Source organism: Dipteris shenzhenensis, chromosome 23, assembly GCF_047967505.1.
Source record: "Dipteris shenzhenensis isolate YYH24624 ecotype China chromosome 23, Dip_SZ_1.0, whole genome shotgun sequence".
Taxonomy (NCBI): Eukaryota; Viridiplantae; Streptophyta; class Polypodiopsida; order Gleicheniales; family Dipteridaceae; genus Dipteris; species Dipteris shenzhenensis.
The window spans coordinates 21,945,436-22,089,614 of record NC_141618.1 but is presented as its reverse complement, the minus strand read 5'-3'; the positions used below and the strand labels follow the sequence as shown (position 1 = coordinate 22,089,614).

At 43.0% G+C, this 144,179-nt stretch overlaps 1 protein-coding gene and 1 long non-coding RNA gene across 6 annotated transcripts; one reads left to right on the top strand and one right to left on the bottom strand.

Moving 5' to 3' along the window:
* The first annotated feature begins 35,745 nt into the window (after positions 1-35,745).
* LOC147887116 (uncharacterized) lies at positions 35,746-38,758 on the top strand. The gene is made up of 4 exons (XR_015543188.1): positions 35,746-35,814; positions 35,908-35,976; positions 38,040-38,259; positions 38,335-38,758. It is a non-coding gene; the product is annotated as an uncharacterized LOC147887116 (long non-coding RNA).
* A 4,738-nt stretch (positions 38,759-43,496) lies between these two features.
* Positions 43,497-104,072, bottom strand: VPS22 (EAP30/Vps36 family protein). Of its 5 annotated transcripts, XR_015543234.1 has the most exons (9): positions 103,091-104,072; positions 94,584-94,683; positions 72,154-72,264; positions 68,548-68,683; positions 48,670-48,824; positions 48,412-48,519; positions 48,160-48,249; positions 47,615-48,017; positions 43,497-43,583 (listed from the first exon to the last, which is right to left on the bottom strand). XR_015543234.1 is itself a non-coding variant. In XM_087394832.1 (8 exons), exons 2-8 carry the CDS (start codon positions 94,632-94,634, stop codon positions 47,859-47,861), a joined length of 810 nt encoding a protein of 269 aa, XP_087250958.1. In that variant the 5' UTR covers positions 94,635-94,683; positions 103,091-104,072; the 3' UTR covers positions 47,510-47,858. The 5 variants fall into 5 exon arrangements, 4 of the variants coding, with proteins under 4 accessions (XP_087250958.1, XP_087250959.1, XP_087250960.1 ...); XM_087394832.1 differs by lacking the exon at positions 43,497-43,583 and having other exon boundaries at positions 47,510-48,017; XM_087394833.1 differs by lacking the exon at positions 43,497-43,583 and having other exon boundaries at positions 47,510-48,017; positions 103,817-104,072.
* Positions 104,073-144,179: the final 40,107 nt, after the last annotated feature.

Here is a 144,179-nt window from a genome sequence, read left to right as displayed (position 1 = left end):
CCAACCCATGTTGCCCTATGACAACCACATGAGAAAGCTAGGCGAACATGGCCAAGGCAACAAAATAGGAAGATGGTGGCACACATGGCTGAGGTGGCAATGGGTAGAACATGTGAGCAAAAAACAAAAACCAGTGCAAAATTGGAGAAACTATCAAACACACCGAGGTCCTCAAAAAGCACTTAGTGCAAACAATGGCATTGAGCACAAGAAAGGGATCGATAACACAATGATTTCTATGAAGAGGGCAATAATGATTTAGCAAAGGCTGGCTAGCTAGATCTAGAGAGTAGGAACCTAAAGGAGCCATCAAGTTTTATTTGTATTCTACATGACTGCACTAGTTGAGTGCGATGCACATATGCATAGAGAGGTTACTAATATGGTTGTTTGTAATAGGGCCCAGAACCCCTTACTTTCCTAATACAAATTGGCATTCCTTGATTGTTTGGTCTATTCCTTTAATGCTCATTCCTCTCTATGTCTATATATATTTACAACCATGCTATAACAAATAACGAGTGTAGTGATGCTTGATTACCCCATACCTCATAGCATATCTAGTAGTATTTGGTGCATAGGATTTGACAGGTTGCAATAACGACTACTTCAGTAGATCAAGGGGAAAAGACTATCAACACTTGGTGGCCATGGAGGGGAGACCACCACCGAGCAACTAGCCATCAGCATGGACACCACAATCAAAGACTCAACTAGATTCAATAGATTCATAGGGTACCCAAAATTATGCCTAAGACTAGATTGATAGAAGGACATAAGTGTCGTAAGACATAAAGATGTCCTACTAAGTAGGCATGTTTGAGGAATTTCATGAGCTACAGGCAGTGAATTTTTATATCCTATCATCACCACGTCCTTTCTTATGATCCAAATTTTAACAAAAAAATATTTTGTGGTATAATCATGTGTCGTAGAATTAAAATTGACAAATTTTTGTACACCCTGAAATATATGTGGTCAAAACAACTTCCAAAATCAAGAGCTTCAGGTTTTGTGGAAATTGGTTCTTACAAGGTCTCCAAGGTCATAATGATTTTTTTTGTATAAATAGAATTATTACCATTGGTATTGGCCAAAACAAACTTAGAGATGTGTCTAGGCTTTAGCTACTAATTTCTCTTCTTTTTGTTGTTAAATAGGCTAAAAATGACTTGTAATCAATGATTTTTTTTTCAAAATAAGTTTTTATTTTGAGGTTTTTATATATGGATGAAAGCTTCTTTGTGCATTAAAGATAATGTTACTTTTTTCAAGTCCTCAAATGGGCTAATGTGAGGGCTTTATCATCTTCTTTTGGGTCTTCCAAATGATGAATTTTCATAATTGTGCATAGACTCATACTGTAGTGTAAAGTTAAAGGTAATATATTCCTCAAGTAAAGTTTAAGGTCATGCATATGATAATTTATCGGTTATATAAGATGGATTCCCACACTTTTATAGTAATATAAGAGCATTAGATGAGATTTAGAAAGTCTTACTAGTGCATAAGCTCCATTTTATTGGACTACAAGCTTTTGAACCATAAATGAATGTCAAAAAATGATTATTCATGAATTGATGTTATATTATATCATGCGAAATAAAAGGTCAATGTTTAAATTTTGGTTATCTGTATAAACATAGGTATTATAGATGTATAACTTATAGCCAACAATGACATATATATATTTATTCAATTTAAAGACCATAAGATATGTTTTAGTATTGAAAGTTTCACTTCATTTTAATTTCTATACTAAAACTATGTTCAAAGAAACTGATACCACTATAAGTATATTTTTAATGCCTAATTTGACATAAACTATGTTGCAAACTTGCAAATTTTTCCATGCCTCAATTTGACAACATACTTTTTAAGTTTTTAAATTGTATTGCATGATTCCATGACTGATTCATCAGAGAAAAACGTAGTAGATTAAATTACTGATTCATTCAAGCTCCTTTTTAATGATTCCATGCTTTCAAGCTATACATTTTCTTTGAATGGGATGAGAAATGGAGTGTCTTGATAACAACTTTGACAAATGTAAACTACATGAATAGAATCTTATATGTTTGCATTGCACATACATAACATCTTCGTGTTAGGCATGTTAAATTGATGCATAGCATCTCTGCTTGTGTTACCTATTTTATATGCACATAATTTTGTTGGGATTCTTCTCTATGGGATGGGAAAACTGTTCTTTGTTTGATTTGCAAACTTATATGGCTATTTCTAGAATCCTCAATTAGGGTAATTTTTTTCTTTATTTGATCTATCTTACAAACATTAGGTTGAAGACCTTGGCCTTTATGGATAGGATATTTGGTGACATATATTGAAGACATTTCTCTACCATGAGGACTCAGATTTTGTGGAAGCTCGTTGATGGATTACCACTCCACTTGATGCAGACCTCTTGTGCTTGAGCAATTGATTAGAGAGAAACCTATCTCTCTCTCTCTCTCTCTCTCTCTCTCTCTCTCTCTCCGCACACACACACACACACACACACACACACACACACATGCACACATGGACACACATATGCATATGCTTGTGTGCGAACACACACACACACAAAGATCATGTGATGCAAAATGTTGCGATGCTAAGTTTGCTTTGTGTGTAAACACCCCACATGATAACCATGTGTTTATAGTAGTTGTTATCTTTTCAATTTGGCAAAAGTTAAAGGGACTAGTCAGTCAAAAGCTTGGTCACTATGCCAAAGAATGTAGGAAAAAGCATACAAACAAAGCAAAGAAGGCGGGCTTCACAAAAGAGAGGAGGCAACCAATGTGTTAAAAGATGAATTTATCTTTGCATAGGGAAACAAGAGGTGGTGATGATAGACACTTCAAAGGATACATCAACAATGAAGCCAATGGGCACATGATGAAGCATAGGGATTGGTTCTCACACCTTGTGAGCCTCTCACCAAATTTAATGGTCACCATTAATTCAAACTTTGTTCAATCAAGGGGAGAGGTTCAATCCCATTCTCTACCCATTGGTGATGGTTGTCATGATGTTGTATATGCTAATTCTTGCCAAAAACCTGCTCTTAGTCTCAGACATAGAAAGAAACAACATGATGGCAACTAGTTTTCCTACTTTTGCCTACAAAAAAAATCCAAATGCTTGCAATTTATTTTCATTGACCTCCCCAAAGGTTTCACATATCCATTTGAAACATTCCATATCATGGATTGGATCACTCTTTCCTACAAAATGTGTTAATAGGTTGGAGATGTGATTGGTCTCATTCTAGACGATGATGTTGCAAGATATTTTCTTAAAGGTGTCCCCTCAGCCACTACCCTTCCTATTTCTCTTTCCATAGATAACATCTATAGGGGTGTTGGGTGGGGGTCCAATCCAAGCATTGGGTGATCTTGGTGGTTGTGATGGATGAGGTGGCTATGGTGGACATGCATGTGGTTAGGGTTCATATTATTGCTATGATGGTCCATACGTAGGATTTGGTCCATAACCATAAGTAGGTCACAATAGTCCAAGAAGAGCCTCCCCTTCTTTTACTACACAGTCAATAATGCGAGGAAGTTTTAGCATAGCCTTTGAGGTTGTGGGGGTTAAAGGTCACTGTGCCTTTACCCCGGTTATGTACAATACTCAAACACATATATAAATGAATGAAAAATAAGATTAGGGTGTTTTGCACCCACCAAAACTTGTGTGGCTCTTTGTTTCTCTGTCCATCTCTCTTCCATTCTTGCTTCCGTTGAGAGCACTCTCATTATTCTCATAACACACGTGGGAGTGCATTTTTTTACACTTGTGCATAACACTAGGGGGAAACGGTGCATAACATGTCATCGACATGCAAAGCATATTAGATGGGCACAATACTTTGCACACACCTTGGCAGCCATCCCTCCAAATAGTGTCCTCACCTTAGGGCAAGGCTAGCCCTCTACTGTGCCCACTGTCATAGATGGGGGAACCACAATACCTCCCAATGCCGATTTTTGAGGCCCCTACCCCAACCCATGTATCAAACGAGACCCCCATTAGCCCTGATGGCTCCACCTAATCCTATGAATGCACAAGGTGCCCCTTTGGCTAGTTCAAGCCAATACAGAGCACAACAGGCTCCGTTATCACCATCCATACTGGGACCTCAACCTCCCCTACCCCGTATAGCTCATGTCAATCAAGTATTAGTGGAGGAATTGCCCAATGATTGGGAGGATAAGGATCCATACCATGGACCCCTTGACTACTACCCCTACGAGGAAGGAAGTGGCACCCTAAGTCACTACCTCCTACAAGAGGATGAGCAAGTCCGTGTGTTCCAAACCGCTCCCTTGAACTCAAGGGCTAGAGACCTAAACTCTGTTGCCCAAAGGCCCCCGATCCAATGCTATACCTACGAGGGCCCACACAAGGCAAGTGAGTGCCCCTACAAAGGTACTTCGAACCCTTTGGTGTCATGTTTCAAGTGTCAGGGGCTGCATTTCTTAAAGGTGTACCCTTATAGGGATCTTACTCCAGCCGCTCCTCCCACAACAGGCCCTACACCCTTGTGTACGGGGTGTGGAATCGAGCATTTATTCAAGGATTGTCCCTTGAGAAGACCAGCAACCCCAGTCACCCCGCCTAAGAGCACCAATTTGCTCAGTATCAAACAAGGCTAGGTGGCCGCGGTACCCTTAAAAGTCATCACAAGGATGCAAGCCAAAGCCATAGGTAGGGCCAGGAGGAAACAGGCAAGGAAGGATAAAGGGCCCCTACTGCAAGGCCTTGAGGTTTATCAACATCCGCAAACCCAGTCCAAGAAAGCCATACGGGTAGGTGATGGGTTTGACCAGGTGCTCATTCAAGACGGTTCCAATGAGGAGACATCAACCCTCACTACCTCCTCTGCCTCAAAATGTGCTTCCACCTAGGGTGACCCAGATGTACCTCCTAGCTCAGGTGTGAACAAGCCAGTGCAGGCCAAAGGCCTCGCACCCCTACCCCCATATAAGGAAACCTATTCGGACCCAGTCCTAGAGAAACAATATGTAATAGAGACTCAAAACTTGGTACGGGACTGCCAGGAAAAGTTTGAGCATAGACTCAAGATGAGCAGAGGGTCAGATACCATCCACCCAATCCACCTGACTAACTGCCGAGGAGCAAAGGTGCTCAAAGTGTCAGAAAGGGTGGAAGAAGAGGAACGATTTAGCATCAAAGGCTCCAGACTTGATGCAGAAAATATTCCAAGAAGACCCAATATTACAAAAACTACAAGAAGGAGACCGAGGACTTGCGTGGGAGGGGAATCCTCCCAGGAACCCTGCGATAGTGCTGGGTTGGCTGCCTTCCTCTTGACCGAGGTAAAAATGCTGATTGCCTCCCTGTTGAGGGGGAATCCGATCCTTTGGCGAGATCTATCCAACTGGGTGATGGACAATTCCGACCCCCGAGCTTTGCTAGCCCTAAGGCCGACCAAAATTCCCATCAATAAGCTAGGCCAATACTTCGAAGGTGATGACATGAACGCGACTATCCCCATAACCTATCAGCACCAAAAGGTTGATGCCATCTTGGATGGAAGATTCCCATCAATAACTAAGGCCAATACTTTGAAGGTGATGACATGAACGTGGCTATCCCCATAACCTATCAACACCAAAAGGTTGATGCCATCTTGGATTGGGGAGCAGGAGTGAGTGTCTATACCAAGGAATGCAAGGTAAAGTGGGAAAAACCTGCGCTTGAGCAAACCCATTTGGTGGTGAAGTTGGCCGATGGCAGAACTGCAAACCCCTGGGAGTCCTTCCTGGGATTAACATAAAAGTATTTGGATTCACATACCCCATCAGATTCGTAGTCATGGACTTCACCCACCAACAGTCAAGTTATGAAGCCATCCTAGGCAGACCCTTCTTACAAATGTCTGGGCTTGTACACAACTAGCGTACTGATAACATCTATCTGTGGCATGAGGAACAAATCATGTGAGTGGACTTGTGCACCTACAAGGCCCACCCATTGTTAGGACAACTTTTCGACACCGCAGAGTCTGACACAACCATTCAGATAACATCCTTGAAGCTGTTCCAACACTATGAGAGGAAAGAGGATGAAAAAGAGTCTGTTGAATTCTGGTATGCACCTCTCCCCGAGCTAGAATTTTTTCAGAATTAGATGCACATCCTGGCCAATATTGATGTTCCAGAGAGAATAGGGCTCCAAATCACAACCTCTGAGCTTGAGAAAATGACCCCGGTGGTTCCCCTTAGAATGTTTAACATGCTAAACCCCGCGGGGTGAGCAAAGGGGCAGTAAGGTTCAAATCAGACCTCCACTAGCTAGTGTATGTTGGCGCCACTACCGCTCACCATGAGTTCTCTTCCAATTAGGGAGCCAGGGTGAGCAAGGTAACCTCCCCAATTGGCTCTATAAGTGCAATGAAAGAGCCCCCTTCAGGTCCAAAACTCCCTTTATCCAAAATTGTTGATGATGATGAAGAGATGGACTTACATGACCCGATCAGAGAGAGGTTGGTGGATGAAGAGAAAGATGATGATGCCTTCTTTGATAATTATGGCTCATAGGGTTATGTAAAAAGGCCACTACGATAGTACTTAGCGGTATGAACTCTCTATTTCTCAACTAAATACCATTTTTAAAATAAGATTTAAATTTAAAGATAATGAGTCTAATCTCTCATGTTTATTTACAGGCAATAGAGGGAGAAGAAATGGATGAAGTCAATCTGGAGGTACTCCCTTCTACTTCAGAAGTGCAACCACCTCTAAATTTGGTTGAAGAATCCCTTGAGTAGAAGAGCCTTGAAGACACCATAGAAAAGTAGAATGACCGTAAACATAGAATACAAGCTATGACAAAGACCCATTCTACAAATTTGGCTACATTGGATAAAATCGAAAGCTCGTTTGAAGTTAGAGTAGTATTTGAGCTTTGGTAGAGAGTAGGTTTCAATCCTCTCCAATCCTTTAAAAGAGGTTAATGACAATGTTATCTTGGCCATTCTTAGGTAACGTTTGTTTATTTGTTACTACTTCAATGAGCTAATGTTTGTTTATTTGTTTACAGTGTTGTTATATCTCAGTTTCCTAGTGTAGGGTGCAGAATCATGTCTATGAGCTAACGTTTGTTTATTTCTCAGTGCAGTGTAGTTATATCTTAGCTTCCTAGTGCAGTGCAGAATCATGTCTATATGCTCGATTCTCTCCTTTCTTCTATTCTTAGCTCTCCTCAAAAGACTATAGAAGACATTTGTACCTTGTTAAGCACTTTGAATTTAGATGGGGTGCAAGTCATCTTTATGCCTTATCATGAGGAGTAAGTATCAACTCCAACCTTATTTTTACTATTTCTTTGGCAAGTTTGTGTTAAACAATAATCATTTTTAATTTGGCCATGTAGCTCACATTGGAGTCTAATCGCTTGGGACCTTGAAGTCAATCGCTTGTGGTTTGTGAATTCAATGGCAAGCTATCATGCCAACTCCCCAAGGGAACTGTTCTCTTAATATTTTTGTTACTTTCTTATTTGTATCTTATGATCATGACATATTAATATATTTCATATGTCATGATGGACAGTGTTGCATATCGGCTAGTATCTACTGTTAAAACAACTAGGGAGCAACAAGACCAAGTAGAATTCAAATGACACCTACCAGTGGAGCAAAGAGATGGGCACAGCTGTGGATGGAGAGTTGCCTACAACTACATGTTGCTTCTTAGAAAGATTTTTGATTTGGAGTTACCAGTCAAAATGGAATCATATATAGAAGCCGATCTACTAGTGTTTTAGGCTGAGAGTATTCAACGCATAATTGCTACCATTGGGGAACAACCTGAAAATATGACTACATTGCAGCATGTATAAAATCTTATCTTCATACTTGTATGCTTGTTCAAGCCTTTATTTGGGATGTGTAAATCTCATAACTTTTGTATATTTTCCTCCAAGAGGAGAAGAGATTGAACCTTATGAAAGCATGGTATCTTTATACTTCTATGATTATTTAAGCCTTTATTTGGGATGTGTAAATCTCATAGCTTTTTTAATTTTTCCTCCAAGAGCAAACTTTTTTTAATTTAGCTCGTTAGCATAAGAAGTACGTGATTAAAAGATGCAAAAAATCTAGAGATATTCACCTCTTTTGCTAAGTTCAAATCAAGCAACCATGTGCATAACATATCCTCCTCGAATGATTTTCCCTTCATGGGTCCATACAAAAGGGATCTAAGACAGAATTTGAGTTCAGTAAATGAAGTCACATAGTAACTGGCCATTGTCTTAGAGGGAAAGTGAGAGAAGGAGAGTGAGGGAGAGATAGTGAGGGATGCACAGTGAGCCGCCCTTGCTTCAAGAGTGATAGAAAGTGAGGGAACAGACAATGATGTAAAGTGAAAGAAGAATACAAGTTAATGAGAAGGACTAGGATGTAAGAAATAAGAGAGTGTTTGTGGAAGGACTAGGATGGAAGAATACAAGCTCACTAATGCATGATGTGTTCGCTATGATAAGGATAAGGGTTGGAATAAAGTGAGTGAAGCATTGGGAATGCTCTACTTTAAGTGAGTGGAGATGGTCCAACTGACACTTTAACCAATAGTGTGTAATGAAAGGTTTGGCATAAAATCTTGCAGAGCATTGGGAATGCTGTACTTTAAGTAAGTGGAGCATTGGGAATTGATACTTTGAAGTGAAATATTACAAATAATTATTATGTTCTTCTCATCACATATTTATTTCCAAATAATCACATCATCACACATTCATATCATAATTCTCATCACACAAGGCTATATTTCCAAATAATCACATCATCACACATTCATATCATAAAATTGTGTGCATGAAATAAATATATAAATATCATGAGTAAATGCCACTTAAGTAATAAGTCACAAATTGGTGTATAATCAACAAAAACAACATCATGATTCAATACATTGCAACAAATAATGTCAACCATAATACTCATGGAATAAACAACATCATGAGAATATGCTCCTCATGCATATATACAAAAACAACATCATACATGCATCACAACTATTCTGATGCTTCTAGTGGAGGCTGTGGCAACTCTTCTAATGCTTCCAGTGGAGGTTGTGGTGCTCTAGGTGTACACTGAGTCTCTACTTCTTCTGTAGTGTGTACTTCTTTTGTAGTGTGTAGTGCTTTCGGAGTAGACTCAATATGCTCTTCCTTAAATGCAATCAAAGGCTATGACAACTCTTCTGATGCTTCCAGTGGAGGCTATGGTGCTCTAGGTGTACATTGAGTCTCTACTTCTTCTGTAGTGTGTAGTGCTTTCGCAATAGATTCAGTCTCCTCTTCCTTGAATGCAAGCTCTGATATTGCTTCAATTGCATTTTATATTCCAATGGCAGTAGTTAGGTTTCGAATGATTTCAGCCCTAAACAATTGTATATCCTCCTCTGAATATTTGAGCTCCAAAGAATCTTTCGATGAGACTTGTGGCTTAAGTGAGAAAATTTCTTTGAAAATCAACATGCAGTTATAGGGAACTCTCCACCCACACCTATGCCCATCTTCGTACTCTACTACTAAATGCCTTTGGAAGTCTAGCAAGTCTTTGTACTGTCTTGTTTCTCTGATAGCAAATACCAACTTCTCAACCGACCTACTCATCATGACATATTAAAAAAACTTAGTGTGTCTATTACATAAGATACATAATATAGAAGTAACAACAGATTAATAGAATACGTTTGTTTGCACTGAGCCATGAAAGCTTGCAATCGAGTTGACAAACCAACAATAGTTGTCTTCAAGGTCCCAAACCACCAGACTCCAATGTGCCTTACAAGAATACTGGGACATTATGATCTTCGAGGTCATCATCCATGTCATCAGTCTCCTTGTGCTCTACCTCTTTTTCATAGCCTGTGGTTAGATCTGCTTGAAGGTGAAAATAGGCCATGAAATGCTTGTTTTCAATAATATTTGTGGAGTTCCCTTTTCTAAGGAGATCCTCAAATAAATATCCCATCCTACACAAGGTGACCTCCCAACCTGCTGGCAACAAATTCTCCACCATGGTAAGCAGGAGACTCCCACTCACTTTTTGCCGGACTTCCATAGTTGTTTTTTTAATAATGTATGGACTTGGGAATATCTTGCTCTTCTAGCATTAATCTCAAATTATTTGAATTCCCTCTTATGTTCTTTTGTAAGGAGTGATCAAGGTTGGGACTCTGCATACACAAGAAGAATTATTCAAGAGATTGAATTGCTATGCCACATTCTCTCTTGCCTCTCTTTGTTGCATAAACACCACTATAGATCTTCAAATCTAATGAATATGCTCGCTCTAGAGTAACCTGCATGGCTTCTTTTCTTGTTTATCAACAAAAATGACAATGTTGCAAATTGCCACTTTGCTAATGGTGGTATATACTATTCTATCAATGAAGTTATGGATCTCATTGCTAGAAACTTCATTGTGAAATGAAGAATAGTTGTGGCTTGTCCCATGCTGACTCATTCTTGATGAAGTCATCTTCTAAAACTCCCTTGAAGTTCACAAGCTTTCCAGACTCTGACGTAACCTCTACATTGAATTGAAAGCTTTGGTGCATATTTGTCGACATCCTTATCTCGCTGATCAATCTTTCCACATATGCAACCACTTGTTGTGGGATTTCTTTTCTCATGTAAGAGGTTCATCTTCATCCTTTTTAATCCACTTGTTTGCCCATCGCTTTACCTTGGGTGTTGACAAAGAAGCTATATGCTTGACACATTATAGTCAATGTTACAATGACTAAGTGGGATTTCTTTCTCTGTCAACAAATACTTAATGGCACTATGCACTGCATCATGCCTCACCTATACATTGATGCATTCTTCCAAGCAGTGGTCTTTATCTTTCTTTCCAAAAAACCATTCTTTCTTTAAAAGTTTCTATGCTGCCATGGATGCATACTTGTCAAGTAAGTACTTTATAGGCCTCCACATCCTTACAGTGGTCAACTCCTTATCCATTACCTTTGACTTTTTAGAGACAAACAAAGGAGCTTCGTAAGTCAACTCTCCATGCTCACATGCAATGCACACTTCAAGCATCTCATTGAACACTTCAATAGGATGAAAAATGATGGAAGTGTAGTCGGCATATCTGTCTCTCACCACCTTGAGGCTTGTCATATTTTCTTCTCGCTCTTGAGTTTCCCTAGGCATAACTGCACCCAAAGAAGTATAGAAGTTTGTGTGTCAGCATCTGCTTTTGTGACCTTTCTCTTGACATCAGTGTTTGGAGAACCAAATGTTGTCCATACAACCCTTGCCTTCTGTAAGGCCTCTGATGTTGAGGATATCTTACACTTTCCATGGACATAATGATTAAGTCTTTCGGACTCAATCAAATACTTGATCTCATGCTTGAATATACAGATGGTTGCAGGATAACAATGGAATGAAGATATCTTTGCAAATTGTTCTAAAGTAAGTCTTTTGACCTCCTTTGCTTCTTTGGCAATCTGATGACAAGCATAAGCCCAATGTTGACCATCAATGGGCTAGAATCTACAATTAAGGAGGAATTCCTTCTTTGCTTCCTTCAACATATTCTCACCTTGTGCCTCTTGGCCTTGTTCATGTGGAATATTTTTAAGAGTGTCTTTAAAGAATTGAGTGAAGGTTTCCTCGAAATGTGTAGGCCCCGTAAATGTAATTTGATCCAAAAAACTATTTTTGAATGGAAAAAACATTATTGGATGCAGGACCACGTTGCTTGCCACAGGTTTCTTTCCATCTCTCAAAGCCTCGTATATTTGCAATGCATATGATATATCAAGGTTTCGGCTATTAGTAAAGATAGCTGTAGCTTCCACATCTCTGGCATTCACAAACCACATCCTTTGACCCCAGATATATCCCACATCATCGTCTATTACTGCTTCATTAAGATGTAGATTGAGATTTTTGATTGATGTGAGTTCATCCTGATCATCTTCAGCTTTGGGTCCTGAGTCTTCTTCATCTTTCTCTTCTTTTAACTGTTTCCTATCCACATGATCTTTCTTTACAGAGGGGCGATGCCTTTTTCTAATGCTTGGAACCGTGGCTCTTGCAGTACTAGCCTTTTGCATTTCACATCATGGTTTGCCACCAGCAAGAGCTTCTGCTATAACTGTAGTGGATCGACCTTGATCTTCTTCAATTTTCTTAAATTCCCGTGCACTCAAGGCTTGTGTTTCATCATCCTTAGTGACATCCACCATTTCTTGGTCTAGAAGTTAGCGCTCATGTTCTACACGTTCGTGATGGTGTGCATGTTCTTCTTGCCCCTGCATCGAAGTCTATGCTTGATCTCCTTCATGTGAAGATCCCTGAATCTAAGGTGCATATTGTGCATCCTGAAAGTATTCAAACATAATCTTTGCATGCATCCTTTTTGCCACCACACTCAAAAATTGCTTCCAAGTATATGCAAGAGCCTCCAATGCACTTTGTATCTCTGAAAACTTTGATGGTTGAGGAGGAGGCATCACAAAGGTCTTTGAGTCTCTCCTTGATACAACAAAATGAAGACCGCCAACTTTAGGTTCTAAACTCCTTGTGAAAATATCCATAAAAGTCTGTTTTGGCTCTATCATTATGCCTACTACAAGGCTCAAGGTCAAAACCTTCTTAGAGAATGTAGCATCCCATGGATCATCACCATCATTGAACTCCCTTTTTTACATAAGTAGAAAGAATCTCTTTTCCTTTTGATCAAGAAACCAAGCTCTTCTGCCCATGTGATATCGAGTCCACCTACCAAAGCCATTGGGGCTATATTCCTTTCCTTTCAAATTCAAAGTGACATCAGAGACCCATGCTCTAATCTCATAGTCATTTAGACTAGCCCCCACATTAGTTGATTGCTCCATAATCCTACAAGAAAAGATAATGAAGAATTTAGATACATACAAGTAAAGTGCAATATACAAGGCTTGATACAATAAATGTGGGAAATAGCCCTAAAGGCTTTACAAGGCTTCATATGGCAATAAATGTGAAAAACAATCGAGAGGGCTTTACAAAGTATTTTATAACAATAAATGTGGAAAATAGCTTAGAAGGCTCTACAAGGCTTAAATATTTGTACAAATGTAAGAAATTTAGGAAATAAAGCTTTCTAATGAAATAAAATGCCCACTCTAGTGATAAAGCTCCAATCTTCCCGATGACATGTAATCTGTCCATCCACTGATATCTGTCCACCACTAATACCCAACTGATGCAATCTACCCCACTAATAAACTGATCCACTGATATCCACTTATGCAGCCCACTGATACTCGTTAAATAGTGAATGGTCGGGTTTAATACAAGGCTTCATATGGCAACAATAAATGTGGAAAATAGCCTAGAAGGCTTTACAAGGTTTTTTATGACAATAAATGAGCTTAAATATTTGTACAAATGCAATAAAAATAGCCAATAAAGATTTACTTTCCTCTCACCCCTAGGGGCCGCGGTTGCGAGGATTACCAAAAAGCGAGCGAAGAAAAGCGAGCGAGGCCAAATATGCGAGCGTGGACAAACAACAATGCAAGGTGTTATCTGTTTAATAACAACCACATCATATTCATCCAGGACAGCCAATTACCACAATTTATGCTCCAAGAAAGCTTACCCACTCACCTGCATCTTGGCTAGCATGTTTCCAGAAGTACATGTTCAAATCATGTTTCCTTTGCTGTGAAAAAGTAATGATAAAATAAAACATTGAATGCTTTCAATAATGAGAATAGTAACATATTACATTAACTGCTCTTCATGTTGTCAGAAGACACCTTTTTTCTAAAAGTTATTAACTCCATAGCACAAAAAGCATATGTCATACAAAAAAAAATTAATATAAAAATTTGATGCTTCAAAATATCTTCCAACGCTTGGAATGATTGTACAAAATGTTTTTTCGTGCATTGCCAAAACATGGAAGCACACCTATGTATATCATCCGCTTTTAAAGGAAATATAAAAAAGGGACATCTAGGCTGCCTACTAAATGCTTGATGGGTTTCTTCCACCTTCAAAAAATACAACTTAGTGCAGCTTCATGCAAGGAAGCACACCTACATATATTATCCGATTCTAAAGGAAATGCAAAAAAAGGGCATCCAAGCCATACACTACATACTTGATGGGTTTCTTCTACCACCTAGAGCTTGAAACAATTCAACTTTTGTCAATGCAGCCTAATGCATAAACTGATGCACCATTTCAGTTAAGCCCAAGACAACAATAAACATGAAGTATATGTTCTTGCAAGGCATGTAGGGACTTTTTCTTGCTTCCCTTTCTGTGAAATCAAGGCATGTGCAATGTGGAAACTATGAAATCAAGACACTATATGTTAGCCCCTTGGACATTGATCCTGTTGTACGAACATGGAATACATGCACCTCATGTGGAATAATGATGTTCTCTCTCACCACCTCCCCATTTTCTATAACTGCCTTGTGTATCCTTTCCTTGAAATCTTTATTCAACTTACTTCTCCATGAAACAAGCTTTCCATCACGATGAGAAGGGCGCACATGGCTAGGTGTATGGATCTGATGTGCATAAGGAGGTCCCATCACACCAATAGAATCATCACTATTAAATATGAACCCTGCCCTTACAAGGGCACCCCTCTCATCTACAGTCATTGATGTCCCACTTGCAACCTTCCATACACCTGGAGAGACCCCAAGAACACCTTGAATGGATTTATCCACATTCCATGTATGGGTGACAGAAGTATTACAAAACCATACAAACTGCTCTATCACTCCATGAGAATGTTGTGTTCTTCCCTTAAAACAAGGGGCTGGCACACCATAACTTGCACTTCTACCAAGTGAATTGATTAGTGCCCCACATCGTCTCCGATTCTCTGCCAAGTAGCCAAAGCATGTGACAATGCTATGTGGTTCGGTTCTCCTGATCGTCCAATTGGCTTCATGAATATCTATCTCTCTACAAACCACGTCCTGTGATGGACTTTTAAAATCAATTTGTCTTCTTTTTCCTATCACTCTCCTTGCTGTCATTGTCATGTATTCTGGTCGATGACTATCATTTCCATGGACCGATGTTGAACATTTTGAACCCCTCTTTCTTCTTATGCTCACCGGTTCTGTTATTGGCCTATTCATCTCAGGAGATTGTATCCCAGCCTCTTCAATCACTATGTGTGATAGATCCACAAGCTTATTTCTATCCCCTTTACTAGACCCACTACCATCAAGTATTCTTCGTCGGAGAGCATCCAAATTTGGTCCTGTACCCAAGTGTCTTCCATTCATAAAGGCATTGTAGTGGGCACTCTGAAGGAAACTCATTGCAAGATCTGCTGCACAAGCATCATACAATGTTATGTGTTTTGCATATCCATGTGCTGCTCTCATGCTAGAATGTTTTGTCTCTAAAAGGTTCACTGTAGGAACAAATCCAGAGTGCTCTTCTTGCCACAAGAACATTCCCCCCCACTGGTTGACTCTAACATCCCACCAAGCAAGCCACGTATGCAATGTTGGTAGCTCACCCTCCTTCACATGAATTGGGGACTAATACAAATTCAATGTTTGTTTGCATTGGTCTGTAGAAGTTGAAGTTGTTGCCTCTCTCCACTTCCGACATAGAACTTTATTCTCCTCTTGAAATTGTGGCTTAATGCATCGTCTGGTGTGCTCAACCATGCTCATCTCCCAATGGAAAACACAAGTTCTTTCTCTACCATCCATCACATTTTCAGGTCCACCATTGTAAACAGTGCGGACAGCCAGCCAATTTGCTCCTGCTCCATCTGCCATGAATCCACAGAATTCAGGTTTTTTAAAACCATTCTTCTCCATTGTATTGTTCAGTAGCTCCCAAAATCAAACTTGAGCATGGTTATCCTCCACCTTGAATTCACATATTGCTATAGTTAATAGTTCCCTTATGAATGGGTCATACACATGAGCACCCATTGTTGACCATCCCCTCACTCGATGCACATGGTCAAAATGAACCCATTGTGATCCCAAGCTTCCACCAGGCCGCATGCGATTCACTAGATCAACTCCTAATCCTGGACCAATGGTTGACATTTTGAAGATATGTGGTTGTTCATCTTGCAATTGTTCCGGAAATAGGATACTTTGTAGGTATGGATATTTGCATCTCCTCTTTAAATCAAGTATTGAATCCATTCCACCATCCCCTACTCTAGCCTCACTTCTTGCGCTCTGCACCACTCTCTGAAGCCTCCTTCTCTAGGTCATTGGTGTAATGGTTTCAAGCACTTCTTCAAACTTTTGATCATCTAGCGGCTCCACAACAACCCCATACTTTGCTAGCATCATCTCCATCACAAGGTCTTGTGCCATAGACACCTCGATATTTTTGCAAGAGGAATTTCCATTCAACCTAGCATGCATTGAAATGTGGTCGAAGAGGCAACGTTAACAATGGTGTTGTTTGAGCTCCCTAACTGATTGTATTGCAGTTGCTCCGCCACCTCCCTCATTGAAGGCCTCCTTTGACCTTGCATCGATAAACACCTCTTTGCAAGCTTCCCTACATGCTCCACCCATCTCATCTCTTCTAAGCCTGTCGATATCGCCAGCTGCTCGTCTATCAGTTTTGTGAAATCGCTCGTTCTCAGCTTGCCCAGACAACAGCTACGACTGCATATCATCATGTATGCTGCTAGTATGCATGTAGCTGGAGCCTATAATTGAATAGCTATGACTCGCTGTGGTGGCAGTCTAGGAAGGAAGTTGGCCATCAAATATTCCAGTTGGCTCGAGGCAGTCCAGGAAGGAAGTAACCTTCCTCGAAACATCAGCCTCCCCTTCATGTGATCTTCGAATCCATCTTTTGACCCGTAATGCACCTTGCAAGCTTGCCCATGAGCTTGCTTTTCGTCGTGCACCCTAGCCCATGGAGAGCTATTGACACGATAAGTTTCCAAAATCTAGAGAAGGGCATGTTTGGTGAGATGAGACGTCGATGCCGATGGGTTGGCCACTGGGAGAGAAAACTGGTTGATCGTCAAAGGGTTGCACCAGTAATTGTAAGTATATGCTATCAAAAGTGACAAGGCGAGTGTGTCGACGTACTTGGCTACCTGTCAGGGCCCCAAGTAGTCGAGGGGTTGTCACTTGCAGATCCTCCAACGGTATGCTCAGCAGATCCTAGGCCACATCGCCAGGCCTCATTATCTAAGGCCGTGTTCTCAGTGGCTACGAAGAATTTTGACGGGATTGCACAACTGGGATTAGGACTTTGACAACATCACCATTCCAAGACATGATCCCTCGAAGAGTTAGAGAAGGAAGCAGATGCGATCCAAGAACTGAGTAACGCAGACGAGCTGGTGATGAATTGACGATCCAAGAACCGAGTAACGCCAAGGAGGGGAAGAAGAGCCGAGATGAATCTGGAGACAAATTGATATTGAAGAAATTGAAGAATCTGATGTCTTCATTCCTTGCACGAATCCTTGCTCAAAAGCTCAGCCTCGATCGCTCAGTAGCTGGTTCTCCTCTACCCTTCATCAAGTTTGGCATCCTCTCCTCTAGCTTGCTGTGTCTTGTTACACAATTATAGAGGTTTGCTTTGGTCGTCTTTATGTTGCTCTTATTAGGAGGCTCTCCAGTGTGTTCATTTTGCACAGTTTATATTTCTTGAAAGCTATTTACTGCTCTCTAGCATTTCTTGCGCTATCTTATCTCATGAGCATGCTGGCTGTGCATTGTCAAATCAGAGTGTCGACTTCTCTTGCATATGTGACCTATGTGCTTGTGCCTTCTTAGCTGCTTGCTCTCATCCTTGGTATAAATTCCTCCCGGTGCTACAAGCCTAGACAAGGACTATGCTGGCCATTGAAGTGGTTGCGGTTGTGCATTCTTTGGCAATCTCCATGCTTAACGCAAATCGGATCTAAGCTAGTGAGGTAGAGACAAGAGAGAAGTTGTGTCTTGTTAGGGAGATCTTAACCCTGTCATCCAAGTTGATCGTCTGCTTGGAGGAGTGAAGGCGCTCGAGGCTCAGAAGCGTGAAATGGAATGGAGGAGTGAAATGTCGAATGATTTTTGATGCTTCGCAAAGGCAAATGAGAAGGATTCCCACCACGCTCTACTAAACAAAGACCTGACATACATGCTTTATTATGTGCTACTGTTGTTTTCCCCTTTTAGGGACGCCCCTTTCTATTGTTGTTAACATCGTTTGGACTTGGATTATCGTTCATTTTCTCAGTCGTTTGATTTTAGGAATGCCCCTCTTAGCGATGTTTGATTTTCTCAAGTTCCATTTATTACTCGACATATTCTAGTTTTCGTGCTTCCCTTTGCTGGCTTCTATGTAAACTTTTGCATAGACTTCGGGCTCACCACGACCTTTTCTTGCTCCATTTTATTTCGTTACTCGGTGGTAGTTGCTTAGGACTTGGTGGTAGTTACTCTGTAAGCAAGCTTTTCTACAAACCATATATACGAGGCATGTATGCCCGTGGTTGCTAGAGTTACCTAGAGCCATGCAAGGGAGGGGAACTTGGATTGTCGGGGGTAGTAAAAGAGGCAGCGCGTTAACACGCTACCTATTTTGGTCCCTCGGGTAGTCCAATAGTCCCCTTCTTGCATAGCGTTCAAAAGACCATGTGACCTATCCCTCCAAGAGTCCAATAGCATTCCAAAGACCATTAGACCTGTACACCAAAGCATACTTGTAGACAAAAGATGAAATGGTCGAAGCAACCTTTTGTGAGTATGAAAGAAAGTATTGATACATGGAGGATTGAGTAGAAAAGCCTTCATGAAAAGACAGCTTGAGATGCCAAAAAGGGTAGCGCGTTAACGCGCTATCCTTTTTCGCATCTCAAGGTGTCTTTTCATGAGGGTAAGGGGTAGGCATAGAAGTGCATATTTACCACTGCAATTCCATATATCCAAGTGTATAGATACCACTGCAAGTTGATATACTATGTGCATTGGAGATGAACCTTTTTCTTTTAGGACACAAGTAGGTGAATGTTCCCTAAACTGGAAATCAATTGCATTGGTAGATACATGTATTTGTTTTTAGTTTTGGTTTTTATTGAAAAGGTTTTGAGAACTATGAATGGAAAAATGCCTTGTTTTTTGTCTTTTCAGGATGACAGGAAAAAAAGGCAGAAAAGTTCAAGTGGCACATTCTACAAAGGTGACAAGAGGAACAAAAGTAGATCACAATGTTGAATCATCAATAGGTGGAACGGAAGAGCAAGAAAGTGTGGTGGGTCTAGAGGTTGAAGTATCATCAACTCAAAGAGATGAAGGTCCAAGAGTGGAGGAGGATGAGTTGGATGATAGTGAAGTTCAGGTGGAAGGAGGAGGTGATGTGATTGGAAAATGTAGGATGCTTGATTCAGATCAATGTCCTCGCATTCCCTTGTGTAGGTTGATACCTTATGCAAGAGTGAGAGGACTTCGTGATGATGTATCTTCACTCAAAAGTACATTTCAAGTGGAGGGCTATCTCCCAGAGAAAGGGTCTTTCATTGTATCTGTCTGCAAGAGTGATGGAGAGGAGATAGTTGTGACAGGTGATATGAGGAAGAGTTGGGCTGGAGAGAGGTGGATGAGGAGTTTGAGAAAGATGTGATGTCTAACACTGACTTTCATTTTATGTCGCAAAAGATGTTATTTGTTTGGGAGGGCAATCATAGGACCACTGCATGGATGAGTGTTATCAAGGAAATCTTTCCTACAAACAAGAAAAGACATGTACGAGTGGTATGCACAATAATTGACCCAAGGAAAATTAGTGAGATTGCTCTCTTGGCAGGGCTACAACAAATGAATTCGTAAGTACATGGACTCTTTGAATCTTCTCCACATTTGTGTTTTATACTACTTTGCATTTATTGATTGGGTTGTGTACTTTGCTGTTTGTTTTCTAGCATGAATGAACATGCCATTATCAAACCCAGTTTAAGGGACATACTCATAAATGCACACAACATTTATGAGTGTGACTCTATGGTGTTTATGAGAACATTGTCTTCGAGTGAGATCAAATCAATAGAGAATTAGAGGGCTCAAGAGAGTAAAGCGAAGAAGCCATGGTTTCCATTGACAAGAGGTTATCTGGCAAGGCTTGTCTTCCAGGTAGAATGTTGCATTTGTATTGATGCTTACATCTTTATCACTCCTTTGCTTTCTCTAATTGGAACTTATGTATGTAGGTTGAGTACAATACAGAGCTTAAAAAAGCAATGGACAAAATATCTACAAAGCTACCTTTAGATCAAAGGGGAGAGGTAGAAGGAAAGCAGCATACCATAATTCAAAAGAGAATTGCTGATAGGATGGGAAAGGTGTGAATTGAATTTTCTATACTTTGTTGCATTTATTTTGAAGTTAAGTGACTGACATGTCATCTTTGGATAGCTGTTGAATTGTATAGATCCTGGTCTTGGAGAGGCTTGGTTGGAAAAGTTGTTTGCCTTGCGCTTTGATGGTATGGACTCTTGCGTGACATTGGAGAAGCTCCAACTCATTGCAAAGTCTGATTTGAGATTAGAAAAAAAAAATATTTTCCTTTCTTTTTTAGAAGCCACTAAACCTATGCGAGACATGTACTTCATGCCTGTGGGCGACCTTGAGTACAGAGGGTGTGTTTCTTCTACCAATACAAATCATCTTTCAAGGTGTTTGTTTGTTTCTTGCCAATGGCATGACTCTTATTTTTTTATTATAAAATTGTGTCAACTTTTATTGTTTAGGTGGATTAGTAGAGAGATATTTTTGGAGAAGCTGGAGAGACAGTCATTGAAAGTGCTTGAAGATTTGAGGGTGATCACAACAATGGCCATGCCTTTGGATACCCCTAAGGATTACACATTGCAGCAATACATGGAGGATATAAAACTGGAGGGGAGAAAACATATGTTTGTGGTGCTAAGATCAAAGGAAACAAAGATGGAGAGCAAGGGTGGAAAAAAAGGAGATGGACTATCTGAGTTGGCTGCCCATAGGGTGGTTTATAGGTATGTTGTCAATTCATTTGAAGGTTCATTTTTCATTTTTCTATGTTTGTGCTGTTGATTCATGTAATTACACAATCATTGATGGTTGTTCCACTTGATTTCTTGACCTTTTGATGGTTTGGGACATCCAATTTTTTTTTGTTTCTTGGTTGATAGATATCTCTCCCACTTGGCAGTAGAAAAAAGGATCTCTGACATTCCAAATTTGTGCAAGAGTTGGGTGGAGATTGGTCATGTTGCATGCATGTATCCACCTGGCATGCACCGTCTCTCTCAATGGGAATTAGCATATTGTCCCTGGTGGATAGATTTCCCTAAAGGACAAGTACTGGTGCAAGAAAGAGACTTGTACAATACTTATGCTTCACAAAAAGCCAATGAAGCAAGTAAGGACAAAGTGGAGGGAAGCTCAAGGAGAGATAAGAAAGAGAAAGAGAAACAAGAACATCCTACAGAAAAAGGTAAGGAAGATACAATATGATTGTTTGTTGTTTAATGCTCAATCAACCATGCAATGCATATGTGATGGGCACAATACTTTGCTTGCACCTCAACCTATGTGGTATTGACTTGTTTGCAAAGAGACACACCCATTCAATAAGTACTTGGTCGGATAACACACCTAAGAGCTTGTTTTTTTACAGATGTGCATAATACTAGGGGGAAAACAGTGTATAATGCGTGATCGACCATGCAAAGCATATCTGATGGGCACAATAAGTTGCATGCACCTCAACCTAGTTGAAATTGACTTGCATGGAAAGTGGATCCCCCATCCAATAAGTGCTTGTTTGACTAACACACCTAGGACCGTGTTTTTTTATGGTTGTGCATCACACTAAGGCAAAAACGGTGTTTTATGCTTCATCGACAATGAAAATCATATCCAATGGGCACAATACTTTGCACACAACTTAAATTAGGTGGAATTGACTTACATGAAAAGCGGAGCACCCATCCCATAAGTACTTGTTCAAATAATACATCTAGGACCGTGTTTTTTTACGGTCGTGCATGAGACACTAAGGCAAAAACAGTGTATAATGCATGATTGACTATGCAAAGCATATCCGATGGGCACAATACTTTGCATATGCCTCAACCTATGTGTTGTTTAGTTTCATGCAAAGTGACACATCCATACCATAAGCACTTGTTCAAATAACATACCTAGGAGTGCGTTTTTTATGGTAGTGCATATCACAAGGACGAAAATGGTGTATAATGTGTGATTGACAATGCAAATCATATCCGATGGGCACAATACTTTGTGCACACCTCAAACTAGGTAGTAATGACTTGTGTGCAAAGAGGTGCTCCCATCCAATAAGCATTTGTTCGAATAACACACCTAGGACCATGTTTTTTGATGATTGTGCATGACACTAAGGCAAAAACGGTATTTAATGCTCCCTCGACCATGCAAAGCATATCCGATGGGTGCAGTACTTTGCATGCGCCTCAAAAGCAATGGTATTGAGTTGCATGCAAAGTGGTACACCTAGCCGATAAGCACTTGGTCGGATAACACACCTAAAAGCGTGTTTTTTAATGGTTGTGCATGACACTGAGGCACAGACGGTGTTTAATGCTTGATATACCATGCAAAGAATATCCGATGGGCACAATACTTTGCACGCACCTCAAACTACATGTTATTGAGTTGCATGCAAAGTGGCCTGTCCATCGGATAAGGACTTGATTGGATAACACACCTGGGGCGCTGTTTTTTTACGGATGTGCTTGACACTAAGGCAAAAATGGTATTTAATGCTCAATCGACCATGCATAGCATATCCGATGGGCACAATACTTTTCTTGTGCCTCAAGCTAGGTGGTATTGACTTTTTTGCAAAGAGGAGCACCCATCGGACAAGTACTTGGTCAGATAACACACCTAAGAGCGTGTTTTTTTACGAATGTGCATATCACCAGGGGAAAAACGGTGTATAATGCGTGACCCACCATGCAAAGCATATCCGAGGGACACAATACTTTGCACGTACCTCAACCTAGTTGAACTTGACTTGTGTGCAAAGTGGAGCCCCCATCCAATAAGTACTTGTTTGAATAACACACCTAGGACAGTGTTTTTTTATTGTTGTGTACGACACTAAGACAAAAATGGTATTTTATGCTTTATCGACAATGCAAATCATATCTGATGGGCACAATACTTTGCATGCACCTTAAAATTGGTCGAATTAACTTACATGAAAAGTGGCACACTCATCCGATAAGCACTTATTAACACAACTAGGAAAGTGTTTTTTGACAGTTGTGCATGACACTAAGGCAAAAATGTTATTTAATGCTCCCTTGACAATGCAAAACATATCTGATGGGCATAGTACTTTGCATGCACCTCAAAAGTGGTGGTATTGAGTTGCATGCAAACTGGTGCACCCATCCGATAAGCACTTGGTCGGATAACACACCTAAAAGCGTGTTTTTTTATGGTTGTGCATGACACTGAGGCACAAACGGTGTTTAATGCGTGATATACCATGCAAAGCATATCCGATGGGCATAATACTTTCCATGCACCTCAACCTAGGTGTTATTAAGTTGCATGCAAAGTGGCGTGTCCATCCGATAAGTACTTGATCAGATAACCCACCTAGGAGCGTGTTTTTTTCCGGATGTGCTTGACACTAAGGCAAAAATTGTATTTAATGCTCAAACAACCATGCAATGCATATCCGATGGGCACAATACTTTACCTACACCATAATCTAGGCGGTATTGACTTGTTTGCAAATTGGTACACTAAGTACTTGGTCAGACAACACACCTAAGAGCGTGTTTTTTACGGATGTGCATAACACTAGGGGAAACATGGTGTATAATGTGTGATCAACCATGCAAAGCATATCCGATGGGCACAATACTTTGCATGCACTTCAACATAGTTGAACTGGACTTGCATACAAAGTGGAGCCCCCGTCCGATAAGTACTTGTTTAAATAACACACCTAGGACCGTGTTTTTTTATGGTTGTGCATCACAATAAGGCAAAAACAGTGTTGTATGCTTGATCGACAATGCAAAGCATATCCGATGGGCAAAATATTTTTCACACACCTTAAACTAAGTGGAATTGACTTACATGCAAAGTGGTACACCCATCCCATAAGTAGTTGTTCAAATAACACATCTAGGACCGTCTTTTTTTATGGTTGTGCATGACACTAAGGCAAAACGATGCATAATGCATGATTTTCTATGCAAAGCATATCCGATGGGAACAATACTTTGCATATGCCTCAAGCTATGTGTTGTTGAGTTTTATGCAAAGTGACGCGCCCATACCATAAGTACTTGTTCGGATAGCACACGTAGGAGGGTGTGTTTTTTGACAATAGTGCATATCACAAGGACGAAAATGGTGTATAATGCAAGATTGACAATGAAAATCATATCGGATGGGCACAATACTTTGAGATACCCTCAAACTAGGTAGTATTGACTTGTGTGCAAAGAGGTTCCCCCATCCGATAAGCACTTGTTCAAAAAACACACCTAGGACCGTGTTTTTTTACGGTTGTGCATGACACTAAGGCAAAAATGGTATGTAATGCTCCCTCGACCATGCAAAGCATATCCGATGGGCACAATACTTTGCATGCACCTCAAAATAGGTGGTATGGAGTTGCATGCAAAGTAGTACACCCATCCGATAAGCACTTGGTCGAATAGCACACCTAAAAGCGTGTTTTTTAATGGTGGTTGTGCATGACACTAAGGACCAAACGGTGTTTTAATGCTTGATATACCATGCAAAGAATATCCGATGGTCACAATACTTTGCACGCACATCAACCTAGGTGTTATTGAGTTGCATGCAAGGTGGTGTGTCCATCCGATAAGTACTTGATTGGATAACGCACCTAGGACCGTGTTTTTTTACGGATGTGCTTGACACTAAGGCAAAAACGGTATTTAATGCTCAATCGACCATGCATAACATATCCGATGGGCACAATACTTTTCTTGTGCCTCAACCTAGGTGGTATTGACTTTTTTACAAAGATGCACACCCATCCGATAAGTACTTGGTCAGATAACACACCTAAGAGCATGTTTTTTTATGGATGTGCATATCACTAGAGGAAAAATGGTGTGTATAATGTGTGATCGACCATGCAAATCATATCTGATGGGCACAATACTTTGCACGTATTGAGTTTCATGCAAAGTGGTACACCCATCCAATAAGCACTTGGTCAGATAACACACCTAAAAGCGTGTTTTTTTATGGTTGTGCATGACATTGAGGCACAAACGGTGTTTAATGCATGATATGCCATGCAAAGCCTATCCAATGGGCACAATACTTTGCACATACCTCAACCTAAGTGTTATTGAGTTGCATGCAAAGTGGTGTGTCCATCCGATAAGTACTTGATCAGATAACACACCTAGGAGCGTGTTTTGTTACAGATGTGCTTGACACTAAGGCAAAAACGGTATTTAATGCTCAATCGACCATGCAATGCATATCCGATGGGCACAATACTTTACATGCACCTCAACCTAGGTGGTATTGACTTGTTTGCAAAGAGGCACACCCATCTGATAAGTACTTGGTCGGATAACACACCTAAGAGCGTGTTTTTTTTACAGATGTGCACAACACTAGGAAAAAAATGGTGTATAATGCATGATCGACTATGCAAAGCATATACGATGGGCACAATACTTTGCACGTACCTCAACTAGTTGAACTTGACTTATGTGCAAATTGGAGCCCCCATCCGATAAGTACTTGTTTGAATAACACACCTAGGACCGTGTTTTTTTATGGTTGTGCATCACACTAAGGCAAAAACGGTATTTTATGCTTGATCACCAATGCAAAGGATATCCGATCGGCACAATACTTTGCACACACCTTAAACTAGGTAAATTGACTTACATGCAAAGTGGCACGCCCATGCCATAAGTACTTGTTCAAATAACACATTTAGGACCGTGTTTTTTTACGGTTATGCATGATACTAAGGTAAAAACGGTGTATAATACGTGATTGCTTATGCAAAGCATATCTGATGGGCACAATACTTTTCATATGCCTCAACCTATGTGGTGTTGAGTTTCATGCAAAGTGACGCACCCATACCATAAGTACTTGTTCGGGTAACACACGTAGGAGCGCATTTTTTGACGGTAGTGCATATCACAAGGACGAAAATGGTGTATAATGCGTGATTGACAATGCAAATCATATCCGATGGGCACAATACTTTGCGCGCACCTCAACCTAGGTGCTATTGACTTGTGTGCAAAGAGGTGCCCCCATCCGATAAGCATTTGTTCGAATAACACACCTAGGACTGTGTTTTTTGACGATTGTGCATGACACTAAGGCAAAAACGGTATTTAATGCTCCCTCGACCATGCAAAGCATATCCGATGGGCACAATACTTTGCATGCGCCTCGAAAGCGATGGTATTGAGTTGCATGCAAAGTGGTACACCCAGCCAATAAGCACTTGGTCGGACAACACACCTAAAAGCGTGTTTTTTAATGGTTGTGCATGACATTGAGGCACAGATGGTGTTTAATGCTTGATTTACCATGCAAAGCATATCTTATGGGCACAATACTTTGTACATGCCTCAAACTACATGTTATTGAGTTGCATGCAAAGTGGCCTGTCCATCAGATAAGGACTTGATTGGATAACACACCTAGGACCGTGTTTTTTTACGGATGTGCTTGACACTAAGGCAAAAATGGTATTTAATGCTCAATCGACCATGCATAGCATATCCGATGGGTGACAAAATAGGAGATATGGGCACCTATTAGAGCACATGCACTATGGTTTATTTGGATAACCAGAAATAATTTTTAGTTTAATCAAATTGAGTTGCATGCTGACTTACTTTTTCTCAATTGGTTGCACAGGACCAAAGGAAAATTACAGAGATGATAAACCAGTTCAGAATTGATGCTGCCCTTTTCAATGCTGATCTGCAAGACCATGTACAAAGATGCTTTGGGATGGACAACACTACCCCCTTTGAAATTCCTTCTGAATTTACTAGTTTTCTTAAGCAGGTCCCCCCTCCAATTGTAAAGGAGGAACTAGTGTCACCCAGTGAAGCCCATGCTGCTGCCATAGATGACTCTAATAGTTCTAGTGATTCAGATGACTTCAACTACTTTACTGATGATGGCACAAATGATACAGATGATTCATATGTACCTCTCTTCTAAATCTGCTTCTATGATAACTCAGAAGCCCTCAAGCTCATGAGTGTCTATCAGAAATGTTTTGTTAAAGAAACTTCTCCCCATGGGGCCTGGCTATTCTATGCTAAAGAACATGTACTGTGCATATTGCTGATGATATAATATAATACATGTCATGTGCATATTGCTGATGATATAATATAATAAAAACTTTTTTCTGCCAAAAAAAAAAACACGACATAAATATGCTTGAATTTAGAAATTTTAAAAGCACACATGAATTAGTAAATTACAATAAAACAACACTAAAAATGTTATGAATGAACCATATTGAATTCTTGGAACAGGGACCTTTGTGGGAAAAACATATTCCAACAACCTTTCCTCCCCTATGGACCCTTTTGTATTCTACGCTAAAGTTTAAGAAGCTTATTTCAAAAATATATATATATCTTCCAAAATCCCCAAAATCTATTTCAAACAGTATTTTATGCCAAAATGAAGAGGCAACTAATGTAGTGCGATTTTTTATAAATACAATGGATGTTACTACATCTACCAATTACAAGAGGAGGAGATCCCAACTAAAAGAGTGTTTTGGGAGATCAAGTTGGGTGACATTCATAGGACCAAGACATGTGGTTCTACAATTGTGGAGGGGTTTCAAGGATTGATGCCATTCGAGGACTTTCTAATCATGATGTGACCAAATAAAAAAGGGAATTATCATGCTAGCACCATGAGTGAATGCACTATTTATTATCTCTTTGAGAATCAGGCATTCTAACTCCAATTGATGAGGTGTCCAATGATGAAAAAGTAGTTGAAGAACCTATCTATGAGTGTTGTGAGGACTTGCTGGGTGGAGGAGACAAATTTGTTGTTGACGTAGAGGAGGGAAATGAAGAAGTTGTGGATATTTTCATTCTCAAATGCAGCCATGCAAAGAAAAAATCTAACATGTTCTTAGAGACAAGGGGGGCACTATATATATGGGGTCACACTTTGTTGGTAGATGGTACTATGGAAAATGTAGTGAGCATAATTATTGTTTGCTTAAAAACAACTATTAAATCTAATATGGAATTGGTGGATCCCAAATGCAACGTATACCACCTATCATCCTTACTACACAAATTTATCTACAATGCATTGCCATATGTGCCTGAATGTGAGGTAAATGTGAGCTATGAACTCCTCAACTTGTCATCAACCTTTTTTGTAACAACCAATCCCAAGCGATTTTCCTTGTTGCAATTTGGCTTCGAGCTTTTTAAAGGGAGTGGGGGATTTATGTTGCCCCCATCTCAGGGTTTCAATTTCACCTAATTGTTTGTTCCATGTTTCATGGTTTACAGGGTTGTGCAAAATATTGCCATCCTCTCATTCGTTATGTTTTATTGTTGACCTATTTTGTTCTACTATTTTACTCAATTGCAATACTTCAATGCAAGGATTATTCATTAAAAGAGTAAGAACAAAAGAACGAGTAAAGTTTTTTAAATTTTCCCCCTAGACAATCAAACCCATCATTGCATCCTTGTTAGGATTTTTATTTTTAATCCCCCTAGAAAATCAAACCCATCATTACATCCTTGATAGGATTTTTAAAAAACATTCATCCTTCTCTTTTATGGCATCTTTTTTTCTAAAGACGATCAAGTAGGAAATAGCCATGAACTTATCCCAGTCTATCGAATCATAATGTCAAACAACATGAACATGAGCATTACCCCCAAAGTCCTAAACGATAGCACGAATAGCATGGTGGCAGGGAATTCACGAATGGGAAGACATCAAGATAGCTATGATGAGAATGCCTTTTTTTAACAAAAGAAGCATAAAGGCTAAAATGGATATGTCACAATGGAAAGAAGCTAGGAGAATTGGATCATGGCAAAAAGTGTTTGGAATATTAGCCTGATAGGTGCACAAATCACGTCTAAGAATGTTTGGGATAAGTGCAAAGCCTAGACAAAACATGGGTATGTACTTTATTTGGGGTTTACCAACACGAGAGAAGTGAAATTTTGAATGCAAGTGCAAGCGATGTCAAATATTAGGAGAAAACGGTTGTGTTTTGCCACCTCTAGCTGTATAGGTCACGAACTTGTGCCCCATAATTGAGTGCAAGGAGGCCCAAAATGGGTGAAAAAAGCAAAAGGAAAAATGGCTTGGTAGCAAGTTTGATGATGTGGATCAACAAATGGAACCAAGTTTGACATGATTATGGGCTTTGTTGTGCAAGGAAGTGAGTGGAAAAAGAACCAATGCAAAATAATAAATAATGTTGGATTCATTCAAAGAGCATTGTATATGTATAGAGTGAGTTTTTTCTATTGCGTCCATTTATGGGTGAACTAAGCCACAATATCACTAAAGATCAAATTTTAAAGACCACCATATAGCAGCTCCATAAGTGTGGAGTACATTTTTTCAAAAAATTTGCATTCTAACCAAATAAGAAAATCAATTATATCATAATATTGGACACCCCCTAAACTATAGCAAAGGTTCTCAATTGGTTGCCTACTTTGGTTTGTGAGAAGATCAGCTTCTTCTGGGTCACCTTCACTTCCCGAGTGTAGGCCCAAGGCTGCCCCCTTTGCTGCTCCTATTTGCTGTGGATTAGCTGCTCCATCCTGACCAACGTTGCAGCCTATAAATCCCCATTTAGACTTTGGCTGGCCCTACCTGGCCATGTGGTAGGCTGCCACTGCCCCAGGCAGGCCTTCCCATAATCAGCCTCAATTCCAAGCCCTAGGCCCTTCATCACTTTTTGGTTTTGCCTGTGCATTCTCTCCTCCCCACAGTCTCAATTACATCGAAAAGTAATCTTGTCCCTGCTTCCTCAAGCCCAGCGCGTCCCTTCTCTCTCATTGTCTGCATCGTCACGTTCGCGTAGCCCTCGTCATCAACATCAGCGTAGCCGTCAATCGTCATCGTTACCGACGTCGACGTAGCCCATCCCGTACCATAGCGTATCCCACCATAGCCTCTTCGTCGGCTTCAGCGTAGCCCTCAGTGTATCCCGTATCCCGTATCATATTTCAATAACAACAAACAACTCTACCGAACTAATCCTGAAACTGCTGGCCCAGTTTGGAGTTTAGTTAGCTTCCTGACTAGCATGGAGTGGCCTAGCCTCTCCTCAAAATCTAAATCCCCACTCCCGCTCTCTATACCAGCGACTCCGACTAATTAAAATACAGTACTCCACAGTTTGCAGCTAAGACGCCTTCCCCATATGCACATACGTATTATAAAGGAGGTTTATATCAGCCTATCATTGGTCACCACGATGTTTGTGACTTAAAGATGCAATTGGCAGCTGTGACAGCTAAACTTCAGTTTTTTGAAGGGCTTGGCAAGCAGGCAATCATAGATGAAGTTGTGAAGGCATGTAAGGCTTCCCTACCCACTCCTCAACTAGTCTCCACAGTTAAAGACTTCATTCACACTGAAGTGCAAACAATCAAGCAGGAACAAGAAGGAAGTTAGTGTGGAAGTTGAGACAAAAGCAAGTAACGTGATATTCAAGAAGAGAGTAAGGAGCATGAAGCCAAATGTGAAAACGCATTGAAGCTTCGATTAGGAGGACTTCCTGAAAATTAGTACAAGGGCTCTTTTAGTGAAACTTTAGCACAGGTCAAAGCAGCCATGCCCAACATTGAATGGTAGGATGATGATGAAGATGATCATGATGAAGAGGTAGTAGCTGACATCAAACATTCCAAAGGACATGCTATCATCACTCTCAAGTCACGTAAACTATGAACCAGGATTCTCCACCAATCACCACATAAGCTAAAAGGGACAAAGGTATGGCTAGCTGAGGAGCTCACGCGAGCTTAACTGAAGAACAAAGTGATTGAATTAGCCAAGGTTAGAGCTGCAAGGAAGGATGGAAAATGGGCCATCTACTGTGGAGGCATGGCAATTATTAAAGAATTCAAATCCAAACCAAAACACTCTTAGTCTTGAAGTGATGTATGGCCAAAAAATGCTTTATTAGATGTAGCTAGTCTAAATAAATAGAGCTGCTTTTGCACTCACTGGGGAGCTGCCATGTGCCCTCCCTAAGCTGATGAATTAGTTGGTTCTGTGCTGTCCCGTAGACCTGTTGGTCTACCTTGGACATTAATAGACTTTCTTTCTTTCTCTCTTTCTTTCTCCAAGCTTGGACATCATCTAGAGCCTTCTCTATCAGATCTGCCCTCCATGGTGGACCAAGTACTTGTCCTCTCTCTATGTTGCCCACATGGCAGTCCCATGCCTAATATTATATGTTCCACCCCCCAGATGCCCTCCTCATATGGGGGCTCACAGGTGGGGAGGTGACCAACCCTATTCCAACCCCCCTCTCATCAACCTACATTGGCCTGATGAGGTCTCTCTAACTTACCGGATACAGGGGCAGAGCATTCAAAGGATAGAGCTCCATGAGGCAGTCCCTCCTGATAGCCTAGATCCTCATCCCCGTTCGGAGGATAGCATGTGGGAGGTAGTAGCCACTAGTATCACGGCATGGAACATTTGGGTTGCTCGATGTAGTCTCGTGATGGGCGAGCATCCGGTTCCACCCTCGGCTACCTTGGTCGCCTTCTAACAGGATACCATCTACACCTTGCGCTCCACCTAGGAGCGTGGGATCCCAGGATCTAGGGCGATTGTCACAAGGCACGCACATTTCTGCAAGGCTTGGCTTGTAGGAGTTTTCTACACTTTTACTCACGAGGGATTCGTTGGCTGTATAGTCCCCCCACCTGGCTGTTAGCCCCTGTACCACCAGACTCCCTAGGCAGTGAGCTGGGTTTCTTTGGAACAGGTTCGTTTTCTTCTTTCAGCCTTGATCCGGTTTTCCATACTCGACACCTTCGAGGCTGTTGTTTTGTATGAAGTTTTTTCAAGGATTAATAGAAGGTTCCTTTCTTTGGGGAAATAAAAAACCCACATTGGCCAAATCCAATTCCGTTGATGAAGATGCTCCAGTGGCCCCCGTGTCGTAGCCCTCTAAAACACTCTAGTGTCGTCATGGTCTCTCTCTAGCTTTTCAACCACTGGCTTCTACTCTGCTAAGATCGGTTACGCTTTTGCACACCAATTCGGTACACAGGTTTATCCTTGGCAGCAGCACCTGATGATGGGTGAACCCAAGGTACCAACATCCTCCAACTGTTCCTCTCATGATGGGTGAACAACCTGAAGTCCTCTAGGCACCAAGCTCTCAGAGGTCTATTTAACCCTGGCTAGGTCTGCAAGTAAACAACATACTCGAGACATCATATCTCAGGCATAAATCCAGATTACCTGGACCTTCAAGCTCCAATTGTGGTTTGTATTGTTGTCCCTCTCTAAGTCACAAGCATCATCTGACCCTCGATCCTTAGGTCGTGTCAAATAACCCCCCTTTGCTTTTGTAACACCAACTAAGCACCTAGATGTCTCCAAGCACTTGTCATCATCCATCACCTGCACAAAGGATCTTGACTCCTGTTTTGACCAATGCTCGATGTCTGACATTCTGACAATAATACCGGGTTCCATGTACCTAATCTTAGTAGCACTTGGAGTCGCTACCAGAGAAACTCCATGTCACTTAGCTGAGCTGATTCATCTGACTTCGAGCTCTAGCACCCTTCTTCTTCTAATCTTTCCAATCTTTCACAAAATGTCCTGTCTCATCGCTATAGAAGCACTTCTTCTCTTTCTTTTTCTTTTTATTGTTCTCTTCATTTGAAGAGTTTGCTCCGTCGTCGTCAGGTTTGGGCTTGCCTTTGCCATGCCCTTACCCTTGCTCTTTTGTCATGAGCTATTAGTAGGACCGTTTCATTCTTATCTATACCATTCTACTTCTTTTCTCGAGCTTCTTACTGTAGTAGCAATGGAACTAGCTCTTCGAAAGTCATCAGCTCCGCTGCACCCTGCAATCATCATAGTCACAAAACTACTGTAGCTCCTGGTGAGCATAACCAACAACACCCTTGCCATCCTGGTGGAGCTTCTCCTTTGACCAATTGCCGCTGGTTGATTCCGCACCACCTTTATCTTGGTGATGTATTCCTGTACCGATTCCCCTTCGTACTGCAAAACTAGTTGAGCCTATCCCGAATCACTTTTTTTACTTTTTTGTTGGTAGTTGATAAGATAGTTGGATTACTTTTTTTACTTTTTTGTTGCTAGTTGAGGATAACATCTATCACTGCATTGGACCTCTCACATCCTCATGCCATACAAGTTCCTCTCGGTTCAGGATCCTTGCCTCGTTATTGATCTCATTAATATCCCCTAATGTCTTCCAGGCCTCAAAAGAAGAATTTGCCATCTGAATATGAGGCAGCACCATATCCACCATCGTACCCACAATGATAGCCAAGGCTTCCACATCGTGGATCTGCCTTGCTCTCACTAAAAGAGGGTTCGTCGCTATCAACATTGCCAATGTGGCAGGAGTAGTTATGGTAGCCAAAGGCAACAACTTTGTCCCACGTCGCAATCCCCCTCGACTCCATCAACACCAAGTGGCTCCAAACCTTCAGTGTTCACAATGGGTATTTGGTTCACCAAAATTTGGGATCTAATATCTATTGGCCATGATAAATGAGCTAAATGAAGTGAAGGATTTATAGTGCCATACACATGTCTAACCTGAGCCACCCACTTGGGTACGATCCTTCAGACACTTGCCTGAACCTGAGCCTCTCGCCTGGGTATAATCCTTTAGACACGTGCCTGAACTTGAGCCTCCCACCTGGGTAGAATCCTTCAAACAACGAAGCTAATTCCTTCGAGCGATGAATCAAGGTCATCCTTAAGCAAGGTCGTTGCCTTCAAGCTCCACTTCTCGAGAACTTTCGTCAGGGCTCTGATACCATGTTAGAAAATGAAATCCCACGAGAGGATATCCCGTAGCAGAGCGGAAGACTAGTAGATGGGCCCATTAATTACACACAGAAGTGTTTCAGTATGGAATCAAGCTTCATCAACTTGTGTACTTCACAACCATTCATGTGTGGTGCAAGCCAACAAATAGACTGTGCATCATTAAGACAAATATAGAAGCAACACTTATATATTTCCATCCATCCACAAGCTAGAGACAATACAATACCAAAATGTCATGCTAATATAAGAATTTGGATATCATATACAATGCAAGATACATCCTTCATAGGCATAATAATAATTTGGATATCCTATACAATACAAGATACATCCTTCACATGCATAACAATAATTTGGATATCCTGTACGATGCAAGATACGCCCTTTATAGGCATAACAATATTTGCAATACTTCAAAAGTTGACAATTGTGTAATGTTTTGATATTAGATTCAAGTTCAAATTTTTTAAATTAGTTTAGACACCAAGCTTGTCAAATTCCATTGAGCAATGCATAAGTTACAACTCTAGCAAGTTATCCATATGCAATATATTTTCTAAGATTCATAAAAATGGCTACACTCATGCTTTGCCCCCTTTTCAAATGTCCTTATAAATCTATCGCGAAGCTTTTCCCCATCGATGTGCAAATCCTTTATGAATACATTTCCTTAAAGGAGCATTTGCTCCCCATATGTCTCCCTCTTGACATAGGAATGAACCTTCTTGTTGTTCCCAAACTTGACACTTGAAGAGTTATCTTCTACCTTTTGTAGTACTAATCATCAACAAGTAAAATTTTCATTCAAAAGGGTAAGAGATTGCAAACATGAAAACATACATATTTCGTCTTTGTATTCAGCATCATGTGTAGATGAAAAAAGTGATAGAATACTCAAACACACACAAGGGGCTTGGCATTTTGCGAGTAAGTTTTTGCAAGTTTTGCGAGTTTTTATTGAATTTTTTCTATAGCTCATGGCATGCCATTAAAGATCGTATGGTGTAGAACTCTTACAACCACGTTGATCTCTAGCTACAAGGATTTATTTGACTCAACCATAATGATTTTTGGCCTGACCCATGGAAGGCCTTAGCGACGATCATTTACAAGAAACAAAAATTCTTTTCGTCATAAATTATCGATTTTTTTGGGGGTTCTTATTGCTTTGTTTCATGATTGGTGCACGTGCCCTCCGGTTGTCTTTCGTCCAGCCATGTGTCTTCTCCTCCTTTATTGCATGTAGGGTCTCGCATGCATCCTTCATCGTCAGTTATGAGCGCTCCCTCTTCCTCGCACGGAGACTCGCCTTGTTCGTCCATTTTGGATAGTGTTAGTGATGACTTCTCCGTTTTTCTCGCACAGGTCTTTGTTGTGTCCTCACAATAGACTCGATGACTGACATGGATTCGATCAGCGCACTAAAGACGGTATGGCCTTCGCGATTCTTTTGCATGCAGCTATTGTCCTATAGGAATCTGGAGTATTTGATCTCTTCAAAAGGATTTGATGACGTATTCTAGGGAGGTATTGCCTAACGAAAGGCACTATAAAAGAATAGGAAATGCATACTTTGGAGGTCATTCGACGCTTGTGTTTTGGTTGTCTTCCTATGCAATGGCAAACTATGAGGGAAGCAGTAACTTGATGGGTCATGTGGTCTCTACAGAATCGTTGGACACTGATGATAACACGTTCCATCGTGGTGCAGCAACGTTCTTTCTTTTCGACTTTCTTCTTTTTCATTTCAACGTTTTTCGTTTATACCTTTGTTTAACGACTGTGTGATCTACTGCAGAAATGGTGAAACGAGTCTCTGCCAATAACATAAATGACACAACAGATGATGCCATGTCCATGATGAATCGTGAGTACTCCCCTCTATAGAAACGATAATTTGTTTCTTTGAAATTCCCTCTGCATTGTATTAATCCTTCGTACATGTAGAGTATCGAACCACTAGTGCACCGACTGGCAACAAACTGAAAGGAAAATCTTCTACGTTCATTAGCTCGCCTGTGATTCTTGCATGTCCTGCTGCGCCTCCCAAGCAAGGTCTGCTGATGAAGAACACCACGATTAACAAAGGTGCAAGAAGAGATCTAAAGAGATATTTTGAAGTTGCTGCACGACAAATTTACGCAGAAGGCGGCTCTTCGAATTATTTAGTATACTTGGAATTGTTTACTATACACCTTGTGGGCTTTTGATCAAATGTTGTTCATGTAGAGGCTAGTAAATTATATGCCTATCATGGTATCTCTGCTTGCTGGATACAGAGATGAACGATTGTTCTTTTGAAGTTGTTGCATTTTTTACCTGCTACCATGCATACAGAGATGAACGATTGTTCTTTTGAAGTTGTTGCATTTTTTAGCTGCTACCACGCCTTAATCTGTGTATTTCGAATGGAGCGAGATAAAAAGTCATCGATTTTTCTTTGTTTGTCTGAGAAAACATACCTTTCGTTTGTCTAAGAAAACGTACCTTTCATTAATCTGTCTCCCTCTCTGTGATTGGACTTCAACCTTACAGTTTCTATGTTATATTGACTGAATCTCTGAATGAGTTCATCCCAGCCGCTTTACGCCCCGTTGATGGATTATTCACAGTATCAGCTCTAAAACAGCAACATTTTTTCACAGCATCAACTCCAAAACTGCAACATTTTCATTCTTTCTCTTGTTTTTTGTCTCTACTATCCCATCTCATGAACCGAAACAATCTTTTGGCTCTCAAAACTTGTACACTCCGTTGACTCGTCGACTGACTGTTGGCAGCATCAGTTCCAAGTTCTTGACTCTCTCTTTTTCGCTTTCGTCTCTACTATGCAATTACTCAGTGCACCCTCTATTTTAGATCACGGCTCTGTAAACTTTTGATTGCTTGGATTTACAAGGTGTTCTTAGCTTCAAACATAGGAAATACTATTGCGCATCGTAATTAGAAGGCCTTGCTTGTTTTAAAATTAGAACGTGTTGTTAGTTTGAAACATCAGAAATACTATTGTGCATCAAATTTACAAGCGTTGCTTTGTTTGAAACATAGCAAAGGTTGTTGATTTGCAATAATTCAAATCGAACATGCAAAACATTAAGCTTAATACAATTGCATTCTAAGGTAGGTTCTAATCTAACTAGCAAAAATGCATTATTCACTCATGCAGCAAGCAAATCTTCATCTCATAAGGAAAGCCAACACAATGAGGGCGACAATGTTCTTCCTAAAGAGGAATATGAACAAGGCAAAGGTGATTTAGATCTGTCTCAATTGAACGGTCTAGTTCCAATCGAAGCACAATGTGTAGGAGCAAATTCTTTGCCTTTGCTCGAGATCGAGATGATTACAGATGTTATCCCATATAGGTTTGCATTTGAGGGAAAGCTATTAGTGAAGTATGGAACTTTCAAGGCAAAGAATCCAAAGTACGCCACAAAATTGCTATGAGACTTCACTGATCATCATAATTGCCAAATCATAACATTGGTTGTACCGCACACCCTTGTGGATCAATACAAAGACATTCTTATCCCTGAGTTGTACTATCGAGTGGAGGGTGCTGTTGCACAGCAAAGAGAATCTGGCGAGGGAGGTAGCTCATCTATCTCATTGCATGTTGATGCAACGACCACAATCTTGAAAGCAGAACCATTCAAAGGAACAATCCGTTTCATCAACGAGCACCGCATTGCCAATTTTGTTCCAAAAGCGATCGAGATGTTCGCACTTAAGAAGGGAACAATATCCATTATTGTTGCAACTATTAGCTTTGTTGTCTTCAAAGTTGACCCTGACGATAGTACTGATCAGCTGGTCATCGCTGATGGGCCACACAACGAGGATCGCGCAATTGTAAGCATTCAGTGTGTTCTTTTATTTTTTCCATTTTAAACATGCACATGCAACCTCGTAAGTATTTATCCCTTGCAGCTTTCATTTGTGAGTGAGCGCAAGCAAGTCTTGGCATGTTTAGTCCAAGAGTACACGGCTTGTCATGTATACTATGCGAAACTGCTCCTACATGACAGCGAAGAACACATTGGGATTCTATGACTTCACTATCCTTACGGACATTCCAGATGGAGACCGACAGGAAGAACTTGAAGATGCTTTCATGCGCCAAGTTTCAAACCTTGGCTACAGTCAAAAGGTATTACTAACCAAGTTTTTTTCCTTCACATCTGCTAATGCAAGTATTGTAACTCCTTTGTTGTCTACTTGCTAGGTGTTTGGTGTGTTGCAATTTACAAATCTGAATGCCCAACTGGTAGAGGACGTGTGCGGTATGCGGCAGTTTACGTGTGAGCCGTGACCTATACAACCCCTTTTGCTATACATGCAAGTCTCCTCATCATGCTGTCAATCTAACGGCACGTGTCATCCCTTGTGAAGGGCAGGACGTCTCCATACAAATTCGTGGTGCACAGGTCGACAACTTGCTGCAATTCGAGATGCCTTTCCTTGATTTGTATTCAGACAATGTGCTCCGTGCCAGGTCTTTGCTCTCTGGCATGCGCCCTAGTGGAAGCTTCACCATAAACAGCTCTGGACACCTGGTTGCATTCGAGAAGAACGCCTGACTTTGATTTCATCATCTTTCCCTTTGTAGTGTGGCTTTCCGTATTTGTATTCAGTTTCTGCAGTTGAATGAATGCATCGTCTATCTTTTTCCGTACTTGCAACATTGTCTCACTTGTAGTTTTTTTCCCATTTCCATTCGCTTGCTCGTACATTGTTTAACAAACGTTGCAACCACATAGTCGTTCGAAGGGACATCTAATAAATGAACCATTGAAAAAATGGCCACAACAAAAAAAGTAGATTGTTTTGATCTTAATAGGCAAGACGCATTCAGGGCAAAACATCTACAGAATACAGACTTGCTAGTTTGTTTGCTTGAGCATTTTCCAACACTCCAATATGAAGATCTGCTGGCTATCCTTTTTGAATCACTTTTCCTTAACCCGACCGCACTATCTTCACCTTGGCTTGGTCTCCTTAAAGATGCTTTGTCTAATTGCACAATCACAACAATGCTAGACTTTTTATGCCGGATGTTGGCATGTTCATCTACCTCTCGGTCTCTTATACATGACTGTTTGGCTCGACTAAGCTTTGTGTTGGAGTCTTCTTTCGAAGTACTTTCTCAAGACAACGGCCATGTTCCCACAGTGATGGTAGTTGAGAGTACTCCATCTATACAGACTGTTGTCATCTTGCTTAATGAAACTAGTGAAAACACAAAAATTACACTGTTTCTCTCAAGCAAAAGCAAGCGCCAATATGCCTTTTGGGACATACAACAAGAGACAGCTCTCGCAACTTTAATGGCAACAGCCCCCCACGCAAGTGCTAGGGAGATTGCTTTGTAGTATGCACAAACACAAACTGGGCACAATGTGGCAACGGCAAACATTGCCAGTAAAATATACTGTATGCGAAAAAATGCTAGCAAAGGAATGGATCTGCAACACACCAAACCATGCCCTGCTCCTGTTACACAGTCAGGGTGCAAGAGATCAAAAGGTACTCAACACAAAGAAGTATCGCGTCCAGTTGCAAGGTATCTTACGAGCATTGAAGACACTCCTGCATGGCCATGCATTTGTTGTGGCTCCCTCTCGTTCAAATCAAAGCTTCGTTGCATCTCTCCTGGCGCAAGGCAATTCTTGGACCTGCACGCACCACCACCAACAAGCTTTGGTTGCAAGGAGCAGTTGCTGTGTGCCTTGTGCGAAGGCCAAATCTACAGGGGTTGTCTTCTACGTTTTTGTTTGGAAAACATGGCTCTGTCTCGACCAACACAATACACAGGAATGCTCAACAACATTGAGGCTCATTTGATTGCAATTCGTATACCCTTCGCACAAATCCGTGAGCTGTTGTTCGATGGTCAATATGGGTTGTGGGGTGTAGTCGTCAATGTCTTCACTGACGTTGACAAGACACAACGGATTTTGCCACGCTTTGTGGACAAAAGTGCAACTGTTATGGTTGCTCTCAAGCGAAAGCTCTCGTACACACACAGCTACATGAGCTGGCTTGTATGCCCCACTCTGACTTTGAACGCTTTGCGCGAGCTTTTGAGCACACCATTATATCGTGAGTTTGAGGTAACATTGGATCCCATGTGGGAGAGCCATATCATTGCACTATCACGGCAACCTTCAAAAACGCCTCCTTACAATCTTGACTTAGACACTGAAGATGATGTTGTTGCAACTGACACGCTCGTACATGGGATCTACACAGCACCACAAGTGGTTGACTTTGAAGATAAGACTATATGTGCTGCCCCATCAGAAGGCTTCACTCCAATGAGTGTTTTCAAAGACACTCGATGTGAGGAGCTTGCTTTCCCAACACTCTTCTACGGATTTCCTAGATAGTACACAATACCAAAACGAACTTTGTACCAAGACATGCCACACTAGGAGCTTATCAACAAGGACAGACGGTTCTCTTACTGCATAGAGAACCTCTTTTTCAAAACAATGAAAATACTTGTACATCAGATTTTGCCGTCATCATGGGTGCGGATGAGAAAGGGCAAGCTACAAGGCAAAACAATTCTTGCAGGAGATGTTGCAAAGGACGTAAACATTGAATGACTCCTTCAATCGAATTTGGGCTTTCGCGACTTCATGCACATGCGAACATCGGCTGACTACAAGCACAAACTACAAAAAAACTTATTTGCCATGCTCTGACAACTCGGCCTACCATGCTTCTTTCTCACACTGTCATCTATAGAGAAAACATGGCCGCCACTAGTTAAATGTCTCTAGCAACTTGCAGGCGGCACGGTGCGGCCCATCAAAAGTATTGACAACGTTGCTTTACCTTGTGCGCAACGACCCCGTCACCACCGCTAGATATTACGTTCACAAATTCCAATCCTTAAAACTTCTCCTAGAGAGTGATAGCACAATACTTGGTCATAGTTGATTTCTTCTTTGTTACAGAATTCCAAAATAGAGGAAGCCAACATGACCACGGTCTGTTATGGGTCGACGACGCGATAATTTAAGGAGCAGCATCAAACCAAGAAATAGAATATTTCATTGACAAATACATTACCACTGACATTTTGCTATTCACTTGCGAGCCTAAGGACATCCAGCAGCATAGACACACGGCCACCTGCAAGAAAAAAGGCAACACATGCCGTTTTCATTTCCCATGGCCGTCGCCAATGAGAAACAAAAATACTGGAACCCATCGACGACGCTGACTTGCGACAAAGTTGCAAAGACAAATACAAAAAGATATGCATCTTTTTGGAAAATGATTGTGCCCAGCAAGAAAATTTTGACACATTTCTTGCCGCAGTTGCAATGCCCGACGACCAGTACTTGCTCGCCTTGCAGAGAGTTGTCTCGCAACCTACAATATTTCTGAGAAGCCACCCAAAAGACATTTGGACAAACAACTTCAACCCGGCTTTGTCAAGTTTGTGGGGAGCAAACACTGGCATTCAATTCGTCCTTAACGCACATGGTGCTATTGCATAGTGCACATCGTACATGACAAAGGTTGACAAAGCTACTGCAGAAGCTATGAAGCAAGCATTCCAGCAATGTCTACAAACCAAAGCCTTTGCAGATGAACGCGTCAGGAAAATGGGCAATGCCATACTGAACACACAACACATTAGCGCACGGCAAGTTGTATACCTGTCGTCTTTGCCATTATCAAACACTACAAGAGAGTTTTGCTACATCGACACTAGTCCTCCAGAGGAAAGAACTCTCATGCTCAAGCGTCGGGTGCAACTTGAGAAGCTAGAGCCTTCGAGCCACAATGTTTTCTTCGACGACATTGTCGCCAAGCACTTGAGGCATCACAATGCACTGCACTCCTTATGCCTAGTGGAGTTTGCGAGCACGTACACAACCAATGAGGCAAAAGCAAAGAAACAAAAACGTTTGAAGATAATATGTTTCATTAACAATAGCCAGAAGGACCCCGAGAACTACTACCGCGAGCTGTGCCTCCTTTACATGCCCTTCAACGTGCACGAACATTGCCTGGAAGATGACTATCCAACATGGCACGATTTCTATACACTACATGCACAAACTATTGAGAGCAACAAGTACAAATTCACGAAGCAGTTGCTGCCACCGATGCACCAACAACTCTCCACAACTTCGTATGCAACTGCCCATTCAAACGAGCCTCCTCCGGAGGGTGTGACAGAGTTTGGTCTCTAAAGGGAGCTTGACGCACGTGTAAAGCCCCCGTCATTCAACGTTGGGACACATTTCATGTACCATGTCATGCCCAATCGCGTGTACCATGAACAAATAAGTAAGTTAAACAAAGAGCAATGCTTGCTTTTGGAAGATATTCTCTTGAGAAAAAGTTTGGATAATCAATTCGTATTTCATTGTTCCTCTCTGGCAATGCAGATACCTAAAAAACATTTACATTGCTTCTGTTGGTCCAGGCATTGCTAAGGCACTACTCCCATGGTGAGACAAATCACACAACATTGCCAAGGGTGCTGCTCCTAGCATACACAGGAAAAGTAGCATACAACATAGGGGGCACAACCATACACTCCGCATTGCACCTGCCTTTGTTGTTGAGCACATACAAAAGCTTGTCAACAAACCTTCTACAAACGTTGTCCCAAGCATATCGTGATCAATGAAATATCTTTGGTTCAAATCAACACATTCATAGCATGCGACATGCAAATGCGGGAGATCAAGCACAACCATGCACAACTGTTCAGTGGTGTTGATGTCATTTTCTGTGATGACCTTTGCCAAGCCAACCCAACAAAAGATGCATCGATTTTCTTTGGCAAAGGGGCAATGCTAGCACTCTCGCCCTCTGTATGGCAAGACAATGTGATGACTATAAGCTAGTCCAACCAATGCGACAAACAGACAAATACTAAATCAAATCAGGATTGGACAACAAACTAAAAATGACATCACATACTTGAATGCCCTCTACCATAGACAGCGTGTAGCAAGAGAGATAACCCCTCATCTCTTCTACACAAACGCGACAAAGGATAAGCACAACCAGAGAGTTTTTGAAGCCCTCAATACAACAGCTTTCACCATCAAGGCAACAGACACAAGGCATCGTACATGCAACAAAACAATACGAATTCCACCAGACGTAAGACTGACTAGAGAGTTACACTTAGAACTCAACCTGACACAAGGAAGCATCGTTGAGATTTGCTCATGCAACCTGGACATAGCTGCAGTCTAGTCAATGGCATAGATGGTATTTTCAAAACAACTTACTTGGCCGACAAGAGACCGGTGCTTTGGATCCAGTTCTCAAACAAAGGCATTGGCTAGCGCACACGAGCTTCACACCTCGCACTATATAGTACTAGTATCGACAAGCAATGGACGCCGATCATGCAAATATCGAGAGAATTCCAGGTGGGGAAAAATCACCTCAACACCATCTGCAGAAAGCAATTCCCAATCCAGCCAGCAGCTGCACGAACAATCCACCGTGCACAAGGGTTGTCAATGGACGCCCTCGCATTTGATCCAACGAATGTGAAAGCACACGAGCTCATACACACAGCTCTCTCTAGAATTCGTGAGCCACATCGTTGTACTTGCTCTACCCTTTAGAGACAAGGCACATCAAGCTGGACCCCGCTGTCCTGACTGAGATCGAACGGCTCAAAACAACTAGATCATGAAAACCACCCAAAAATATTTCGATCAAGAAGCCCCCAAAGAGTACTTAGTGCAATCACTCAAAACTAGATCATTCAACACACACCGTGAAGACATTATGGCCTGCCAGAGCATGCGTAATTTAACAATTATGTGCTTTCAAGAGCTCCACACAAACAACAATGAACACATTCACATACCCAAATTTAAACACTCTTGTGGATCGCTAGGTCTCAACATCGCAACATACTACAAAAAAAACATGGCACTTCAATATCAAGAGTCAACAGCTGAGAATGGTGCAGAATGTCTTCCCACTATCCTACGTGCACCGTGCCAATCAATCATAGCCATTATTAACGTCTACAAGCATCCAAGAACTCCTTCATCGTCCTTGCTAAATGCCCTCGAGAAAATGCTTTGTTGAAAAAATATGGACAGTACAACGCTTATCGTAAGCGACTTCAACGTATGCTTCCATAAACAAGGTTCCTTCCAAGCCCGACTAAGAGCATTCATGCAAATTCACAACATGACACAATTGATCAACGACCCGACAACAATCAATGACTCAACCATAGACCACATCTGGATAGACAAGAATCCAATCAGTTGTTTCAACCAAGGGACAAATTGCGTGTACTCTGGTCTGACCACTCTATCATCTACACAACAGTAAGGACAACCACCTTGGGTCAGGACAGTTGAATATAATTCATCTTGTTTTAAGTGTATTCTTATACATAGAGGACCCAATACAAACAAACACATCTCCCACGAAACTAGAAATTCTAGATGTTCAAATATTTAACCTATGAATGACCATCGTTACTCTGTTCCATTGGTATCAATTCCTTGGAAGAAAACAAAACTTAAACTATGTTACCAGAGGAGTGTAAATTCCTCGAAAGAAACATAACTTTTGATACTGCACAATTTGACCTCTTTGACACCAGAAATGATCTCAAAAGACCCAAAAACCTTGAAAACAACTACAAACATGTGTACCTTTAAATGAAACCCCAAAATGCCATCTAAAAAAAGTCTAACACCCTGTCTTTATAGCTCGCCGACAAGCTATTGTTTCAACTATTTATGCTTGGCTCAACCATGAATGCAATGATGCTTGGCTACTGCTTGCTTGCCTTTATAGCTTAGCAGTCATCTATTGATCCAAGGTATCTATTCTGAGATCTTGTCCTCTAATAGAACTAGCTCCATGGTTTCCATTGAGTGATTCCTATGTTTATGAAATATATAGCCTGGTTTTATTATTATTTATACTTGCATCGTGATATGCAAGAATTATAACTAGCCACTAGCTATAAAATTCACACATAAAAGTACTTGAAAAACTCGCAAACTCACGAAAAAATTTGCTCGCAAAATGTCAAAACCCCACACATACCCACTTACATACATGTTCAAGTACACGTACACATTCACCCCCCCATGCACACATTGCTTCACACATATATATATGTCAACACCATGCCGTGAATTAACTATGTGTGTAGCTTCTCTTTTGTAATGGGAGCAAGGCTCTCTTGGTTACAATAAAAATTGAATAGTAACTAGCAAAATCTATCTCCATTATAAGGATTTGCAACGTAAAATGTTTTGTATTCTCTAAGATAGAAGTTGTTCCCCAATATTCAATGATTTTCTGTACAATCTGGGAGAGACATCATATACATTTCTATGAAAGATACAAGACACATGAGGTCTTCAGGCTGATTATACAGACAAGCTGCCCTAGCTGAGCTTATTTGATGCCAAACTCTAAAACAATCACTAGCTTATGTAATATTTGTGTATGGGAAATCTCCTTAAGACAGAACTTGAACTAAACAAAAAGATGAGGCACATAGACTAGTTCTAGAATCTATACTACATGCAAAACTTACCGGCAGTATACCTTTGTAAGACTAGAATAAGTCCAATCATACAAATTTAGATTTTTTGTTGTTCTAAAGATAAAAAATCTACACAAAAAATAAGAGAAAAAGAAAGAGGTCAACAAAACTTTTATGAAAAACAAAAGGAAGACATACTTAGTAAGCAAAGCAACACTTATGTCGTCATCAGTGACCAAGCATAAGTAGCTATACTGGGTTTCTAAAGACCCACAGAGTCTCTTGGGCAAACCCAATGCTTACTAAAATACGTCAAATAAACAAAAGAGAAAGAAAACTAGAAATAAAGAAGAAAGGAAGCAAGTGACTAAGCAAAAATAAACAAGCAAGTCAAGAAACAAAATCTTCCAAAAAACTGAAATATCGCTCTCTCTCTCTCTCACACACACTACTCCATACTCAATACTTTTGTTGGAAACGGGAAGGAGGCCGATTGAATTTCATGCATTGATCAGAGTTATGCAATACCTAATAGAGGTGCAGCAAATGCAACTTGATGGGCTGCCTCATAAAGCATGGAATGCCAGCAAAAAGCTTCAAAAGAGCTGCCTCATAAAGCATGGAATGCCAGCAAAAAGCTTCAAAAGAACTACAAAAGTAAGGTCATCTGCGTAGGATGGGCAACCGACATAAGAAAATGGTTCAGCGGATGGAAAGTGGAAGCATATTTGATCATGCCGCCTGAAGAGGTCAACATGCAAGAGTTTCAACTATCTTTACTGAGCACTTTGCGGAATCACTGATTGACAAGTGAAAAGAGGGTAAAGCTGGAATATTACCAAGACAACATAAATCCCACATGTTGGTCTACATACATGTCCATAGAGACTCATGCTCAGTCTTACATTAGCACACCTATCCCCCTTTTATATCGCAGAAACATCGCCAGATTCCGTACCAGATCTCATACATTTGCCATTGAGCAGGGAGCGTGGATACACCAGCCTAGACATGCTAGAGTCTGTACCCTTTGTGACATGCAGACAGTTGAGACGGAGGCACATGTAGCTCTACAGTGCCCCCGATATGGCACATATCAAGGAGGACTACCAGCAGATACAAGGGGACTCCGCTCAGTTGACATCAATTCTCTCCACTGCCTCCCCGACAGCATTGGGATCTTTTGTCACTCGGTCTTTTTACCTGTCGTCAGGAACTCATAGACTCCTGACCCCTCTCCTTGAGGAAACTCTTTTTACATTGTATCGAGACAGGTCCCATGGGTCATTTTTGGCCCCCCGAGGACGCTATTAAATTCTACTTCTACTTCTACTTCTCACACTCCCTCTTATTTAAAACATAAAAAGCTAAATGGCCCTTTACACTTATGTGTCGTTTCCAACGGAGAGGCAAAAATAGATTTCTAACTTAGAAAGCACAAGCATACTCACACAAACTCTCTTTTGAAACTAAAAGAAAATCGGGCTATTCAGCTCCCCGCTTTTTGTTCAATCATTCTAAACATACCTAAGGCCGATACACCATAGATGAAAGACTTCATATCTAAGATTGTGCATACTTTTTTCATTATTTTCCTTGGATTATACCTCGTGTAATAGTAAAGTGATCAAATTACTACAATGAGTGATAAAAGACTCCTTAGTTGTACAAAGGTGGGAAAATCTATGGAATTGGGAAGAAATGACTCCATATTTTGCCAAATCAGAAATGTTTTGAGTCAATGTGAGGCTTTTTTATGATGCGTAAACCACTATATTCAGGTTGTTCACGTTTATCATATATATCAACCTCTAATCCTATGGTAGATTGAGAAAGTCTAAGATCTAAGAAAACACAAGAATCCCCTCTTGAAGTGCGGTTCAGTTCACAAGAGTCAGGAGGATAGATTCCTTCTCCAAAAGCACTAGTGTCTTTGTACATAAAGTCTTAAAACTTAGGAACATCTTGAAAGTTAGGAGCTTACTGACAGTACGCTAATGACCTTTGATGTGCAAGTGTGTGCCAAGATTTTGGGCTAGTCAGTCTAGAAACAGCATCAAAGGTGAGGGTCTTCTGTTCTTGATAAAGATTCTCTTGTATTACGACTCTCTACAGGCAGGAGAAAAACCCTATGCCCTGTTGCATCACCCAAGCAATGTTTTGCAGACCTTTCTAATGTAGACTCATCAAGTATTCAAAGATATTTCAATACAAACAACCAGCCTATCTTAATCATCAGCATGTGTTTTTCCACTGAAATCATCCTTCATTGATAGAGAATAATCTGAATCTGCATCGACAGCACCAGAAGATGAGGCACCAATGCAAGGGAGCCAATAACGTCTTTCCCCATCAGGATGGCCATCATCCACCATAGCCAGTCCCTCCTACATCTCCAATGTGAGCATCAGCAAAAATTTTAATCACAGTGCATGAACCTTACATGTAGTCAGAATTACATGTGCACGCCAGAACGAGCCATAATCTAACTAGACATAGATGGCACAAAGCTACAGAATGGGTGAATACCTTCAAAAGCGTTTCAAGGGCATCCACAGCACGGCCAAATGGCCACAGCAATTCTCTTTCCACCTCCTTGACTATGACATATCCTCGAACCTGACAGCACCCCAATTAAGGCACTTGAGAAATTTTCTGAGCGATTTCAATGTTTCTAGAACACAAACGCAGCTAGGTCCTCATCTACAAACAACAAGATCCTGTCAAAGCTACAAAGAAAAAGTATGGGTTGTAATGTACCAAACGGTGGGCTATGCATACCTGAGCCAATTCTAAGATTTGATTATGATCTTTATTTAGCTCGGTGGGAACAGATCGCACCAGCTTCCTTCTGCCCACAGAAAAAACCTCAAAGCCACTACCTAATACCTGCACATTACAAACTCACATTCAGCATCATTTCCGCTGCATTATACACTAATGCCGTGAGAACCATGCAAAACGACTTGTGATCATCCGTCATACATAGGTGGCATGGACAGTGACAAGGATTGAAAACTAGTTGAAGATTGCCTAAACCTGGAGTTTACTTATGGCTCGACGACAATCATCCTCTGTGATAGGCTCCCGAGAAGCCCTCCGCTGCTTGGAAAGCAAAGAGCATAGCTCTTCTAAATCAATAAGGCCCCCATTATGGGGTCTGGTTACAAGACAGATGTCTACAATCTGTACACCTGTTCCAAATCCCATTCAACCATGATCCTTGAGTATGAAATAAAAGGGCGGTTATTTTTAATAGAAAGCAAGTCATATATAATACAATCATGCACTATGTCAGAAAAACCCTTAAAAGAATTAGATTTAAAAGCCTAAATACACATACGAACTTGACTTAGGTGAAGCACCAGATCTGAGGACATTCTCTTGCGAATCCATTCATTATTCACATTAACAATTACATCCGTCATCTGACAGATCTTCATATAGCCTCTTGAAGAAGACCAAATATAACACCTATTGTTCTCTCTTCAATGGCTTATAAGCAACCCTGGAGCAGGGAAAAAAAGGATAAAGATTCACGAAGATAACACCGAGTTCCCAAGAGTTCGAAACCTTGCTTGTCACAATTAATGGAAAGTGAGGTTAATAGATGAAAACATTACACAAAAAGGTTTCCAACATAAGGAGTGTAGCATGCGACTAATTTGAAGGCCACTTTATAAATGTTTTGGCCACTGATGACTTTTGGACAAGCCATATTCTTAGACACAGGCATAAAAGAGCACTTTCATCTTAGCATTTAACAGTGTTTCTCCACTGCTCATCGGCTCTCATGCTTGCTCCCCTATTTTCCATCTAGAACTCAATCTCTCCACTAATGTTTGGTTTATATCCAACGAGATGCACAGAAAACAATCAAGATTATGACCAAGAGATCTTTCGATTCTAGCAGCTTCTTATCAAAGTCCATAACTCCATGATCCATCAAATCCAATGTTGTTGTTACTGTTTTTAACAAGACTATTGTTATCCACATAAATATTGATAAAATTAAACTCCCATATAATAGAGTTAGTCACCTCCTATCTGTATACTAGGGAGTGAGGGCTTCTATGTGGGGGCACCCACCCGGAGTCGTATTTCTGTCCTTTCTCAGTGTACTTATGCAGGTTAGGTGGGGGTTTGGCCAGGAAACATTACCAGGGTCAGCTATTGGGTGAGTAGGGCCTGGTTTGAGGCCAGTCTAGGAGGCAAGTTTCAGGCCAGTTTGAGAGCCAACCAGACCTTGGTGGGGTCAGTTGGCTGGTCAGTTCTCTGCCAGTCCCCCACCTATAAATAGGACCATTTGGGGCCCTGGTTCTGCAGTTGTTTAGGAGTAGTTTCCAGCCAGTTGTTTGTCAGTTTTATGCCGCAGTTTTCAGCCTACTCTAGTAATCATCCAGTGGTGGAGTTCTGCCCTGAAGTTGTAACACTTCCGTGGAGGTTTTCTCAGCTACTCAGCAGAGCTTTTCCTGATATTTCCTGTACAGTTTCATCTCTTTGCATTCGCATTTCTTTGCTGTCCTAGTTTGCAGATTTGCTCTCTATTCTCTGTTCGCATATTCCACTGCACTTTGACACTATGAACCCGATCAGCGACACGTGGGGACCTTCCTACTTGAGGCCCAACGACATAGAGACTGAGCAACTAGAGACTACAGAGGTTGGCATTAGAGTTATCCAGACGACCAGCGGACTCTGATTGTTGCAATGGCCACCTCCCCATCTGTGAGCCCCCAAATGAGTACTGCATGGGGGAGGTGGAGCAGCAAGGGTTCATTGCCATGTGGGCAGTAAGAAAGTCTGCCACGTGGGCAGATCTAACAGAAAAAACCACATGAGCTGCCATGTGGGCAGCATAGAAGAGCTTACCTGTCTATCGTTGGAGGCTGCAAATCTGTGTGGCAATTGGAAGGTGTCTAGAGCAGATTTGATCGACAGAAAAGAACCTAAACATGGTCGCAATGATCAGGGCTGCCACAAGGCAGTCAAGTAGATTGTGGGTAAGAATATTTCCTTGTGTTCCACCACATATGCATGAGCATTAAAAAACACGCATCAGTGTGCTTCTAGCCATGTAAATGGTACATGATGGGAATGATACTTTTCATAGGACTTAAACCTACCTATTTTAAGTCTCATGCAAAGTAACATGCTCATTGGGTATCGTTTGCATGGCTTGGAAAGAATCTTTCCTTGTTTTTCACCATGCATCATGCATGAGCATAGAAAAATGTGCATTAGTGCGCTTGTAGCCATGCAAATGGTACTTGTTCGGTGTGAAACATCGCATGAGTCTTAAACTCACCTCTTTTAAAGCCAGCCTACTATGAGATTCGATGCCTTTTCCAAGAGGGACATCTGTTCAGACCACTTTCTTGACCAATCTATTTCTATGGTTAGGTCTACATCGGGATCAGACATTGAGAGACTCTATTGATCAAATCAAATAGCAAGAGGTGACGGGGACACCAAGAGACAAAGCTAGACCAAACACAATAGCTTGTCATAGATTTCTACATGTTCGAGTCGGCATTGGGTCACAGTGGAATGGAGGAGGAATCTGTGGTCCTCATGTGCAGGTCAACTCAAGGGTGAGTCTGTCGCGTTGTGCGCTCTGGGTCCCGGTTGTGTCGTTTCCCCTTGTGCCTTTGGCTCGATACTCCAGAGATAGAAATAAAGAAAGAAAGATATATTAACATCCTCTAGAGGCCTCAAGGGCCTACGAGACAATATATTAACATCTTCTAGAGATCTCACGAGCCAATGAGACAAGGTACACTACAAAATAGTATATCATACAGGCCGCCATGTGTTGATGCAAGCATAGTTTTTTCCATACGTTACCATACGCATACGGCATACGGATATGAAAGTATGATTGGAGTATGGTTCAGCCCTTGGGGCTCAATCACACGTGGCCTAATTTTACAACCAAAAACAACTGGACAATATCCATTGTACACATTTAATGAAAGAGAGTTACAAAACTTTCAACTTCAAACTTGAATTAATTTTAAAGTCATGAAACTAATTAAAGAAACATTTAATAAAGATCTGGGACCCCGTTTTTCTCCCCCAAAAAAAGGCAAGTATGATTGGCCAGACCATACACGTATGGAAAATGTATTTCATATGCGTATGGTTCAGCCAACCATACGCGTAGGGACCCAACTATGGATGCAAGGACTCACTAGGGCCCTTGCTGAGTGCTATATTGAAAACCCCAAAATCCAAAACTAAAAAATCCTTAGAGAAATAAACAACTATGATCTTAGTGCCTTAGCAGTGCTCTGATGGGAGATAAGGATGTTGTATCTGCCTCTATCGGGTCGTCTCCTGCTGTGGTGGGGAACATAGCCTCTGTGATCTTTATTTCCAGTGGGCCACATCAAGTGGTCTCCTCTTAGTAAAGCCGGGATAGACTAGACCTCTATTGTGCATGCTTTGGTGCATCTCTCCACTCTGCGTGTTCTATGTGACACTAGTTCCACTATTTCTCTTCTCCTCTTCTTGCTAATCCACTCTGTCCTTATCTTGGCTACATCTCCTCTTTACTATTTGACTTGGAAAGACAATCCACTGGAGTGATGGTGGTGCTCGTTACACGACAATCTATCTTTTAGAGACTACAGAGGAGAAGAGAGGAGTCCAAACAGACTGATTAGATTGAGCATCAGCAACGCTCTATCATTGATTTCCTTCTTAATGGCGTAAGCCCTCGATAGATCCGTGCATGATTATCTCTTGTATCCTTAGCCGACTTTCCAGATGTTCACTCTATGGCAACAAGGGTCAGCAGTGCAGTCTAAAGCAATGAAGATGAGATCATTGTGTGTATAGAGTAGCGGCAAAGCTCCACCTGAAAGATGGTATGATGAATCTTAAAGGATGAGGATAGCCAAATTTCTCTCTAGAAAAGATCCAACCATACTTGTAAAATCAAGATCTAGAGAGAGAAATACTAAAAGTCTACATTTTTTAGGATGAGGATAGCAAAAATCCTCTCTAGAAAAGATTCAATCATACTTGTAAAATCAAGATCTAAAGAGAGATACTAAAACTAGAGAAAAAAAAAGAAAGAAATAAAGTTTATTAAAGTCTTCGGAAGACCGATGGGTCTACGAGACTATGAAAATCCTCGTACAAAACGAGCTGTGAGGGTGGAGCTACTAAACGAGCATCCACACCAATGCGAAATGCAAAAATGCAAAATGGTGTTGGAATATGGAAGCAAGAACTAGAACTAGAAAGTAGAAATGAAATGACAAGACTGAAAGACTAGAAATACCTTGAGAAGAGTGTAGACAAGACACAAGCTAGACTGATAGATTACAATGATGTGACCCATTGAATATATGGGCCAAAGTACAAGACATAAAGCAAGAGTGCTTATGGGATAATTGTAGAAGTGCCACATGGCACACACTCAAGACATAAAGACTAGACTTAGACTTAGACTTAGACTTAGACAAATGTAGATTAGGAAATAGTACACTTAGTGTGCACTTATCTCCAACACCCTCCTTAAGTGGACACTAGGAGTAAGACAGAAAGACAAGACTAGAAGAGAGACATAAAGACTGATAGACTGAGAGACAAGATAGAAGACATGACAGAACAAAAAGATCCTGAGACACCCCTCCTCAAGTGATATCCTCATATGGGTCCACAAGGGTAGGGACAAGATGGATCTAAAGCACAGTCAGATCGATAGACAAATAGACAGACAGACAAGACTAGATAGACAGAAGACTGACTGTAGATAAATAGAAAGACCAAGACACTAGAACCCCTTGACCTACATCATCGGTGGTCAAGGTGGTAGACAAGGTATAGAAGTAATCAGAAAGCCCACTTCTCATCATGTGAGGAAGGAACAGCAGGATCAACTGATGGAGATGTTGCAGCAACATGGGCTGAGGTAGATGCAGGAGCTGATGTAGAGGTTTTGGAGTAGCAGTCCCTCTCCCGGTGATTATCACGGCCACAAATGGTGCATGGATGAGCCTTGAAATAGTCCTTCTCCACATGATTAGTTTTGCCACAATGGGTGCAAGGCTTTCTTACCTTAGAACTTCCTTTCTTTGCTAAAAATGCAGTGTCAGTTACCTTGCGTTGTTGAGTTCTTTCTTCCTCTTGGAGAGCATTGATGATACCCTCAAGAGAAGGATTATTATGATACTTGAAGGTAGTGACAAGAGTATCATAGGAGTCAGGTAAGCTTTTGAGAAGCACAGCAATAGCAATATCTTCGGAAATGGGAGACTTGACTGACGCAAGCTGAACCATAAGACTACGAAGATAATTGAAATGAGAGGCTATAGTAACTCCTTCCTGCATATGTAGATCAAAGAATGAGATCATAAGGGCAATTTTAGAGTTTTTAGATCGGGCTCCAAAAAGAGTATCAAGAGTGATCCATGCTTGAGGAGCAGACTGTATGTCGGAGATGTGATGAATGTAATCATCTCCAAGGCCGAGCAAGATGATAGCATAAGCTTTGTCGTTCTTGGCAGCAACAACTTGCTCAGATGGACCTTCGGGAGCATCACGGTGAACAATGTCCCAAAGGCCTTCTTTCATAAGATGGCATTTGATTTTGATCTGCCAAGTATGAAAGTTGGACCCATTGAATTTGTCGATAGATATGAGAGAATGAGAGGAGGATGCCATGTGGGAAGGTCTTACCTCTTGCTAGGATGCAAGGGCAGTGTCTATTCCCTTACAATATTGCAGAAATAAATGAGAGGAAGAGATCCCAGAAGCCAGTTCTCTCACCACTTTGTCAGGGCCATAGCATATGATAGCCCATCGAAGCAGGAGGAACCAGCAAAAAAGGAGAGACTGTTCAGCAAACTGAAAGAGGCAAAGTGTAGTACCTTAAACCCGGGCAGAGGTAGAGGTGCAGATCTCTGCGAAGATGGAGCTGGAGAAGTCAGTCTGTGCAAGTACGGATTCCGTACAATCGTACGGACGGTACGAACGACGGCACAGAGTTTGGACATACGGCACAGAGTACTGACGGCGGCGCAGAGTACGGGCGGCGGAGTACGAACGACGTACGGCGGCGTACGAGTGGCGTACGGCGGCGTACGGACGGAGTACGAACGACGTACGGCGGTTGTACGGAAGAGTACGGAGAGCAGAGGTGGATGCTGCGCAGATCTGTCGGTGACAGCAGGTGCTGCGCAGATCTGACGTGACAGCAGATCTGGCGCTCAGATCTGGCTGAGCTGCGCAGATCTGGCGCAGATATTTGGAGTGGGCGCAGAAATTTGGAGCAAGAAAAAAAATGCAGCAGAGTCGCGCAGATCTGGAGCGCAATGGCGGGGCAGAAAGAGGGGCAGATCTGCAGCAGGGGAGAGAAGAGAGAGAGAAGAGGCAGATCTGAGCGGGGGGGGGGCAGATTTGAGAAGAGAGAAGAGGGAGAAGAGGAATTAATCTAGCTCTGATACCATGTTGGAAGATGGAAGCAAGAACTAGAACTAGAAACTAGAAATGAAATGACAAGACTGAAAGACTAGAAATACCTTGAGAAGAGTGTAGACAAGACACAAGCTAGACTGATAGATTACAATGATGTGACCCATTGAATATATGGGCCAAAGTACAAGACAGAAAGCAAGAGTGCTTATGGGATAATTGTAGAAGTGCCACATGGCACACACTCAAGACATAAAGACTAGACTTAGACTTAGACTTAGACTGAGACAAATGTAGATTAGGAAATAGTACACTTAGTGTGCACTTATCTCCAACAAATGGTAGTACTAAAAGTCTATACTTTTTTAGGTCCCCCCACTTTGTGGAGGGACTCAAAATGTCCCCCATTGTGGAGAGACTCATGAGGTTCCCCCACTTTTTGTAAGGACTCAAAAGGTTCCCCCACTCTGTGGAGGGACTCATAAGGTTTCCCCACTTTGTGTAGAGACCCAAGAGATCCACCCAAAAGTGGAGCGACTCTTGTTGACACGACCCCGCAGGATCTGACCTTATCACTGACCTAGAATCTCGTCCTCAATCCAACCAGAATCATAGCGCAGGTGCCTCGATCCTCCCGACCACCCCCGAGCTTTAGGCTACAGCTCGACTCATCCATAGGCCCGTATCTAACCTAGGCGTCCCATACCACCTGAGCAGCGTCCAGATAACCTTCGACACCACCTATGATCCACCATGTAGATGGCCAGAGTCCCGGCCTGAGTCCAAGCCCCATCCATCAGTTGAGGAGCGCTCAACTGATCTACACAATCGCACTGGCCCCCCCTCTATATAAAAGTAAACCCGCTATAGATAGCACAATGCTATGAATAGCTCCCTCCATATAAAGCGAGCACTATATATGAATCAATCTCTATATATAGCAATCTCGGCTAAAAATAGCCATCCAGCCCTAAGCTATCCCGTAACCCACGTTAACCTGCTATCCAACCCTAGGTACACCATGCACATGACACGTGTCCAAAAGGTCCCCTTCAAAATGATCCCACCTTGGAGGTACATACGAATTGTGCAGAGACTAACATGTATAAATCTCTCTCAATGTAATGAAGCTTCCACTCTTTGGCGTTCGGTGTTCAAGCTCACTATTGTGTTCCTGTGACCGATCTCCAGCCCTTCCCTTACACTCCCTCCTACTACTACTCCCTCCTCCCTCCTCTTCCTCTTCCTTCCTCCTCCTCCTCCTCCTTCCTCCCTTGTCCTCCTTCTCAACCCTTACCCCTCAAAGTCGCCAAGGAGAGAAGCTCTCCACTCCTCAACCTTGGATTTCTCCTAAACCTTGCAGCCCTCTATGAACCCTCCATGGAACTCCTAGATAGCTCTCTCAACCCTATCCCCTTCTGAACCATGCAACACCCTTTTAAACCCTTGAACTCCTATGGAGGCAAGAGCCTCCATCCATCGTGGTGATCAAGCCTTCTTTCTCACCCATGTGCGTAGGAGATCTGCTTTCCACGCTTTACCTACACCTTTCTCCAGAATATGACCTGAGGACCTATGCTACACTTGTGAACACCTATGCTACAACGAGCAATGACACGATTGTAGGTAGCCAACACCCTCAGAAGCTGGACTTGGGAGAGACAGTGACAACATTTTGGCGCCATTGCTGAGGAGGTTAGCGAAAGCAGAGAACGTGTTTGCATGTGTGAAAAATAACCCCTTTCGAAAAACCATTCAAGAGACATCCCTCAAAGCAAAGGAGTGAAAAAATGCTTACAATTAGTGCAAAAGGATGAGATTTACATCCTAAACAATATTGACATACATAAGCACATTAATACACTAATCACAAAAAATTAACCCTTAAACCCCCCACATCCTATAAAAGCAACACCACCACCACCACCCCTCCCCTTCCCCCTTTAATTCTTTGCCCTCACTTTGCAAGCCACTTCCATCTCTCCTCCATCTCCTAGTTCCGTCAAGCCTCCATATTTTCCATCTACCTCATTTTCCATCCTCCATCTTCCATCTACTATTTCCGCCACCATCTCCTTCACTTTCATTTCACCTCCTCCCGCCCTTACCATCTCCACCACCACCACCACCCCTTTTTCCATCAAGCTCCCTCCCTCCATCTCCACATCCCATCATCCCCCTCCCCACCACCTCTACTTGTTTTGTCCATCCCTCCCCTCGACCATCACCTTTTCATCAAAACCCCCTCCACCCTACCACTTGCATCACCTCCACCACTCAAGGTAAGCCTATTTCTCTCTCCACCCCACCATCTCCTCTCCACCCCCTTCCTCTCTCCACCCCACCAACTCCCTTTCTCTCTCCACCCTACCATTCTCCTGTCTCTCTCCACCCAACCATCTCTCTCCACCCCACCGACTCCCTTTCTCTCTCCATCCCACCATCTCTCTCCACCCCACCACTCCCTTCCTCTCTCCACACTACCATCCCTGTACCTCTCTCTACACCTCCTTCCTCTCTCCATCCTATCATCTCTCCACCCCACCACTCCCTTTCTCTCTCCCCCTACCTCTCTCCACCTCTCCACCCACCATCGCCTAACCTCTCTCTCCACCCACCACCCCTCTCTCTCCATCACCACTCCGCCCTTTCTCACCCCTCACCCATTTCCTCCTTCCATCCTCTCTCCATCACCCCTCTTCCATTCCCCCATTCTCTCCCCACTACCTCAAGTCCCCTCACTCCTCACACACTCTCTCTAAGCCCTCTACTTACTCTCTACCCCCTCACTTCACTGTCTCTCTCTATTGACACTCATCCTCTCTCCGCCATTCTCTCACTCTCTCTATTCCTCGCTTCCTTGCTCATTCTCTCACCTCACCCCTTCGCTCACCTCCCTCACTCGCGGCGTCACATGCTTGCACGATGGCGTCCACCAACTACGCAACACCGAAGGTGCAACGCGCTTGGTGTAGCGCACCCGTAGCACCAAGTCTGTAAAGTGGTTCCTGTCGGCGGCTCAACGCCCAAGGCGCAACGCGACCGCAACACCACATCCTAAGCGAGCCCGCACGAAGTAGCACTTGCCCACGATCAGAGCCCAACGCACAGCACATCTTAGGCGCATGCGTGGAGCGTCGCTCAAGGGGCAACGTACCCTAGGCACGTGCACAAGGTGATGCGAGAGGCACAGTGGCTTAGGCACGCGCAGGACGACGTCCGTCCACAATCGATGCCCGAGGCGACAACGTCGTCCCTACAAGGCCCTTCTAACTCCGTCCATGCCCAAGGCGCCTCCCGTCTGCCCCCCCATGATTGCCGCTCCGCCAACAGCCCGATGCCTCTAAGTCGCCTCTGCCACCTTCCTCCTTGATACCTGCACCAGCAAGTGCCTGCCGTCGACGCACCTACAGACTGTCACTACCCGTGAAATCGTCGTCGCCTCCACGAAAACCCTCACGCCGCCTCAGTGACAACACCCATTGGAACCGCGCCGTACACTTCTCTCAACTCCACCGCACCGCCACTGATTTTGCCAACGCCACCAATTGATTCCGCCAACGCGACTCCAACTAAACTTAAGCAAAGAACCAAACCTAACCAATAACCTAACTACTAGCTAGTTAAACTAAACCAACAATGCTTAGACACACCTAACCCCAAGGCACACCCTAGTTAGATTAACCTTGGGATGGGGGATCTTGTTAGATTAACCAACGTTAGTCCTCTAAAGAATAGGTTCCCTCACACCAAATTCTAAAGGCTAAAGTCTATTTACACTGAAGTCTAAAGATTAAGGTACATTTACACTTGCACTTAACACCAAAAACTCACTCTAATAGCCTCATCTTCACCCCAACTTTGACGAGCCATAACTTGCTCACTTGAGGCCCACACTAGACCCTATCAAAGCCCACCTTTCACACACTAAAAGAGAACGTTGTGCACAAATTTTTCAAAACAATTGACCTAATTTTGGACATCATTTACAAGGCCAATCATTGTACCAATTTCAATCTCATTTTCAATGAAAAATAATCATAATTTCAACAAACCATATCAAAGTTTATTGCAGTCTTCACCAGAGGTTTGGGAAGCAATTATGAAGATTATTGGGCAGTTTTGTCAAAATATTACTCAAAGGGTAACAAATTGGCATTTTTCAACAAGGGACAACAAGAGCAGGATCAAAACAACAAACTTACTTAATGCCACGCAGAGCAAAACAATGAGATATACGACTTAATAGAGGAGCTCAATTAACTCGAACAAGTGCTAGCAATTGACACCGGCCCATATCAATGATCTACATAGTTTGACAGAACTCAAAAGGGAGAGTCAACAATATCAAGATGACACAAAGACTCTCCAGTCAGAATTTGTTCAACAATAAAGATCAAAGAGAACTCCAAAGAAAATTACTCAATCGAATGGCTACCCAACAAAATGTCAACATGGAACCATCAACAGAAAAGGCATTGGTCCTTCAGCAACAATGAGTATTCTTGCAACCAAGAAAAATCCCCAAAAGGCAACACGAGGCCTTCTAAGGCAACACGGGACCTTCTAAGGCAACACGGAGCCTTTTCAAAATGCAAATGAAGTAGAAATTGGAAAGAACCAATGCAACAACGGCTTACCCAATGATGTAGCCCGAAAGGACAGCAATGAAAAGGCTCTGAATGCGAGCAGAGAGATTCACCCTTAAAGGAGAGGTGAAAATGAGAGCAAATGGCAATGAGAAATGCCAATAGAGGACTGGAAATGAGAATTACAGCCAAAAAAAGTGCTCCCACGAGGAGGAGAACACTTCAAAAGGAGAGGAGGGTGATCCAATGGAGGAACAATCGCAGCCCAAGGCAAAGGATAGCCAATGGAAGAAAAAAGAGCTTCAACAGCCGGCACGCAGCACGAGACAGCTCCAAGACACTTGCACGCTTCATGAAACAGCTCCAACGTGCTGAGAAAACTTCAAACAGGCTGGCATGCACCCCGAGGCAGACCCGTACTGCAGTAAATGCACAGTCAGGTCCATACTGAATCTGTACTGCATTAAATGCAGGTCTGACAGGTCCGCACTGCACTTATGAGCTCTCAATGCTTCCGTACAGGTCGTACGTCTCGCATGTGTGAATAAAAATGCACATACAAGTAATAAATGCCTCCGTACACAAGCACAGCAGCATTAAATGCAATCGTGAGAAGTCCGTACAGGCTGTACGGCTGTCCGTGCAGCACACGTGTGAGAAAAATGAACTGCAGCAGGCTGAAAATGCACAAATGTTGAAGGAATTGGAGAAAAAACAGCCTCCTTTGCAGCAAGTGCACCCAAAATGTGCTTTCCCGCAATGAAAAGACCTGGAGAAGCCCTAAAAGTTCACACGTGTGTAGAAAACAGCAAGACCAGCAGGAATGAGGGCTCAGGAAGCTGCCAAACAGCTTGGGAAAGCTGTCAATGGCTAAGGGAATGGGTTCCCGACCTGCTCTGATACCACTGTTGGCTATGGTAAGCAATGGAAGCTCAAAAATGGAGGGGAGAAGGAGAAAAACGAGATGTTGTAATAGATTGCTGCAAAACTGAGAGTAGAGGCTCAAGAGGGAGCCAACATAACAAAACCCTAGGGCTAACTGCCCTAACTAAGACTAAGTGTCCTAACTGACCTAGGTGGTACATGTACTAACTGTACCAATAGTCCTAAATGACTATAACTAGGCCTACAAGGAATAAGTGGCACCTATGGATAGCCCATAGAATGGCCTACATTAGTTTGGGTGTACCTCAACAACTTGCAGCGTGATATTGTGGCTCTACAAGAGCACAATCAGCATGTTTATGCAGGACAGCATGGTCATTTTCAGGGCTATGATATCTTTTATGTCGGGCAGCATTCTTTTTCAGGAGTGGCCTTTCTGGTGAGACATGATCTTCAGCCAACTGTGGCCTTTAATGATATTCATGGAAGGTGGATTGTTATGCAGTGTCTTGTTCAGGGAGAGATCTTTATATTTGCCTCTATCTATGCCCCGCAATCATCTCGAGGTAGAGGTATGATATGGGAGGATATGCAACGGTATCCCTAGTGTCATCATGCTTTTATATGTGGAGACTTTATTAATGCTCCTCAACAAGGTGATAGCACTACTATGATTGCTCAGGCCTATGTTGATGATTCATTTTTCACTCCTCAAAATACTGAGCAGGTTCTATCATCCCTGATGCATGCATTATCTATCTACGGTTTGGCTGCTGGTCTTCATGTTAATTTTCAGAAATCTAAGTTGCTGCCTCTACATCCACAGACTGGCATTGTATTTTATCGCCAGGCAAAATTGTCCAACCTACTCGGCTGGTTCGCCACCTTGGTTATCCTTTAGGTTGGACAATTACTCGTCACCAATAATCTTATTGGGTTCTTGCAAAGCTAAAGAAAAATCTTGAATATTGGAAACTTGCCACTTGGCCATTGCATGTCAAGCTACTGATTGTTCAATCCATTTTAATGGCTTACATACAGCTTTATTTGCCTTTGATCATGTTTAGCAAAGGGGATCTTACAGCCTTCATGTTGTTGGGGTAAAGGCACATTGCCTACCCTTAATTAAAGAATTAAAGATAGGACACCTATGACTGTCTTAAGACAGTCATAGGGTAAACCTAATCCTAATAAAACTTAAGTGAGTTTGTGGTGTGGCTCACTCATCACTTCACACCCGCACTAGTGTGTCTCTCTCTCTCTCACTCTCTTGCTCCCTTCCTCTACTCTTCCCCCTCTCAACTGGTATCAGAGCCATCGAGCTCACTCTCCCTCTACCTCGACCTAATCCGTACCGTACGGACGTACGGACAGTTCCGTACTGCCGTACGTCGTCCGTACGACTGTACGGATCAGTGCGCAGAGCCGTACGACGGCGCATTTTCGTCTACAGGGCGACAGCGTGGTCGCGGGTGCTGGATCGTCAGTTTGCAGGCGACGCGTTTTCGAGGGCTTCAGAGTGAAGGCGCTTTTTCACAGGCTGCAGGGCTCGACATCGCAGGGCGGCGGCGTTTTTTCGCAGCTAGGGCACGGACGGCGGCGCATTTTCGCAGCTAGGGCACGGACGGCGGCGCATTTTCGCAGCTAGGGCACGCAGGGCGGCATTTTTTGTCGCGGGCTGCAGGATTTCTGCGCGGTGCATCTTCGCAGGTCACCTCTAGGTGTATCGCATTCGTACGGCGGATCTGCAGGCTTTTCGTCACGGGCGGAGCTGGTCGCTGGTCGAGGGTATCCGTGCACAAGAGCTGCTAGCTGCAGCTCGAGGCACCGCATCCAGCAAGCAGCCAGCAGCTGCATCGCAACTGCTACTTGCTGCTAGGCCTTTTGAGGGCGTGGGCGTCGCCAGCCTGCTGCAATACAGCAGCATAGCTGCTGTGTTTTACAGCAGCTCTTACATCAGCTGTACGGACTGTCCGTACATTCGTACGGACAGCCGTACACACGTACGGACTGTCGTACAATTTCGTACGGGAGCCTTGTTTTTTTTGTACTGTACGGCAGGTACAGTACGGTTGGCGTCGACAGCAGGGTACAGAAGTACACCTTTGTTCTTTTGCTGCAAAAACTCGGTTTTTTTTTGGGGAAGTGTACCTGCTGCAAGGACAGAAGTACAGCAGGAGTGTACCTGCTGCAAGGACAGAAGTACAGCAGGACAGCAGGAGCTTCTATGCATTCACTGAGTGAAATTCTCAGTTTTGGGTGATCTTATCAAAGGGCTTTTGCCTGGATGTGTTTGCAGTATATGCCTTGAGGCAGTGTGTAGCCAGGGAGCACACATTTGCTTTATTTCCGCAGTGCATTTGGTGACATTTGTTGCAAGTCACATTCTTTGTACACACTCTGAAAATCTCAGTTGAGCCACGCTTGGTCAGGGCGCATCGAGTTTACTCGGTCCCTAACTGCCCATCGTTGACAGTGCTCAAAAGATTTTCTTCTTGGTGTCTGTACTTTGTGATTTGTGTTGTTACTGAGTACACAGGGGCAGTCTATGCATTGCACATTGTCAGGTACAAGTGTCAGAGAAACTTCATATTGCATGCTACCTCAGTGTTGAGGTGTTCTCCACTTGATTCAGGTGTCAGATCAAGGGGCTTTTGCCCAGACTTTGTTTGATCGCACTTGGGTTACCGACAGAGATCTTCACATGCATTTTCTCCCCTTGGTATAAGGGTGATTGCTTGGGATTTATCCTATTTACTGTTGCAGGTTTTGTGACAGGCTGAAGGGTTTTTTTTTGGGGTGTTTGTCAAGTGGTTTCTGCAATTTGAGTCAGTGACATACCTCATCTGAGGTGGAAGAAGTGATCAGTACAGTCAGTACAGCAGTGTTTACAGCAGTGTTGGTGGTTTTGTCAGATAATTATGCACTGTTAAGCTCTTGTTGAGCAGCAGCAGCAGTCTGAAATTACTGTTTTTATGCCTCTTTGAGCTCAGAACAGTTTGTCAGAGATACAGTATTTGCAGGGACATTTACTGTCTTGCTGCAGATTTTACTGACAGTATAAACAGCACCATTGAGAGTGCTTCTGGCTCTTGAATAGAGCAGGTTTTTCTGAGAAATCAGAACTTTTATTCAGTCTTTTTACTTCCAGGGAGTCAGGTATTTTCCTCATCTGATATGGCATCAGGAGGAGGTGATTCTTCAATTCTGAACATAAAGAAACTGGAAGGAGCACATAACTATGCATTATGGGCAGAACAGTGCTTGAATGTCCTTCTGTTAAAGAAGATTGCTAAGCCCATAAGAGTAAAGGGTGTCAAGCCATCTGACATGGCAGCTGATGACTGGGAAGAGCTTGATTTGTCCGCGAGGGCAGCTATCATGCTCACTATTTCAGACACTCTTGTGTTCAATGTTCAGACTGAAAAGACCTCTTATGGTCTATGGCACAGACTAGAAGAATTGTATGCCCAAAAGAGTTCAGCCAGTAAGGTTTATTGGTTGAAGAAGCTGGTTGATCTTCGCATGAAGGAAGGTACAGCTATGACCTCACATTTGAGTGAGTTCAATTCTATCTTTACACAGCTGATTGCACAGGGGTTGAACCTTGATGAGGAGTTCAAGGCTACTTTCTTGTTGTGTACCCTCCCTGAGAGTTGGGACACTTTCAAGACCACCCTGTCAAATTCAAATGTTATTCTTATGTATGCTGATGTAGAGAGCTCTCTCCTTATGGAGGAGATGAGCAGGAAGAATAATGCGGGCAGCAAGTCTTCAAATGCTTTGCAAGTACACGACAGAGGCAGGACTCAGCAGAAGGGGAGATCTGCTAGTAAGTCCAAATCCCGCAGTCAGTCCCGTGGAAAAAAGGACATTGAATGCTTTTATTGTGGCAAGAAGGGACATGTGAAGTCGAAGTGCTTCAAGTTCATACGGGATCAGAAAGCCAAGAAGGCTGAAACAAAGGATGCAGGAAATGCAAGCAAAGGCAAAGGCAAGGCCAAGGTAGATGACTTGGATGCAGTGAATGTTGCAGCAGAGGACAGTGACAGTGACATACATGATGTTTTATGCTCTTCTGCTGTAATAGCACATGCTTTGGTTATTGATGGCCATGACATGCACACCTGGCTCTTGGATTCAGGTGCCTCTTTTCATGTTACTCCTCATAGGGAGTGGTTTACTTCCTACACAGGTACTCATGGAGTTGTTCATCTTGGGAACAACTATGCATGTCAGATTGCAGGGATTGGCAGTATACAGATAGTATTTCCTGATGGACGCACATTCATGCTTGATGGTGTTCGCCATGTGCCGCAAATCAAGAAAAATCTGATTAGCACTGGCTTATTAGATGACAGTGGTTACCACACCACATTTGGGGATTCCAAATGGGTGATTACTGATGGCCAGACAGTAGTGGCTGAGGGTTTTAAGAGTGATACCTTGTACCCTCTTTATGTTTCCAGTGTGGGTAATCATGTTGTTGCCATAACCGAGCTGCCAAAGGTTTCATTGTGGCATAGCCGGTTGGGACACATGTCTGTTAAAGGAATGCAAGAACTGTCACGTTTGGGTTATCTGCCGTCTCTTTCATTTTCAGATTTGCCTACTTGTGATCATTGCATATTTGGCAAGCATTCTGTGACTCCTCATAAGAGGAGAACTCCCCAGAATAGAGCACCGCTTGATCTAGTGCACACTGATTTGTGTGAGATGCCACAGTTATCACTAGGGGGTGCAAAATATTTTATTACTTTTATTGATGATGCCACACGTAAGGTGTGGGTCTATTTCTTGAAGCATAAGGGAGATGCCCTAGATGCTTTCAAGAGGTTTGTCGCTCAGGTTGAGAATCGGACAGGTCGTAGGCTGAAATGCCTCAGATCCGATAATGGGGGTGAGTATGTGTCACATGCTTTTGTGCAGTTTTGCCAAGCTAAGGGCATCAAACAGGAACTCACAGCCCCTCATAATACATCTCAAAATGGTGCAAGTGAGCGGATGAATCGAACTATTCAGGAGAAGGTTCGATGTATGTTGTCTTATGCTGCATTACCCCATGGCTTTTGGGCAGAAGCCGTGCAAACAGCAGTTCACATTATTAACAGGTCACCAAATAAGGCTTTGGAGTTGAAAGTGCCAGAGGAGGTGTGGTCTGGCAAGCCACCCTCATATAAGCACTTACGGGTATTTGGCTGCGAGTGCTTTGCTCATGTACGCAAAGATCTCCGCACCAAACTGGATCCAAAGTCTATCAGATGCATCTTTATGGGATATGGTGACGAAGGTGAAATGGGGTACAGATTATGGGATCCCGTTAAACGGAAGATTATACGCAGCAATGATGTCATCTTTAAAGAAGATTGTGTACACAAGGAACCCGTGCAACCTATGGAATACAGGAGGGTTATTTATGATGATGTTGGACAGCAAAGAATGCCCATTTATATGCAGCAGCAGCCTGCTGCAGATCACCCTTTTCAAGAGGGTATACAGGCTGAAAATCAGCCAGATAATTTTGCCAATAATGCACCACTGGATGTGCCAACAGATGGGGCTGTAGAACAGCCAGATATGGTGGTACAGCCACAGGTCATGCATGAAGAACAGGCTGGACAGCAGCCTAATCCGGAACAGTTTGTTAGGAGGAGCACCCGTGCACAACGGCCTCCTGCCAGGTTTGTTCCAGGAGCCAATAATGTGGCTGATTTTATCATGCTGACAGATTGTGGTGAGCCTTCCAGCTTCAAGGAAGCTATGGGAAGAACAGAGAAGAAGAAGTGGGAGAAAGCCATGCAGTCAGAAATGGACTCCCTTCTTCAGAATGATACATGGGACTTGGTGCAGTTACCTGCACGCATAAAGGTTTTGCCATGCAAGTGGGTTTACAAAGTCAAAGTGGATTCAAATGCTTTACCTCGGTATAAGGCCAGATTGGTTGCCAAGGGATTTAAGCAAGAGAAGGGCATTGACTTTGATGAGATTTTTTCACCTGTAGTCAAGATGACTACTTTGAGAGCAGTGTTAGCTCTTGTTGCTCATGATGACATGGATTTATGTCAGATGGATGTGAAGACAGCTTTTCTTCACGGAGATCTTCATGATGAGATCTATATGAGTCAGCCAGAGGGATATGCTGTTAGAGGGAAAGAACAGCTTGTGTGTAAGCTCAAGAGGAGCTTGTATGGACTCAAGCAGGCACCAAGGGAATGGTACAAAAAGTTTGATGCCTTTATGCAGTCCCAAGGGTATCATAGGTGTGAGACCGATCATTGCTTGTACACCAAACGGGCAAAGGATGGCAGTTTGATGCTACTCATTCTATATGTGGATGACATGCTTATTGCCAGTAAATCTCAGCATGAGATTAGTGCTTTGAAGAAACAACTGCATAAGTCTTTTGACATGAAAGACTTGGGTGATGCAAATCATATTCTTGGCATGCGTATTACTCGTGACAGGTCCAAGGGACTTTTGTTTCTGTCACAGAAAGAGTACATTGACAAAGTACTGCAGAGGTTTAAAATGGAGGGGGGGAAGTCCATTAGTACCCCGTTGCCTCCACATTTAAAACTCAGCAGTAAGGACAGCTCCAGATCAGATGATGATAAGGCTGAAATGGCCAAGGTTCCGTATGCATCTGCAGTTGGATCTTTGATGTATGCCATGGTTGCCACTCGTCCGGATATTGCTTTTGCGGTGGGAGTCATCAGCAGGTATATGGCAAATCCAGGCAAGCGGCATTGGGAAGCAGTGAAAGGTGTCTTGAGGTATCTCAAAGGTACCAAAGACTTGTGCATATGCTATGGTAGACAGGATGCATTGATGCATGGTTTTACAGATTCAGACTATGCAGGGAATGCAGATAATCGGAAGTCTACTACCGGTTATATTTTCACATTTGCAGGAGGTGCTATATCATGGGTATCTCGGTTGCAGAAATGCGTTGCACTGTCAACCACAGAAGCTGAATATGTTGCAGCCACTGAGGCCTGCAAGGAAGCAATATGGCTTACTCGGCTGGTGGGAGATTTGGGCATTACAGGAGATATGCCAGTTTTGCATTGTGATAGTCAGAGTGCTATCATGTTGGCAAAGAATCCGGTCTTTCATCAAAAGACCAAGCACATAGAAGTGAAATATCATTTCATCAGGGAAGTACTGGAAGACAAGCGACTTGAGCTTGTGAAGGTACATACTGATGATAATCCTGCAGATTTGCTCACTAAGAGCTTGCCTACAGAGCGGTTTGCACATTGCCGCCACATCATGGGATTAGGATGAGACCATTCTTACTTTATGGTCTTGTATACAGTAACTGTATATTGCTGTTTTTTTTTTTTTATTCTTTTCTCCCCTTTAGGCACATTGGCCTTTAGGTGGGAGGTTGTTGGGGTAAAGGCACATTGCCTACCCTTAATTAAAGAATTAAAGATAGGACACCTATGACTGTCTTAAGACAGTCATAGGGTAAACCTAATCCTAATAAAACTTAAGTGAGTTTGTGGTGTGGCTCACTCATCACTTCACACCCGCACTAGTGTGTCTCTCTCTCTCTCACTCTCTTGCTCCCTTCCTCTACTCTTCCCCCTCTCACATGTCTATGGTTATGGAAACCTTATGGCGCTCCAAACATGGTTACTTTTGGTGTAGCATCTCTATTCACCAAAAATGCATGGGGGTCTTAATATTCTTAACCTTCATGTACATATTCTTGCTCACAAGGGCAAAATGATGCTGCAATTTATACAGGGTTCTCAGCCTTGGGCTGCCATGATGCGTCATTTGCTCTCACATCTTACTACCCCTACCTTCGGATATTGGCAGCCCACTCCCTGGGATTTCATTTTGGGTTCTAACAAACTTTTTCACCCAAAAAAAGCGCGCGCGCGCGTGTGTGTGTGTGTGTGTGTGTGTCTGTGTGTGTGAGAGAGAGAGGGAGGGGATATTGCTAACACAAAATCAAGACAACAGAAGAAACATATAAGAGAAGTTTGCAAATTTGGTGACTCACCCAACTCATAATAGAAATCTCCAATCCCTAGAAGTTCGGCCCAAAACCCCTTGTTCGATGCAAGAGGATCAACTCCACACTTTGCACACATTGCATGAAATTGAGCTCTAAATGCAGGGTTCTTCTTGATATCATTCTGCAAGTTGCCACCAATACACGAGAATAGCATCAATTGCAAGGTACTTCATGAAAATTGGTAGCTTTAAAGCGAACTAGAAAGATATTTTTAACAAATGATGCACGATCTCACCATGGCAACTCAGTTGTAACAAAAAACGAATGGAAACAACAAAAAAGCGAACGAGTAAATGGATATCTCATTCATTGCTTGGTATGGGATATCCATGATGTCTTTGGCTCTACGGTGGATGCCCACTCCAACACCTACCATTGGACCCTAGAGGATGGCAATAAATTGATGCGGCAACTTCCTATAGGATAATATCTTTAACCAACAATGGATTGATGCGGAAGCTTCCTACAAGATACGATCTTTCCCCAACTACACCGTTATGAATGCGAGACAAGGTGCGCTTGAAAGCTTGCCATAGATACCCACCGACGAGCGCACTTGGAGACCTACAGCATCAACCCATGCAGCCCTGTCATGGTTCTGGTTTTTGGAATGACTTTGGAGATCCTACCAAAAGAGGTTTCCATAATTTTCTGGCTCTTCCAACATGGTGGACTCTTGGTCAACATCTAGAGACAGACCTTTAGGACAGATTCTCAATGCCCGTGATACTTCACAACCTTAGAATCTATTCAGCCTTGCATTAGGGATTGTAGAGAGGCCCAAAGTGTCTAAGAAGGCAATGCATACTTGCTTGGCAGGACGAGGAGTGGCACTTGTTGCATCACTCAGGGATCTATGGTCTGGCTCACATAGTCAGGTTCTGAAATTCTTTTATGAACAAATTCAGAGAACACCATTCTCATCATCAAAGTTGTCCCTCATCTTATCACTCTAGATACAGTGCATGTTTCTTTGCACAACTCAAACCTATGCCTTTTAGTCACAAGCACGACCGACAAGGATGTATTCATCTCACCAGCATTTAGGAGATTATGAAGCAGCTTCAATGGAAGATGAGAGAATTGAGGATAAAACCTCAAACTCCTTGGCACTCTTTCTACACAATTTCTATCTGCAGTTTCAATATCATAGCGAGAGTTGCCATGTCCACTTTGCACCAGATGATTGGATGCTCTATTAAGAAGAGAGAATGATGAAGAACATCGAGGACATTAATGAAATGACCAGGCCCTTGCGACATGGGGAAAGGCAAAGTAAGTTTTGAAAAAAAATCAGAACCCCCAATGCAGGAAAAGGTGGAGGTGATAATGCTAAGAGATCTAGGAGTGCATCTAAATAGACATACAAAGAAAGGAAAATCCCATTAATGTAATGTATAGGCCACTATGAGAATAAAAGTCAGATGAAACCCAAGCCTCAAGGGACCTCTAGCAATGCATTGCCGTCAAAAGCAATTGTATATGAGCACTTAGTTACAATGGAGCTTATTGACATGGATGTGCAACCAGCTACACTTGCTGAGCAGCCATCTCATGCTCCACTTCTCCACAAGAGGATGATGCTTATTTGCAGCCACAACACTCATGCATTTGGTGACCACGGCAGCTATGCCTTCATTGGGACATACCATTACTCAGTGATGTATTGGAAAGCCTTGTGATGCCTCAGATTGTGATAAGCAATAAAAGGTACTCCGAATGCATAGATAATAATGATCGGTTGATACACTCAAGTGCTAGCAAGCACATGAAGCCTCTGGGCTGCACCAAACAGATTTCTCTGGATGCATGCCAGCTGAGGGAGTCAACATACAGCCCAAAACACTAATTTTTGTTGCGACTTACAAATACACAAAACGACCTTTGTACAACCTGAAAATGCATGCTGGATATTGAGGGACCTCCAAAATGCCCCCACATGCTATAGAAGCAGGAACAACTATACTGAATGGCAAAAGAATAATAATATACTGGGTGGATCAGTTTCAAGGGATAGTAATGACATAAATTTTGTCCAAAATGTTGCTTTTTCCACAACAGACAGGAACAACTTTCAGCGGTTTCTGACAAATAAAATATTTTCAGCTGCCGGGGCCCAGGTCCATACAGTAGAACGACAACACCTCTAGTGCTTGCAGACAAAACCAGCACAATTGAAGTAGATGCTGTAGGACTGCTTTTGAGGAATGCCAAAATAGGCTGAAATAAGCTCCATAAATGCCACAAGTAGCCACTCTCTGCTACTGAACTTCAATGGCCACTCTCCCTACTGGATGTCAGTAGTCTCCAAAGCTTCTTCCTATGGCAGGATAGAAGATGAACACATGTGCTCAGAAAGGATTGATTACATACAAGCGTTGATTGATGAATAGATATGAAAGGCCAACTGCCCTGCAAAAGGCTGACTGCCACATTGATCCTGATTCTACTCTGCTGACTCTAGTCAGCCATCTAAAATGTAGGCAGCTAATCATTGCCACTTCATAATCTGCCAGTCAGCTAGCCTGCCATGTCATCTGCCTATGCCACATCAGCAATCTATTGCATGTGACACATGTCAACCACATGATCTGCAGATCTGCATGCCACACAATCAGTTGACCTTTCATCTTGACAGGTGGCTGCCATGTGCATGCCAAATCAGAGATGCACGTGTTGCGCCTCTGCAAGACCCACCAATACCTGTGAAATTCAAGTTATTGCATGGCCATCTGGCATGTTCAATTTCAGCCAAACGGAGCACTAATTCTCTAGCACCTAGATCCGACTGCTCCCAGCAGTCTGCCGCCAGTCCTTTCCACGTTGCTGCTGTTGTAATGTCCTGTGTAGCCATATGGCAGTCCCAGACTGGCCCGCCTTCTGCTGCACATTATGTACTGCTGCCGACCAGGTACAGGTTCATGAATGGACTGGCACAGTCTGTCCTTCACAAGACCAGTTCCATTCCAGTCTGGTGTCTTTTGTTAGGTCCTGCTGCAGCATCTCTGCATGCTACCTACAGGGTAGGCTGCACGTGCAGACTTTAGTCCTGCCCATGTGGCCTGTCCCAAACCCCTGCTGCTGATAAACCTCCACCATGTCCTCATTTGAGGGATCACAACTGGGGGGGTCACCATCATAATCCCAACTCTTTACCATTCCTCATTCCTCCAAGCAGAGATTCCCAATCTCTGATCTTAAATTGGTAATTCCTAGATCTTTGAAGCTTGTTACTAAGGGAACCTTTATACAATACAAGTAATCCATAAGTCAAAATATTCCGTCAGAAAATTTGTGCGCGCATCCATCTGTGTGTCTTTGTTGTAGTATTTGGAATGTCTCACACACCCACACACACACCTCCCAGCAAACAAGGATTTGATCACCCAAAGTCGTCCTCACGATGCAAAGTAATAAACATCAACATAAAGCACCATTGGAACTTTTCACCACGCATATATTAACTTAAGACTCCAACCGCTATCATGATATAGGAGGGACTCATTGGATGTGGCCCACCACTTTGTTCCTCAAACATAAAGGCACAATAAGATCCTGAAACACAACTTCTCAAAAGCATATTGGAGCTACCTTGTGCTTTCTTGCAAACTCTTCAAGTTGGCTTCTAAAAGTGCTTAGTTGCTCTTTCATAAGATCTGTCCTGATTTTCGCTACATTTTCACCAAGCAACTTGTATTGGTCCTGCAGCATGTTCTCACAGGTTAAGTATACGTTAGTAAAGTGGAAAAAGAGCCAAGATCATAATTTTGAACTTGAACATCAATGAATGAAAATAAAACACCTGAAGTCACAAATGATAAGATAATCAAACCAACTTTTCCACCATTTGTAATATAAAAGACTAATAAAATCTCATATAACCAATGTAAATCTTTTCATAGATGTACGTTTAGAGATTGCAAGAGGGAGGAAACATCTCAAGGACAACATCTAAATAGAAGGAAAGATAGGTCATGCACAAGCAAAGAACAAGACAAATCTCCTGCATGCACAATGTCATTAGTTCTGTCACGCTCTTCAATGCAGAGATGCACATGTGTGTAGATGATGCATAAATTGAGAAGTATTGGTCCTCCAAATGGGGTGGAAGGAGTGCCCACGTGAGTGTATTTTTGCTAGACTCTTCTCCACATGCTCCACACAATCCATATCCATATGCCTGCAAAATGCCCATACTCACACACCATGAATCCCACGAGAGGGTGCAACCCTCATGCCTCTTGGAATCCCTTGGGCATACCTCATTATTCTACCCTTAGCCTATCACTCTTTATGCCTACCATTGATTGATGCAATACCCATGCACAATGCTACCCTTTCCTAACCATCCTACAACCTAATGCATACGTGCATATTTTATTATATTCAATTGGCCAATTTACAATGTTACAACCATAGGGTAATCGCCAGATTCCCTAGAATGATCCACATGGATCTAATACAAATAATCATGTCGTGACATGCCCTCTTGCTTAGAAAAGCAGATGTCCTCATCTGTGTGCCTTCAAATAATCTTCAACAAGTGTGGGGTAATCCTTCAAGTGATCTTCATCGAACCATTGACCATCTTTCATAGGATCTCCTTTAAACTTTACCAAATATCGAGATCTCTGTCTATTCCTGGTACTCCTGACCTCATGGAATAGTATTCGTTCCGGAACAAGTAATTCTGCCCCGTCTTCAAGTTCTGGTTCTTCTTCAATAGGCCTCACCGGTGGTTCACCTTTAAATGGCTTCAAGATGCTAACATGGAAACCATTCTTCATCCTCCAGCTAGTAGGCAATGTCAATCTGTATGATGTTGGAGTTCCTTCTGGATGTATAACCTCTAAAACCTGGAAAGGCCCATAATATTTTACTGCTAGCTTTACAAACTTGGTATTTCCTCGGATTGTCTTTATATGCCTTTTGTCAATCTTTAAAAGAATCCAGTCTCCCTCTTCATAATGTACATCCTATCGCTTCTTATTCGCAGACTTCTTGTACACTTCTTAAGCTCGCTGAATATGTGATTTGTCCTGTGTAAGTACTTCCTGCACATCTTCAGCAAACTGATCAGCAGCCAAAATCCTATCTCCTAAATGTGCAACGGGTGTGGGAAGGACTTGGCCATAGATGATCATAAGAGCTCAAAAAGAGCTCGCCAAGTCCTCAAAAAGAGCTCGCCTAAATTGGCTTTGGAACTTGGGATCATTATCTGATATAATGGATTTAGGTAATCCATGTAATCTAAAGATTTTCTTAATAAATAACTTAGCAATGATGTTCTTCTTACATGGAATGAAATGGGCTTGTTTACTAAGTCTATCAATAACAGTGAGGATTTGCTCATTTTGTGTCCTTGTCTTTGGAAATCCTAACACAAAATCCATAGTAATATGCTCCCATCTTTCACTAGGTATGGGTAATGGCTGAAGTAATCCTGGTATCTTACCATGATCACTCTTAACCTTTTGACAAGTTAAGCACTGTTGGACTAAAGTAGTTACGTCCTTTCTCAATCCTAACCAATAGAAATATCTTTCAATTCTATCAATGGTTCCTCTAATATCTCTATGACCAGAATAGGGACTACTATGCATCTCCTCAAAAACTAGGGATCTAAAAGTGGAGGGTACACAAATGAAACGTCCTCTAAGAAGATAGCCCCAAATTCTTTATCACCTTTGTAGGCATCCTTCATTGCACTAAGAGATTCTTCTCTCACTACGGAGACATAGTTGATACTAGGTCTACGACTTAGTGCATCTGCAACTACGTTCTCCTTACTGGGTTGATATTCTAACTCGGGTTGACCAAACCCTTGGAGATATTCTACCCACTTGATTTGCCGAGGTGAAACTATTGGTTGAGAAAACAAATGTTTAATACTCTGATGATCTGTCTTGACCTTGAAGTCAGATCCATAAAGATAATGTCTCCACAACTTCAAAGCATGAACTATGGCTAATAGTTCCTTCTCATATGTGCTATACTTTAATTCAGCACTTTGAAGTTTTCGACTTTCAAAGGCTATGGGATGTCCCTCTTGTGTTAGTACCGCTCCAATAGATGTACCACTAGCATCAGTACATATGACAAAGAAAGGCTTATCAAAATCCGGCAAAACTAACACAGGGCTAGTCATTAAAGCAACCTTCAAATTCTCAAAGGCACTCAAATGTCTATCACTCCAGTGATACATTGATTGCTTCATAGTAGATCAGTAAGTGGTGATTCAATCTTAGAGAAATTCAAAATGAATCTCCTATAATAACTACATAAACCAAGAAAAGATCTTAGTTCATGTACGTTCGTAGGCACAGGCCATTCCTTTATAGCTTTCATCTTGGTTGGATCAACCTGAATCCCATGTTCATTGATGACATGGCCTAAATATTCTATTTCTCTCTTAAAGAACTCACTCTTTTTAATATTCAGGAAGAGTTGGTTCTCTCGAAGCAATTCCATGACTTGTCCAAGATGTTGCTTGTGTTCTTCATTTTGGCTAAAAATTAAAATATCATCAAAGAACACAACTACAAACTTGCCTATGTATGGTCGAAGAACTCTTCTCATTAGCCTACAAAAGGTAGCAGGTGCATTAGTCAACCCAAAGGACATAACTACAAATTCATAATGTCCTGTTTGTGTTCTAAAGGCAGTCTTATGCACATCTTCTTCCCTCATCCTAACTTGATGATATCCCGACTTTAAATCCAATTTGCTAAATACCCTGGCACCTTTCAAGGAGTCTAACAAGTCATCAACTCTAGGTATAGGAAACCTATTCTTAATTGTCAACTTGTTAAGGGCTCTATAATCAATACACATCCTAAAGGTTCCATCCTTCTTTTTCACTAAAAGAACTGGAGCCCCAAAAGGCGAACTACTTGGCCTGATTAGACCTTTCTCTAGCAAGTCCGCAACTTGCTTTTCCACCTCCTCTAGCTCTATCTTATTCATTCGATAGGGGGATCCTGTAGCCTCATATAACCATGCCAATCAAGAAGGCGTGACACCCCTCGCCCTCCATCGTGTGAGAGTAGTGCTGCACGTGCGAAAGCGTGAGAAGAGAGAGAGAGAGAGAGAGAGAGAGAGAGAGAGAAATAAGTTTATTAAAGTCTTCGGAAGACCGATGGGTCTATGAGACTATGAACAACCTGGTACAAACAAGCTGTGGGGGTGGAGCTACTAAACAAGCATCCACGCCAATGTAGAATGCAAAAATACAAAATGATAGTACTAAGTACAACGTCGTCATGCCAGTGGTCGACTACAAATCATCATCATCATCGCCATCAGGACATCAGGGTGGATGAGGCAATGGAGGCATGAAATCGGCGATAGAGTGCTATCAGCTGCTCACGGGTGCGACTCTGTGACATCTCCTAGTCATAGCTCTGCGTCTAACAAGCGCCACAGTAACCCCTATCGGTCAAGCTCCAACTCTAAACAGAGAGGGGATGTCTCCAAGTGTAATCTACGCATCGACCCTCTATCTGAGCTATCGTGTCACTGGCTCTAGATCACGATCATGTCGAAGCCTCATCTCGTGGGTGTCCATGTGATCTGGCAAGAAGAACTCCATGATAGAGCTTTGAGAAGGATCTACTAAGGAAGAAGTCTGCTCCTATCTCCGTGATCGAAGTATCCTCTCACGTTGCCTGACTACCTCATAGATGAAGCCCGTCAAACATCTCTGGTCTGGGAAGGAGAGGAACCGAGACAAAACCGAGACAAAACCACAAAATTATCTCAGAAGAGGCTATAGAAACGCCCTCGGATCTCATAGTAAACAGGGCACCTAAAGATGAAGTGTTCCTCCGTCTCAACCTCCTGCATGTCACATAATGTGCATACGCACCTCTTCCTAGATATGCCCTCTGCTCTACCGCTCTCAATACGAAGTCTATGTGAAGAGACCCAGAACTACCCAATAGAGATCCTCAATGAGTCCTTTGTGATGTGCAAGCAATGATCTCTGTAGAAGCTGAGCTTCACTGGGAGCTTGCTCGGTCCCAACCAGGTCCGGAATGTGTGTAGCTGCAAGAGATCCTGACGGATTACCTGGTTGACCTCGTGAGACAGGAGGGTAAAAAACGAAGCATCCATATTGTACTAGAAGGGAGGGAGTATCCATGTGGATCCCTAGTCACTCAAACCATCTCTCAGTGCATGTATACAAGCATCTTTGATCCCCCTGCTGAAAGTGCCATAGAGGAGGACAAAGCTAGTCAAGGTAGTCTGTTGCGCCCAGAAGTGTAATCCCCATACTTCTTGACTCGGTGTAGATACATGATGACCTGAAATGCAGCATCTAGCAATAATGGGGATGACCCAAATTCAGCCTGAATGATCTAGTGAGGAACGGACGGCTTACCACAAATCATCTGCGATAGCATGAGAACCTGTAGCCGCTCCACACGAGCCCACTCTATATCCAACAAGTCTTGCCCCCAACAAGGGCTCCCATACATCCCCGCTGCATGGACCAAGGAGTCAAAAAGCAACCCCTTGGTCCATGGATCTTGAAAGTGCGAGCGGAAGCACTGTCTCTCTAGTCTGGCCAATGAAGCATATCCCCTATCCAGGTGGGCCTGCATCACAGGTCTCATAGTGAAGATGGATCTGGAGAAGACAACCCCCAAATACGTGTATGATGAAACTATCTTAACAGGCGACCCATCAAACGTGAACTCCTCCTGGTGCATGACGGCTCGAGATGTATTGAAGACAATAATCTTGGTTTTATCAAGGTTGACCTTCAAATCATGAGACTCGCAAAAAGACTATAATGCGTCAAGGTGTCTCTGGAGCCCCTCTACGGCCATTGAAGGTCAAGAAAGGACCTTGGTCGCCCTTTTCTTGTCGAGAAGGCACCAAAAAAGGCGGCTCGCAGCCTTCCCGAAGCTTCTCTCCCGAGAAAGGGCTCCCAGGGCCCTTTCCCTCTAACCATCAATCTTTTACCTCTTAGAGATTCCCAACCGTGACGACCGGACAATAGTGACATGCACCGTTTTGTTTTTTATTTTCTCATATTTTCAAACAATAGAGTCATTGGTAAGGGAAGAGACTAGCATGTGCATGGACAATCATGAAAGCTCATAAATATCATTGACACATAACTTGGGAGGTTGGCAAATCCATTATAAAGCATAATTTTTTAGTATATTGTTAATTAGAAAATACATATGTATTGCTTAATCTTTAACTTGAAATTACAAAGGACGTCTCCAAAATACAAAGGACATCAAACTAACAACCAGACGTATTCTTAAAGGAACTAATAAATGCTTTGAATAAAAAATTAGAATATTGAAAATAGTGGATGGAAAATATAGCAATCCATCCCTCCACATATCCACATTACTATCTCGAGCTCGTCAATGTAGAGGCCAAATAGGGTAGATGATAAGGGACACCCTTGTTTGACCCCAATAGTGCTCATGATCTTGTCTGTCCGCCGCGACCTTGCCTGGACTCTGCCTGAGACTCTCGTAAAGTGCCATGACAGCCCAAATGATCTCTTGGCCATAACCCGAATCCTGTAGGCGCCGAAGGAGACGGGCTCTCGAGACCGTATCAAATGCTTTGCGGAAGTCCACAGAGCAACAGTAAACCCTCCGCTTCCGTATCCTCGCCTCCTCGATTATACACATGAGTGTGAGAATGTGATCCATGGTCCCATGATCCCACTGGAACCCAGCCTGTCCTGCTTCTCCAAGTCCTCGACACTCTGCAAATCGATTGACCTCGGAATCAAGCACTGATGCATAAATCTTGGACATGGCATGTCCCACCATAATGGTCATGTAGTTCTCCGGGCTCATGGGATCCCCTGTCTTGTGGATGGGTGAAATAGTGTTAATGGTCCAGGTGCATGGAAACCCCAAGCAAACCACTTCATTAAAGTGCATTGCTAAGATCGAGACTAGGAGATTAATACCGTATGCAATGAACTTAGTGCATAGCCCCTCGTGATCCTTCGCTCGGCCATTATGAAGTTTCATAACGGCATCCTTCACTCCCCAAGCCTTCCACTCATCATCGTACCACCTATTTCAAGATACGGTCCGGGGTGGTGGTGGGAGGGTGGAGTGAGTGGTGTAAGGAAAAGCATGAAGCGCAGCCTCGTGTAATGAGCGGGTGATCAGGGCAACGCGATCCTCTAATAGGGATATGAAGTTACTATAAGCGAGAAGTATGTACAGACGGCCCGAGTAATAGGTGAGTGATCGCGGTCAAAGCGTATGTCATGATAGGTGGAGTAAGAAATCAGTGGGGTGGAAGGTGCTGTGGAACGGGGAGTGGAAATACTAAAGAATAAGTAGGTATGATACAGATCCTGGAGGAAGAGGTGCTACAGTAAAATCAATGATGCAAGATGTGAAGGTAGGGGATCCCATGATGTAATCAACAACGCTAGAGCCTCCCCCATGTGGGGAGCATGTGAGACCACCTGAGGCGGGCCATTTGTCAAGACCATTATAGATAATGAGATCATGCATCCTGCCAAGATAAAAAAAGGACGGCCCTTAAGATGTGACCGGCCCTCATCTGTCAGCCCAAACCCGTAGCATATCTACACCCTCAAGGTCAATGTCTGGCAATAGAATGGAATCATCCCTGAAATCGAGGAGTGGTACCTAGCAGGTGCCTGTCCTCGCGTTGAAGTCTCTAACTACGAGGACTTCTCCGCAGCTTGAGAAGTCAACAATGACTACAAGAGAACTGCAAATGGAGATGTCTCAGTCTCATCGCGAATATCTCTAGCAAAGTGGGAGGTCTCGGGAAGGAAGTAGAATATTGCATCCTGGCTGTCCATGTGTCGGATCCAAATCCAAAGAAACCTGGAATGTGCATCTCTCTGATCTACTGAAATGGTCCCCAAAAGGGTGGATCTGTAAAGAATTGCTACTCCTCCTGACCCTAGTACTCTCCCTGTGTCCCTAGTCTCATCTCTACAGGCAGACTCCCGTGTGTATCTGCTAACTACTGGTAGTGGGCACTCTCGACTCTGATGTGTCTTTATGTAGAAGACTATCGCGCCCTGTATAGGATTCCGAGAAGTCCTTGGTTCTGACCATAATGTATCATTACAGCTCCAAATGGTACAAGATAGGGTCTTGAAGATCTAAGTCTCATAGACCCCGCCTACTTATGTGGGAGGGGGGGCTGATGCCTGACGGGAGCCTGTAATAAGTCGTCCATCTTGTACTACTGTCCACTTCTCATCCTTACGAGCATGATCCCGCTGCTACAATAGGGAGCGCCTCTCCTCAACCTGTAGGGGGGTGAGGTCCTCATCCATGGAAATTGTTGGCTGATCTCGCAATTGTATATTAAGGTACATCTTGTTAAAAATGCTCCAACAGAGGATACGCACAGCGGAAGACTGATAGTAATGCCCTGAAGCTCACACAGTGTGATGTGAGGTGTGGAATCACAAACTTCTTAACTTAATGTAGATGTGCAAGCCAGTAAATAGACAATACTAAGAGACAAATATAGAAGCAACACTATATATTTCCGTCCGTCCAGAAACTAGGACAGGATACAATACCAAAAGGTCCTTCTACTACAAGCCTGACACTTCTAGATGTTTGAGCCCGCGTGCTCCACCTCGAGCATATGTAGACTCTCTGTCTAGATCCCTTCCACCTTGCTGTTGCTTCCTGCTAACTGGTAAAGTGCTTGAAGAAGTTCCGAAACAAAGAAGATACAGATGTATTAAAAGTTGTACCTCCTATTGTCTGATTAATGATGTTCTTTACATGAAGGGCGCTGACATGGTGCTCAGAAGAATTCCCTGGCATGAGGAAGTTTTTCTGTAAACTACTCGGTGCTTTCTATCAATTCAGACAACGGATTTTGCAGAGGCATTTGAATGAGATGATTGCAAGTTGCCAAACACATATACTTGAACTTAAGAGTTTGCAATTAAGCTGGAATTAAGACTTATACAGCTTAAACACAAAGTGACATCATTGGAAAATGCAATATGATTGAGGGGCCAAGACGGGGCTCCCTCTTTATCCAGGCTCACTTTATTCTTGAAAATGGAGATACAAGACCAAGGTGCAATGCACCTTCCAAACTGATGAACTCAGTGAAAACCTAGGACCTAGATACAAGACTCAAGAGCATATGTACAGGGTAGACAACAAAAAGAAGAACTCCAAGCTCAGGTTTCAACTCTTGGCTTGCCCAATCCACAAGGAAGAAGCCTGCAACAATCACCACTTACATCCAACATTAGAGACAAGCACTAGTTTCTAGAAAGATAGTAGAAACAACATGAAATAGTGCTGTAAATGAGATAAATTTGACAATACAGGCTCCCTTCGTGACTTGACCCTTTTGTAGATGAAGTCCTTGATGCCTCTGAAGCTACCTTGGGTGAGGAGAGTGTGGAAATGGGGCTGGAATGAGAACAGCTTAGAAAAACAGCCTGTAGGCAAGAGAGAGAAAGCTTTTATGGAGTGATAGCTGTAGAGAGAGAGTGCCAATGCTGATCCCAAGGGAGGAGATGTAAGAGAGGAGCTGCTGCTGTTCCAGAGGTGCACAAAAAGGCAGATTTCTGCAAGGGAAATGGACTGGAACAGTAGAGAGAGAAATTCTGCAGTAGAGAGAGAAAGACTGCAGCAGGAGAGAAAAAGGGGCTGTGGCTGCTCCAGGCTAGGCGAAGGAGAGAGGATGCTGCTGCTGTTCCAGAAGAGCTGAGAGGAGGCAGATTTCTGGAGAGGAGGGGCTGGAACTGTAGAGAGAGAATGTGCTGTTGTAGAGAGAGAAAGTGTTGCTGAGGTGAGAGAATGGCCTGGGGAGAAGCTGGCTGCACCCAAGGAGCTGGAGAGGTTCTGCTGCATCATCCAAAAGGAGGGAGAAGAAAAGTGACGAAATTTTCATGTGTGGAATGAAGGGAAGAGGCCTTCTTTTATAGGCTCAGCCCCCCCCCCCCTAGGCCTAGAGTGAAAGGTGGACACTTGTCCCAGATTTTTGGTGGGCTGCAGTCCCAAAGAGGACAGCCCACAACCTACCCAAATCTACCAGATTTTGGTAGATTTGGGGTCAAACACTTGGCCTGCATGCCCTGCCATTTGCCATGCATGCTGCCACATGTGTGGGGGACTGACCTGCCAGCTCAGATTCCACGTGTCAGTTGCCACGTCACTCCCAAAAACCCTAAAATTTCAAAGTTGTCAGAATTTAATTCTGATCGCACCCACGGGTTCCTAACAGCTTAGACTATCTATTGACGTACTCTAAGGTCATAATTGAGCCATACTGAGCTCATTTGTTTGTCGTCTTATCTTGTATCTCCATTACTCTTGGCATGCTGCCAAGCCCACACCCAAAGCTCAGGGAACATTCTCTTGAATGGTTCCTAGGTCGGTATGCAATCTGTGCATTTGATTGGTCCCATGTTTGGGTACTCAGGTGGGGTGTGGTTTCTAGATGTCCCTCTCAAAGAGAGGCCATCACTCTTGTGGGTCACTAATGCCCATAACCCCAAGCAAGGGGGTCCACCCTCAAATGCTAGACCTAGTCCCCATTGTCCGTAACTGAACAATAGAAAAACATTTCATTTCTTAATAAGCATACTATTGAAAAACAAAAAGAAATAGTACCAAGCAAGTGGATACATGTTGAAGCAGGATGACATTCCCTCCGTCTTTCATTCGGTTGTCCGCAACTGAAATGCTTCCTCATAAGCATCCAGGATTTCAGAACACTCCTGAAAGGTAGCTCTGTCCACCTATTGGGCATCGGTGGATGGGAGCCCTCTGAACTTCAAAAGGTACATTTTGCGAGTTGTGCCTCGTCGTCCCGTAGTGAAGTTATGCAAAATAATTTGCTCTGGGATCAACAAGATCTCAAGTCCTCTACTTCAGGTGCATCGTCCAGTGTGGGCTCTTGAGGTGGTTCCCCAATGAAGGGTTTCACCAAGCTTACGTGGAAGACATTGTGGATCTTCCAATGCTCTTGAAGTCTTAATCGCACTGAGACATCATTTATTACCTGCAATACCTGAAAAGGACCATAATATCGAAAGGATAGCTTGAAGTAGATGCGCTTTGTGCCCACTTTGGTTTTTAACCGGGCTTTCTCAAATTTCAATAAGACCCATTGGCCTTCTTTCACTGCAAACGCCCTCCGTCTTTTATTTGCAGCTGCTCTTTGTTTCTCCTGTGCCTTTTGAATGGCTGCTCGAACTGTGGCATAAGCAGAGTCATAATCCTCCACGAATTGATCAGCGGCAAAGATTTTCTCTTTTGTTTGCATGAGTGGAGTTGGTAAAGATCTACCATATACAATTTCGAAAGGAGCTTTTCCAGTGGAGGAATGAATTGTGTTGTTATAAGCAAACTCCACAAGAGGAAGGAATTTCTCCCATAAGGTTTGCTGGTCATGCACATAATATTTCAGCAAATCCAAGAGTGTACTATTCGTAACTTCAGTTTGGCCATCCGTTTGAGGATGAAAAGCTGAGGAGAAACTTAGAAGAGTTCCAAGGTTCTCAAACAAAGCCTGCCAGAAGTTACTAGTGAACTTTGAGTCTCTATCTGATACTATAGACTTGGGCATGCCGTGGTGTCTAAAGATGTGTCTAATAAATAAATGGGCAGCTTCAGGTGCCTTGAGATTCTTTCTGCAAGGAATGAAGTGGGCTTGCTTGCTGAATCGATCTACTATCACCCAAATCATGTCATGATTTTGATTGGTCCTGGGAATTCCTGTAATGAAGTCCATGGTGATGTGTTCCCATGGTCTCTCAGGAATGGGTAGGGGCTGAAGTAAACCCTTGGGTTTTCCTCTCTCATACTTAGCTTTTTGACATGCGAGACAAGCTGAAATGTAGGCAGCAGTGTCCTTTTTCATATTAGGCCAGTAGAAAATTTTATCCATGGCTGAAAAAGTGGCCACAATACCCCTATGACCAGCATAGGGTGGGTTATGGCTTTCCTCCATCACTTTAGATCTAAGCTGCTTTGTGATACATAGTTTGTTCTCCATGAATAAATAGCCATCCCTGATGTGGTAGGCATGATGGGTGCCTCCATCTTTCAAATGTGCCCATGGCTGAGCAAAATCAGCATCTCCCTCATAGAATTCTTTGAGGGCTGTTAGCTCATCATGATAGGGAACTGAAATATGGTGAAGCCGTGGTCTACGAGAAAGGGCATCAGCCACTACATTCTCTTTTCCAGGAGTATATTGTATCTGAAAATGAAATGATTGCAAAAAGGTAGGACCATTTCATATGTCTCTCTCTAATCAGAGGTTGAGTTAGAAAATATTTAAGACTTTCATGATCAGTTTTTACAAGAAAATCTATCCCTAAAAGATAATGTTTCCAAAGTTTGAGAGCATGAATTACAGCTAAGAGTTCTTTTTCATGGATATCATAATGAAGTTCAGCATCTCTTAGCCGTCGGCTTTCAAAGGCCACAGCATGACCATCCTGGGTAAGAGAAGCCCCAAGGCAATCGCCACTGGCATCAGCTGCTACTAGGAATGGTTTCCTTAAGTCAGGAATGATAAGTACAGGAGCTGTAGTCAGGGCATGCTTTAGAGCATTAAAAGAGTCCTTTTCTTTTTGGGTCCATCTGAACTTCAGATTTTTCTTAGTGAGATCATGTAGAGGGGCTGCAAGTTCAGCAAAATGCCAAATAAACCTTCGGTAATATGAGCATAGGCCTAGAAAAGACCTTACCTCATGGGCATTCTTCAAGTCAGGCCACTCTACAATTGTCTGTATCTTGGCTGGGTCCATACGAACACCTTCTCGTGAGATAATGTGACCAAGATAGTGAATCTCAGGAAGAAAGAACTCACTTTTCTTCTCATTGATGTGAAGAGCATTTTCAGCTAAGATTTGAAATACAATCTTTAGATGTTCCTTATGCTCTTCCTCATTCTTGCTGAAAATGAGGATGTCATCAAAGAAGACGGCAGTGAACTGTCTATAGTTCCTGAACAACCGTTCCATCAGTCGATTGAACGTGGTTGGGGCATTAGTAAGGCCAAATGGCATTACCATATATTCATACAGCCCAAATGTGGTTCGGAAGGCTGTTTTATGAATGTCCTCAGGTACAACATCGTACCTGATGGTAGCCACTCTTAAGATCTATGCGGCTGAAAATTTCAAATCCTCCTAAACGATCAAAGATATCGTCTATACGAGGAATTGGGAAACGATTCTTAACCGTCTGTTTGTTTAAGGCTCTATAGTCTATGCACATCTTGAAGGTTTTATCCTTCTTTTGGACTAGTAAGACAGGAGAGCAAAAAGAAGAACTACTGGGTTGGATCAATCCCTTGTCCAAGAGTTCTTGGACTTGCTTGAAGATAGACTAACTCTATATGGGGGTCTATTTGGAGGTGAAGACCCTGGAACTATGTCAATTTTGTGATCCTCTGGTCTCTCAAGAGGGAGGTGACTAGGAAGTTCCTGAGAGAAGCAACTAGAGAATTCCTGAAGGAAATCTAATCTTTCTTTTGTGAGAGGATCTGACTTTTCTTCACTTGGTTGCTTATCGCGTACAAACACTAGAAAAGAACATACTCCTTTCTTAAGCAAATTGGGAGATCGTGCATGACTTACCATAGGAATGGTGTTTCCTGAAACTCCCGCTGTAATGCTCACATCTCTACCCTTATGTTGGAGGGTTAGAATATTCTTCACATAATCGATTCGGGGGTTGACTTGCTTATGCCAGGGCATGCCGAGAATTACATCTGATCCTTGAAGTGGTGCCACCATGAAGGGTAGATGATCCAAGTACCCCTGGATGTGTACCCGAAGCTTGCCGATGATGGGGTACACCTTCTCTTCTTGGTTCTTGAAGGCTGCAGTTGCCTCCAAGGCTTCTCCTTTATCCTCTGGGGCTATCCCGAGGTTCTGTGCCATCTCATGAGAAATAAAGTTGTGAGTAGCTCCACTATCGAACAAAAACAAAGCGGATTGATCCTTTACCTGACCCCATGTTTTCAACAAACTATGGGTGTCGTTTACAGCTCCCTTTTCTGGAGGTGCTTCCACCTTGTTAACTACCAAAACTGGCTTTTTGAGGGCTGCTTCTTTGTTGCTACTGTTTTTGGCAGCTTGAGGGCATTCGTAGAAGTTGTGGCCTCGATCGCCACACTTGAAACACCGCCCTTCGGAGTAATACTTTTGCTTCTGTTGTGGAGACAATGAGCTGAAAGTGCGGGCTGCTTTCTTCGAAGGAGGCTGGCTGGCTGACTTTTGTTCTTTTGGTGCGTCCTTTGCTGTCTCCTTACCCTTTTGTTCCTTGGAAGAGGTTCCCTGGGACTTCCGCTTGTTGTTGCTGCCATTCCGCTTGTTGGAGAAAGATTGTTTCTTCTCCACCTTCAAGGCGATGTTGATGGTGTCTTCGAGAGAAGTAGGAGTGGCAATGTCCACCTCATGCTGAACGATATACCGTAGGCCAACAAAGAACTTCCTTTGCTGCTCTTTTTTATCCTTCCTACTGAATGCTTGAACTTTTAACAAAGTATCCCAAAAACGATCAACATACTCACTGACTTTCTCTTCTTGGCGTTGGCGGAGGATGTCCCACTGCACCATTGTATCTCTCTTAAACTCCTTAGGCAGGAAGTGCCTCATCAAGTTCTTCTTGAAGCGCTTCCAGGTGTGGGCTTGCTGTCCAGTGTTGACCATAGCTGCCCACCAGAGTGAAGCACGGTCTTGCATGTGCAGGACGGCAAACCGGATCTTCGCCTTGTCTTCGTACTCGTCCCCCTCAAAGAAATACTCGAGGTCTCGGATCCAGGCCAGCAAGACCTCGGGCTTGTCCTCTCCCTTGTACTTGGTAAACTTGAAGAGCTTATCTCCAAGAGGTACCTTATGCTTTGCATACCTTCGTCTCCGTGGACGTCTCGAAGGAGATGGACTCCGATGATGCCGTCTACCTCGAGGAGGGGAAGAAGAGGATGATCTTCCCTCCTTGTTGGAGTTGGTGTTGTCCGCACGGCCTCTTCCTTGGGATTGGGGCCCTATGTCATGAGTTTCTGCTTGGCTTCTTTCCAGCACTTGAACCCGTTGAGCAATGTTTGCCAAGAGAGCACTCCACTCATGCAGGTTAGGAGGAGGGTCAGGTCCATTGGCTGCCATGATGACAAGATGACTTAATGAAGGAGAGACTCAACAAGAGAAAGCACAGAGTACAGGACCACTGCCTAAGCTCTGATACCAATGTAAACTACTCGGTGCTTTCTATCAATTCAGACAACGGATTTTGCAGAGGCATTTGAATGAGATGATTGCGAGTTGCCAAACACATATACTTGAACTTAAGAGTTTGCAATTAAGCTGGAATTAAGACTTATACAGCTTAAACACAAAGTGACATCATTGGAAAATGCAATATGATTGAGGGGCCAAGACGGCCCCCCCCCCTTATCCAGGCTCACTTTATTCTTGAAAATGGAGATACAAGACCAAGGTGCAATGCACCTTCCAAACTGATGAACTCAGTGAAAACCTAGGACCTAGATACAAGACTCAAGAGCATATGTACAAGGTAGACAACAAAAAGAAGAACTCCAAGCTCAGGTTTCAACTCTTGGCTTGCCCAATCCACAAGGAAGAAGCCTGCAACAATCACCACTTACATCCAACATTAGAGAAAAGCACTAGTTTCTAGAAAGATAGTAGAAACAACATGAAATAGTGCTGTAAATGAGATAAACTTGACAATACAGGCTCCCTTCGTGACTTGACCCTTTTGTAGATGAAGTCCTTGATGCCTCTGAAGCTACCTTGGGTGAGGAGAGTGTGGAAATGGGGCTGGAATGAGAACAGCTTAGAAAAACAGCCTGTAGGCTAGAGAGAGAAAGCTTTCATGGAGTGATAGCTGTAGAGAGAGAGTGCCAATGCTGATCCCAAGGGAGGAGATGTAAGAGAGGAGCTGCTGCTGTTCCAGAGGTGCACAAAAAGGCAGATTTCTGCAAGGGAAATGGACTGGAACAGTAGAGAGAGAAATTCTGCAGTAGAGAGAGAAAGACTGCAGCAGGAGAGAGAAAGGGGCTGTGGCTGCTCCAGGCTAGGTGAAGGAGAGAGGATGCTGCTGCTGTTCCAGAAGAGCTGAGAGGAGGCAGATTTCTGGAGAGGAGGGGCTGGAACTGTAGAGAGAGAATGTGCTGTTGTAGAGAGAGAAAGTGCTGCTGAGGTGAGAGAATGGCCTGGGGAGAAGTTGGCTGCAACCAAGGAGCTGGAGAGGTTCTGCTGCATCATCCAAAAGGAGGGAGAAGAATTTTCATGTGTGGAATGAAGGGGAGAGGCCTTCTTTTATAGGCTCAGCCCCCCCCCCCCAAGCCTAGAGTGGAAGGTGGACACTTGTCCCAGATTTTTGGTGGGCTGCAGTCCCAAAGAGGACAGCCCACAACCTGCCCCAAATCTACCAGATTTGGGGCCAAACACTTGGCCTGCATGCCCTGCCATTTGCCATGCATGCTGCCACATGTGTGGGGGACTGACCTGCCAGCTCAGATTCCATGTGGCAGTCTGCCACGTGTCAGCTGCCACGTCACTCCCAAAAACCCTAAAATTTCAAAGTTGTCAAAATTTAATTCTGATCGCACCCACGGGTTCCTAACATCTTAGACTATCTATTGACGTACTCTAAGGTCATAATTGAGCCATACTGAGCTCATTTGTTTGTCGTCTTATCTTGTATCTCCATTACTCTTGGCATGCTGCCAAGCCCACACCCAAAGCTCAGGGAACATTCTCTTGAATGGTTCCTAGGTCGGTATGCAATCTGTGCATTTGATTGATCCCATGTTTGGGTACTCAGGTGGGGTGTGGTTTCTAGATGTCCCTCTCAAAGAGAGGCCATCACTCTTGTGGGTCACTAATGCCCATAACCCCAAGCAAGGGGGTCCACCCTCAAATGCTAGACCTAGTCCCCATTGTCCGTAACTGAACAGTAGGAAAACATTTCATTTCTTAATAAGCATACTATTGAAAAACAAAAAGAAATAGTACCAAGCAAGTGGATACATGTTGAAGCAGGATGACATTTTCATATCCTACAAGCTAATCATGAGGGAGTATGTGGAGGACATTTTGCTTTCAAAATCATGCTGAGGAAAATACTTATAGAAGGATATGTGAGGCCATCCCTCCAGAAAGACATAAGACATTGGTGCAGGTCATGCCTACAGTGTCAGCAGATGAGTAAGAGGATCTTACATCCAGAACTCAGAAATATCATGTTTGCTTATAATATTTTTTAGAAATGGGGGATAGATGCCATCGGTCCTCTACCCATGACAGCCAGAGGAAATTATTATGTGCTGACGGATGTGGATTACTTGACAAGATGGGCTGAAGCAAGAGCAGTACAGGCTGTCAATGCAAAATCTGTATGCAAGTTTGTGTATGAGGATATCTGCTGTAGATTTGGTGTGCCACTAGAGTTGCTTTCTGATAGAGGTCCAAGTTTCAGGAGTGAACTGATGGATTTATTGTGTGGTAAGCTGAAAATTGAACACAGATATCCCAGTCCCTATTATCCTCAGTGTAATGGGATGAATAAAAAATTTAATGGTGAGTGTACTAATATCATGGAAAAGATCATCAGAACACATGAGAAGGAGTGGGACCTTGCTTTGCACTAGGCTTTATGGGCTTACAGAGTTGCAGTAAAAGAAGGCACCCAGTTTTCACCATTTCATCTTGTTTACAGTAAAGAAGCTCTATTACCCTTGGAAGTAGAAATTCGGAGTGGGACCTTGCTTTGCACTAGGCTTTATGGGCTTACAGAGTTGCAGTAAAAGAAGGCACCCAATTTTCCCCATTTCATCTTGTTTACAGGAAAGAAGCTCTATTACCCTTGGAAGTAGAAATTCCTGCACTACAGATGTTAATGAAGATGAACAAGGATTCAAATTCTACTTACCAGAACCAGTTATTGGATTTGCAAGAAGCACAATTCAGACAGAAGGTGGTGGAACATTATGCTTTAATTCAAGAGGAGAATCTGAAGAGAGCAAACAGGAAGTTCAGAGATAAAAAAATCGAGGAGGGTGATCTAGTTTTGAGATACAACAGTAGTCTGGATTCTACAAGAAGAAATTTGCGACCAAATGGGATGGACCTTTCCGTGTGACGAAGAAATTCAAAAACGGCTCTTATCAACTTGAGAATTTGGATGGTCAGCAGCATAAGAATAGGGTAAATGGCTTCAAACTAAAGAAATACTTTCTTAGGATCATGAATGTGAGCAACTGTGGACCTACTGTGATGAAACAAGACATGCCGGAAGACCTCATAGATGAGGATATCTCTGAAGAAATGCAGATCTTATATATCCCTGTCTGCAAGACATGAATGTCTGCAGACTAGGGGATGGGCAAAATGATAGGACAAAAACTGTATCAAGTTTTTGACCATTGTCTATAGCTATGGGTAGGCACATAGATGTACACATCTAGGGTAGGTGTGGGCTTTTGATATTTGTGGATTTTTCTTTCACAAGCATGATGGACTGATGTATAGTTTTTTGAGACAATAAAGTACGTTTTCCAAGGACTTCACAAAAAATGATGAAATGCAATGTGGTTGTACCAGACTTCCAAAGCAATCCAGTGTGTGGTCAAGAGAAATGTTTTTTGGGTTCATGTAAAGTCAAGTCATGAAGGGGTTTTTTTTTTATTTTTCAAAGTCAATGCGGTCTTGCATGTTACAGGAATTTGATATGTTCGGGTGACCATGTCAAGGGGCTTTCCATGTGGGTTTACGGGGGTGCATGCAAGCCTTAATGTGCATGCTAATGTGTGGGAATTGTGTGACTAAAGGTCCAAAATGTGCATTTAATGTGCCTTGGGGGGTATTTGCATTTTTAATTGTAGAGTGGTAAATGTGCTGCTGAGGTGGCTTTCCAAACTAAGGAGGGTGCGCATGCAAAGGTGGCTACGTTATGGATGAAGGAGAGCTTTTAGACTGTGAGCTGGAGCTACATGAAGATGGCGGTTGGGAGCTGATTGGGCTAACGCTGGAAGGATCTACGTTGCACTTGGGGACTCCTTGAAGAGAAGGTTGGACGACCAGATGGAAGAGAGTCTCGTAGATGAAGGGAAGGTCGTGCGTAAGCAAAAGGTGGAGCGCCCATCACATGAAGGTATACATACGTGACGGGATGGGGATTTCCGCCTGCATGCTTGGCACAAAGGAGCTCTGGGTGCTCCGGGGTTACAGCTAAGTGGTGAATTCAGATCGAGAGGGAGAGAAGGGCTATTGCGGACGCTGCTGGTTACCTTCACGTAAGGAAGTTTGTGAGCTTGTGTGCACTGAGAAGACTTTGGCTTTGGAGATCTCTAGACATAGCGAGCTGTTTGTAGTTGGCTGAGCATGGCGGGCTGTGGGTTCATAGTATTCTGAGGCTGACTGTTCTCTGAGTTTTAGGAGAAAGTTCAGTTCTAAGTTTATCTGTTTTGGGCTGTGTAGTCTTTTGGTTCTCTCTGAGTCTGTGTGATCCATGTTCAGTCAGTTTTCGTGGGGGGTTTGTCTCGGTGCCTAGTACAAAGACACATGCTCTGGAACCTGGTGCATAAGCTCATCATCTACGAGCCCACATTGCCGCTGACCCCTTTGAAGTCTCAGCTATGACACTGACGTGGTAAAGTACATAATTTCCTGGCTGTCTTTCCCTTTTTTTCCTTATCAACGTGTAATCCAAACGGCTATGGGAGTCGAGGGACTACCATGAGAGCCCCTGGTGCCAAACCAAGATTGTACCAAACACAAAAGCTGGGCCTGCTAGCAGGAAGGACGAAGAAAAAGCGGGGGAAAAGAGGGAAGGGGGAGGAGAGATGGAAAAAGAGGGGGGGAAAGGGGGTTCTACAGAGAGCAGCAGCCCCAAAAAGGCCCCAAACAAGGTAACTACAGCAAAGGAACTGCCTTGCTTCAGGCCCACCACCTAGCAGCCAACCAAGTTGGTTCGCAACCAGCAAAGCCAAGAAAAGGAGCTCCCACAGCCGAAGATGCAGCAAAAGTGAAGATCTGAGCTCCTTGAGCAGCTACAGAAGACCACGGGGTGAGCAAAAGCCCTGCAACCAGGTGCAGCAACAACCTGTCCACAGGGAGCAACAGCAACCCGCAGATGCCTGCAGAACAGCCACAAGGCTGCATGGCAAAGGGGGGGCCGGGGGGGTGGGAAAGAGTGACAGCGCACAATAGACGTGCGGGCAGGGAGATCATGAGGGCAGAGAATTGCGGAAGGGGTGCGGACAGAGATCACTGGAGGTTGGGGGGGAGTGGGCAGGGACCATTTTGATGGAATATTCTTATTAATTAAATTCAGTTTATGGCTATTTAAATTAAGTGTTTATTGAGTAAATCTTTGGGAACACGCTTCCGTGTGTGTGTGCACAACATACATACTATATGGGTCCAACTTCCAAGGAGATGCTCAAACTCCTCAAGTAAAAACACTATAAATAGTGCAACTGTAACCTGTGATAGTCATCCACATGATTGAAAACATAAACTCCATCATGCATAGCTACTATGCCATCACACTAGTGGGTGTAGACCCCTGTACGGTTATATGCCCATACACATGCACATTTACACACCATACACGCCACCATACACAATCAGCATCCAAACCTCTTAACACCGACTTTCTGTCAAGATTCTGAAGGTGAAGGGCAGACCAATCGTGACCAAGGTTAGCAGTTAAGGAGAAGGCTCATCAAATAGTAGACCACATTAGAGATCTCCATGTCCTGGGGCCAAAGCTATAAGTAGAGTTGGCTTTGTCCATATAGCGAAGCCTTGAATCAGGATTTACACAATTCTAGTTCGCCAGGCTAACTGCAACAAAATACAAGACCTCGCACAAACAGGTGTGTCTCGCACAAAATTTGAAACCGTTGATAGGACAAAATCTGTATCAAGTTTTTGAGCACTGTAAATAGCTGTGGGTAGGCACATAGTTGTACACATCTAGGGTAGGTGTGGGCTTTTGGCATTTGTGGATTTTTCTTTCGCAAGCATGATGGACTGATGTATAGTTTTTTGAGATAATAAAGTATGTTTTGCAGGGACTTCATGGGAAATGATGAAATGCAATGTGGTTGTACCAGACTTCCAAAGCAAGGGTGTCTAGTGTGTGATCAAGCGAAATGTTTTTGGGGTCATGCAAAGTCAAGTCATGAAGGGTTTTTGTATATTTTCCTGAGTCAATGTGCACTTGCATGTTACAGGAATTTGATATGTTATGGTGTCCATGTCAAAGGGCTTTTCATGTGTGTGTACGGGGTTGCATGCAAGCTTTAATGTGCATGCTAATGTGTGTGGGAATCATGTGACTAAAGGTCCAAAAATGTGCATTTAATGTGATTTGGGGGAAATGTCTTGAGAGTGGTAAAATGTCACTGATGAGGTGGCAGATTAGGCTGAGGTGGCTGGACTAATTGGGAAGGCATCATGCTCATGCAAAGGTGGCTACGTGATGGATGAAGGGATGCTTCTCGACGACGAGCTGGCATGCTACGTGAAGGAGGCGACTATATGATACGAGCTAGAGAGCTCTAGAAGGGGAGCGCGCGTTGCGACTGTGTGGATGAGGAGGAGCTCAGAAGAGCTGGAGGAGACTGCAGGCCAGAGGTGCTGCTGCTGGGGAAGCTCAGACGACGGGTGTAGGAGCTTCTAAGAGCATAAGGGCTACGAGATATGGGAGAGGCTGGAGTGCGATAAGGAGCAGACGGGGAACGATCAGAGAGGTTGGAGAGGCTCGCAGTTGTTGATGGGAGGTCGTGCGTGAGCAGGAAACTGAAATTTGTGCATGAAGACATCGTGTGTGTGACGAAGAGAGCTTTGTGAGCCAAGGAAGCTGCGGTGGTATTGTGTACGTGACGGGTGTGGGATTTTGACTACAGGAACTTCGAGTATATGGGCTCCAAGTGCTTCGTGTTGACGAACTTTGTGGCACAGTTGGCTCTGGCCGGAGTCTTGTAGCAAACTCTATGGTAGTTGCTTGAGGTGCTTATGCTGGCTGGAGGTTCAGAGTGACGCAGAGGCCTGTGAGCGACAAAGAGTATGCACCATGCGCTTCTTGGTTTCATGGGGAAGGCGTCGCTACTACACAGGCTGAAGAACCTTGAAGAGGCATGAGCTCCATGAGCTCTATGAGCATGAGAGAAGTCGTGAAGGTGGAGATGAGCGACGAGCTATAGCAGACTAACGTGGAGAGCACTGGCTATTGCTCTTATTGGGAGCTGCTGGATTTGAGGATGACTATGCGGGCAGTTTGCTTTGGAAGGAGCTATATGGCTGTGGCGTCATTTCTGCTGGCTGGAGGTCCTTGGACGGAGGTTGTGTGTGAGTAAGAGGGTGCTGCAATGTGCGCACGGGTTGGCTAGTTGTGGTGTGAGCACTCAGTTGCTTCAAAGATGGAAATAGTGAGGCCTTTGGCCACAGGCGGGTGCCGGGTGTTGCTGCAGAGACCTCAACTGATAGAATCTCCAGAGATGGTGGGCTGCATCATTGCTAGTGCTCGATGATGATCTTGGGAAAGATATGATAAGATCAGCTTGTGGGTTGATATCTTGAAGAGTAACGAAGATAGCCTTCATGTGGGCTGTGGGTTCATAGTATTCTGAGGCTGACTGTTTTCTGAGTTTTGGGGGGAAGTTCAATTCTAAGTTCAGTCTGTTTCAGGCTGTGTAGTTTTTTGTCTCTCTTTGAGTATGTGTGATCCATGTTCAGTCAGTTTTTGTGGGGGGTTTCTCTCGGTGCCTAATACAAAGACACATACTCTGGAATCTGGTTCATAAGCTCATCATCTACGAGCCCACATTGTAGCTGATCCCTATGAAGTCTCAGCTATCTGACGTGGTGAAGTACATAATTCCTGGTTGTCTTTCCTTTTTTTCCTTATCACCGTTCTAGGCAAACAAGTTTCCAACAAGAAGATGGTATGATCCTTATATCAAGCGAAAGGACGATCATGAACAACGCGTATTCCATATGTGCAGCTTACCCGAGCAGCTGCCGCTGTTTGAAGACCTGAAATTCCAGGTCGACGTCTCATCCTCTTCAATCGTGTATAGACAGACTAGTCAAAACCCTGTAGCTAAAATCTGCACAAAAGAAAAGCATTGACTCTTTAGTCATACATAAAAATTGCATGCAAAGAGTAATCCACATTATTATCATTATAAACAGTCCCTTTGGTACTTGGCTCCTTTGAAATACATTGAAAATGGATGGCAAAGTATTTAAATCAGTATTCGCCAAGAAATCGCATATCGACAAGAGATGCTGGTACATTAGTGGTACTCAATTTGCTTATTTGACGTGACACTGAGGGACCTGAGATTTGTTTAAGTTTTGCATAATCATGCACTACAAGGCTAACTGTCATTCTTTTTGTACCATGTAACTTTACTGAAATCAAGGGTGAATAAACTGCTTTTCAAAGTGAAGTGTTTTACACATGTAAAGATGCTCTGGTCAATGTGTGCATAAAGAAATCTAAGCAGTCTATTTAGTCTCTAAAAGTAAACAATATCATCCATTCAACACCACCCATATATGTATGTACGTATGTATGTATGTATGTATGTATGCAAGCGCAGAGTAAAAGTTTATATAAAACGTAAATCTCCACAACAACAAAACAAGGGAAAGAACTTAACCACGTCTAAGGTTTGCAAGCCCAACAAATGCCCCATTCTGTGGATGAGAAGCTTCAAAAACTTCTCATAGCATCTTCCTTGTGTTCCCCATAAGTCTGTTCTCCTTTCATCTTCTCTTGAAAGCAACCGGGCAGGCTGGCTGCTTGTTGGCCTCAGCAGCAAGACCACACCGAGCTTGTTAGACAAGTGCCAGAAATATTGATGTTGCGTCAACTTATGCTAAGGCGAACAAAATGTGTTTTTATGGCAGAAGGCGTTGTATATCTCCGGTACATTGTAGGCAGGTTAGGGATCAAATGAGCCCACACCAGCCCCCTAAAATAATAGGATTTTTGTCCCTTGCCTCACAATCCATATGCCATTTGCAAACGGGCAGCTTTTCCCATAAATCTCTTGAAGAACGTGCCTGCTAGTGGTCAGAGGAAGCATAGAACAGCTTTGAAGGTTGAAATATGATTTGACTTGTGTCTCAATGTTGGTCTGTCCATATCATTGTGGGTGTTAGAAATTGACAACCAAAGGGTGTACGCAGCGGAAGACTCATAGAGCCTAGGAACTCACAGTGGTGCTGAATATGTGGAATCCAAAACAACTTTCCTTACATGTACTTAGCATAGATTTGCAACAAGTAAAATGGACAATGCATACGAGTTATATTTCTATCCACAATGGACACAATACAAAAGCAATGTCTAGTGTGTCACCCTCTATATCAAATTGCTATCTAAATGTGCACCCCTGTACATAAACAAACAATTGTTCTCCTACCTCCGTGGCACTCCCAAAACACTTGGCCTGCATGAGTAATGGGGTGGTCGCTTGTCACCCCATTACTCATCAAACATCCAACAAACTTTTGTTCCAATGTGGATGTCAATTCATGCCTGGGAGAGTCCTTCCATGAGCAACCAATCTTGGCTGACCAACGACGAGCATAGGGTAAACTAGTTGGTCGTCTGTCAGGTTGAAACAGACCCAAGATCTTTGATCCATCACATGGTCTCTCCAACAGTGACGGGCATAGGTGATCGCCCAAATGAAATTTCAAAATCTTTATGCATGTAAAAATTCTGTCCATGAGAACCTACCCATCCCATGTAGGCCATGTCTGTCCATGAGAACCCATCCATCCCATGTAGGCGGTGTGTGTGGATTATGAGCCCGCCCATCCCTTGGTGACCTACCGCTACGTTTGCTCACTGGTCTCTATTTTATCTTTGTCTAATTACAGCAGCTGCAATCAATGGAGAGCCCAATTGCTGTTTTCCCACGTATGACTTGAGAGATTTCATCGTCCTAAGCTCGGCCCCGATCATGAATGAATTCTTTCAGAGAAGTCAACAAGGTGGAGTAATCGTGGTAAGTACACAACATTCAGTGTCTTACTGGGTTAAAGCGCAATGATGAAAAGTGGGCAGGCAGGCTTTCTATGATTTAGGAGGCGGAAGAAAGAATCGAAGAGGCAAGGAAGAAAGGGATCGACAAGGTTGAAAGCAAAGATCGGGTCAAAAACCAAACACAAGAGGGACAGAGACAGAGAGAGTGTACCATTGGGAGTGGGAGAGAATCTGCAATCCGAAATGGCAGAAGGCGATGGCTATGGCAGGCAGGAACAAAGCTTGGTGTGCCTATATCTAACAAGAATACAGCTTACAACAATTGGGGAGGAAGGCGATGCCCATATCTAGCAGGAATACAGCTTGCAGCAATTGGGGAGGAAGGCGATGCTATTGCGACAAAAAACCTTAGTGATACTTGGTCATAGCAGCAGTCTTCCTCTTGGGATTGCACAATGCTAAGTTCAAGGCCACTTCTAATGATTTGGTTGTGTACCAGTCTGCCCCATTCTGCTGCCACAAGATTGCAACAAGACCAGGATGGCCATATCCTCCATTAGTCCACCCCACAAGAATTTTCATCTATTGACCAGATTGTATTCAGCAGTAAACCCTTGCATTTACAACGTCCGAAGAAACCTAGCACGCAGGGAAAATAGACAAATAACAGGGTCAGCCAAAACGACACCTAAATTGACCGTAAGGGGATGCACAGTTGCAACAGCTGCCATATCTTTTTTTCTGATGCTTTCCTGCCAAAGACACAATTCCGTGCCCAAATTTACCAGGCCGAAAGCGCCTCCCATGACATCACACCTTTGACTGCAGGATCGCAAGCTGACCCTTCCTCTAGCCCCCTCCTGTCTGAGGCTTGTGTGAGGCAAGCTAAAGGCTTTGACTTAGAAAGGAAGGACAACTCCAAACTACCTCGGAAAGAGCTCAATTGCCCTCTAAGCTCCTTGATTTCCTCAATCCACCTAGAAACTGTATGACCCATTCACACCCTTCGTGTCACGTCTCCAGGCTTCCACATATCACATAAATGTCAACAATGGCATTCCAAATTATCAGAACTCTAGTCATCCCCATTTTGATTATCAGGCCAGTATAAGCCTATCATACTCTCTATATTCATCTTCTGCAACAGGCCTAAACATGGAAATACCAACTTTGTCTGGCTGAATGCCCTCTTCATGGTGCTTTCAGAGACCTTCAAGAGTGGACAGCCATGCCCATGCTGTGCGCATAGCCTGAAACTAATGCACCCTAAGATATGGCATCTTTGTTAATAGTTTACCAAACACTTGACGCCTCTTCATAAACTTGACGTGCCTCTTCCATGCTCTCACATTTGGTATACATGCTACTAGCCATTTAGCTTTTGAGCTCTACCTTGATGGCTTCTTTTCCTTTCCTCCAACTTATGCTTCTTGGCCCTGAAAATTGTTCATAGTGATTTGACATTGTGAAGGATTATGCTACGTCTTGATATTTTCACAACAAATGCCAAGGAGTGCAAATCAGATGCGAAATGAAAGCTAATAAGTTTGCTGAAATGCAACGATTTGATAGTTTGTTATGGGCCATGTGCAACTGATAAAGCGGCATCAAGGACTGTGTATTGAAGCATAAATTTACCTGAAGAAACTGCCTGGTTCACACGTATGCTGTTTTTCTGCTGTTTTTGCAGATTGATTGGAGCTGTGTGACATATACAGCCCCACAGCCCGGCACGTTGTCCCCCATCCCTCATTTTAGGGGGGTAAGACAGCCCAAATGTCTATACAACCTCCAAAAGGATATAGATGTAGTTGCATGCGCCTCAGGACATGTGTTAAGGATTGATAACCTGAATCTGGCTGTCTTTTGGAGGCATGCGACCAAGCAATGCACTTGCTCCAATTGCCAAGTCCTTCACACACCAAGATACTCACAACTAGGGTTTGCCTCCCTTCTAGGTTTCTCTATTTAGGCTTGCTTTGAAGACTCCAACTCAGAATGCTGCCTAGAAATACAACGTTTCAAAACTTGAAATGTTTCAGAGTTTCGAAACATTTCAAAAAAAGGATCCAAATTCGAAAACTGAGGTTGCTTTCAGGTATAGTAAAAAGAGCTAGATACATACCTTACATCCCATAGGACTTGAAGGCAAAAATACCTGTAAGAGACTGAAACATGCAGAAAGGCATGCTTGTAGGTTGAAACCTCGGTTAGAATGTTCAAACTTTAGACTTGGAAAGTTTGATAGCAGATTGTGTTTCTTTGGCAATCAAAACTTTAGAAACGTTTTGAAGTTTCAATATCAATGAAACGAGTGTTTTTGTTTCTATGGTGGCAGTTCACTTTGCTCTGCTAGCATGGCAAGCATTTGGTGGCATACGTCACCATATCTCTCCAAAGACCTTCCCGATATAAATTTTGCTTAATCCATTCACAAGTTTTTATGATGCTCATATGCCTGCTGTAGGACATGAATGCATCTCTCTAAACACTGATATGTTGTGAATCTGCGGGAACAAAATAAATATAGTCCCAAAACTACAAGAAGCCATTATACGACTCAAGTTCAGGATGATCCTGGTGTGCTTGGTCCTGGAAGTCTGAGAATAAAGCAACAAGAAAGAAAGGTAAATCAGTAATGGAATTTGACAAATTGCTAATTAAGTCCTTATGACCCCATCTAGGCAGCAAAACACTGTTTACCAAGATGCTCTTGGAGGCATCTCAAGGCTTGGAGTTATAACACTCATGGATGTGGATGTGAATGTTTCCCCCAAATTGTGCAGGTAATCCTGGAGTCCATGTACCCAATCTTGGTAGGTGGTGGAGATAGCAGACAATTTACGAGCTCATGTTCTGGTCAAGGCATCTGCAAAACTTATTTTTTTCCCTTCGTGTATTCAATGTCAAAGTATGACTGCAATGAAGCATTTTTGGATCTGTCTTGACTTTGCTTTGGCTCCCATTCAGGTAGTGATGCACTGTTTGAAGGGTATGAAGGATTGCTAACATTTCCTACCATACACATGTACATGAGCTCCTTGTCATGAACCTTTTTTTGAAAGCTGTCACTCCATGCTCTTGCCTTGAAATGGCCTTCAATCCTTTGCAACGAGGATTTGCCCCCACTGTGGGAAAATAGATGGTCACCTCCCCATTGTAAGCCCCCATATGAGGAGAGCATGGGGGAGGTGAACCAGCATAGAATGTGGGCAGCATACAAACCAAAAAACTACAAGAAAGATGGCTGCCGTGTGAGCAGCACACAGAAGCTCACCTGGTTGACTTGGAGCATGTGTGGCACATGTCTGGAGTAGATCCAATGGAGGGAAGGAAGCTGGACAGAAGCGCAATCACCTGGAACAGTTTGGAGCAGTTTGCACAGGTCTGGAGACGTGGACAATGTCGTTTGGAGCCTGGCAACCATCAGAGACTGTTCGGATGAAAGGCACCTTCTGTACAGTTGCTTTCAGAGCATGGTGCAGAGCTGGAACAAAGGCATCTACAGCCCGGGATCGTGCTGGAGCAAAGGTGCCTTTGTATGGATGTGTACGGATGCTGGCAGCAGGCTGAACGGATTTGAAGAAGAGGGTTTTGGGCTGCAGCAGATCCAGGATCAAGGCAGGATGCCTGGAGTGAACAGGGGAAGATCTGAGGGGTGTTTTGGACCAGCAACAGGCCTGGACAGGAGGCCAGAATAAGCCTGGGCCAGTGACAGCCTGCCACATGGCCAGGCGAGACAGGGGGAGCCAACTGGCTGCTTGTGGGCCTGAACCCACAGACCAGTAGCTCAGCCCACAGATTAAGGGGTCAGCCTGACTGGTCAGTTCATTTTGGACGACTGTACGCCCTATAAAAGGGGAGCCATTTGGGCTCGTCACTCATCCATTGGAGGAGCAGATTGGAGCTGCAGAGAGCGTGCCTCCATCCATTTCAGGAACAAGGGAGGTGGCTATTTGGAGCAGATAAAGCATAGTTACCAGGGAACGGCATTCCGACAACCGGAACATCTGGAACACTGTTCCAGGAAGCAAGGCGGAACCGAAACTGTAAGAAATCCTAGATTTACTGTATTTAGAAATGTGCTAAGGAACAGAAAGGAGACTGAAATAGCAGAAAACAAGGAATAATTGTATTGCTTGAGTGTCTGTAGTGTATCTGTAGTGTGTGTCATCCATACAATTGGGCCTCTCTTATATAGAGAGTGAAGAGTCACACATGAAAAGGTGTGTACTCCAAAGTGTATGTGCATGAAGAGGTGTGTACCCCTTGTGAAGGGTGTGACCCTTGATGAGAGGGTTCATTACAATAGGAGTGTCTCTTCCATAGAATGTCTCTTGTGAAGGGTTGTGCCTCATAGGAAGTGTCCCGTCGAAAGGGCATACCCTTCTACAAGTGTCCATTCATCAAACCATCCATAAGTCTAGATATAGAGAAAGGAAAATGTCACAGATCATGACATCCCCTCCCACTCAAAATAAGACCCTGGTGGAGATAATGAACTGATGTAGAAAATATCACGGTAAATTCTGAAAATACTGCTGTAAAATGTCAGGGTACTGCTGTAAGTCGTCGGCTTGCTTTCATTTGTTGACAAGATAAGCAAGATGTAACCATTTTGATGACGTCGCTTTTCATCTGAGGCCAGTAGTATGTTGCACTGAGTAACCTATAAGTCTTGTTGATGCTTGGATGGGCAGCATAAGGAACTACATGATGCTCTTTTAACAAAAGACGTCGAACATCCTTGTCATGTGGTACACAGACGCGATCTTGATAATACAGAAGGTCGTCCGTATAAGAATAGGATGAAAAAATCTTCTGTTCGGAAGTCGAAGGTTGATCTTTTGAAAGAATGTGTACTGCTGTGCCGAAGTCTTTATCATTGAAATACTTCCCTTTGAATGAATTCGGAACATCCACAGATAATGTAGAGATTACCATAGCTGATGCTAGAGTTAACCTACTGAGAGCATCTGCAACTACATTGCGTAGTCCTGGAATGTACTCAATGGTCAAGGGATTCTGTTTTCAAGAGGAATCTCGAACTCCTACAGCAATTACCAGCTCAGCCAGTGCCATACTTGTAGTAGGAGACACTATACTCACTCGGCCTAGGGGTCTATGCTAAGTACACACAATGAAAGAAATTTTGAATTCCACACATTCAGCACCATTGTGTCAGTTCTTGGGCTCTAATAGTCTTCTGCTGCATATACCCTCTGTTTGAACAACCTTGATTCAAAGCTCTAGGGGATCATCTTCTACTTTTGAAGGCCGGTGCCCTTGCGAAAAGGAGGGAGACTCAGGTTCAAACAGGTGTATGGCTTTCTATCTCTCTCTTTCAGTTGATTGTCATGGCTGCCAGGTATCCAATCCCAAATTTTGGGAAAACTGGCAGGTTGGATGGGACAATTTACCCTTATGGAAGCTGAAGGTGCAGAGCCATCTGGTGGTGAGATTGACATGGGAGATCACTACAAGAGTGGAGTTAGTGCCTAAGCCCACCGTGACTCCAGCCTTTTCTAGGTCTAGGCCTTATGCCATTTCCTTTTGCAAGGAAGGCCTTGTCACCACCATCTCATGGTACTGCATCTCTTCGAGTGGTAGAGGACCAAGCTCCTCAAAATGTCATTACAGTAGTCCATTGTTCTGTTGTCATTGTCGTGACGATTTCCTTGAAGCTTCTGGGAAGGGATCCAAGTACACGCATGGCCAGCTCGCTTGTGTCCACCTTGTGACGAACTACAGCAAACTGGTCCATCACATCCTACACCTTAGTGAGATGGTCATGGATTTGTTCCCGGTCCTCCATCTGCATAGCAAACAATCTGATTTCTGGAGGGAAAGGACCTGTGATATATTGTTGGTCTTGTAAAGATCCTTTAGGATCTTCCAAGCCTCCACTGCCATATTCACAAGCTGAATGTGGGGTATGACTATATCTGCAGTGGTGCCAATTATCATGGAGAGTCTCCACATCCATACTCGCAATGCCACCGGATCAGCTCATGTTGCAACTCTTGTAGTTGGATCCGTCGTGTCCTTGGACTTCACCTAGTTCCTTCAGTGATCTCGAAGATAAGCCTTGCGAGCAAGTGACTGCGTAGCTTTACCTTCCAGACAAGATAGTTTGTCCCATCCAATTTCCCACTCTGCCCAAAGTTGGGAAAAGGCATGCGTGAAGGCATTTTGTAAAAGACTTGACAATCTCTAAACCGAGTGAAACACTGATACCAAATACTGAATTTTATATCACCTTACTAAAACAATGTCTCCTTGCTGGAGGGACGCCTACCTTCAATGTGTTGGAGCAGACTAAGAAAGCACCACCTTCGGCTTGAATACCATGTTAGAGTTTAAGGGTCTACTGAACTTACTAGTAACCCTATGCAATAGAATGATCTCAAACTCTCACTGATCTATCACACACATTAAAACCTCTCTCAAAAAATATGGCAGGAAGAGAGAAGAAGAACTCAAACTTTAATCATCCACAAGCATGGGAAAACCTGTTCAAAGAAGCGCTCAACACATCCAGCAAAAGGGTGCCGCGTAAAGCTGCAACCAAGGAAAGTTGCTCTTGCTGAGATCTACAGAAGATATCTGTCCTTCAGCCTCCAGTGTCTTGGAGGGCTTCAGTGGCAGGGAGGAGTGCGCAAAATACCTCCCTTTGCATAGGGGAGGAGGGGGACTAAAGCCCCCCACAAAACTGACCGACCCAATCTGCAGACAGGCCGACCCTCTCTCCGACCTAGAATCTGCCGACCTGTTCGGGCTGCTTGCTGCCTCCAGTTTGTGGCTCTTGCTGCCCTCCGGCCGAGCCTAGCACTGACCTTCCTGGCCCCTTTCCATGCTGCCACACAGACCTTCTATGCAGCGCCTGCAGTGCTTCTACTCATAGCCTTGCTGAACTCACAATAGATACAGATGCCTTGGCAGACGGCTCCAAATATTGTGCAACAGCTCCACAAAGGTACTCCTGTCCACTCATCCTCCTCATATAGGAGCTCACAGTTGGGTTAGTGAGAAATCTCTAATAGGAACCCCATCATTCGTAAGAATTGAAGCTGCTACAGGCCCGCATTGAAAGGTAAACCTCCAATGGAAGATGAGAAGGGGCAATACTGATCAACCCTCAGATGGCTGCTAGGATGCAAATACAAGCATCAGCACTCCAGGAATCCAAGCACGACAGTGCACTGAGATGAAAAGCCTTCGTCGTGCAGCGGCTTAACTGAAGAGAAGAGCAGTAAGACAGGCGGTGACGAATCCGATTCTGCAATCGCAGCCTTTTACAACTCTCTAGGGTACGGACGACAGCAGCGTGGTGTGGGAATCTAGGACTCCAAAATTGACGTTGAGTCTTGAGCTCTAGCCGCATGGCAAGGCAAACGAAACTGCGAGCTCAAGAGGCAGCCTGTGGTCGACGAAGTTTACGGTTGGAGGGAAAACGCCTTGGGAGCCCTTTCTCGGGAGGGAAGCCCCTGGGAAGGCGTCGTGCGGCCGGCAGCCCGCAAGCTCCCTTTCCCGACGGCTTCCTGACCGGGAAAGGACGACTACGGCCCTTTCCCGGCAGCCGTCGAGGGCCATCGGCAGGGGGTAAAACCGAGTGGCGGCGCAGTAATGGTGCAGTAAAGTTTACTGGCAGATACAGTGGCCTCGTCACTGGTCGCTGACGCGTGAGTTACAGCAGAGGTTGGGACCACGTGGCGGCGCCAGTTGGAGGATGTGACATCTTTGTGCGTGTCAAGCTGTACTTTCATCACGGGTCCTTTTCGACTCGTGGGAATGCATACGTGTAAGCTTGAAAGAGGATTTGTCTATGGTTTTTACTTTTCCGACGATCGATTTACCTTTAGAAAGCTTGTACATCGGACGGTGGAGATTCAGTTTTCACCGACCCAGACCCTTGACGTGGAAGGAAGAAGGGATTTGCCTATCCGCTAGCTGGACTATTCTATTCTATCTATTCTTCTATTCTTCTATTCTATTCTATATTAAGGAGGGACGAAGCCAACGTGCCACGTGTCGACGAGGCCAACCGCCATGTGTCCAGCGAGGCCAACCGCCACGTGTCGAGGAGGGAGGAAGCCAACGATCTTCGATGGGATGTCAACGAGCCGTCACGCCTTCACAACGCCGTCACCCCATAATGTGGAGCCGTCACGCCTTCACAACGCCTCCATCGCGCCACATTCACAGGACGGCACAATTCATCTTCTCTACAAAGTTCGAATGTAGAGAAGATGAAGTTGAAGAGTGAGAAGGAGAGGAGGGCATGTATGCAGGGAAAAGAGGAGTGCTCGGGAGTCTGTGCATTCCGGTACCGTCCAACAGCTCTCCCACCTTCTAGCTCTCATCCCCCGTTTATGGCGGTAGCCTTGGCTCAGGCTCTTCCCCTATTGTCAGTTCTCCAATGATCTGGTTCCTCTGAACCTCCCTCCTCTCTCCCAGAGCCTCCCTCTTCTTCATCCTCCAGCCTCACGCCACCTTGCAGCTTTGGTAGATCCCTCCTTAAGGGAATAGATGTCCAGAGAAAGATCATTGCTAGATCGTTGAGTAGCTTCAATCAGACCAGGATCTCTTGCTAGATCGTCGAGCTTCAATTAAACCAGGAGCTCTTGCTGGATCGTCGAGTGCTTCCAACGTTCGTAGAATAGCGGATGCTCGAGTTACATTGTGAGAGTTTCTGCTCACTCAAAATGATGCTGCAACAGACCTGAGGAATTCCCTGAGGAAGTCCTAGCAGGTGTCAAGGCCGGAGGAGCAACAATGCAGCTATGAAAGACGGGGCCAAGTGATTTGACTTGACGAGCAATCTCAAATAAGTCGCTTTTCTTTTGTAATAAAATTTTGGATTGGATGGTTCGTTCGTTCACCCATGTGTGCTTTCTTCTCACCCATGCTGCCTTCGCCTCCGAACTTTTGAGGATCACAGTTGCGTCTATGGTAGAGGATGCTGGGGAAGAGGTAGAGGTGGCCGAGGAAGGGGAGAGGGAAGGGGGGGCTAGGAGGCAGTTGCAAGGAAGGAGGAAGGTGTCGATGGAGAAAGAGCTAGCGATGATGCATGGAGGTATCGTGATGGCACGATTGTTGCAAGCCTTCAAGTGGAGTAGTGCTAAGCGAACAGAGAGACACATGCAAATTGGAAAGATGAAAAGGAACGGCCGAAAGAAAGTTACCCGTGCTGTGGGTTTCTGAAGATGTTAGATCCAATGCACCGGAGTGCAAAGTATGAGGGAAGATGAAGGCGAACAAATCTCGAAATTCAAATGCACGAAGCTGCGCAAGTTTAGAAGATGATGAAGACGAGCATACTTAATTACATAGCCAGATCTCCGACTAAAGCTATGCAGACGTGCGTTCTACCATAGCTTCCAAATCAACAGGTTCAAAAGATGATCAAAATGAAGACGATCAAAATGATGCGTATACTTTGCACTCCGCTGCATTTTGAGTTCTGTTCGCATTTGAGGGGGAGTCTTGAGCCATGAGAAAGCATGGCAACAATCACGAAACCAAGTTCCAACCCTTAGATTTGTTGTTGCTGCATTCGCGGGCTAGAACCAAAGCTGTGATGGCAAACCCTCCAGCAGCAAACCATTTCGGCCACCCCCAAGATCTAGACACCAAACCTTTTTGCTATATTTTGTGTATTGTGCACAAGGTGGATGGATGCAAAGATGAAGTCTAACCAAAGAGGAGGACCAGGAGGAAGAAGAAAGGCACAATGCAAGGGACGGAGCAAAGGCACAAGTTTGAAACGCCTTGAGGAAGCATTTAGAAATTCTTCACCTGCATTGCCTTGAATGTGGCATCTTTACGCTGCAAATTGCAACCGTGGTGTTCACCTAGATCCAGGCTTGGAATCCTTTCAACAACCATGGCCTCGATCGCCATTTGACACAATTCATCCCTCCTTGCACATATACAAAGCTGAAACGTTATGCAAGTAAAACTATGGCCAATTATCCAATTCAGGCGAGGTTCGAAGCAAGAGAAGCCCACTACGCAACAGGGATGGTGACACTCAGTTTTTTGATTGGAGATCAAAATCCAAAGCATCGGTTCGCTTAGGTCTACTCCAAAAGGGTCGAGAAAAAGGTGGTCGGGTACCTAAAATACCCCCATAGGTTTCATCAGCCTCAGAAGCTCTAATGATAGAGAGCGAATTTGTTTGGATCAATGAAGGGTTAGTGTATGGAGGTGACATGTGACAAGGTGGAATAGTTCGCAGCAACCGTTTGCCACATGGGCAGCTTATTGGCTACCATGTGGGTGGCAAACTCAAGAGGGAAAACAAAGAAGAGGGGGCTGCCATATGGGCAGCATCTAGGCTGCCATGTGGGCAGCTCAGTTGGAGAAGGCTTGCAGGAGGAGAGTGCCATGTGGCTTGCAGGAGATTTGGAAAAGTCATCTCCCCATTTGTAAGCCCCCATCTGAGGAGAGCATGGGTGGGGGGGGGGACTTAGGTTTAGGGATGCCACCGTTTGCCACATGGGCAGCTTATTAGCTGCCATGTGGGTGGCAAACTCAAGAGGGAAAACAAAGAAGAGGGGGTTGCCATATGGGTAGCATCTAGGCTGCCATGTGGGCAGCATATAACCAATCAGGAAAAGGAACACAGGATGGCAGCACATAGGCTGCCATGTGGGCAGCTCAACCAGAGAATTACCCGGCCATGAGTGGAGCTCTTGGTGCAGAGATTTTGTATGGAGGTGACATGTGACAAGGTGGAATAGTTCGCAGCAGTGTTGGGTAAGATCTAGAGCCTGGAAGATGTCGACTAGAGCATGGAGGCCTGTGCAAGACTGCGTGGACATCCTAGAGCAGTCGGGTCGAGTGCAATAGCATGTATGAGGTTGGTATGACAGATCTAGGGCTAGAGAAGGCTGGAGCTAATAGGTGCCTGGTAGGAGCAGAACAAGTGCCAGAGATCAGGGTTGAAACAGGCTACCATGTGGGTGGCAAACTCAAGAGGGAAAACAAAGAAGAGGGGGCTGCCATATGGGCAGCATCTCGGCTGCCATGTGGGCAGCATATAACCAATCAGGAAAAGGAACACAGGATGGCAGCACATAGGCTGCCATGTGGGCAACTCAACCAGAGAATTACCCGGCCATGAGTGGAGCTCTTGGTGCAGAGATTTTGTATGGAGGTGACATGTGACAAGGTGGAATAGTTCTCGCAGCAACCGTTTGCCACATGGGCAGCTTATTGGCTGCCATGTGGGTGGCAAACTCAAGAGGGAAAACAAAGAAGAGGGGGCTGCCATATGGGCAGCATCTAGGCTGCCATGTGGGCAGCATATAACCAATCAGGAAAAGGAACACAGGATGGCAGCACATAGGCTGCCATGTGGGCAGCTCAACCAGAGAATTACCCGGCCATGAGTGGAGCTCTTGGTGCAGAGATTTTGTATGGAGCTGACATGTGACAAGGTGGAATAGTTCGCAGCAGTGTTTGGTAAGATCTGGAGCCTGGAAGATGTCGACTAGAGCATGGAGGCCTGTGCAAGACTGCGTGGACATCCTAGAGCAGTCGGGTCGAGATTGGATGGCCTGGAAGAGATGGTATAGGCCAAGAGTGCATCGATCTGTAGGCGCCTTCATGACAGGTGTCTGCAATAGCATGTATGAGGTTGGTATGACAGATCTAGGGCTAGAGAAGGCTAGAGCTAATAGGTGCCTAGTAGGAGCAGACCAAGTGCCAGAGATCAGGGTTGAAACAGGCTGCCATGTGGGTGGCAAACTCAAGAGGGAAAACAAAGAAGAGGGGGCTGCCATATGGGCAGCATCTAGGTTGCCATGTGGGCAGCATATAACCAATCAGGAAAAGGAACACAGGATGGCAGCACATAGGCTGCCATGTGGGCAGCTCAACCAGAGAATTACCCGGCCATGAGTAGAGCTCTTGGTGCAAAGATTTTGTATGGAGGTGACATGTGACAAGGTGGAATAGTTCGCAGCAACCGTTTGCCACATGGGCAGCTTATTGGCTGCCATGTGGGTGGCAAACTCAAGAGGGAAAACAAAGAAGAGGGGGCTGCCATATGGGTAGCATCTAGGCTGCCATGTGGGCAGCATATAACCAATCAGGAAAACGAACACAGGATGGCAGCACATAGGCTGCCATGTGGGCAGCTCAACCAGAGAATTACCCGGCCATGAGTGGAGCTCTTGGTGCAGAGATTTTGTATGGAGCTGACATGTGACAAGGTGGAATAGTTTGCAGCAGTGTTAGGTAAGATCTGGAGCCTAGAAGATGTCGACTAGAGCATGGAGGCCTGTGCAAGACTGCATGGACATCCTAGAGCAGTCGGGTCGAGATTGGATGGCTTGGAAGAGATGGTATAGGCCAAGAGTGCATTGATCTGTAGGCGCCTTCATAACAAGTGTCTGCAATAGCATGTATGAGGTTGGTATGAAAGATCTAGGTTTAGAGAAGGCTGGAGCTAATAGGTGCCTTGTAGGAGCAGACCAAGTGCCAGAGATCAGGGTTGAAACAGGCCCAAGCAAATGGTGAACAGATGCAGCATGGGGCAACTGTTAGGTTGGCAGGATCTGGGGAAGAGATGCCCTATAGGTCGGGGCAAGGAGCTGAGAAAGCTTGGGCCAGTGGCACAATTCCACATGGCCATGCGAGCCAAAAAGGGGTAGCAAAAAGGCTGCCTATTGGTGTGCTGGACAGACCAACAAGGTTAGCCAAGTAGGCCTACTGGGTCCGCCAGTAGGGCTTCGGCCAACCAACCCAATGGGTCAGCCAGCAAGAGGGGGCATCCTGCCCTATAAAGAGGAAGCCCCTTGGGCTCAATACTCATTTAGATTGGGGCTTAGACCCTAGCCCATAGCAGTACGAGAAGCACCAAGGAATCCAAAGTAGATTAGAGCTGATGCTGCCTGCCTCGAAGTCCCTTCAGGAGCACAGCAGGTGCAGTAAGGGAGCTGGCTAACAAAGAGCTCACAAGGGTGTCATTTTTGCTGTGTTTTAAGGGCAGCAAGGTGGCCGGTACATATCCTAATAAATGAACATAATGGAGCAGCTTTTGGGCAGCAGAGAGAGTGCTCACGAGAGATCACCTCAGGAACAGATTGAAGTTGCAGGCTCAAAATGCATATGATTGAAGGGGATTTGAGGTTGCCAGTAAATACATGCATTTGCATAAGTGGCAACACACGCAAGGAGCTTTGTTTTTTTTTTCTCCTTTGGAGGGGAGTGCCACGTGGCTTGCAGGAGAAGGCTCAACTCAGCTCAGTTGGAGAAGGCTTGCAGGAGGAGAATGCCATGTGGCTTGCAAGAGATGTTGGAAAAGTCATCTCCCCATTTGTAAGCCCCCATCTGAGGAGAGCATGGGTGGGGGGGGGGACTTAGGTTTAGGGATGCCACCGTTTCCCACATGGGCAGCTTATTAGCTGCCATGTGGGTGGCAAACTCAAGAGGGAAAACAAAGAAGAGGGGGCTGCCATATGGGCAGCATCTAGGCTGCCATGTGGGCAGCATATAACCAATCAGGAAAAGGAACACAGGATGGCAGCACATAGGCTGCCATGTGGGTAGCTCAACCAGAGAATTACACGGCCATGAGTGGAGCTCTTGGTGCAGAGATTTTGTATGGAGCTGACATGTGACAAGGTGGAATAGTTCGCAGCAGTGTTGGGTAAGATCTGGAGCCTGGAAGATGTCGACTAGAGCATGGAGGCCCGTGCAAGACTGCATGGACATCCTAGAGCAGTCGGGTCGAGATTGGATGGCTTGGAAGAGATGGTATAGGCCAAGAGTGCATCGATCTGTAGGAGCTCTTGGTGCAGAGATTTGGTATGGAGGTGACATGTGACAAGGTGGAATAGTTCGCAGCAACCGTTCGCCACATGGGCAGCTTATTGGCTACCATGTGGGTGGCAAACTCAAGAGGGAAAACAAAGAAGAGGGGGCTGCCATATGGGCAGCATCTAGGCTGCCATGTGGGCAGCATATAACCAATCAAGAAAAGGAACACAGGATGGCAGCACATAGTCTGCCATGTGGGTAGCTCAACCAGAGAATTACATGGCCATGAGTGGAGCTCTTGGTGCAGAGATTTTGTATGGAGCTGACATGTGACAAGGTGGAATAGTTCGCAGCAGTGTTGGGTAAGATCTGGAGCCTGGAAGATGTCGACTAGAGCATGGAGGCCCGTGCAAGACTGCATGGACATCCTAGAGTAGTCGGGTCGAGATTGGATGGCTTGGAAGAGATGGTATAGGCCAAGAGTGCATTGATCTGTAGGCGCCTTCATGACAGGTGTCTGCAATAGCATGTATGAGGTTGGTATGACAGATCTAGGGCTAGAGGGTGGCAAACTCAAGAGGGAAACAAAGAAGAGGGGCCTGCCATATGGGCAGCATCTAGGTTGCCATGTGGGCAGCATATAACCAATCAGGAAAAGGAACATAGGATGGCAGCACATAGGCTACCATGTGGGCAGCTCAACCAGAGAATTACCCAGCCATGAGTGCAGCTCTTGGTGTAGAGATTTTGTATGGAGGTGACATGTGACAAGGTGGAATAGTTCGCAGCAACCGTTTGCCACATGGGCAGCTTATTGGCTGCCATGTGGGTGGCAAACTCAAGAGGGAAAACAAAGAAGAGGGGGTGCCATATGGGCAGCATCTAGGCTACCATGTGGGCAGCATATAACCAATCAGGAAAAGGAACACAGGATGGCAGCACATAGGCTACCATGTGGGCAGCTCAACCAGAGAATTACCCAGCCATGAGTGGAGCTCTTGGTGCAGAGATTTTGTATGGAGCTGACATGTGACAAGGTGGAATAGTTCGCAGCAGTGTTGGGTAAGATCTGGAGCCTGGAAGATGTCGACTAGAGCATGGAGGCCTGTGCAAGACTGCATGGACATCCTAGAGCAGTCGGGTTGAGATTGGATGGCTTGAAAGAGATGGTATAGGCCAAGAGTGCATCGATTTGTAGGTGCCTTCATGACAGGTGTCTACAATAGCATGTATGAGGTTGGTATGACAAATCTAGGGCTAGAGAAGTCTGGAGCTAATAGGTGCCTGGTAGGAGCAGACCAAGTGCCAGAGATCAGGGTTGAAACAGGCCCAAGCAAATGGTGAACAGATGCAGCATGGGGCAACTGTTAGGTTGGCAGGATCTGGGGAAGAGATGCCCTATAGGTCGGGGCAAGGAGCTGAGAAAGCTTGGGCCAGTGGCACAATTCCACATGGCCATGCGAGCCAAAAAGGGGTAGCAAAAAGGCTGCCTATTGGTGTGCTGGACAGACCAACAAGGTTAGCCAAGTAGGCCTACTGGGTCGGCCAGTAGGGCTTCGGCCAACCAACCCAATGGGTCAGCCAGCAAGAGGGGGCATCCTGCCCTATAAAGAGGGAGCCCCTTGGGCTCAATACTCATTTATATTGGGGCTTAGACCCTAGCCCATAGCAGTAGGAGAAGCACCAAGGAATCCAAAGTAGATTGGAGCTGATGGAGCCTACCTCGAAGTCTCTTCAGGAGCACAGCAGGTGCAGTAAGGGAGCTGGTTAACAAAGAGCTCACAAGGGTGTCATTTTTGCTGTGTTTTAAGGGCAACAAGGTGGCCGGTACATATCCTAATAAATGAACATACTGGAGCAGCTTTTGGACAAAGAGAGAGTGCTCACAAGAGATCACCTCAGGAACAGATTGAAGTTGTAGGCTCAAAATGCATATGATTGAAGGGGATTTGAGGTTGCCAGTAAATACATGCATTTGCATAAGTGGCAACACACGCAAGGAGCTTTGTATTTTTTTTCTCCTCTGCAGGGCAGTGCCACGTGGCTTGCAGGAGAAGGCTCAACTCAACTCAGTTGGAGAAGGCTTGCAGGAGGAGAGTGCCATGTGGCTTCCAGGAGATGTTGGAAAAGTCATCTCCCCATTTGTAAGCCCCCATCTGAGGAGAGCATGGGTGGGGGGGGGACTTAGGTTTAGGGATGCCACCATTTGCCACATGGGCAGCTTATTAGCTGCCATGTGGGTGGCAAACTTAAGAGGGAAAACAAAGAAGAGGGGGCTGCCATATGGGCAACATCTAGGCTGCCATGTGGGCAGCATATAACCAATCAGGAAAAGGAACACAGGATGGCAGCACATAGGCTGCCATGTGGGCAGCTCAACCAGAGAATTACCCGGCCATGAGTGGAGCTCTTGGTGCAGAGATTTGGTATGGAGGTGACATGTGACAAGGTGGAATAGTTCGTAGCAACCGTTTGCCACATGGGCAGCTTATTGGCTGCCATGTGGGTGGCAAACTCAAGAGGGAAAACAAAGAAGAGGGGGCTGCCATATGGGCAGCATCTAGGCTACCATGTGGGCAGCATATAACCAATCAGGAAAAGGAACACAGGATGGCAGCACATAGGCTGCCATGTGGGTAGCTCAACGAGAGAATTACCCGGCCATGAGTGGAGCTCTTGGTGCAGAGATTTTGTATGGAGCTGACATGTGACAAGGTGGAATAGTTCGCAGCAGTGTTGGGTAAGATCTGGAGCCTGGAAGATGTTGACTAGAGCATGGAGGCCCATGCAAGACTGCATGGACATCCTAGAGCAATCGGGTCGAGATGGGATGGCTTGGAAGAGATGGTATAGGCCAAGAGTGCATCGATCTGTAGGCGCCTTCATGACAGGTGTCTGCAATAGCATGTATGAGGTTGGTATGACAGATCTAGGGCTAGAGAAGTCTGGAGCTAATAGGTGCCTGGTAGGAGCAGACCAAGTGCCAGAGATCAGGGTTGAAACAGGCCCAAGCAAATGGTGAACAGATGCAGCATGGGGCAACTTTTAGGTTGGCAGGTTCTGGGGAAGAGATTCCCTATAGGTCGGGGCAAGGAGCTGAGAAAGCTTGGGCCAGTGGCACAATTCCACATGGCCATGCGAGCCAAAAAGGGGTAGCAAAAAGGCTGCCTATTGGTGTGCTGGACAGACCAACAAGGTTAGCCAAGTAGGCCTACTGGGTCGGCCAGTAGGGCTTCAGCCAACCAACCCAATGGGTCAGCCAGCAAGAGGGGGCATCCTGCCCTATAAAGAGGGAGCCCCTTGGGCTCAATACTCATTTAGATTGGGGCTTAGACCCTAGCCCATAGCAGTAGGAGAAGCACCAAGGAATCCAAAGTAGATTGGAGCTGATGCTGCCTGCCTCGAAGTCTCTTCAGGAGCACATCAGGTGCAGTAAGGGAGCTGGCTAACAAAGAGCTCACAAGGGTGTCATATTTGTTGTCTTTTAAGGGCAGCAAGGTGGCCGGTACATATCCTAATAAATGAACATAATGGAGCAGCTTTGGGGCAGCAGAGAGAGTGCTCACAAGAGATCACCTCAGGAATAGATTGAAGTTGCAGGACAGCATGAGTGGGGCCATACTTCAGGCAGTCTAGGTGCTGCAGACATTCAGGAAGGATAGCTTAAAGGTGTGTTTGTAGGGCACAACAACGAGGCCCACCAAAGCTCATAAGGGAGCACATAGGCTGAGTTTTTGGAGAGTGCCACGGATGTAGGAGGACAACACTGTTTTGTGTATTCACGAGGCACGTCTAGCCAAGCATTTTGCTGGTAGAGGGTGGCACATTGAAGACATCCATTTTGGTATTGTATCTATCTTTGGACGAAAATATAAAGCTTTGTTGGTTCTATATCTCCCCTGTGCATCTGCTCATTCACTCACTGCACATGTATATTAAATACACAAAGTAAAGAAGTTTTAGATTCCACTTACACAACCTCTTTTGTGTGAATTTCCTAGGCTCTATAAGTCTTTTTGCTGCGTATCTTTTTACTAACATGGTATCAGAGCTCTAATGACGGAAGCTCACAAGAAGTGAAGCTTGAAGGCAATGACCTTGCTGAAGGACGACCTTGATTCAAAGCTTGGGGGAATCTACTTTGATGTCTGAAGGATGGTACCCTTTCAAGGGAGGCCGAGGTTGAGATAGGTGTACGAGGGCTTCTCTCTCTGCATGTAGGAACTATAAGACATTCTCTCTCTACATGTAGAACTTGCAAATAGAAGTTGTACCCTCCGTTGCTCGAGCTCCATCTCCTGCACCTCCACCACCCTCCACCACCCTTCGTCTCCTGCAGCTCCACCACCCTCCGTTGCTTGAGCTCCACCCTCCACCACCTCCGTCGCTCTTCGACGCCACCCTCCATTTCCTGCAGCTCCACCACGACCTCCAGCTCCTGCGGTGCCAACCCACTCCTCCTTCTCTCAGTGCCCTACCCTCTGCCTACTCCCTTGCCTTTGCAGCTTGCTACTACGGTCTGCAGCAAAGGGAGCCGAGCAAGGTCAGAGAGAGAGAGCGAGACGGTGTGTGTGTGAGGACCCGAATGCAAATCTAGAGGGGGCAAAGGCATGCAGAGTGCAGACATACGAGCGCCCTTGAGCATCTATCTTCTATCTATTGCCTTCCCTTCCTTGCCTCATCCCATGCTCCTCCAGCACATAACAAAAATCACTTCAAACATCCACTTTGAGACACGTAACTGAGCATCATCGGCCCAAAAGTGAAGGAAAAGTATCCCCTCACTCATGGAGGTACATTGGAGGTTTGTGGCATAAAGAAAAAGGTGAGGGAGTGTGATTCAGTTTATGGAATCTAGACCATGGAGGGCCCATGTAGTGAGGCGAAGGGGTGCAATGACTATTTCATTGCATGCGCTAAAAACAAAAGAATATAGATTAAATCAAATATAAAGGAAATGGGGAGGGGGGGATAAAGGTGTAAGGCATTAGCTTAATTTATACGTGGGGGTGTATGTCATTACGTATTTCTATCAGAGAGAGAGAGAGAAAGAGAGAGAGAGAGAGAGAGAGAGAGAGAGAGAGAGAGAGAGAGAGATGTACAGTTCGCTTAGCTTTACTTTTTTTTTGGGTTGTTTTTCTTGCAGGTGCTTCATTTTATTGTTGGGGACTAGCACTAGCTTCTCTCCACAACTTTTGTTTATCCAGGTAGGTGATCACTTTTTTTCCAATTGACATTGTGTGTGTGTGTGTGTGTGTGTTTGTATCTTAAACATTTTCAAAATCATTGAAACCATTCCGATCTGATAATTCATGAATTCTTTGTTACATTCATGAAACCATTCTGATCATAATTCGTGGACGCTTAGATTCTTGGGAGGGGAAAACTGAACTAAGAACCATCTTTTTTCAAAAAGGTAATGGAGGCGAGAGAGAGAGAGAGAGAGAGAGAGAGATTTAGAAGCTACATTTTTAAAATCATCCAAACCATTATGATCTTATAGTTTCTAGATGATTGTATTATTGAGATGGAAGAACTAAAAGATAATGGAGGCGAGAGAGAGAGAGAGAGAGACGGAGAGAGAGAGAGAGGGAAAATATAATGGTGGACAGAAGTGAATTAAGTTAGTGTATTAGTTAGAGACAAGGCGATGATGGGGTTGGACCAGTAATCATTAAATGTAATTGTATCTTTCGTAGGGGCATCTTGATGACCTGGCAATATGGCTAGAGATAAGCTTGCACTGTCTACCCTAAGTGATCTAATCTAACCTTCATTTTGAGAAGCTAGCCTTGCTTTTCAATTGACTTTGCTTTCTATTTGGAATTCTTTGCTTCCTTAGGACACGTTGTGTGTGTGTGTGTGTGTTTGCATCGTTTAAGACAAGCTACATTTTCAAAATCATTGAAACAATTCCGATCTGATAATTCATGAATTCTTTGCTTCCTTAGGACACATTGTGTGTGTGTGTGTGAGTTTGCATCGTTTGAGACAAGCTACATTCATTGAAACCATTCTGATCTTATAATTCGTGGACGCTTGGATTCTTGGGAGGGGAAAACTGAACTAAGAACCATCTTTTTTCAAAAAGGTAATGGAGGCGAGAGAGAGAGAGAGAGTATTGACGGATTTATCTCTCCATATGTTTGCATCGTTTAAGACAAGCTACATTTTTAAAATCATCCAAACCATTATGATCTTATAGTTTGTAGATAATGGAGGCGAGAGAGAGAGAGAGGAGAGAGAGAGAGAGAGAGAGAGAGAGAGAGAGAGAGAGAGAGAGAGAGAGAGAGAGAGAGGGAAAATATAATGGTGGACAGAAGTGCATTAAGTTTGTAGATAATTATATTATTGAGATGGAAGAACTAAAAGATAATGGAGGCGATGATGTGGTTGGACCAGTAATCATTAAATGTAAGCTACATTTTTAAAATCATCCAAACCATTATGATCTTATAGTTTCTAGATGATTATATTATTGAGACGGAAGAACTAAAAGATAATAGAGGCGAGAGAGAGAGAGAGAGGGAGAGAGAGAGAGAGGGAAAATATATTGATGGATAGAAGTGAATTAAGTTAGTGTATTAGTTAGAGACAAGGCGATGATGTGGTTGGACCAGTAATCATTAAATGTAATTGTATCTTTCCTAGGAGCATCTTGATGACTTGGCAATATGTCTAGAGATAAGCTTGCACCGTCTACCCTAAGTGATCTAATCTAACCTTCGTTTTGAGAAGCTAGCCTTGCTTCTCAATGAGAGTAAAGCATCAAATATGTTTCATGTCATGTGGACTATAGCCATGAGAACTAAGCTCGAGACGTGAGGCGATTGGATGATAGGTGGGGCTACACCGAGAGAGAGAGAGAGGGGACGAAAAAATGTAATGGTAGGCCAGAAGTGAAATAAGACAAGGCCATGATGTGTTTGGACCAGTAATCATTGAAGGTATTTGTATTTTTCTTAGGAGCATGGAGCTGGCAGTATGTCTACAGATAAGCTAGCATCCTCTTCCCTAAGTGATCTAATCTAGCCTCTTTTAGAAGTTATCCTTGCTTCTCAAGGAGAGTAAAGGATTAAGTGTGTTTCATGTCATGTGCACTATAGCCATGAGAACTAAGCTCGAGAGGTGAGGCGATTGGATGATAGATGGGGCTATACACACACACACACACACACACACACACACACACACACACACAGCAAAATATAATGGTGGATAGAAGTGAAATAAGTCCGTGATGTGGTTGGATACGAAAGCTCCAAAGTTAATTGTATCTTTCCCAGGAGCACCTTGATGAACTAAGAACCATCTTTTTTCAAAAAGGTAATGGAGGCGAGAGAGAGAGAGAGAGAGAGAGAGAGAGAGAGAGAGAGAGAGTATTGACAGATTTATCTCTCCATATGTTAAAGCTATATTTGCATCGTTTAAGACAAGCTACATTTTTAAAATCATCCAAACCATTATGATCTTATAGTTTGTAGATAATGGAGGCGAGAGAGAGAGAGAGAGGGAGAGAGAGAGAGAGAGGGAAAATATAATGGTGGACAGAAGTGAATTAAGTTTGTAGATGATTATATTATTGAGACGGAAGAACTAAAAGATAATGGAGGTGATGATGTGGTTGGACCAGTAATCATTAAATGTAAGCTACATTTTTAAAATCATCCAAACCATTATGATCTTATAGTTTCTAGATGATTATATTATTGAGATGGAAGAACTAAAAGATAATAGAGGCGAGAGAGAGAGAGAGAGAGGGAGAGAGAGAGAGAGGGAAAATATATTGATGGACAGAAGTGAATTAAGTTAGTGTATTAGTTAGAGACAAGGCGATGATGTGGTTGGACCCTAAGTAATCTAATCAACCTCTCAAGGAGAGTAAAGGATTATGTATGTTTCATGTCATGTGCATTATAGCCATGAGAACTAACCTCCAAAGGTGAGGCGATTGGATATTAGTAATCATGAAATGTAATTGTATCTTTCCTAGGAGCATCTTGATGACCTAGCAATATGTCTAGAGATAAGCTTGCACCCTCTACCCTAAGTGATCTAATCTAACCTTCGTTTTGAGAAGCTAGCCTTGCTTCTCAATGAGAGTAAAGCATCAAATATGTTTCATGTCATGTGGACTCTAGCCATGAGAACTAAGCTCGAGACGTGAGGCGATTGGATGATAGGTGGGGCTACACTGAGAGAGAGAGAGAGAGAGAGAGAGAGAGAGAGGGGACGAAAGAATATAATGGTAGCGTAGAAGTGAAATAAGACAAGGCCATGATGTGGTTGGACCAGTAATCATTAAATGTGATTGTATCTTTCGTAGGAGGATCTTGATGACCTGGCAATATGTCTAGAGATAAGCTTGCACCCTCTACCCTAAGTGATCTAATCTAACCTTCGTTTTGAGAAGCTAGCCTTGCTTCTCAATGAGAGTAAAGCATCAAATATGTTTCATGTCATGTGGACTATAGCCATGAGAACTAAGCTTGAGACGTGAGGCGATTGGATGATAGGTGGGGCTACACTGAGAGAGAGAGAGAAAGAGAGAGAGAGAGAGGGGACAAAAAAATATAATGGTAGGCCAGAAGTGAAATAAGACAAGGCCATGATGTGTTTGGACCAGTAATCATTAAAGGTATTTGTATTTTTCTTAGGAGCATCGAGCTGGCAGTATGTCTAGAGATAAGCCAACATCCTCTTCCCTAAGTGATCTAATCTAACCTCTTTCAGAAGTTAGCCTTGCTTCTCTAGGAGAGTAAAGGATTAAGTGTGTTTCATGTCATGTGCTTTATAGCCATGAGAACTAAGCTCGAGAGGTGAGGCGATTGGATGATAGATGGGGCTACACACACACACACAGAGCAAAATATAATGGTGGATAGAAGTGAAATAAGTCCATGATGTGGTTGGATACGAAAGCTCCAAAGTTAATTGTATCTTTCCCAGGAGCACCTTGATGAGCAGACAGTAAGATTGCAGTAAGATTGCTTGGTGATGATCATAGGACTAAGGTCTCAGATTTAGGGTTGGGTAGAGGAGGCTAATGCATGGCAAGGGGAGGTTAGGGGGATTTGATTTTTGAAATAGACGCTAGGGCCATGTGCCTTCCATGTCGATTTCTCCTTTTAACATGTCCTATGATTTCTACTTCCTACCACCATATCCTTGGTCACTCTAAGCAACTTACTGCCTTTGAATCGGAAAATATTTGCACGAGTGCTTGGCAAGAGCTCATTCACAAATATCTCAATCCATCCAACTTGATTCCAAATTCTTTGCTGAGAGGAGATGGGCTACAATCTTTGGGTATCTACCTCCTATGCCAATTGATTTCTGCTCATGTTTGTTCTATGGAATCTGTGTGATCCAATTATACAATTGAGCCAATACATACCTGAAAAGGTTTTTGTATTTTGTTATGGATGCAGCTCCAGAAATGGCTTCTACTGTTGTTCCAAATCTTGGGGAGTCGGGTTTCCATGGGCGACAAAGCCTTCGGGCAATGAAGCGAGCTACAAGGGTGGAGGGCTCTGCAATTTCTGACATTGTATTGTCATCTTTTCGTGAGCCAGATAGCCTTCATGTGATAAATCAAGTTTTTGCAAGGGCCGAGACTTCAACCCATGGAGCAAATCACAGTCCCAAGTTGCCTTCAAAGCGTTTTAAGTCTAGCCGTGAACGTCGCACTGCTAATATAATGAAACGACTTACAAGGGGGAGAGCTTCAACCCATGCAACTGAGCATTCAAGTCATTACAATCTTTTAAAGTTCATTCAAGCCATGTGCGAGAATAATAAGGATGCATGTGCCATGAACACACGATATTTGGGCTCTTTATGGGGAGAAATCCATTCAGATGGTGCTGCAGTAATAGCGCAGGGCATGGCAGAATTCCCTGGAACTCTCATTGCAAGGATTTCTCAAATTGAGAATAGTGTTAAGGACTCTAATCAATGGATGCAGCAGATTTTGGGGAGAGGTGGAGAAGGGGCAGTTGTATGTGAGAATGGGTGTAGACTACAAGTTGATAAGCTGAAAGAACAAGTTCAGCTACTGTCCACTGAGGTGTCAATGTTCAAAGTTGGTTTAAATAGGCTAACTGCTTTGATGACTAGGATGAGCCGTAAACTAGAGCAGGTCGCAACCCGTGACAATTAGGAGACCCATGGAGATCGGTCACTATGACCGATTAGTATGTGCAAAGTTGCCAGATAAGGCAATGTTCCCGGAGTTGCATGATATTATTGGGCAATGTAATGTCCATGGTCCGTGTGGTGCACTAAATCCATCTACAGCTTGCATGGTTGATGGAAAATGCATTCGTCATTATCCACGTGGATTCTCGCAGACGACTGCTGTTGGCAACGATGGCTATCCAGTTTACATGCGTCGTGATGATGGTAGAAAGATACAAGTGAAAGGGGATGCGATTGATAATCGTTGGATTGTGCCATTTAATCCTTTCCTCTTCGTGAAGTACAAGGCACACATAAATGTTGAAATATGCTCCACAATCACTGCAATTAAGTATTTGTATAAATATGTGTACAAAGGTCATGACAGAGCCATTATCAAGATGCAGCTAAATAATGCAGGAGAGCAAGGGCATTTGCACAACATAGTTGACGGTGGCATTGATGAGATTAGTAGTTACTTAGATGCACGTTACGTGTCAGCATCAGAAGCATGTTGGCAGATTTATGAGTATGCCACGCACAATGAAAAACCCGATGTGCAAAGATTGCAGGTTCATCTTCCGATGCGCAATAACGTCATCTTTCGAGATGATGATGATTTGCAAAATGTTGTAGGCAGGGAACAAAATCAAAAGACCACCCTCACAGAATGGTTCACTTATAATCAGTTGCAATATGACGCAAGCAACTTGCTGTATGGTGACTTGCCAGACAAGTTGGCTTGGAACAAAACCAGTAAGCGGTGGACTAGAAGACAAAAGGGGAATACCATCGGTCGGATGTACAATATTTCCCCCTCAGCTGGTGAGCTCTACTTCATGCGTATGCTTCTTAATGTGTGCATGGGATGCAAGTCCTTTGATGACCTACGTACTTTTGACAGCCAAGTGTACCCTACTTTCAAGGCAGCATGCATAGCACGGGGATTGTTGGAGAGTGATGATGAATGTTTTGTGTGTATGCAAGAGGCTGTGTTTTATCAAAATAGTGCACAATTGAGACACCTATTTGTCACAATATTGGTTTTCTGTGAGCCAACGTCTCCTCGACTTTTGTGGGAAAAATTTTCCCTTGAGCTTTCGAATGATTTTTTTAATATATTGGAATCAAGTATGGGGAATTTAATTGGTCATCGTGAACTAGCAATAAAGAAGGCTGTATTGCACTTGGAGCACATTCTTCAACAACATGGGCGAAGGTTGGCTGAGTTTGACGGAATGCCTGTTGTAGATAGAACATCTTTATCAGAAGCTGGAAATGGCTTATTGCAAGAAGAAAGAATGTTTGATTGTGTGAAAGAAGCACAGACTGCCCAGCAAATGGAAATGTCCTTGAATCACTGTCAACGTGCTGCATTCGATCGAGTTTTGGCAGGGGTCTATGGAGATGGTGGTGAGGTCTTTTTTCTCGATGGTATAGGAGGGTCTGGAAAGACCTTTTTCTACAATTGCTTGCTCTCTCGATTGCGTGGGGAGGGGCTCATCGCTTTGGCATGTGCATCTTCTGGGATTGCTGCATTGCTACTAGCCAATGGACGCACAGCACACTCACGATTCAAGATACCGTTGGAGCTGGATGGTACTAGCAGTTGCAATATTAAGGTTAATAGTCAACTCGCAGATGTTTTGAAGATGGCTAGGCTGATAATATGGGATGAGGCACCCATGACTCACCGGTTTGCTTTCAAGGCACTAGACAAAACTTTGCGAGATATCATGTCCAATGAGCAACTTTTTGGTGGGAAGGTGGTATTGTTGGGGGGGGATTTTAGGCAAGTCTTGCCAGTTCTTCCAAAGGCAGGACGAGAGGACATTGTCAATGCTACCTTATGCCACTCAAGGATTTGGGGTCGCACTACAGTATTGAAGTTGACGCAGAATATGCGGGTCCTTTGGAATGGTGATAATTGTGCTGAGCAAGAGTTCATGCAATGGGTTCTGGACATTGGCAATGGGATAAATAGATGTACAAAAGAAGATACTGTTGTGATTCCATCGCATATGCTTTTAGAGACAAAGTCCATGGAAGGCCTCATTGGATGGGTGTATTGAGGGCTTGCAACTGTTTTGGACTGCGCACCATACTTTCGAGAGCGCGCTATTCTTACACCTCGAAACATCGAGGTTGATGCAATTAATGCTACGGCATTGAAGGCAATGCCTGGTGAGGAAAGGGAGTACCTAAGTGCAGACTCAGTGGACAACTTAGGGGGAGATTCCTTTTTGTTTGCAGTCGAGAATTTGAATAGTCTTGATCTTGGTGGTGGATATCCCCCGCATCGGTTGGTATGCTCCTATAATTTTGTTGCGTAATTTGAATCCTCGCCAGGGTTTGTGCAATGGGACACGGTTGATATGCAAAGAGTTTCACACAAAAGTGTTAGAAGCTGAAATCATTACTGGTAACAATGCTGGTGATAGAACGTTTATTCCAAGGATAACATTCATTCCGAACAACCTTAAACTTCCATTCGACATGAGGAGACGGAAATTTCCTATCCGATTGGCATTTGGCATGACGATCAATAAGTCACAGGGCCAAACATTGTCAGTTTTGGGGCTGTACTTGGTGACACCGATATTCAGTCATGGCCAATTATATGTGGCATTTTCACGTATCTGAGCATCAAACATTGTTAAGGTTTTCATTTCGCAGAGTGCATCTGATGCCAGGGGCGAGGAGATGGATAATACTTCTACCACAAATGTTGTGTACAAGGAAGTTTTGCAATTGGCAACAGCAAGAGCCTAGGAGTATGACATTGCTCTTTCAAGCCCTCCTCAGACTTTCTTGGGTGGAAAATCTTCATTTCAGTAATCTTTGTATAGCTTTTTTTAAGTTCTTTCAATATTCCAACTATCATAGGACTTTGGGAATGTTGGCTATTTATACAAAGATGAAGTGAGACATAATATTTCATGACTTTGTCCTTGATAATGTTTGGATTTCATTTTTCATTTGAGTTATGGGTTTGCAATACACTACAGGCTATTTTCTCTTCAAAGCCTATTGTTTTTTTCCAGTATATGTAGATTGACACGTGCATTCTTTTTTTGCAATGTGATAGGATGTCTAGGCAGTTCACGTTTGTCACCAAAACAAGAGCACAGGCGCAAGGTACATAGTTGCTTGACAACCACGTTTTATGTCTAACACATCACCAGATTTTATATAAGCCTTCCTTTCAGATGATGACCATATGTAAATTGGCCATTACAAGTACTTAGAAGCCCAATAAATAGCAAAATAGCCCCCCCAAAGTCCACTCTCTAATGTGGGTCTGCTCGTACACACTAGGTATTCTTTGCATCTTTGCACCCCATGTAAATCATGCAAAAAGTCACATGTTAGGAAATTTTCCAAGAAGTCTTTTGCCTCTGTGCAATCCATGGTCAGAGAATACATGAATTGGTTTACTATTGCGACTCGAATTTATTTGGTTATTGAGTTCGTATTTAGCAAGTGTTTTATTGTGTTAAATAAGAAAGCACCAGGTGAGTAGGCATAGTCCGTAGCATGCGTTAAGTGTTTTGCATACAGCACAATATCTATTAGATCAAGGTGTACCTGTACAGGAGAATGTGCATTTTTGGTAGTGACTTTTGTGCATATTTTTTATGGCCTGCTTGGATTCTCAACAATAGATGGTGTATTAATGTGCACTATAGGTTCAAAGGGACCTGCGTGTGATGGATGATCATCATAAAGGATTTGTAAAGGCATGGCATTGAAATTCATGCCATGCCTTATATAAACTCACTTTTTTCATATAGCAACCATATGTAGATTGGTTTTTGTAATAATGAAGATGCCCAGAGAATAGCAAATTGATCCTCCCAAAGTCCCCCCTATGCTGCTGGCTTGCTCATCCACTCTAAATATTCATCACAATTTTGGACACTGTGCAAATCACGGAGGATTTCTGCATATGTCAAATGTATATCAACCAAATACTTTATTGTATCAAATAAACAATCACCAGGACTGTATTTGAAATATGGAAATAGAGCAGTAGATTCAAGGTTGCACAAGTGCTAGAACAGGGGCAGATGGGGCCCGGGTTAGTAGGCAATGGAAAAGGACAAGGATTGGGCCTAGAAGATGTCAAAGTTATGGCAAGAGAGCCTAGGCCTATGGCAGTCCTGCCACATGTCCAATCAGGGCTTGCAAAGCCCAAAGAAGATAGAAACTAGGGGGCTCAGCGAGCCTACCTAGATCAGCACCCTATTTCCCATACTACTAAGTCGGTCCATATGGACGGGTCAAGGCATTCGAACCTATAAAAAAAGCCCCTCAAGGGGGAATAACTCTTTGCCTACAGATCCACTAGAATGGCATTTGAGGAGCATATTGGAGTAGCATGCATATACATTAACAACAGATTTTGGTATAGGTTGAGGGCTACATAAAGACCTTGGCTTGGACTTTTATTGGCCTAGGAAAAACAAACCAGTTCACCATTATTGGACAACTAGTACAACAGGTAGGTCCGATCAAATTGACTGGGTTGGCCCTACTTCTATTGGTTGGATTAAGGTTTAGATTGGCAAGAACCTTGCCCTCCCTAGCCTTATATAAATGGCCATTTTTGGCTCCTTGGTTGATAACCTTATACTCATCTTTTGTAAGTTCAGAAATAACAAAAATCTTGCTTATGATAGGTGCTTGCATGCCTAAATTTGTAAAACTGGACACCACACGAAGAGTTCAAAGGGAGGCAACCTTGGCTGTCATTTAGGGCAACAAGGTGATCAAGGTTACAGCAAGCACTGCCTTACAGTTGGCTGTCCACAATGAGCAGTCTAGAGGTGAGATTGCAGGCACCATGACGCCTACTAACACTTTACGGAAGCATGCATGCTGAGGGATTTAGCAGTGCCACGAAGGTAGGAGGAAAATAAGTTTTTGAGAGTACAGGGGTCCACATCTTGATGGAGGTATTCGAGTCCTTGCATTGGAAAACCAAACGTTTCCCCACAATATGGACAACGCACTAGGGAGAATAGTTCAAAGACTGATGGAAGTGAGCCCACCTACTGGGTGGACCAGTAGGAAGGGCCACTTGGCCCAAATGGGCTCATTACTCATTCACTGAGGGGCTCAGACTCGACCTATTTTGGAGCAGGAAGAGCACCCATCTTGTGGCTTGGACTAAGCATATTGCAGCAAGAGAAGCACACAAGGTGGAGCTTGGACCTGAATAGATTTTGCAACAAGGGAAGTGCACAGAATCACGAGTAGATTGGAGTTGCTTGAGTAGCACACGAAGAGTTCAAAGGAAGGTGATGAAGGTTACAGCAGGCACTGCCTCACAGCAGGCTATCCATGGCGAGATGTTTGGAAGTGTGATTGAGGGCAAACCAGAGACCTATTGATGCTCTACGGGAGCATGCAGGCGGAGGGATTTAGGAGGAGGAGGAGGACAACAAGTTTTTGAGAGTATAGAGGTGGACACTGTGAAGATAGTGGGAGAGAAGAAAGGAGTCTCACTTGCGGCTTTCTCACATACACAGTAGGGGAATACACACAAAGGTGGAGGCTGAAAACAGTTTTCCTCTTCTTAGTTGTGAAAGCCAAAAGAGCTCATGTACAAAGAAATAGAAGAACCCTATATGTGGGTCTCAAACCAAACTCAGCTAACTAAGGTGGCATACTAACTGAGCCACGAACTAGAGTACATAAGGATAGCTATCATCCAGCTATTATTCATGGGCGGTATACCAACCGCATCTGCAGCTAACAAGTCGGTGACATAAATGCACAACGGTCACCCTGGCATATCACGAGTGGAGCTCGATATCTCAACACTCCCCCTCGAGCTCAATCCCAATTCCTTCACACCAAGCAGGTCTCTGAACTTGCGCAGCTTCTCTGCGCCCAATGCCTTCGTGAATATGTCAGCTACCTGATCCTCTGTGCTGACATAAACTAGATCAATAAGACCTAGTAAAACCTTCTCCCGCACATAGTGATAATGTACCTCAATGTGCTTTGTTCTAGCATGATAGACTGGGTTATTTGCCAAGTGTATACTGCTCATGTTGTCACAATAAATGACAACTGGCCCATCTGTAGACTGATGCATATCATAAAGTAGCTTATGCAACCAAGCTACCTCACATGCAGCCATTGTTGCGCCCCTGTACTCAGCCTCTGTGCTCAACAAGGCAACCGTAGGCTGTTTCTTGGTGCTCCAACTGATTGTAGCACTCCCAAAAGAGAACATATATCCACTAGTATATCATCTATTAGAAATACTACCAGCCCAATCAGCATCAGTGTATCCATGCAATTGTATCTGAACCCCAGCCTCATAAAATAGTCCATACTCCAATGTGGACTTCACATACCTGAGTATGCGTCTAGCTGCATCCAAATGCGGTTTCCTTGGAGCCTGCATAAAATGACTTACCAATCCAACAGCATAGCTCAAATCTCGCCTGGTAATAGTCATGTAAATCAAACTTCCTACTATGCGTCTGTACATAGTAGGGTCTTCCAGAAGCTCACCTGCATCTGCGCTCAGCTTCACATTCTGCTCCAAAGGAACTGAAATAGGCTTACAACCTGTCATCCCATATTTGGATAGCATGTCCAATCCATACTGCCTCTGCAAGAGCCGTATCCCACTTGATGATCTAATCACCTCAATGCCCAAGAAATAACGCAGCTCTCCCAAATCCTTCATCTCAAACTTATGCTTCAATAGCATTTTCACATGAAGGATATCTTCATCACTATCACCTGTGATGATCAAATCATCAACATAAATGACAAGCAGCATAATACCTTTCTCTATTTTTCTCACATAAAGTGAGAAATCTGCCTTGGAAATATGAAAGCCAATAGTGACAAGATATTGTCCTATCTTGTCAAACCATGCTCTAGGTGCTTGCTTCAAGCCATACAAGGCTTTCTTCAACCTGCAAACAAACTCAGGATGAACAGCATGAACATAACCTGGTGGCTGCTCCATAAAGACCTCTTCTTGTAAATCACGATGCAAGAAGGCATTCTTTATATCCATCTGATGTAAAGACCATCCCTTTGATGCAGCCATAGCAATGACTGCTCTTACAGTTGCCATCCTTGCAACCGGACTAAATGTTTCTTCATAATCAATGCCATATGTCTGTGCATACCCCTTGACAACTAATCTTGCCTTATTTGTTCACAGAACCGTCTACATTGTGCTTCACCTTATAAACCCACTTACAGCCAATTGCATTCTTGTCTTTAGGCAAAGGCACCAATTCCCATGTAGCATTTGCTTCCAAAGCATCCATTTCTTCATCCATGGCTTTCTCCCATTTTTCATTTCCCATGGCTTGCTCAAAAGAGGGGGGTTCTGGTTCCTGTATCACTTTGACCATACAGGCATAGTGAATGGCTGTAAATCCATCATATTTCAGCCTATCCACAAGATACCTAGCTCTGGTAGACCTGCGCAAAATAGGCTCACTTCCAAGTGCTCTCAAAACATCCCTGGTCTTCCTTACTCCAGGTGTAACAACAAAAGGAATACCCAACTCATCATCAATGCTCTATTCTGAGCCACTGGATTCACCATCCACATAAGAGTGACCTGCATTCACATCAAACATAAGCTGATCTACCTTCTCTTTTCCTTTTCGTGATACCTGCATACCACTACCTGCATTGCTTTGAGGAGATTCTCCTGATCTCAATCTGCCTATCCATGGCGAAGTATGTGAACCACTGCTAGAGGACACTGTAGGTCCACTAATATTTTGTGATTGCTGCTGTGAATTCTGTGTAGCATTACCATTTTGTGCATCTACATCATCAATCACATTTATTAGTTTATACCAGCTGCTCATCTCATAAAAAACAACATCTCTGCTCACTGTAAACTTACGAGTAGAAGGGTTATAGCATTAATACCCTTTCTGCTGTAAAGAATAACCAATAAAGATGCACTTCTCAGCTTTTGGATCCAACTTGGACCTCAACTCATCTGGCACATGAACATAGGCAATGCAACCAAAAATTTTCAAATGAGAAATATCTGGTTTCCTACCAGTATACATCTCCTCTGGCATCATGCCATGTATTGCCACAATGGGAGTCCTGTTCATCATGTAAACTGCTGTAGCAACTGCTTTAGCCCAATAATAATCTGGTAGGTCTTTTTCATTTAGCATGGCCCGAGATACCTCTCCAATATGCCTATTTTTCCTTTCTGCAAGTCCATTTTGCTATGGGGTATGACTGCATGAATATTGCTGCTTTATGCCATGCTCTTGCAGGAACCTTGTGAACTCATTTGAGAGGTACTCTCCCCCTCCATCTGACCTTAGGCATTTTAATTGCAGGCTTGTTTCTTTTTCAACCATAGCTTTAAAAGATTTGAAATGCCCAAACACTTCACTTTTCTTTTTCATAAAATACACCCAAACTTTTCTGCTGTAGTCATCAATAAAAGTCACAAAATAATGACAGCCTCCAATAGATGCAGCTTTAGTAGTCCACACATCAGAGTGGATTAATTCCAATGGCTTCTTACTCTCTTGAACATGTTTAGGAAATGGTTTCCTTGCCTATTTTCCAAATTGACAGGCTTCACATACCTTATGCGTTTCTGCAACCTTGAATTTAGGCAATCCTGCAATAATATTTTGGGCCTACATTGATTTAAGTCACTGTACATTAACATGACCAATGCATTTATGCTAGATATCAATATCTGCAACTACATCGGTCCCATGTGCAAACATTGCTGCACTCAATTCAGGCATGTCTGTATCCAACGTAAACATCCTGCCCTTCTTCTTTCCTTTTGCTATCAAGCGACCGTTATTTTTCATATCCTCAACAAAGCATCCATGAGGATTAAATCTGACCTGCAAGCCCTGCTCAACCATTTGACCAACAAAAACCAGGTTCTTGGTGATATTCGGGACATGAAATACATTAGATAGGTATTTCTTTTTCCCATCCTGCATAGACAAAGGAATTTTACCAATCTGCACAATAGGATGTGCAGTATCATCACCAGTCTCCACAAATCCTAGTCTTTCCATTTTCCTTGCATCCTGCATCCATTCTGCATGATCTGTCATGTGGTTTGACGCACCTGAGTCAACATACCACACATCATTACTTTCTTCTGCACTTGTCACAGAATTGGTCATGTGCTGCACCATAAAGAAATGCTCATTTCTGTCATCACCCTGTCTACTAGAGGATGCATAATTGCCTTGCTGCAATTTTCCATTCATAATGTCATTCTGCTTCTTGTAGCAGTCTTTAGCCATATGACCCATTTTACCACAATAGTAGCATTCGACATTGCTGTTTGCATTTTGGCCTCTCTGCCATCCACCACGACCTCTTTGGCTCCCCCTACCTCTAGAGTTACCATGTCCTCCTCCAAAGGATTGGTTTTCTTGAGTTTGCTGCATATTCTGATTTCTACCATGGCCTCCATATCGGCCTCCTTTACCTCTACCTCTACCTCTTCCAGCATTTGCAGTTTCTTTTGAAGTTCCTCCAGAAGAAGATGCACCACCATTTCTCTGCTCTTCAGAAATTAGAAGAGCAAGCAACTCCTCAAAATCAGGAAATTTTTTGACGGACGGCAATGGATGTCCGGAACTGTGCATAATCCTTTCCTAGACCATTCAAGGTCACAGAAACTAGATCATCATCTTCCACTGGCGACCCAATGGAAGCAAGTGCATCTGCAATTTTCTTCACCTTCATGTGGTAGTCATTGATGCTCATATTTTCTCTCTGCACATTGTGCAACAGGAGCTTGAGCAGTATTTTCCTGGCTTGCGTATTTGTGCTGTACATTTTTGCCAAAGTATCCCATGCCCTCTTTGGTGTACTTGCATCCTGAATATGCATAATCATAGAATTTGAAATACTGATAGACAACCAGTACATAACTTTTCTGGCTCTCTCATGCCATCCTTTAAATGCCTGCATTTCCTGTTGATTGGGAACATTAGGAAGAATTGGTTCTTCTTCATTTCCTGTAATGAACTCCCAATAGCCTTTTCCCATAAGGAAATTCGTCATTCTGAACTTCCATGCCTGGAAGTTGTTCTTGTCAAGCTTTTCAGTGACAATCTGTGAAAGAGAATCAGACGCCATTATAGAACACTGCAAAATATTTTGTCACTATAAAAAACACAGCTTCTGCCTCACACGGGCAAATCTGCAAAACTGACGAAAGTGGTATTTGACCACACAGTCACTTCCTAGTGACGATTTTGCATCAACAGGCAATAAGGATGATTCTGTAACTCCCAGTATCTCTGCGCACAGGCATAGGATGCAATTTCTACGGCAACTTTTCACTGACTTGCAGAGCAGTGGTCGCACAGCAAAAACAAGGCCTTTTTCTCAGTGCTTGCGAAGAACTTTCGCCTCCAAAATAGGCCCCGAAATGGCCTCGAATCAGAAAAATAAAGTCACCAAGGGCTTCGCCTGCCCTGTAGCATATATTGCCCTCTCGCCACAATGCGAAGGGTGTCTCAATCTGAGACAGTGCACTCTTGCACTTTTTGGCTGTGCTACCTGCAGAGATTTGCTCCCAAACTCGAAAAAGGAAAGCAACACTGGTCCTCTTACCAGGACACCGTGAACTTGGTTTACTTTATTGAGCTCCTTACCATGAACCAGGCTCTGATAGCATGTGAAGATAGTGGGAGAGAAGGAGTGAGTCTCACTTGCGGCTTTCTCACATACACAATGGGGGAATACACACAAAGATAGAGGCTGAAAACACTTTTCCTCTTCTTAGTTGTGAAAGCCAAAAGACCTCATGTACAAAGAAATAGAAGAACCCTATATGTGGGTCTCAAACCAAACTCAGCTAACTAAGGTGGCATACTAACTGAGCCACGAACTAGAGTACATAAGGATAGCTGTCATCCAGCTATGGGGGAATACACACAAAGGTGGAGGCTGAAAACAGTTTTCCTCTTCTTAGTTGTGAAAGCCAAAAGACCTCATGTACAAAGAATAGAAGAACCCTATATGTGGGTCTCAAACCAAACTCAGCTAACTAAGGTGGCATACTAACTGAGCCACGAACTAGAGTACATAAGGATAGTTGTCATCCAGCTATTATTCATGGGCGGTATACCAACTGCATCTGCAGCTAACAAGTCAGTGACATAAATGCACAACGGTCACCCTGGCATATCACGAGTGGAGCTCGATATCTCAACAGACACATCCTGGTGGTACATCGGACTCATCTTTTGTATTGTGTCTATATTCATTGGATGGAAATATATTGATGGTCCTATATCTCTCTAGTTGGCATTGTCTATTTACATGCTTGCACATCTATCTATTATTTAAGTACACATGACGGAAGAAGTTTGATTGAATTCAACACCACCGTGTGAGTGCCTCAACTACTTTTGTGTTCTCCTAGTGTGAGAAAGCCTCTGCTGCATGGTAATTGGTAATTTTGATTTTGAACATGGTATAAGGGCCACTTTTGGAGATTTACAGGTGGTGAAGCTTGCTGAGGAGGGGCCATCTTGCATAGATGCTCCATCTGCGTCATCTTCAAGGCCTCTGCATCTTGGCAACTTAGACAGGTGTTCCTCAAGTTTGTTGAGCTCCTAAAGCAATGCATGGATCTGCTCCAGCAATTACCTAACATCTTTAAATGGCATGCTCTACATCTTTGAGCAGTCCTCGTCAGCCAAGAAGATCAATCATGCACCCACTCTGCTGAGGGGTTTATGCCATGGTCCCTGTTCATACATAGACAATATTGTGTTGCATCAACAACCAAATCCGTATGACTGCATGCACTTAGAACATAGACAAAGGTTACCTCGTCTGGCTTCACACCTTGAGCCTACATTTGGTCAAATGGTTGTAAGGCTTCCTTGTTGCTGAACCCATTCTAAGCAAATGTTGAAATTATGGTATTCCATGAGACCACATTCTGCACAGGCATCTCTGCAAACACAGCCCTTGAATCATCTAGACTCCCACATTTACCATACATATTGATGAGGGTTGCCCCTACAACAACATCAAACTCCCATTTACAGCCAACAATTCTAGCATGTAGGTCCTGGCCTTCTTCCAAGGCTGTTTCGCTGGCACACACATCCAAAATGCAAATGAAAGTGACCTTGTTATGGTCAGTGCTTTCATACTGCATTTGACCAAATAGTTGTAAAGCCTCCTTGCTGTGCTCTTCCTGGAGACAAAGCTGTTATCATGGCATTCTACAAGATTGCATCCCGTAGTGCAATCTTTGCAAACACAACCCTTGAATCGTGTAGGCTCCCACACTTCCTATACATATAAACGAGGGATGTTCCCAAAACTGCATCCGACTCCCATCTGTTGCCAACAATAATAGCATGGATCTCTTGATCCACTTCTAAGACTTCCAATGTAGCACATGCATTCAAAACGCAGAGGAACGTGACCTTGTTTGGGTTAATGCCTTTGGCTTGCATTGCATCAAACAGTTGTAGGGCCTCCTTACCATACCCATTTTGGGCACACATTGCAATCATGGCATTCCAGGAGACTGCATTCTGAAGTGGAATCCATGGATGTTTTTATCGAAGGTATAGAAATATAGTATTATAATATACTGGCAAAATTTTTCATAAATTATTTTTAAAAGTTTCAAAGAATTGGCAAATTATATCTTTTGTTATAATTTTTGTTTCAAAACTTGGCTAAATATTCTAGAGCATTTAAAAAACTTTCAATTTTCACAAATATACTAAAAACTAGTTATATTGAAAACTCTATCTTTGCCGTTTTACATAATTTCAAAATACATGAAATAGCTAGCAAGAACTTGTGCTAGACTCTTGTGCAAGCAAGAACTTATTATACTCAATCTCATTTTTTAAGTGGTAGTTATTTTCCTTGTCCCATTCTTTGATCACTTTCTTTTCATTACTTGTACCTTCTATAGTCTTGTAAACCTTCCCACAATGCTTCTCAATCGTATCAATCTTCAATTGTAACCATGCCTCCTTTTTCCTTGCCCATGTGCATATTTTACAAATGGCCCACTTTGGTGCATCCCCAGTGTCCACTTGTTTTACGTCTAACCAAGGATATTTGGCTACCCAATCTTCTTGAAAGCAATTGCTGACTTTTTCTCCCAACTTGCAGCTATTATGGTTTTCATTTCTGACCTTATAACCTTTGTCTTATTTTTAGCCTAGCAGGAATTCCAAAAATGTATTTTTGCCTCATTAACATCATTTGCAAAAGTTGGGTTCCTTGCGCATGCTTCATGAAACTGAGCCAAGACATTCCCAATGTTGCTCTCTACCCAAAGCATAACATCAGTGTCCCATTTTGTGATCCCTACAAGGTGTTTCCTATTAGGATCCAGTTCTACTTGATGCCTTGTATTCAAAACAACTTTGCTCTTTAGAGTATGTAATCTAAAAGTGCTTTCTATGGTCATCTCCATCTCCTTTGTACTCATGTTATTTATCTCTGCAAGAAGCTCATCTCAAAGGACCTGATTGACATACTTTTGTTGTGCTTTAGATAACTCAAAATAAATAGCCTTACGCTTAGATTCTTCCATCCCTAAACCATATGCAAGATCAAAACAAAAGAGCATTCAAAAATAGTTTTAAATTTAAGAAATTGAACAAATTTATCATAGCCCAACATACATGAAACTGGTATCAACTTATTAAAAAAAGAAGGGTCACATCACATCATGCATACCAAACAATAATGCATATGCATATTCACAACATAAACTTTTACATCTAAGGAAATTGGTCCTAGGTCGTGGTACCTCTTAGCCCCCTGCCTTATGAGCGTAGGAACCAGACACCACTTCGTGAACCAAGCCCTTCTTTGATGTTTGAAATCATAAGACTACACTACATAAATCATGCCAAACCAATTTCAACTTACTCTATACAAAGCACCAATAAGTACATTAAAAAAGAAAGAGCACATCACAAACAATGATGCATATACGTATTCACAACATAAACTTTTAAAAAATAAATAAGCATATATTTCTTCAGGTTGTCAGCTAGATCTAAGGAGCTTGGTCCTAGGTTGTGGTGCCTCAATATCCGCAATTGTTTTCATGCTATAGCAATGAGTGGCCTAGCCTAGGACCTAAAGTCTAAGTACCGCTCTTTGGGCCATTAATTATTATTTAGGGTTAGCAAAGCACCCTTAAAAGCTTATACATAGAGATAGAACAACCACATTCATGCATAAGTGAGGAATAGAGATGCATAAATGAACACAGACAGATTGAAAAACAGAATGCTGAGTATTCCATCTTCATTTATACCTGTGATACATCAAGCAAAGGATACAACATGAAAGGCTATTGTAGAAGGAGCAGAAGGGGCTGCTATTGCTATAGAAGGAGAAGGAGGAGCTGCTACTGCAGGAGGAGGAGCTGCTTCAAAGGAGCAAGAGAAGCTGCTGCAGAAGGAGCATAGGACGACTGAGTAGAGACAAGAGGAGCTCGCCTAATAGTGGATCAGGATCTGCAAGAGCTGGCGCTGAGAGAGAAAATCAATGATTGAACGTTGCTGTTATTCATGCTGCCTAGGTCTATCCCTCCTCTGTAGTTTTTGTGATGTGGCCCGCTGTCTGATTAGTGCTATCATCGCTCCTGTGGTCTCTCTCCCAACATTGAATAGAGAGAGAAAGAAAGATGTATCAACATCCGCAGGAGGCCTCACGGGCCTATGGGACAAAGTACAAAACACTCACACCTTGGAGCAATTATAAAACCTTTGTGTTTTCCTACCTAAACCCTTGCTCCTCTCTTCACCCCGAGTAGTGAGCAAAGACTTTATAGGCATATCTAAAAAATTAAATCTTTTCTCCATCCTTGACCAAATGGACCTGGCAACTTCTTTGATTCTCTTCATGAAGGTTTTAGCCGATGGGGTGGCATGGAGGGCCCCACCTTTCACACTACCAATGACTTCATGATGATCTTCCTGTGGGTCTGGTTGATATTTTTGGTCAAGGAGGAATTTATTATGGTTGGAATCGGTAAGATCTTGATCACCATGCAATACGGTGTCTGGAACTTGAGGAGAACTTGAGAGACCAATCTGGCTGAATCCAACACCAATATTTACTTATCATGACTGTGAGGGCTATTTAGCACATTAAAACTTTGAGCTACCCATCAACAAATTGTGAATGCTCTTACACATCATCCTAGATGAAAGAATATTTAAAAAATAACTTCGAATTTGGATATGAGAATAAACACACCCTACCTGTTAATTTTAAAACGGTGTATAAAATTACCCCTGCTATAAATATATTTCTATAAGTCTTGAGAATTAAAATACCCCTCATTTTGAACTCTCATAGTATATATACATTTCCTAGATGGACCCCCCGATTTCTTTGCATTGTGATAAATTTCTAAAGATATAAATGCATAGAAGTACATGATGAAATTAAAGTTAGATTTTCACACACACACACACACACACACACACACACACAACTAAATATAAATGCATAGAAGTACATGATGAAATTAAAGTTAGATTTTCACACACACACACACACACAACTAAATATGTGACTTACTGCATATTCACTACTCTAGCTCTATTCATTAATTTAGTTGAATTTTTACCTACTTTTTGCGATCATAAACTGTGACTAAAGAAATACTTAAAATATCTAACAAGACACCTTCTACCAGGCCATTATAGAAAATTTCATTCTTTAATTTTGTGTCATTTTAATCATTTTATTATTCTTGCTAAGAATCTACTTGTTGTTTTTGTTTACCTATGTATGTAGTGTCCTTCCATGTTCTTGTTGAAGATAGAAGCATGAAGAGATATATCCCTACTATATGACTTGATGAGGGGTAGACATATGCTAATGATGGGCCTACCATAGGCTTAAGTTAGCCAAATGTACACTGGATATAAGGGCACAAGTCTTCTTTTGGTGCTTAATTCTATAGATCTAGCCAAAATTTTAAATTGTATATATAATATGTTGGCGAAAGTTTCCAAATATATTTATTTATTATATAAAACTTTGGCGAATTTTCATGGACTTTATTTATAATTTTATAATCTTAAAGGCTAAACCTAGCTCTTTTTTTAATTTTAGTTTCAAATTGTGGCGAATATACTAAGCTTTTATTTTTATAAAAGCATATAAACTTTCACAAGCCATATAAAACTTTCGCTTGTTAACGAAACTAATGCGAAAAAATCATCCCTGGTGGAATCTATGCAAACATGGCCCTTGACTCTCATCCATACTGCTGCACTTACCATACATATTGTCGAGGGCTGTCCCCACCACCACATCAAACTCCCATGTGTTGCCAACAATGAGAGCATGAATCTCTCAACCTTTCTCTAAGGTTGCTACACTAGCACACGCATCTAATACACAAGTGAAAGCTATCTTGTTTGGCTCGACTTGTGTTTGCATTTCTTCAAATAGTTGTCTTTGCCACACCCATTCTGGGCATACGCAGCGATCATAATACTCTAGGAGTACAGATTTGGGTAGACTATTCTGTTGGACACAGCTTGTGCATACTCCAAGCTTTCACATTTTCCATACATTTCAACAAGAAGGTTACTCAAAAATCTATTATCCACATATCCATGCCTGTTCATGTACTCATGCACACACTCACCCTCAGACAAGGCCTTAACACTAGTGTAGTGCTTCAAAAGACAAGCATAGGTAGCAACATTTGTTTCTAGACCAAGCGAAACAAGTCATCATTCCTTGCAAGCCCAATCTGATGGTGCCCATTTAATATATGTATATGACAGGGGTTTTTGGTTTGTAGCTCCTTAAGCACCTCCTTTCGCCTACTCACAATTCCCCTCATGCTTGCCAAAATCTGATTTTGCATCCCTCACCCGAGGAATCTCATCATCCAGGCTTTCAGGAGTACAAAAGCCTTCATTCCTTGCAAGCCTACTCTTATGGTTCCCATCTAACCTAGGTGTGGGAAAGGGCCTCCTCATTCCTAGCTCCTCTTTTGCAAGCTTAAAGCAATACAAAGTCAACGCACCATACAACTCGGTGCGCATAGACCTAGAACAAGGGCCACCCAAGATGTTGATGTGGCATGTTGGCCATTTTAACACTAATACCTAAATGAAAAGTGCTATGTACTTAATGCAAAGTTCTATATCCCAAACTCAAATTGCTACATGCTATATGCAAAATACTATGTGCAAAATGCATCATGTTTCTTTGTGGAACTTCCGCATTGGGCATGCCCAAAAAGAGAATAGTAAGGAGGCCCTCCAACTTCTCAAAAACATGCAAGTAGATGTGAGACAAGTTTACATTTGCTTATACTCTTAGTGCATTTTCTAGTCAAGCAGCTTTAGAAGATGGCAGACAGCTCCATGCTCACATCCAAGAGGCTGGGTTCAAGGTAGATGATTTTGTGGGTATTTCCCTTCTCAGTATGTATGGAGAGTGTGGTAGCTCAGATGATGCACTGCAAATGTTCAAAAAAATGCCAAAGCAAGATTTAGTTTCATGGAATGTTATGATGGTAGTGCATGCTCAAAATGGCAAATTCAAGCAAGCTCTTGAATTTGTGGATGAGATTTAGCAACATGGAGTAATGCCACGCATAGTTACTTTTATTTGCATTATCAATGCATGTAGTAGCCGAGCAACTTTAGCTGAAGGAAGGTGGGTCCATGAATGCATTTGAAAGAGCAAATTTGACACCAAATATTGTGGTGGGAAATGCTTTGATCCATATGTATGGGAAATGTGGAGTCCATGAGGATGCACAGAGGACTTTTGAGAGAATGAACAAACCGGATGTGGTATCCTACATTGCTATGATTTCAATTTATGCCTTCCATGAGAAGGGCTGAGAGGCTATCCAGATGTATTTTTAGATGCAAATTGAAGGGGAAAATCTAGATAAAGTGCTATTATTGTAGTTTTGGAGGCATGTGCAAGCAAGACTAGATGAGAAATTAGTGATGACAAAACTAAAGGTCTTCTTAACTTTTACATAGAAATGATGATAAGATGTCAGTATAGTTTTTTATCTTGAGGAATCTTATAAAGGATTTGAATTGGAAATTTGCTATTTTTATTTTGCAATCTGCTAAATTTATTTTTTTAAAAGCAAAACGTGTGGTTATTTAAAAAATCCAAAGTACTAATTAATTATATAATACAATAATTAATTATCTCATTTCTAGAATACAAAGTCAAGATTACATTTTTTGAATTCCAATCTTTGTTAAAATTTTTTAACTTTAGCATATCTCATTTCTAAAATTTAAAGAAAAAATCTCAAATTTTAAATTCTTATCTTTGCAAAATATCTTGAAATTTATTTTGCAGCTCTATTCAATTTATAATTTGCAAGCTATTCATTGGATTATGATTTGGGACAACAGAAATACAATAGGTACTTCTAAGGTAGCATTTAACTAATTTCACAAACATGAAAACATCAGTTAGTAGAAAAAAAAAGCAACTTCTTATATTAGCATTCAAATAACAAAAATTCCTCATGGTAATTAATCAAAAAATTTCTTGAACAAGAGAAAATCTCTTAATTCATTATACAGATCCTATTTTTTATCTTTAATAATAAAATATATTTTAACATTATGACCTAAATGAAAAGTGCTATGTACTAAATGCAAAGTTCTATAGCCCAAACTCAAATTGGTACTTGGTTGCTATATGCAAAATACTATGTGCAAAATGCAAAATGATATGAACCCAAGGAAGGCTTGGGGGGGTCACTTCGTGTAATATGTCTACATCACATGCGTTCAAGGGTTATTTTCTAAATCCCTATGTAACCTATTTGTAGTAATTCCTAGTATCCCCTCTGTAAATTTTGGGAAAATTTATAAATCTCCTTCTGTAAGTATATTTATTTTCCTAGAGGAATTTTAAAAGTCCTTATGTGAGTCATACACTACCACTTTTGGAGTCCCTTTAGGTAGGATGAGATATTTAGAATGCAAGATCTCTACATCACCTGCATTATTTGAATCTACACACAAAAAATTGAGGTACCGACTGCAATAATGGGCAATGCATAAGTTTGAGATGGGTTTGTGTCTTGATCATGCCATAAGGCAAGAGAAACAAAGAATAAAGACATATGTGCAAAAATTAAGAGGAACAAATATCAAACAAGACAAATCATGTGTGCCGTACTTATTCTCAACCTTCTCTTCTTTGTACAATCTCATTCTAAAGTCAGCAAGTTTAACTATCCCCTTGCAATGGTGGCATGTAAATCCTTTAAATGGTTGCCCATCTTGTGAAATGCGTATGCAAATTATGTGACAAAAGCATCCATCCACATGAATATCAGTACATCCATTATTTAACGTCGCCTTAACATGACGTTCTATAAACCAATACTTCCCGCCACATTGATCATCTAAGAAAGGCTTTATCTTGACATACTTGTTACCTACTTTGACCTCATGGCTCCAAAGGCCCTGACATAGCAAGTCAAAATTTACAAAAGAAGATTCATTTTCTCTATTAAAACTTGAATCAATAGAGAAAGCACTCGTACTTGGGCTTCTAGTTTTTTTTGAAACCAAAAAGTTGCTAAGAGATCTTTGCTTTGGATCATGCTCCTTATCCTTTCGAGGACGCCCTCGCAAGCCAGTGAGTGCTACCTTTGGATTTTCATCTTTTCTCATGAGCGACTTGATATGAGAGTTTGACTTTGTCCTTAAAATCATGTATTGTAGCTTCAACAACCTCAAAATCCCAACCTATTGAAATGATAGGAGATGAGTAAGAGACTTAAGTAAGAAGATGGCAAATACTAATTGAGGAATAAGGAACAAATAATACCTTCATTTGTCGACATAAAAGATTTCATCTTCTCTATCGCATCTTCTATCTCTCTTTTGTCATCCTTTGTCGGTTAATGCACTACTTTGGGCATATCTTCTTTTCATAGTCCTCGAGCAACCATATACTTGAGCTCATGCTTTTTACTTTCTAATATGTGAAATCTCATGAAGTTAGAGAAGCAATTGTATGCTGCATGCTTGCCTTCTATCAATCTTTTACCATAAAGTTCATTACACTCATGACACCAAATTCGCACATGGGGCACCCCATTGAAGTCCTCAGAATGTAACTCAAACTTATCATCCCTTGACACTACCATTTCCTTTAGCATTGATCTAACTCTATCAGATTCATGTTGCCAAAGATCAAGAATACTTGGGCTCAGTAATCTACTAGAAAGCTTTGAAGACATGTGCACTTGGGCATCAAGATTTATGTCATCAGCTAGTTGAGTGCAATGTCTTTTACATGGATAAGGAGTTTCCTCTATGCGGCATAGAATTCTCTTGATGTGCACTAAGAGTTGATCACTGATTGTCCATCGTTCCTCTTGCCGTTTGGTTATTGTATATTCATCCTCAACAAACTCAAAGGGTTCCAATAGAAGCTCATCACCTTCAATTTGTTCACGAACATGAGAGAATGTGGGATGACCTATGTCTATTGTCACCCTAATAACACCTAATTCCTCCTTATTATCATAGTCAATCACTTGAATCCTGAAAAAAGATGCCATGATAGGAGATCAATGTACTTCAAAATAAAATGAGAACCTTAATTATAACCCCCCCTCCACCTGTGTGTGCATGACCTGCAAAATTTAGATTGCCAATTTGTGCATGACTGGTGAGTTTAAATTTAATCATTATAATAAAAATTTGTATGCATGACTCATGGGTTTGAGTTTAACCATAATAAACACAAACTCTTCCCAAATTAATACACAATTCTAATACACAAATATAAAATTTTGAAAAAAAATAAAAATACATTCTAAGACACTTTACACTTTATTAAATTCAAATACTATAAACACATATACTAGTATTCAAAATGCAAGAAGTTACAACACGAAGATAAAAATTTGAGAATTTTTTAAAAATATATTTTATAATACTTTATTAAATTCAAATAGTATAGATGCATATACTAGTATTCAAAATGCATTGAAAGAGTAACATTATAGTTTATAAACATAATTGTCCAAGAGTAGCTTTATAATAAAATCGGATTAATAAAACTGAGGCATCATCTCAACTGCAGGCCGCAAACAGGCATGGGGTTGAGTGTTAAATCTCGCTAGTCAATCATTCATCTTGGCCAATGTCATTCTATTTTGTTTTTCCACAAACATATAGTTAGTTGCATTGAAATAAATATGCCGCAACTTGCCACTCCATGCTGACTATTTTGTGTAATCCTCTTTGAAGTAGTATTCCTTACACTCCTTATAAAACTTAATAACCTCTTTAATCATGTATCCCATGGCAAACAAATCTGATTCTTTGCTATAAGCATTGGTGTTCTCAGGGTCGATTATTTGTGGAGCTTGCCAAGGCGGAGTCGATTTTGTCTTATTGCTGTACTCTTCTTGATCTTATAAGTCACATCATCCATATCTGAAGTACGCTTCACAAAATTAACAGCTTCTCTCGATTCACTGTATCGAAGTAGCAATCCCCAATCAATGATGCCAACCCGTGGACTATGATTCTTGGTAAAATCTAGCATGACATTGAAAGGGTGTAGATCACAATCTATAATGCCTTCTTGGTGTATAGCTGCTAATGCATCAACCAATGCGTGTATGATGTCTGGGGTAGCTTCCACAAATGCCTTTAATCTCGTAAACTGTACATCACTTAGTATTGGATCTGGTTCTCTCCTAGTGACTCCATTGCCTTTCAAGCATTACACTTGATTTCTGAAAGTCCCTTTCTCAAAGGGTAGCTACATCATCATGTCTCCAATACTCCCTCCATTGAAGTATGGAAAAATGTTGATCCAAGGTAAGCTTCTAGTAAATCCTATGCATCTGACAATCCCTGGATTGACTTTAAGATGTGAGATATGTTTCCTTTGTAGTGCTTTGCTACATAAGTAATACTTCGATGAAAGAAAGAGATGCCGTCAAAAGTGACTTTAAAGCATACTCCAAATGAGCCAGCACCAAGATTCTCACCCTCCTCTATAGCCTCATGGGGTATACCTAACACAACAATCACCATTCCTAAATGAATGTGCTTTGTGAGAAGCATCCCTGCGACTACCCTCAATAGCTAACCATGCCTCAGAAGATGGATCACATGAATGTTTTGATAGCTCATATCACACTCTTTTTGAAATAGTGAAATGTGAATCTATGTCTTTTGCCCTCTTGCTTCCACCCTTCTCCTCTTTCCACTTCAAATCCCAAAAACCTAATTTCTCCATGTCAATATTAGGAGGCAAGTCATCTCGCAAGTCTTCTGCACATTTCTTCATATTTCCTATGATGCTATTGATCATGTGACGTACTCCACCTTCATTCATTTCACTCTTGGGCAGCGTCTCTCCCATTGTGTTGGCTATGACCTCATTGTAGAAACACTCTGTCCGTATTGCATTGCTAGTTATGTTTGTTATTTGCTCCTTGCTCATCTTACTTATCCCTATACAAAGATACCACCTAATGACTTTGAGCCAATTTTTCCTTTGCTCTGCTTGCATCTTTTCACAAAAGGATTTCTGGCAAAACATGCATGAAAAAACCAAGTATTGAGAGAGAATCTAAAATATGTTCATATTTTAAATAATCAATGAACACAAAGTTAATTACAATAAAGAACACAACGAAATCCATTCTTATAAAATTTGCATCATGCTTACATGGGCCTACCATTTGAGTGTGTGGAGAAGTGTGTGTTAGACACTAGATTCTACACTAGAAGTGTAGTCCCCTACATTCTACACAAAATATTTCCAAAGAGGACAATGATGCGGGTACAGGTAAAAGAGGAATAGCGAAGAGTGAAATGGAAGTAAGGCAAGTAATGAATCAAGGGAGATGAATTCCTCTAGAAAGAAGTAATGCATGGTGGCACCAGCATGATAAGGGTATAAAGTTGAAGTTGACAATGCCCTTAAAGAGTGCAAAGCAAAGTGTTCTTTTTCATGTGGAAGAAACTGTATACCTTTGAGTTATGATTGCTTGCTAGCAATAAGAATCCTTACAATTTGTTCACAATTTGGGCCTTCACAATTAATGTCAGGTCTTTATTGAGGATGGAAACTTGGTAGAAGAATACCAGCATGCAAATCCAAATCTCAATGCTACTTATAACCAAGGCGGTGATAGCTAAAGGAGTCTAACTAAGCTATTATTTTACCAATTGCAACAACGCATGGGTTTCCCATTAGTCTATTAATTATACTAGATCACAAGTATTCTAAACTAAACAACACAAACAACCATTTCATATGCAAGCTACAATGACACGAACATAAAATCTGTAGACATATACAAAGATATGACCTTGTAGGCTAGTCTAGTACTTGGTTTATTTTTGTGTTCTACTTGGTCACTATATATGCCAAGTACTTTGTATTCTTATCGATTGAACATCTGTTGGAGCTTTCGTGTGTGAGCACATCCATTCACTGGTGTTCACTTTTTGTCTCCATTTGTGTTCCTTCAAGTGGTATTAGAGCCTCAGTCACTTGAACCGAGATTCAGCCTTGCCTTCCGTCTTGTGGCAAGTTCTCTTGTGTCCTCGTGTTGCTCTCAATCCTACATTCAGC

What these genes read in the sequence shown, in the direction of transcription:
- VPS22 (XM_087394832.1), bottom strand. Translation starts at nt 94,634, where the DNA reads ATGAGACGTCGACCTGGAATTTCAGGTCTTCAAACAGCGGCAGCTGCT. An exon ending in AGTTTGCAAGAAAGCACAAG is followed by an intron (nt 68,684 to 72,153) that starts GTAGCTCCAATA and finishes GGCAACTTGCAG; the next exon opens with AATGATATCAAGAAGAACCC. An exon ending in CCCTTGAAACGCTTTTGAAG is followed by an intron (nt 48,018 to 48,159) that starts GTATTCACCCAT and finishes TTGGAGATGTAG; the next exon opens with GAGGGACTGGCTATGGTGGA.